General features: G+C 36.1%; 2 protein-coding genes across 2 annotated transcripts; one reads left to right on the forward strand and one right to left on the reverse strand.

Moving 5' to 3' along the window:
* Nucleotides 1-1,017: 1,017 nt before the first annotated feature.
* LOC107191205 lies at nt 1,018-3,442 on the forward strand. Its single transcript, XM_015580183.1, has 7 exons — nt 1,018-1,100; nt 1,560-1,802; nt 1,931-2,315; nt 2,408-2,795; nt 2,882-3,004; nt 3,175-3,307; nt 3,394-3,442. Exons 2-7 carry the CDS (start codon nt 1,561-1,563, stop codon nt 3,440-3,442), a joined length of 1,320 nt encoding a protein of 439 aa, XP_015435669.1. The 5' UTR covers nt 1,018-1,100; nt 1,560.
* LOC107191206 (methyltransferase-like protein 9) lies at nt 3,176-69,731 on the reverse strand. Its single transcript, XM_015580184.1, has 6 exons — nt 69,471-69,731; nt 46,603-46,814; nt 14,007-14,219; nt 11,165-11,552; nt 11,000-11,093; nt 3,176-3,247 (listed from the first exon to the last, which is right to left on the reverse strand). The coding sequence occupies exons 1-5, from the start codon at nt 69,660-69,662 to the stop codon at nt 11,043-11,045; spliced, it is 1,056 nt and encodes a 351-aa protein (XP_015435670.1). The 5' UTR covers nt 69,663-69,731; the 3' UTR covers nt 3,176-3,247; nt 11,000-11,042.
* Between the last annotated feature and the right edge of the window lie 56,111 nt (nt 69,732-125,842).

Here is a 125,842-nt window from a genome sequence, read left to right on the forward strand (position 1 = left end):
AAGGGTCGGTCTTGAAAATATATATAAATTGACTGAAAGAAGGAATAAAATAATAAAAACTAACGGTATCGTCTGACTGTATAACCGTCGTTTCGGTCTACGACGGAACAGTATGTAATAATAATAATAAAAATAAATGGGATCAAATTTTAAATATTGTATAAATATAGTAAATCGAAATGAATTGTTATTAAGTTTGATTTCATTTTGGTAATGCTTTCGTTGATTAAATTTATATTACAATTAATCAGTATCGATAACCATTTTTAATACGTGTTAATGGCGTTTTTTAAGGAGATGCATTTAACCTAATTTAAATTTGATAAATACGACGAATTACGTAATCCAGGCCTGTTTAAGACGCCTTGAAGGCGCCTTGATTTGCCACATTAGGCGGTCAGAAGCTGTGCCTAAGCTGTTCGTAAGCTATTCACGACGTCTGAAAGGCGACTGGAACGACTGAAACAGGCGTCTTGAAGCCGTCGTGAAGCCGTCTGTGTGCTATCTGGGATGAGTTTTACTTTGAAAAATTTTCTTCCGCATTTTCTTATTTTATAGCTGTATCTTGATCCAGTTGCAGGGAATGCACTCTATATATATCTTTAAGGTAAGAAAATAAAAAACAAAACGAGAATATATAAAATATATTATAACAAATTATAATTTAAAACTCTGTGATTTAAAAACCAGATTAAAATTAAGATGAGCTACAAACAATCATACGTGCATTTCATTCGGTTCATCTGAAACATTTAAAAGATGTGGGGTGATATCAGTTACAAAAAGTAATACGTATTGATAAATGCGCAAAGTAGCGTCGCGTAAGCGCTGGAGTGTCGTAGGTGTAGGTAGGACGTAGGTGTAATATAGAGCCATACGCAAGCGAAACGGATACGCTAAAAATCATGAAGGCAATGCGCCCCTGGCGGCCAGTCACGTAAACAATCCTTGCGGAAATAATTATCGCGATTTATGTTATTTGCAAATGTGAGAAGAATCATTAATGAGGGTATGTCAAGTAGCGGCGATTAGGGTGATAAACGGACCCTGTAGCGTTCCCGGTTACACTTCAAGTGAGTGAAAATCGTGCTCGGTACGGGGTGAGTGTCTAAAACGTTCATTCCCCCCGTTTTTAAAGGGGGCGGTGGCTCGCATCAGTGTTTTTTTATCGTTTCTTTAGACGTCTGCATCTCGAAAATAACAATGGCCGGAGGATTCGAATATGCATGGATTTTTAAAATGCCAAGCTTGCTACCCTGGCAACCTACACGCATTTTCCTGACCCCTTTTTATTACATGTGTCAATTAGCATCGGTACGGCTACTGTACATCGTAATTTTTTTTTTCGATTAATTTCGTAGCAGTTAATTACTCAAAAATTAGAAAGTTTTGTAATTTTTATCATTATAAAATGATGTTACTTTTGTAAATGCTGATACAGTGTTATTATACCTGACAATTTATTAATTTTAGTTATTTGTTTTGTTTATTTCTTAATTTTATAGATTATTATTATGTGCTTATAGAAAGTATTACATTGAATAATTATGTTTGTACAGAATGGACTTAGCAGAAACTATGAAAAACATAGTTGCCAAAGGTATGCAAACCGAAATGGGACCACCAGGCGGAGGTTCTGGTTATCCTGGTACACCTAGTAGTGCTGGCTATGTTACGGAGAAGATGTACATGTTATTACAAGCATATCTTCAAAATAAAGGTTGGAATCCAAGCATCGAACTTCTACAATGTTTTTCTGAATTCAAGGATGCATCTATGATCCCAAGTGGTGCTTATTTGCAGTAAGGATGCATAAATTAAAGTTTGACGTTTAAAAAGGCTTGTTTTGCCATGTTAGAAAATTTATTGTTTAATTTAATACTTGTAAATTTATGATATTTTTATTATATAAATTGTGTTATTTAAACAGGATGATGGCATCAAGAATAGCTTTGGACTCTCAGGGAAGGTTAGTCCTTAGAGAAAATGGAAAGATAATATTGCCCTATGAACATTTTGCAAATGCTGTGATGTTAAAGCACATGAATGGTCCACATGGTTTACATTTGGGCTTAGAAGGTACAGTTAGAGCTGTTATGGAATCGTACACTATTGGGCGAGAATGTTTTGGTATGGAAAAAGAATTTATAATAGAGGTGGTACAAAATTGTCCAAATCCTGCGTGTCGTTATTACAAAAATCAATTGGAATTAACTCAAAAAATGGGACACATGCCACCAACATATATTCAAGATAATGAAACAACTGCTTCTCTTTTGCGTAGTAGTTTTCCTCATAATACAGATTTTCAAGCAGTAAGCATAAATCCATTATTACTAATATATGTAGAAATTTAATATTGTTTTGTGTTAATGAAACTTAATTATATTTTGTGTTTGCATTATAGACATTAAGTGGTGCTAACCCAAATACTCATATGGGAGGAGGATCTACTACAGATTTGTCTGAAATTAGAGGCCCCGGGAACCAAATGAATCTACAACGTCCTCCAAGCCGTCCGTCATTAAATATTCCACATCGGCCTGTATCACAAGAGAAGAAAGTAACCACTGGGAAGCAACACTATGAATCTTTAGTACCTACTATTCCAATGACTGATCACAAATTAACAGATTTTTTGAGAACAAATTTGGATAACTTGGACAATCTCAGTGGACTTGGTTTAGGTAATCTACAAGGAATGGGAGGAGCAAATAAGGATTTATTAGCTTTACATAATGGAGCTTGGCCATTGGAAAATGACAAAGGATCTCGATCAGCTACAAATTCAGAAGGTGATTAATAAATTACATACTACTTATTTATCAAATTCAATTTATATAATTATTGTTCGTAATAACCAAATCTTATTATTTTATAGGTGGACAGGAGAAAATAGTAAGGGCGTTTGCAGAAGTTATGAAAAATATGGCTAGAATGAAGGCTTGCGTACGTCCTGCAATGTGCAAACCTTACGGAAAGCAATCGGAAGCTTTGCAGAAAAGTAAAAAAAATATATAATTTATTGTAGATCATTTTTAATATGTTACGTTGTTATTTTATACAATATTATATGGGTGCATGATGTACAATGTATGAATAGTATTTTCACAATTCTTCTTCATTAAACAAATTACTGAAATCTATAATATTTCATTACTTATTTTATTACAGCACTGGTTGATACTATACAGCTGGTGCAGTCATTACGAAGTTTTCTGCCACCTCCACAAATTCCTGTTTCAAGCTGGAAAAGTGAAGATAAGCATCGATTAGATCATACGGGCACACCTTATCTCTCCTCATTGTAAGTATTTCTTATGGTTTATGTTATAAATATACCCTCGTTACATGACTAGAGATATCAAATAAAGAGTTATAATTTTTATGCAGAAAGGCTGGAGGTTTAGAAGAGTTATGCGAACAACGCAAGCTAGACTAAAACAATGTCTTCGCTTTTTAAGTTAGACCAGGTTCTATCCTTTGCGCTCTATGATGTTCTAGTCATGTGGTGTTTATGGGTTACATGGGTGTTTTATATTTAAACAACCCGAAGGATTGCTCAAATGTTGTTGGCGTTTAGGACCTCAGAATACTAAGAGACAAAATGAGTCATGCGTGGACTGTGATAAACATGGGTAGTGAACAAATTTATATATAGTCAATCGAAACTCAAACCGTTATTTCAAATATGAAACAGCTTTATTTTGTTGCTATAAGTTTTCTTGAATATTCATGACCTGCCTATGGGGCTTAGTTAATAATAACGGTCAGATAATTTAAAATTATCTGTTCTGTATTAAATAATTTTCAAAATGGACGTGTTATAAAACAGCATTTATATTTTATTATTATATACTGATTTAATAAGTCACCATTTGTGTTCCAATAATTGATATATCATAAAGATTATTTATGGATTACAGAAAATGTCTCGTAATTGAATTTACAATTGAAAAAGAGTTTTTGATTCTACATGAAAGAATAAGTAAAAGATATAGATAAGCCTTTTTCGTAACTGGTTTTGTTTTTGAGAAAATTGAATTTGAATTTTCACTGGATACACGTATACCGAACGAAGTACACTTATGAATGTTTAAAGCTTCTGCTTTAAGAAGCCAAGAAAATGCTTTCTACTTAACATGTCGGACTAGGATTTTTCTAACATTTTCTTAATTACCTAGAAAACTAAACTAACATATGAAAAAATTTTATCTATATATTATCAATTATGAGGCACCTTGTTTAAGTGACATTATATATATCCTGAATGTTTAAATGTAATTTAAAAGTTAAATTTGTTTTACATTTGAAATGTTGGAATTTAAATATGAAAGTGTAAATAGACTTTTCACTATTTACTTTTTGAATCATTTCCTATTATTTATTATATAGAGTTTCATGAGAAGCAGACTACCTAACTGATTCCATTTGCAATAGTTTTAGAAAATAAACATATTACAGGAAAAGTTTTCTTTCTATTAAGAAAGGATCAATCATATCAAGGTCACTGATATTTTTTACATGTACATACATTTATACTCATATAAATCTGTACCAGGTTTAAGTTTGGTATATTGTTTCGTTACTAACAATTCTGAAAAATTGTTTAATTAACAAATTCTAACATTTGTTGATACCAATCAATTTTATATCTTTGATACATGGTAATGGATAAATCTTTCAAATATTTCCTTACATTTATGAATTGTTTTACTTTGTATTAATTAAATCGTTATAATTGAATGCATAAAGACTTAATATATTAATGACCTTGAAAACTCGGATATAATAATACCGAAATAAATTATTAGGTAAATTAACTATGTAGGTAGCCAGTTTCTTGAGAAACATCCTGTATAATAAATAAATGTGATCAAAATAATCGAAGCCATAATTAGTGGCTTCTAGTTAAACACTGCGTGTGTATGTATATTTTTTCTTGAAACTTGTGTTAAATGAATTATTATTTATTTATAAAAATATATCAAACGTATGTTGTTGTTATGTGTAATATTATTCAGTAACAAAGGTAAAAAATGTTAAGATTTGTAATAATTTATAAGCTCCATGGGCAGCAACGACAACATGTGGGGTGTGTGTGAAAAAAATCATTGTTCAATTCATAGATATTTTTTCAAGAACGTGTTACAAAAATGAAAACAAGTTACATTATCAGAAAATCCTTAAAGCCTGATTTGTTACAGATGCTAAAAATTTTCTCTTTGTGCGCTAATATTACTTAAAAACGATATTACCTCTGGGAACCGCGAATGCGTGATAAAAAAGAAATTATTATGTGTTATCTAATTGATATCTTTTGATGAAATGCATTTTATTTCGGTTGTGAAACTAAAGAAATTGTGTTAAACTCAATTGTTATACGCATATCCGCGACGGTGAAATGTTTCCTTCCTGCTCGATAATATCAAGTTACGAACTGTATGTTTTTGAATATAAACGAGGAATTTTGCGTATTGAATGCGTGGAAACGGATGAATGTTAGAATCTTGTTTGTACACGGGTTCGATGAATGTAAAGTTTCAGCTATAAAATAGCCAAACTTTTATATGGACATGTGCGAATGTATATGTATGTTTGTGTTAAAGTATCTTTCTACAGGGTGTAAATAAAAAGGAGAAGAAATTAGGATTTGAACCACAGGCAATACTCGCTAAATCGTGTAAAAAAGGAGTAGTCAACGTAGGTTTAGAAATTAACTTTTTCGGAGTTAATAATTCTCAGCTTTAATAATATACTTTGTGTATTCTTTGGTTAAAAGTAGTGTTATATTTTAGATTTAACAAGAGGCTTTATTTAATTAACATTAGTGTTAATGATTATGATTTTGTTATAAATTTATAATAGTGCAAAAGCAGTAGAGTAAGGTAGGGATTAGTGCATTGAATTTGCTCTGGCTAATTAGTGACAAACTTTTTGGCGTAACTTTTATTCTTGTTATTTCCAAACACATTAATTATCAACTGGTGAGTTTTTTTTCATTAACAGTGTGTTTAAACACGATATCAGTCGAATTTTGATTATATTTTGTTCAGTTAAAATGTCGCGAACACATTGGTGATATTGTAATGTTAAATAATTCCAGAAATGTAATACTACTCGAGGTACTACTTTATTTCGTTTCTCCGACTAATACTTTTCAATGGACTCCATTCCACTGCACTAACTTGATGTTTGCTATACTCCCTTGCTTTTGTAAAAGATAGCTCTTCAAAACATATCTTATGTAAATGGTATACAATGAAATTGATGTAAAAAAGTATGTATACTCAGTGGAACGAATGTAGTGATTTTGTAAAATCCTGTAGGTTGTTATACGTTAAAGCTGTTAATTGTCCACTTGGACTGATTCCTCTTAGCCCCTCATGATTCAATTTGTGTAAGCCGGAGGACATGGCAATGGATAAGCAATATGTAGATAATAGTATTGAGGGGTCTAACCTAGACTCATTAACTCATTCACAGTAGAACATACTGCAAACGTTTATAGTGTACACTTTGTGTTGTTTAGAGAAATGCAGATATCACCTTTCCTAACGACATAGTACGATGTACAAAATGCGAATATTCCTATTAAATATGTAGAATAAGTTCGTACTACGATCAAATACTGTAGACAACGCAAAACTTTGCGCCTGATAACGATAAATGGGGAAATCACGTTTGTTAAAATGCATCAATCAATTGTTAAGTCAATTAACAGGGCTCTAAGAAGTCACTATATTTGTTTCACACATTGAGTACACATTATTGACTGAAAGTTTGAAACCATTTCAATTATTGTTTCTATTCATGGTGAAAATAATACTATTAGAGCCAAATGTAACTATGTATATGTATATAGTAATCACTTTGTGATAATAATGTATTACCATATCAGGTGCATTATTTGTGTAACGTTGTAATCATTAGTGTATTTGTACACATTTACTTGATGGCCTAATTTGTTGTAATTTGTAGAAACTTATGTTTAGGCCTAAGGTGATATATTTTTTGAATGCATTATTATTTACTATGATTTTCTATAAATATTAATATTCATACAGTTTGAGATTAAAATGACTGAAACTTTTGATTGCTCAATAGGAACATTGAAGAAATATGTCCTTCCTCCCTTCTTATATTTTTTTTAAATAGTATTTTGTTGAATACCGGAGAATTACCTTTAAAAACAAAATTTCTTAATGTTTTAATATAATGTTCTCAAGTTTCAGTATTCGTGAGACTTGGTCCTATATGTTTGACTGGTAGTGACGTACAGGGTACAGCAAAATTCGTGGTACAAGCAAGATGAATGCAATAGAACGAAGTTTTTTTATTCAGAGATTTGTTTTTGAGTAAATTGTGTATGAGAATCTGTTGACTTGATCGGTGACAGGTGCAAAATGATCCTATTTATAAAAACATTTAATTTTATATAAATTTAAGAGCAAAAGTAATAAGATAAGATCAATAATAATAAGATCAATGATTGAAATCAACTAAAAAAATAGATTCTACTATACTGCCATTTCTTAAAAGTAGAAATAGCGAGTAATAGACAGACACAATCCATTTCATAGACATTTCTATGAGAATCACTCTGTTCATGCTTGCACCACAAATTTTGAACTGTATAATTAAATTACAGTTTTATAGTTACAAATTGTACACAATTAAAGAAAGGAAGCAAATCAGTTGCAATAAATATCGGAGCAAGAACAGTTTTTTATCATGATAAGTTGAATTCTTCACCTACGTTCGTGAGGCAATTTCTATTCGATTCAGCGAGTATTATGTGTCTTGTAAGTTCTAAACTCTCACTTTGTAACAACCTGTATAAATGTATTTCTTATAAACTCTTGTATATTTATTTAATATATCTGCAGCAATTATGTCAATGAATTGTTAACAGGATTCAGATTTTCATAATATTTTCATATCCATACCTGTGTACATATTATGATCAAGGAGAAAAAGTATTTTGCTTCACTTTTTAACATATGTACAACGTACTCCAATTCGATTTATGAATGGACATATTTTGGATAGCACATTGAATCTTAGAAATTGAACGTATGGGTGACTGAAGTAATGCTTATGATCTTTACTGTTACAAATAGAAAGTATCTAATGAGTTTTCTGAATTACGCAGAGCTCTAGGTGACAGCTAAAAGAAATTTGTGATTGTTTTTCACATTTCTAATAATTCTCTCAGATGATGCTAATCCAACATATTCAAGTTCTCGAATTCGCAGTTCTTTTCGAATATTATGCCTTAAACGAGTTTTTAAACAAGAAATCGCAAAGGAAATTTATTCTTGAGTAAAATGAAAAAATTATATTTAAATAAAGAAATAATTAATTGAAAAAGATATTTACAGGTTGTAAATTTCTTAAGGATATTGTACACAGATGAGTAACTTAAAGTTATAAATAGTTCTAGTCAGTTTTGTAATTGGAGCATTTAAAGAACAACAATTGCAATATCAATCGAGTCAATAAACGCGATAAGATTACATTTGAACAAAATCTCAAAGTGTGATGTTTGTTCAGTTCAGAGTGCATTGTTTAATTCTATACATGTATTGAATATTGAGACTGGATTATCCTTGATATTGACGAACGGAACAGACACGCAGGTATCTTGTTGCATTATGTCGTTCAATCTTTGCATTTAGAGTTCTATAAATCGCTCGCTGTGCATTGTCACAAGTCAGAGAAATTTGAGTCCTGTAATGGCCCCATGGTTTTTGTTACTCGATGTATCGTAAAATAAGGCTGCTGCAGTGTCGTCTAAGTAATTTGACAATTACCTGTTACACACCAAAGTGTATTTACAGCAACTAAATGGACTTATTTCCTCTAGTAGTTAATGTAATAGTAACGCAAACGTATCGCCGTTTGCCTTGCTGTCGAAGTATCGACGGAATTAAGCATATCCATGACTATGTCGCTTCATACAAACGGTCTTTCTTCGTTTGACCAATTGAGATATCTCGTTTGCTTCGGGTATCATCGAGAAAATGTCCAGAAAATCATGCTGTTTACCTTGTAACAGCATTTTGTTTTCTCGAGGTAACAGGACTGTGAAAAATCATTTTGTGCGTTGTTTAAAGCGTAGAAATCTCGAGTTGTTTCATGCTGTTGGTTTATTTTGCTTGAGTTTGATCAAAGGTGAACGTATGCACCATAAATTTCGTTTTCTTTACATACATTAATATATTTTAAATAATTAAAAATTCACGCCTGGTTCAATCCTGTGGCTATCATCACCTGTTCGTTAATTTACCCAATACTTTTCATATATGACTTTAGTTTGATACGGACAAAAAGCATTTCTTTTTTGTTTTATGTATACGGATTATTGTAAATCTATGACAAACAAATTTTTTACATGATCGTACTACTTCTACTATTCCATTGTTATTTTGGTTGAATTGTGAACAGGTAGTTTACATAATTAATTTAGTATAGGATGATCCTTTAGTTCTTCAATCTTGTCGAGTATGCATCGTGTATTACATAACTATGCTCGTATACGTATTGCCTTTCTTTTCACGCATACTTTCTTTTGTTTATTGGGTTTTTTCTGTTTACTTTTGTTTGTACTGACAAACTCGATTTATGTGGTTCTGTAACGCGTAAAAATAACGACAGGAACGCATACTCCTTGTGAACCAAGGGACAGGTGTATTGGAAGATTTTTTTGATTTATTTTTCAAAAAAAGTATTTTCTCAACACGGTATAAAAACTGCTATTTAATTTTATATTCAGTATGTATATTGTACGTATAGAGTGTCCAAGACAACATGATCAATTACAATACATCTGGTCTTATTACCGATACACAGTTGGTTTATTGGGTGTAATATTGTAGTACTCATATATTATATGATTACGGTCATTGATGTTTTTCTCAAATGAAATCATGTATTTCCAACTGTACCACGTTTTAACAAATTTAACAATGTATATAACAGTTTCTTCAGATGACTTTGAAATAACAATAGGTACATTGTAAATGGATCGATTCGATGAATTTATCAGTACTTTCTCACGGAAACACGACAGTTGATGGAACAGAAAATTATCGTTTTAAGGCACCTGAAGATTCCGTTGTCGCGAGGGACCATCGTTGTACATTGGTTAATTCACCTTGTGATCTGCTACAACGTGTGGTACGTTAAAAAGAAATATACCGTACCACTAAAAAATAACAATGACCTGATTGTTTTGTCAGCCATGATATTGGAACTCACGAAACTTCCAACTTTTTTTTTAATTGCTTCCTCATATCATGGAAACTAGAGGCAGACATTTTGTATGGTCAGGTTAGCTAGGTCACCTTGTGCATATGTTGCTAGTACACGCCCATTTTGTGCGTTCAGCGGTCGAGTTATCAGAAACATGTAGCTCAGCCCATGGCTAGTAGGGATCACTACTATGTTTATAATCATAAAATTTCAAGGAATGCGCGACTGAAAAATATAAACGATAGTTTTCCAGCGCATTCTCATTCTCCGTCACCGAGCGCGACAGAGGTATCTTATCTGGTCAAAAGGTTTGACGGAACGCTCTGTAAACGCAAAACGAAGACGAGGGAGCACGGAAACCAAGTCTGACCACGGTACGGAATCATGTCCGATGGTGAAGCGAAATGACTCGTGCGAGGTGTACGGTCGCAACGTGAACCGTTTCAGACCTAGTTTCCGGGCATTTATTGCTCCCGCGTCGTATTTATACCACACCGACCGTGTACCAAGTTTCTGCACAGACATCGACAGTTATGATCGTTGTAAAAAAAATGCGCACCGTTGTCGTTCGATTTGTTGCTCGCTAACAGAGCCGTTCGAATGATATCGATACACCAAAACGCTACCGCTGTATCTGCACATTAAGCTCGTCGTCGCTTGCCAGTATTGCTCTTCTGTATTCTCTCGCATAATTCTGATTCATGACAGCATTCAATTAAAAGTTTTTACAAGTGTGACTTGCCTGCGTTGCATTCCCGTCCGTGTCGGTCGCCGTCCTCTCTCGTTCAGGTTGTCTCGGTGTCCGTCCACTCGGAGGCGGAGTACCGTGATGTCTCCTAAAACCTTCCGGCGTGTGAGTGTCTCCCGTTAAACATTCGATTTTGTGTTCAGTGGACTGTTTACTAACAGGCTGTGCCTCAAACACGAATACCGCGTCGTCGAGAAAGTAATACGCCTGGCCGAGATCACCCTCGCAAAGGTAGGGCAGCTTGCTCCATACGAGACACTTCAGGCCTAACGGGGCGAATACTCTGTCGACCAGGCTGGCGATCTGGCCCTCCAGACCGTTCCCTTTTACCGGCAGGTATTCCGACGGTTTGTGATCGCCCCTTTCGCCGACTTCCACGTACGGGCTGAACGGAAGCACCAGAGCCACCACTAGTCGGCCGCCAGGAGCCAGGGACGCTTTTAGGCGTCTCAGCAGAGTATTAGGCCGGTCGCAACGGTCCAACAAGTTCAGACAGAGGATCACGTTGAAAGGCCCGGTTTCGTACCATTTTTCGACGTCGAGCACTCTGAGAACGAAAGACGGTAAGAGTAGGGATTTTGTTGGCTCGATTATAGAGGTCGGTCACTCGGGACTGACGAAAAATGACGGAGCTGTGATTGATCGAAGATTTTATGTGTGGTATACTATGAAACAGAAAGTTCAAATTGGATTAACGAAGGTTTCTTAATATTTTCAATTTGATACAGGCTTTGGTACGTGAAATTAATTGATTCTTTTACTTTGGCTACCGTAAAATGTTGGATCATTGCAGAGGCTTGGATGGCATCCTTTTAAAAATAGGAGAAAATGAATTATACGAAATAATTTACATAAACAATTGTGTAAAGAATCTCCATTGTTTAGATTGGATGGACGTTCCAAAATAAAAGCAAGAGCAATTTGTTTAACCTATAAAGAGTTCTGTTAGTTTTTGATTACGGTATACACTTGAGTCAATTTTATTGAACGTCCTACGTTTAACCTTTGCATATAAAATAAATTTTTTCTTCTATCCATCTGTTCAAAAACATCTGTCGAAATAAACATGAAACACTACACAAAACGTTGATTGATGTGTTCTTTAAATTATCACTACATCATTTCAACTTTTGGTGTATTTAGAATAGAAAGCTACATTAAGGGGGACACTCCGTATAGATGGTTGAAAAATCGACTTTTTTTTTGCATAAATCGATAATAATGCATCTGGAGAATATGTCGTTTCAGTAACAGATTGAAATTCGAATCATAACCGGAGTTTTAGGTGCGTATACAATAGCGCGTCGAGCTATCGGACCAGAGCGGGCCGGCCCCGGTCGGTCCCTTCGCTTCGCTCATCGCATACAGTAGACCCTAGAACGCAGAATCATTTCGAGCAGATTTTTAGTCGGTCTTGTACTTTGTGTACCATTGTGTAAGTACGGCTATAGTCGAGGTAGAATCAATCAATGTTCTTCGGTGAAAGCACAGGAGTAGATTTTGTTTTTTGGAGTTAGTTTTGTTTCGAATTTCGGCCCGTGCAGAAGTGAAAAGTTATTGAAATATATCCAAAAGAAAGTAAAGACGATATATATCGTCAGTCTAGGCTGCGTATGAGAGTGCTTCAGCAAGAAAACTTATTGCTGCGAATAGTAAGGATATTGTCGTTGAGAAGTTTCGAGCACGCGCTCCCACTTCATCCTGACGTACAAAAGCATTTATTACCGATATACCAAGATCTATCGAAGAAAGATCTTCTGGAAAGATATGTCGGCGGGCATACGCAAAATGCCAATGAAAGTTTTAATTCTACCGTTTGGCGTTTGGCACCGAAACACCTGAACTACGGGATTAATATCATTGAAATCGCCGTTTTTATAGCTGCTAGCGTTTTCAATAAAGGACATTGTGCCATTTTAAAAATGATGAACATATTGGAAATAAAAATTGGACACGAGTGCAAATCCTTTGCTGATAAGTACAACGCCGCACGGGTAAATCGCCAAGAGCGCCGCAGCCGCAGTAGTAGTAAAGAAGCTCGCTCTGCTCGCAGAAAAGAACAATTAAAACAACAGCAGTTTTTTGAAGAAGCAGAAGGTTTGCTGTATGGAACTGGAATCGTAAATTAGCGCGAAATAGGCGTAAGTATCCAAAAACGTACACTTTTCACTACCTGAAACTTTAAACGCATTTTTCTCAAAACTACTTTTCCCAATTTGGCGTGCAGCATAACACAAAAAAATATTTGACCAATCGACTTATCCCAGTGCATAGATATAGAAAATTAAATTCCCCTCTGGATGAACCTATAAAATTAACGATATTATTAAATTATATAATATTTATTGCACAATGAACACGAATTTTTGTCTAAAAATCGCTTTTTTTGTCTTTAAAGTCCCGTCATTTTTTTAATTAAACACTTTTTATTGTTCTAATAGGTTCATCCATAACGTAATCTTATTTAAAAGACAAAATTTGTGTTTTTTTGTTTTAGGCGAATACAGTGGACGGTGGGCTGCACGCCGATTTATACATCCGACGCCGTTGTCTCTGAGAACTACCTCCATGAATCGACATATACCAACTATTTTTTATTATGGACAACATTTTTTTTACTTTATAAACTATTTATTAAGTCAACCTAAAAGCATCAACAAATTAAACTAAATAAGTTCTTTGAAAACCATCTCCAAAAAATCAGTTTTATTTTAACCATCTATACGGAGTGCACCCCTCAAATGAGCTTCTCTGTTGGAAAACTGATTTACTCTATGTCATAAAAAGCAGAGGAAATCGTTAATATTATAGATACTGATGTTTTAACTTTAACTTGAAATATATGACATAAATGTTACACAGTAAATCATTTACGATACATGCTTGTTAAAAATATTAAAATTAAGAAATTTATAGAAACATACAAAAGAAATTTATGTTTTCTCTTTCGACTTGATTTCCCATTGAATTACTCGAAACGGAGCGTATATATAAAACTTACGTAAATTTTCGTTTCGTCAGGGCCCATTTCATTGGCGCTGATATGTCTGTAGCATAAACTTTCTCGAACAGATCTGCAATGTGAGAGGTTGTGGCACCGTCGCCCGCACCTAAATCTATCAAAGACTGCCATGGTCCCGAGAAGTTGCTTGCATCCATCAGCTTTTGAAACTGATCGCAGGAAAACACATGCATTGAACCACGGCCCAGTAGTCTGCACAAATTATTCAGATAATTATTATAAAATATTATAATACGTTAACAATGGCTTAATTTCAACACGTTCACACCGGCTCATGATTTTCTATGTTCCTTTTTTATCGTGGCACGAGGATTTAATTGTTAAGCCATAATTGGACACGTGCCATCTGAGAGACTACGCAATGTATAAACTACTAGATATTTCTGGTTTGGAACCACCAGCAATGTCATTAGTTGTGTGTAGTACTAGGGGTACATACTTGTCCTATGTACATATGTCCGGTAAACATCCCTTGTACATATGTCCGGTTAACATCAATATATAACATTATACGTCTTTTATTCGTTGCAGTTGTCATGTATAATTAATAATGATAGCCAGTCACACTTTATTTCGTGTCTTAAGTCATAAATCGTTGAAAAAAAATTGGTGTAGTTAATAGAATCAGTTGGTCTGGTTTGAAATTATCATTCATATAATGTAAGTATCAATAAGTATCACCCAGACTTGGGTGACGTGGCAGTCAAAGGTGATGTAGTAACATGACCCATTAATGGGTCTCGCCGTCCGATGTGTATGCACTATGCCTGACCTACCGGTGGATCATACAGCTATAAATGTGTTAATTCATATGTGTATACGATATATAGGGGCACCGAAATTGTAGTACAATCATGAGCGTAGCCAGGTTATCAGTTATCAGTCGGGGGGGAGGAGTTGCAAAATTTGAACACATCGACTGCCACAGTGAAAAAGGCTGTACGTATCCAGATATACTTTATTTTGTATTTCAAGTTATAAATTGTTGCAATTGTATGCGTTTTGTTAATAGAGGCTGCTGGTCGTGTTTCAAATTATATTGCAATATTAAATATTACGCAAACATTTTGTAACTCTGGGAAGGGAGGGGGGGGGTGGACGAAATCCAATTTTTTTCTTGTAGGGTGGGGAAAGAGCCACTTTTTTCTGACCCCCCTTGGATACGCCCATGAGTATAGTCGATAGTAACAATATAGTGAGGTTAGTGTACTCACTGGGACTAAAGACTAAGGTTTGGGATCATCGGTTAGCAACGGATATCATCATACAGTAATAGTTTGGATGAGTGCGACATACTCGGGTTCACTTTTGAGCATTCATGGCAAGGCGGAAAGATTTTCCGCCCTTCATAAATTTGTTTTTTGCCCGAAGCCGAGCCTCTGCTTAACTTCTGTTTACTTTGTTTTGATTGGTTCCCCTGGGGTCTCCCCTAGTGGTGGGAATAATGCCATTGTTTGTGTCGCATTTATCGAGGAATCACTGTAGTAGGTAAGTGATATATAATCCAGACATTTGTCCAGGGTTGTGCGAAGCTTCTATTTCCTGAATTAATTTTCTATTATACTAGTTTGGAAAATTTTAGGAATTTGGAAGACGACCCTAGCTGGATCGAGTCTGCAAAAAGAGCTTTAGTTTGTGGACTTGCTAAATTTTCTACAGACAATTCCCGTCCCGTATAACACGTTATTCGTACGACACGATTTTGCTCTAACACGTCTTAAAGAATTGTGTGGAATAGTGTAGTTTTGTTAGTTTTTAGAACCAAACCCGGTTTTTTGGAATGTATGTATAATACATTATGGTGGAGCTTAACACGTTCTCTGCCACAGTGGTAAAGGCAGTACGTAGCCACACTTTATTTCGTTTTTTAAGTCATAAATCTTTGAAAATATATGCGTTTGATTAATAAAGATTGCTTGTCTTGTTTTAAATTATACTGTGATATTAATCTTATGTCAAAATTTTGTAGAGGTATTTAAATAATCCATCATGTTTGCAATGTTCCAACAACGAGTTATCTCGTAGCTGGCAGTCAACGTGTTAAAATTCATTACCATTTTGTTCTCTATGCTGAGAAACGGGCCTGGTTAACATTTTATTACATTTCATAATATTTTAAAGGTTGCTACCCGCTTATTAGTATTTTGAATGACGAATCCATACATTCCATACACCAGGCTCTCTATAAATTCGGATTTATGGAGTGTTTATAACAGTATTTGTTGCTATTAGTAAAGTAAGTCCGACTGAAATATCCTCACCTTAACCCTTGTGTAGGCAACCGGATACCCGGGTACCCAGGTACCCATATCTAAATTTCCTTTCCCAATTTTTTTATGTTCTTGTCTAAAACAGCACTTACAGTACCCGGGTACCCAGGTACCCATATCTAAATTTCCTTTCCCAATTTTTTTATGTTTTTGTCTAAAACAGCACTTAGTATATTATTGGAAGGAAAAACTAACAGTTTCGGAAAAGTATGAAAGTAAAATTATCTACGTTTATTTAATCTGTCAGAGTAGAAGTATTCCGATTGCTCAATAAACGTGAATATTTTCGTGGTTTACACAAGTGCTAAGAAATCGATTTTATTAGTCTAATGACATTATGTGTGAGATAGATTTTTACAAATGTAAATTGATTATTCTTAAAAGCTTCTGGTTTACATATTTATATTGTAATAATATTGTAAAAAATCATAATACATATGTCAAAAAGATAATTTCATTTTTTTTCTTAAAAAAACACAAAATTCAATGGCTAGTGGCAACCCCTAATATGTATTTAACTGAAAAGAAGAAAACAAACAGCATGTTACTTGCTCATAAGGGTGAACACATTGACAGGGTGCTCCGTGAAAAAATAACAAAAATTTTGTTTATTAAATAAGTACCACCCTAATGTACATACTAGTTCTTTGTTTCGTATAATATGGTCATTTTTGGAGTAGAGGACATAACCCAGACCGTGTTATACTGGGGTTGTCTGTACCTCACTCTTCCGTTCGACTACAATATCGACACGGAGATTATTCTTCATACACAAATTTGTCGAATCTGTCGAGTGACATTTTGTTTATTTTGTATTACTATATAAGTTCTATTAGTTTTTCGAACGATGAAAAGAAAAAGACTGACACATTAGAGAAACTGACATGCCCGTTCACTACTTGCTGTTTCTACTTATTCAAAACATAAATGAATGCATATAAGATATATGTTCAAAGTGGATTTTCTTGAAAACTAGAGCGTTAGATATTAATTATTTTCAAATTACCGTTAGATATTAATTATTGTCAAATTTTATTTCATGTATTATTCCAAAGTAAACAATTCCAAACTCATGTAAAAGATATAACCTAATCTGGACATCTAGTACTGTGAGCAATAGAAAACGTTTGTCAGAATGTCCTGGTCAATTGCTAAAGTGATGAGTAGACTGGAATTTTATGTAAGATCAAGTTTTTATAGATTAATTCCTTCAACTGAAATTAAGTTAGAGATATATATTTTCTTTATTACATGTGTCATTATGTAGGTTCAAAGCAAAATTAAATTTACACTGATCTTTATTAAAATTTTCACTGTATTCCGTTTCGCACACTTACATTTGCGACAAGTGTATAAAGGCCGCAGCCTAGTTATGAGTAAGTAAAAAATTATGGTAACTTAAATATTTTATTCGTCCTCGTCCCTTTCCTACAAGTGTTTCCGAGCAAAATCAAGATTGCAAAATATACACATAAAAACGAAAAAAAGATCCTCCTTGCCTTCATTTTCAACATGTTCACGAAGATCATGCTACCGAGACATACAAATCATCAATTTTTCATAGACCCTTCAAAGAAAATACCGAGGTCAAGGTCGTGAATTTTCTTTTTATCAGGGTACTTGGCATCGCATTTAACCCTCATCCGTCTCTTGTGTCAATTTAACAGTTTTCTCATAAGAAATGACGTTATTCTCATGTCTAGATAAATTTGGCGAACTCTTCGTGACTTTTATTTTAAAGAATTTGCAAATTTAACTATTTATAATTTCGTTATACTAATTTTTACCACTGGGTCAATTTGACACCGAGGGACAAATTAAGTTGGGAAAACGAGGGATGGACGAGGGTTAAGCACTTGTTAGTTTATTGCACGACCGAAAAGCCAAGGTCGAATGTAGAGCAGCGAAACGAGTGTTTCGAACGGAACGGTAACACATATTTCTCCATCTCATTGCGTGAATCGAATGAAAGTCCCATGATCGATGAAAGACATCTGTATACATATAGAATCGAAGGTCTGGCGTGGTTTGGGGTTTAAGCCGGTCAGAATTGCGACGACCGGTGTCCGGAGGGAATCTTCCTGGCCGATGGCCGAGGTCTCACGAGGAAAAAGGGCGGGTTCATTTGAAAATACCAGCGTCGCCGCAACGCGGTGCACGGTCGCGGCGATCCATCAATGCCGCGGAACGCGGGATTTTGATCGTAAATTCGGTTACCCCCGGCGTTATAAATAAGGCGACGGTGGTCTTCGTGGACCCTTCTTCGACGGGGACGGGGGGGGGGGGGACCTACCTCGATTTTCTCTCTATCCTTTTCTGCGCTCGGCCATGGTCGGTGCCATCAATTAACGAGCACCTCTTGGCTTCCATTGAATAATCAATAAAAATAAAAAAGAAGATGGAGAAGAAGAGGGAGAAGAAGAGACAGAGGAAAAAGAAGAAGGTGGGTACCAAAAGAAAAAAAAACGAAGTGGGAAGAGGGATGAATAGAAAGAGAGGAAATGGCCTGGTTGCTGCATTTTTTTCGTGGCACTTTAGTTTCTCTACTACGTTCTTTTGTTTCTTTGTTTTATGCGAAACCACATAACTGTTTTTTCATTCGTAACACTTTCGCAACCGAAAGGGTTGATCTCTTTTACTTTAGATTTTAACCCCAAACGTTATTTTCGTCGGTAGAGATCATTTATACCCCAATGCCGTTGGTTTACTTTCGGATTAAACAGTATTTCCATATTCTTGCAGTTTTCCTGCGCTCTTCGTCACCTCGCGTTTCGTCTTCGATCTTATGCGCCCCTCCGTCCACGGCTGTGTCACCCTCCGTCCATTCTCGAAGCTCATTTTCATTGTCAGCCTCTATAAAAATCGTCTACGCAGATCTAGTTGTCCGTGTGTACAGGACAAAGAGGGGAAAGAATAAAGAAAATCGAAAGGGGGGTAGGTGAGACGAAGGAGAAAATGAAAGAGATGAACAGGGGGGGGGGAGAGGGATACACATACGGTATACACATGTGCGGCTCACAAATCTGGCTTGCGGATCGTAGTGGCTTCGTCGGCGGCGCGAGCGACAATTAATTCACCGCTTTTGCTCCACGGCTCTTCTTCTTCGGGGCCCCATTGTATGTACGTACTCGCCCCCCCCCTCCTTGCCACTGGTCCAGTGTTTCTCCCCCTCGAATCATCCCGAGCCCATCGGTGCTTCGAACGTCGCCCTGTTTTATCGAGCGATTCCAATCCCTCTTCGCTTTCCTTCTCCTTTTCTTTTTCTTTTACGTTCCCCGACTTCGTCGGGGGCCCCGTACCTTCGAAAGCCGCGTCTTTAATTTCGACCCCGGCGTCACGCGGTCTAGAGGACTCCGATGCGCCGTGAGTCCAGTGTTGCCAGCTTTAGAAACTCCACATTACGTGTTACACAGATTTTTTACGTCGAAACGTTGGTAATTTACTTTCAATCGTAATTACGCGATGTTTGTTTTTCAGTGTTTGTCGTAGTTTAGGATTTGGATAGGAACAGATGTTTTATTATGGAAATTGCGAACGAAATGCGTTGGTGACGTTTTATCGTTCACTTGGCTTGCTTTAAGTATAGACGATTTTTTCCGAAAGTCTCTGAATTGAACTGAAATTGGCATTTTTTGTTAACCTTTAACTACAGACCACTCGTTTCAGAGATGAATTTGAATTTTTCTTTCACTAGCACAACCTAGCGGAGAATTTTGGAAACTGTAGCGTTTGAGTATCTTCGATTGGCAGTAAGTATAACGAAAAATAACACGTAATTGGTTATTAAAAGTGTTTCGTTTCACCTACGAGACGAGTCGTCTGTAGTTAAGGGTTAAGATGTTAGTAGCTTTTGTTATAAATTACTTAGAAATAGTTTCCTTTGGAAGATGTATATGTATACATCGATTATAATGAACTCTGGAAACATCTCTAATACTTTTTCAAGATGGCGGAAATGTGACAGTCGAAAGTCCCGGATTCGCAAGTTATTAATGTGCCGAACTTTTTGGCTTCAAAAGAAGTTGTAGAAACCATTATGCTTACTTATTTGCTATATTTTCTCGAATTGGATCTATTTGAGTATTTTCTCTTTTTAAAACTCACAACTGAGACAAAAGTTGCTCCAATGTAATTTTGGATGTTCAAGACTATGACGGCCTTTCCACCATTTTGAAAAATATATCTTCCGAGCTGTTTACAGCATTTACGTATAATTATTGTGAAACGATTCCAAGTAATTTATCATAAATCATCAATAGCTAAAGAAAAGTTGCAGTTTTAATTTTGCGAACATACACGTGTAAGTAAACAAAAATTGTATAATAATTCTTTAACAATTGTATAACAATTTTTTTCCAACCAAGGACAGCGGAAAGAATTTTTTACAGTATTTCTTCCATGCAATCATGATATTTGGTACATATGAGGTGGTTATAAAGAGCAGTGAATATGACATAGCAATCGTTTCTTTGGTTGAAAATTCGCTTTTTTCTTCTTGATAGGGATAAAGAAGAATGGTAATAAGCAGACAGCGGATTTTGTATATTCGTGGTAAATTTGAGTATACGAAATACAATAAAATAGAAAGTTCAATAATGATCAATGAAATTTCTGTTTCACTATTATTGTAGCAAGACTCTGTGACCTGAAGTAATACTGTAAACAATCGATAGGTAGGTACAGAACATACGGCGACGAGTAATCCATAAAAGGCGGAGAAACTGATACGAGCGTTCAGTGTCATAATTACATTCGTGACTGCAACATTATCTGTTCTAAGTGTGCATTCTGTGAAAGATCTTCGTGGATTTAATAATAATTTATTTCTTGTTAAACGGCTTTAACAAGGTAACTTGTATGAATTACAACTGTGTTAAGTGTAAAGAGTATTGAAAAATATTAAGTTTGTTTAAGGTTCGGGATAAAATTAATTTGTTTAAAATATCAGTTTGAACATCCAGTCTCGTTGCCAGTCTTAACTATCTATGACGAATTAGATTGGTTATGGGTTTCTTACAACACACGGACAATTTCTTAAAATTAAATCAGTACTCAAGTGATCAACAGAAAAAATAACTATCTTTCCTTTATTTTTAACTTAATATATAAAAATATCAATTATATGAAGATTCAAAGGTCAGTGCTGAATAGACCGCGGATATTAACGGAGATTTCAATTTTTGTAAACTAATTTTTAAAAACTAGACACGGGTAGAAACCGTTTTTCTTCAGATATCGATCGTTCTATAAGATCGAAAGTGGAATGATTTCACAGAATATTTTTATCGTGCTTTACATGTTCAAATATGCTCTGAATGCATGAGATCCACAGACTAGTGAAGAATGAGCGTGAAAGAAAGCCCGATGATACAATGGGGGTGGTGACGACATTATAAGGGGGTCGATAAAGCGCAATTATAAAGAGGGAATACTGTGCTTATGTATTCGGTATAATTTTCTGAGTAGAAAACCGCACTAATGCTGTAATACTGAAATTTATTACAATGTCATAAATGGTTCAATAAAAATTTTAAGTACTTGCAACTATTAACAATGTAGATTGCAAGTGCCTTTTGTTGGCAGTTGTTGTGAATAGAATGGTATACACCGGTACGATTATCAATCCGAACATATTAGGTTGTTGCATAATAAATGTCAATTTGGAACTGCAAAGTTTTAACAACTATAATTTACCTTAAAATAAAGTTTTTTAATTGAAAAAAGGTCCATTTGAATCGATGCACATTTGCTATCGATTTACAAGCTCAATACATTAAGCGCCATTTGTATCCAAACGAAGACAATACATTCTAGTCTAATGGGTCCCTGTATTAGTTTGGATACTGTATCCTTCATTTAGATTCGGTGTTTCGTACACAGTAGCCAAACGCAACACAATTTTTTTACGCGATGGTGCTTAATGTGTTAGGTTAATTATGTTTAACGATTTTAAGGTTGCTGAAAGGAAACATATCGGAAAACAACATTTATTATACAACAACATAATACTTTTTTCTTTCTAGCAATTTCCATGATTATTTTAACTAATCGTTCGTATGCGGTGCTTTTCAATTCTTTGTTTATCGAAAAAAAATGGTGGTCCGGTCGATGCAGCTTTTATCGGTGGGGACCTCTTGCGGTCGCTCGTAAAATACCTGGAAGGGCGAGCATGTAGTGTTAAAGAGGCGCTCGGAGGACCGTTTACCTAATAATAGCAATAATATGTAAATTCGATGCGTATCAAGCCGCCATCTAAAGAATCCGGCCCGCTTCGAGCCTATTGTTTGCAAATCCCCCGTTTCAACCGCGCTCCTCTCTGCCGGATTACTGTTTGCTTTTGGTCGCGCGAACCGATGCGAGGAGTTACAATCAGCGTATAATGATTACCGAAAACTTAATATGTTTGTTCTTTTAACGTTGATAATTTTTAAATAAAAATATACAAACCGCTGCAGTTATCAAAATGACATGGAAATTATAGAATTAAAATTTTCGGGATTAATACATACACAACCGAATAAAAGTTTGAGATCACTGGAATTACTGTACTTATTTATGATAAAATACTTATTATTAGCAATTGGATTGATAAATAGTTATTATTAGAATTATTTAGCAATTACTTTACTTATTTTATACAGCCTCTGTTAAAAATGGTAAAAGGGATTGAATAATAATTAAAAAAGAAGGGAAAGGATTTTTGCGCTGATCTTTTTATACTGATAACAATGAAAAAAAAAAGGTATTAGTAACGAGTACACTACGGATTTTATACATTCATATCATATTTTAACAGTTTAAAATTCAGTATTACAGAAGTGTAATGAAGAGTAATGTGGTTTCTGTATTAGTTTGATCCTAAATGAACCCTTAATAGAGCGAACAAATTTCTAATTGATTGAAATTTCTGTAAATTAATCCATAATTATCTATATTCATAGATAAATATATGTATATATTCGAATATACAATAGAAAAAATTATGAGCGTCATGCTGTTACGAGACGAGACGTTCTTTTGTGGTTTTTATCGTTTATCGAATATTCGCTGGCATGTTTAGCATTCATCTTGTAACAGTATCTTGGCGAAGTATTCTGTTAAATACGATTGTCCATTAACTTTCTTTTCGAGGTATTTGTTTCTTAAAATATTTTCCTTTTTGTTTCATTTTTATTTTCGGTACAGTCTTTCCTGAAAAATAAATTTTCTATCGCAAAATTTAGCTAAATGTAGTTGACGTTGTTCAGACAATTGGGCATTCGTTTAGTCGATGTAGAGATGAACAGTCTTTAATCTACCACCACAAAAACAAAAAAAAAGAATGACTGGTGTTGCCGTTCTAATTCCTACCTTTTTGAAAGGTTCGGTAGGTTTAGTATTAAATAATGGGGAATCTATTATAATAAAGTTTTAACTTACAACCCAAAGACACGTGAACAAACCTGTGGATCACCATGTACGCAACGTATGATATTTCGTTCTCGATATTATGTTAATACAGCCAGGCTGATTACGAAACAGTAACAAGCATACGTTTATAGATGCAAACATTGAATCAGCATAAACTGCTTTAAAAGGTACATCGACGCGGTACAATTATAATTTGATTGAATCTCGTCACGCTCGGGATTCTTCGTATCCCGAACGCCATTACATATTCACGTCGTTACATGCGGTCGAGTGTAACTCTGTGATACTACGTGGGACATTTCAGAGTACACCCTGAATGGATTAATGAACCGAGTGACATGGGATCTGATTGGAGCAACGCTTAAGGAATCTATCGAGTCATCTTTACCTTCGTTTGTCGCTTTGAACGGAGCAACGTGGTATACCGACCTTTCTCTTCCTTTTTCCCCCGTGTCATCCCTTTTTCCCCTTCTTGGGAGACGCTTGAAATTCTTCGAGTTACTCAAGATCGATTTTCGAACTCGGTGCGGCGTCTATATTCATTGCTTTGTGCAAAAGTTTAGTTTTCGAATTTGATCGATTATCGAACGTTACACGTGAAATTATCGTTTTGTTAAGTATTTGAAATCTATATTTGAAATCGATTTCGTATTCATTGTTTTCCTTCATTTTTTATATTTTACTATATCCATCGAGTATTAAGCTGTTATCCGTGAAACTGTCATTTTTGTTAAGGTATTATAATTTTCACGTTGCTTAAGATCGAGTTTCGAATTCGTTAAAGTGTCCATACTCAATGTTTTCTGCAATTCTTTATACTTTAATACATTCATGAAATATTATGTTGTTGCACGTAGAACTATCATTTTTACTAGGCACTCCTTTTCCCCTGAATTCTGGAAGAATTTTCTTCGATAGCTCAACAATATCTGCTAAGAATTTTCAGCAGTATATCTTGAAGTTTTCCCCACTACAAAATATGGATAGCAATAAATTTTTATATCGAAGACGGTCTTTAGTTTTTAGAATATTATTGTAGAATAAATACTTATTAGTCTTTTTAGTCGGTCTTTGAAATTCAAATTTTCAATCGGTGTATATGTATAATATTACCTATGGTGTTAGTGTCTACAGCAAGTAGAAATGGTCAGTAATAGACGACCACGTTAGCTATATCGTATTAACACGTTGCCAAGAAAAATGCAACATATGAACTGAATAATTTGTTGTGTCGTATATAATAAATGGAAGACAACAACTTTGATTACGAAAGAAGCTCTGTTGGTGAAATTGTTTAATAAATATTTAATACCGACTGTGTTTCCTATTAGTTCAAACAGTTTTATCCTCGTTACATTATATTTTTTTGCCGTTGCAATTTTTTTGCACACCAACAAATTCAAATTGCATAAGTTTTATTAAGGTCCACATGGTTTAATACAAAAGCCAAACGCTGTAACTCCACGTAATAAAAAGTGAGGAAAATCAATAATAATAGAGACGTGGTTGTTCTAAATTTAACACATCAAATACACGAGGAAACAAACGTTATTTAGTGAATTACTTAATTTATGAGTTATTTTAATTGTGGTATGACACTAGAAGTACTAAACCCGTTAAAATGACAAATTCCAGAATTCTTCTTTTATCATTGCTGAAATTATACAAGTGTTTCTGTTGGAATTTATGTGGACCTTTAATGTATTATACGTTTTATATTATACTACATTATAGTATATGCCAGTAGTACCACTGTTAAAAAAGAAAACTGAGAAGATTACTAAATATGAATAACGTATCCATTTCCTCATAAATCCAATTCTAACCCTCGACAACATTTCGAACAGCTCATTATATCGAACAGAAGACCCCCATCTATGACGAATTTCCAAAATCGCTTCATCCGACTACTTTCAAAGGATCTGCCTCCAACAGTAAAGGGAAAAACACGGTCGAGGAATCGAAGGAGGTCTCCCGCTCCGATATCATCGCTCCACATCCTCCCCCGAGTTCCCCTTCCTTTTCTTCTTACTGGCGTGATTATACAATCGACGCTTTAAGCCCACGTACGCGGCTAAGAAAAAAGGAATACATACACACATATACACAAACATACATATAAAAAACAAATATATATATATATATATACACACACACACACACACGCACACACATGCATCCAGAGAAACAAAAAGGAGAGGAACAATGGTGTCTTAGGAAAGAGAGCCGAGAGAGGAACGGAAGTGGAGGAGACAGAAAAGAAACGTGGCTAACGTCTATTTAGCATTCCCCCCAGTCGACGCCGTCGGCTACTCGTTAGCCAGCTTTTCTCTCCTCGAAGCGTCGTTCCCTCTCGGCTTTCGGTATACCGAGGGCAACACCGTCGTGTGGCGATGGATGCTCCGACGGGGGTGCGAGAGAGAGAGAGAGGGGGGGGGGAGACAGAGTGAGAATATGGAGAGGGGGAGGGGAGGGGAGCGTAGCTCGGGGCTAGGGATGCTGGGTAGGCGTGGACCACGGACCACCCTGTCCGCGACGTCTGGAGGGGAGGCCACGCCACCCGTCCTGGGTGGTGGTAGCCTGGGGAACGGGGAGAAAGGGTGGAATAGGAGTATCCGCGGACAGTAATTATTATTGTACACGTCAGAGTTTGCAAATGCTGTTCTCGAACTGCGAGAGGAGGGAGGTGGAACGGAGGAAGGGGGTTGCGTGGGTGGCGAGCACGAGTGCCTGTTATTTCGCTCGTTTTCGAGGGAAAAGGGGGGAGGGGTCGAGCGGGGCGAGGGTAAATCGCGGATAGGGAGGGATCCTTAAACGCGAGTCTTTCGTATAATATCGTTTTCTCCTCCTGGGATATCTACCTTCCTTTTCGATTTCCTTGTTCTCTACCCATTTCGTTGCTCTGCGTTCCTGTACTTTTTTTTTCTTGAAGTCGAAACTGTTTTGCACCCTGGAAATCTGTGTGTGATATTAGGGATACTGATGAATTGTTATTTTTTTTTGTGAGACCGAAAAGTCTAAGAGCTTATTGGCGTATAATGCTTATCGTGAGCAGTTAGAAATGATTAATCAATGGATAGTAATACAAATATTAAGCAATATATATTTGTATGTACACTACTGCTCGTAAGTATTCGGTCAACCGTATTAGAATCACATTATTACGAACATCTAGCTTCCTTCACAATAGGAGACATGAAGTATGAAATGTAAACATTTCTTTGACAATGGGACAAATACTTACTTATGCATAGACTGCTTATGCAAGTACACAGTTTTAGACGCAAATATATAAGGAGCAAGGTTTGATAGAATTTTATTCTTGCATTAGTGGTTTTAACATGCTAATAATAATATATAAGTATGAAAGAATTTAGTAACCATGAAGCATTATCACAGTCCCTATGTTATCATATTTTACAGATCAAAGCTATAGATGCATAAACATTCGCAGTCTGCTTATGAGCGGCACTTGTATACATAATGTATGTATTAGTTTGTGTCGCAATTAGCAAATTGAATATGATCTACATTGACTGTTGTACTAAGCAGAAGTTATAACAATACTGTGATCTATTTCCTTCGATTATTGAACTCTTTTTACGATTTGTTAAGTATCCTACACAAGTAAGCCATATGATAAGTAGCCATATGAATTAAATGATAAAGTCTCGCGTTATTTACAACATTTACCAAATACTTCTCAGATCATTTTTTGTAGCATCTGGAGCAGTCTCTAAAAAATAAAATACTCCCTAATTAAGAATTGGTAATTGCAAGAATTGAAGAATTCATGAATCTAGACGTACCAATTTTTATAAGATTGTAGTAGTTCGGAGAAAGCTATTAATCTTCACAGTATATATTTCGATTGAGTAAAAATTATTTTTTTAAAGATACAGTGCTGGTGTTTTCTACATGATGCAACCTCATATTAGGTGTACAAATTAATCCGTGGCCTCTTGTTCGTAGATTTGTTGTTTATTCACAAAAAACCAAAATGCAGTCTAGTCTTGAAAATATTCCCTATCATTTTCTGCACATTTACGCCATTTCTGCAGCAGTTGACGAATACCTTCCCGAAAGAATTGTAAACCTAATACATTAGGAATATATAAATAATATACACATTAGTAATATTGTTGTATAATACTTTTATAGTTATTATTGTTGATAGCGTCCTTTTGGACAACTATCTCAAATGGGTTCTTGGTTTTCTTTAAAATGAGTATTCGAATTTGTCAAACATACCGGATTATTTATTAGTATAACTAGTATTATCAGTATAAAATATGGTTTGCATTTTTGCCTTCTATATTTCAACACGTGGCATGTGTACTGTGTCTGTATTTATCTAGAGACTGCGGATCACGCCTCGCATATCTGTTCGAATCAATTCAATTTATCTACCATCGTGGGGTGCGAGAGATGACCGTGGAGTAGAATGGTTAAAATGTCTAGAAATTAAACATGTTTAGTCGTACATAGCACGATTTCTACCAAACATGTTTCTGAAAGATTAATCTGTAAGAAATTATTATTAAATACGTTATAACAGATACTGATATACGATATACAGAAACTGAATTTAAATAAAACGTTACTTCTTCTACGAATAGGTTCATTGTGTTAAAAACAGAAAAAAAACGGTATCCAATTTAGCTAATGCTTGTATTTTAAATATAAATGCACCAAGATTCGCAGTTTATCGCAGTAGAAACAACCAGTAATAGATAGACACAAGGGCCAAGTGATAAATGAATTTTGAAATTAAGTTTTCTCGATTATACGAGAAAATAAAATTTTATAAAGTAATTCTTGAAGAAAAGAACAAAAGTAATCATTTCTATCTTTGCTTAAGTATGTAATTGAGTTAAGAATAAAATAGAAAAGTCGTTGCATTCGATGAAAGTTTTGTCTTTCATTGTATTTCACAGAGCTCTACAGTCTATAAATGCATAAAATCCGCAGTCTAGACATCACCTTTTTAATTTATTTTTGCAAGTAGAATCATCTTTTCGTCAGTTGTACTACTAACTGCAGAACACTGTGTGCATTAAAGATCAATTTTATCGAGACAAGATTAATTAAATGTATTCACTGCATGGTTAGCTTGAACATCACACAAGACTTCAGAAATACTTAAAACGGTCGTTCTTTCTGATGGAGTAAAGAAAAAATAACGAATTGACTAATTTTTCCTGGTTAACCCATTTGCATCGAATGACGAAATGGTTCGTCAAATTTTCATGAGTATTTTATGAGTATATTTATCACGGATGATGGATTATTCCGTCAGAGTATGTAACGTGTGATCTATCAGGATCATTTAGGATTAGTTGAAGTAGAAATATTATATTATTCATGATAACAGCAACTGATCTACGCTGATTTCACGAATAAAATAATATTTCTACTCTAACTAATTCTAAAATATGCGTGCACATTTGTTTCATGATAATTTCATTCTTAGAAGTGGCAAAGTTTTTTATTTATTCATATTATGCAACTATGAATATTTCATTGTACGCATGTTCACAGTAAGTTTTTCATATAAAAAGAGTGTATATATCAATAAAAATGTTCAATAATCATGACAAAATTTTCACAATCTATTCTTTTAGAATTTTTTTGGTATCATTACATTATCTCATCTCTCTGTGTTCACAACAAAACTAAGTTTGTTCTTGTACTTCGTTTTCTTATCAATTTGTGTATGGATGAATTGAATTGTACACAAAGTGAGGTAAATTGCTATGGATTAAGTAAAAAATCGCTTAAATCGTGTTTTATTATACATTTGAGTGTATTCAAGTCTATTTTTATTAAACGAATTTTTCGTTGATGACAGTTAAATGGGTTAACATGTTAATTTAAAGTCGAATCCATAAACACAATTGCCTTCTTCCTCATTTCGAAAAAGTTTTTGGAAGGAGAAAATTACATTTTATACCACATGAATTATTTTTCGAATGCATATAGAGTAACTGCTTTATACTCATATTTGTAAAGTGTTGCATCCCTCCAAAGTCCCAAACAATTTTCTTCCACGCCCTAAAAACTAAAACAGGATGCACAGAGAAATGGTTTCGGAAGTGGTGAAGCGTATAGTGTGGCATTTATGGTGATGCTCACAAGGTAATGTATGCACACCGACCGATGAACATTTTGCTTAACCACGCGCACTGACTTCATATGCCGTTTTAACCATTTTTTCCAACACGCCACATCAGTTGCTATCCAGCCTTATTGAAACTCGACTGTCTTCTTTTTCTTTCTAGTCTAATGCTTTATCACTATGCTATCATGTAGTCGTAATAATCACTGTATTGGAATCGCTGTATTGAAATTGAGGGGCATCAATTCGAGCACTTATATCTTCCAGATAGTAAGTACGTATTAAAAATTATTTTGTAAATATCTCGTTAACTATTAGGTTTAGGACGTATGAAGGTCAACACATTTTTACTCAGAATTTGATAGTCTATCCATTTATGGTACAAAAAATGCCTCCACCCACAAAAGAAGCATGTACGTTATAAGATGTGCCCCTTGATGCTATTTAAATTCTACGCCTCAACATTGTCATAAAGTGTATCGTTAAGTCAATATTCGAGGTGATCAAAAAATAGCTGAGACACCTTGTATAATTTGTATGAAATACCACATTTTCTTCGTACAGATCAGGTGTCTTAATATTAATGAACGGTAGGTATTATATGAGTATTAAGGGAAAATGTTGTTTGTAACTAGATCGTAATACCTATGAACAATTAATATTAAATCAATTTACAAATTTCTATAACAACAAGTGTGATAAGAGATTAAGGTTTTTGTTTGGGTCAAATCGATCCGAACGGTGCACGAGGGTTGAGAGGAGAAAGAAATTCCCATTCTTACACGTGTAACACGAGATGTCACAAATGATTTTATGAAATGTCATTTTGCAGAAAGATCCTCAGCTTAATTACTAGTTATCGCATTAAAGGGTGCGAATTATTGAGACACACCCCCTTCATCGGTTTCCTCATTGAGCATGCGCTTCTCGCGAAAGGATTAACGAGTAATTAGCACGGCGCAAACGCGCAGTTGTACCAATGAGGTAAATTCTTGCGAAACGCCCACATTTACACTTGTGACACTTTTAACCTGTTATCTGGGGAAGACAAGCTAACATGTCACTTATGTTCGACTATACCTTTTAATAATTTTTCACTTTACTATGCATTTACCTATTGAATCTTTCATCCAGTCATGTCGAAATAATATTTTTATTACTAAAAGTTACATCTCATTCGCGTTCGCTGCAGCAGAAAATACATCGGAACATTTTTATACTTTTTCAATTGTGCTTATGTGAGTTTCGAGGTTGAAAAAGTTATTCAGTTAACCATGCTGTTCTTCTCAAATATTCTTCACGTGTGTATCCCATAGAATAAAAATCATTTCAAATTTCGAAATGATTTCTTCTTAAGGAAAGGAAAATACACATGAAGTGGACGTGAAATTTAAATACGTTGGAGACTACAAACAAAAATTCAGAAACATACAATACTTTTCGAAATATAATGTTTATCTCTGGTCATATAGACCTGGGGAGAATAGCAATTTATAGGTTAATAGACGAGAATTATTGGAACCTAGAAAATGTAGGTACAATAATGGGTAAATGTTTATTGCATCACCGAAATGTTAAACACTTTATCACTTACGCCTCTCTTATTAGTACTAGGAAAATCAATTCCGATAGTTATTACAAAAATATGTAGCTCACTATCTTGCCCAAAACAAGTTGGATACTAATCATTTTATCAATTATATTGTTATAAAAATTGTACGTACTACGTAAGTTTGAGAGTGATGCAATAAATATTTTCAATACTGTATCTTAATAATTTAGTTACAGTAATAAATTGCAGTTCTTACAATCTATACAGTTTACTACTGTAATGAAATTACAATGAATTTTAAAATCAACTATTCGCACATTTCATTCCGAATAAAAAAGAGTTAAATCTTCTACATAGACAGAAAAACAGAGTAATCTTCGCCTATCTCATAACTACGGTTATGAAACCTCTCAATTCTCGACATGATACGAAACTGTAGATTTTCTCTTTATAACATTCTCCATTCGGAATGAGTATAGTTACAGTACAATCTTCTTCACTTTGAACTGATTTGTAATTCTTCCGCAACAAAAAAGGAATTTAGAATAGTTTAACTATATTCTACAATACGGTTGCGGAGATCTTCTCTCAGTCTCAACGGATCTTCGATAGACAAGCTGCATACACTATCAGCGTGTAATCACGTTTATCTATTGTCATTTTCTTTAATGACAAGCTTTTGAACACAATACCTACAGTGGGTAAAAAAAGTATTTATACACCTTTTAAAATAGAACAACTCTTTCAAAATTCGAGCAAGTGACTTGAGATTCCTTCTGAAGTTGGAAGGATTAGTTTACTAAATGATGTGTTAACAAAATTTTGAAAAATTTGCGCCTTTTCAGAATGTTGAAGAAAATAGTAAATGTCATTTTTTACAACTTTTATGTCTGAAACTGTAATGAAAATTTAATAAATATATTTCGAAGATTTATGTTAGTTATATGTATAGATGCTGCCACTTTTATTGAAATCGGTTAATACAGAAACGAGTAACAGGCATCCAAAGGTGTAAGAATCTTTAGATATACTACAGTTGTAGGTCAAAAGTCGTGAAAAATTGCGATTTTCAACATTTTTAACCGTTTGAATCTCATAACAGCATTAACGGATTTCGATGAAATTTTCAACATGCATATAACTAACATAAATCTAAGCCATGTGTTAGTTCAATTTTTATTACAATCTCAGAAGAAAAAAGTCGCAAAAAGCGACCTTTACTGTTTTCTTCGCGATTCCGACCAATTGCAACTTTTTCAACATTTTGTTAACATATCATTTAGTACACTAATCCTTCTAAGTTTACGAAGAAACTCAAGTCACTTGGTCCAATTTTCAAAGAGTTTTTCCGTTTTAAAGGGTGTACGAATACTTTTTTTACCCACTGAATTTTAAACTACATTATGTTTGTATGATGGTTTTTTTATCAGTGCAATGAGTAGAATACATTCACAATTAGATTACGAACGTTTATGCAAATATAGAATTTTATGGATTAATTTCTCGAAACTGGATGCAAACAAAAAATATATTTTCCCTGCGAAGGGTTCCAGTAGGTTCGAAATAAAAAGAAAATCTTTATAAACATTCTGAAATTTTTATTACTTATTCAATTTTAGATAATCGGATATTCCATAAATGCAATAAAATCCGCAATCCCTTATTTTAGAGACATCTGAACACTCTGATATTAAACTAGACAGAAACGGAAGACTCGGCTCAGTAATTGTTACATTCACCAATAACGAAGAATACGTAGTTAAAAAATTATAATTAAAAATGAATTCTCAATAGTTTTACTGAAAATAAAGTTGGCAGAAGAAAGATGGAAATTACTCTTGACCAAACCCTAACGCTGCTGTCTCAGTTTCAGCAGAATCCTGCGATTGGTCAATAATTATCATTAACGCGTTTGCGCGTCCGGACCGCGCACTCAGGATTATCTTCCGATTGGCAACCCTCTCTGTAATTAAGCGAGCAGCGCAGGCGCGAATTCTCGCGTCTAATGGAAAAGCGTGAGGGCGCCGCCTCATCGACCCCTCGGAAACGAGCGGATTTCTCTCTTTCTCTCTGTGCCAGTGCTATGACCACTAATTATAAGCGAGGGGCGGCGCCTGAAGTAACGTACACCACCCACAATCCGTAAAACCACCCTTCTCTGTTTGCCTGGAGTTTGCGCCCTACTAATTATGTACTCGTTAATCCTTTTCTCCCTGCAATACTATGATATCTTAAGAATCGAATACAGATAGACGGTCTTTTTTTTTAAATTTTGTAAATAATCCATATGATGGAGTTGTGATGGTAACTATAGTACCGGTCAAAAGTATTCGAACGCCTGGATTAGTTCAGAGAAACACAAAGTTTTATTGAGCAAAATCTTGAACTTAGACTCGTTGGTCTATAAAACATTGTTCCACTCTTCTTCTGTCCAATTCTGGTGTTCTTTTGCCCAATTTAATCTTTTTTGTTTTGTTTACTATCCATAAATATGATTTTCTTGTAGCTACTCTACCTACAAGACTTACTTCATTTAAGGGCTGTTTCACTGTTGAAAGTAACACAGTCGTCGAGGACAGATGGTTAGCGAATACGAAATTAGCGGAGAAACCCAAACGGTTCATAGGCGTCACAAGGTCTCTTAGGGGCAGATTAATATTCTTGTTTTATTACGCATTATGATAACTAGCTGATAAAAACAATGCCCCAAGTTCCCTAAATAATATATACCATCGGCTAAGGGCCATCAAATTTATACTTGAGTCTAAACATTGTCATAAACTCCAAAAGTTATATCGTTCGAATGATTATGAGCGGTAGTGTATACAGGGTAGTCGGTAATTGATGGTACAACCGAAAAGGGTGATTCTACATAGCAAAATATGTCGAAAATATAGAATAAAATTTTTCCATTTGAGACTCCGTTTTCAAGAAATGCGACTCTGAAAATTTGTTGGCTACGCGTGCAATTGAATAGGACTTGGTTAACGCGTCTGTTCATTGCATTCTGTTTCCACTTAATACCATGATGAATACACGCAGTTCACAGTAATTTTCAAAGTCGATTTTCTCGAGAATAGAGCCTTATACGAAAAAATGTTATTCTACATTATCTGTTAAGAAAACATAAGCTTAATTCAAGTTTATGATACAGACATGATTGCGCCGATATTTCGAAGAGTAATATTTTCATTATCTGCCGTGCAATTTTTATGGTCATTGCTTTCGTATGTGGTAAGGAGAGCTCCAAAGACTCTAATTAAGAAATTGAGAATTCGGAGTTTCGTCCGGCTTAATGTTGGAGATGTGTGAACCGCGCTCGCGTTGTTTTTACCTTATATTCATTGGTTAGTTTTGCATTCCACAAAATCTCAGGAACCTCTGAATTTTTAGACTTACCCTTTAGAAGGGGAAGACGGAATCGGAACAGAAAAATCATCGATCAGAAAGGACAAAGTCTAACAAACAGTCGAGCTGATATACAGGGTGTCCCAAAATAGGTGTGAGTCCTTGAAGGTGCTGATTTCTGGGGTGATTTGAAGCAACTTTTTCCTTAGCGAAAATGTTCTCCGAGGCTTTGTTAATGAGATATTAACGAAAAACCCCGACCAATCAGAGCGTTAGTCTGCCGGCTGAGCTCCCGCGGTAGCGTTGGCTACGCGCTGCGCTTGTACTACGAATAAACAAGTCTACATGAATCGAAGGAAACTGTATAGAATAGCAAATGAAAAAGACGTAATAAATAAAATCGAACTTTTCATTTTCATTCGCTAATTTTTCATTTGCTATTCTACGCAGGTCCATTCAATGCCTTATGTGTTAGTAATATGTATGGAATTGATTCAGAGGGTTTTGAATTTCAAAATTGCTCCCCTATAAAAAACGGAGAATGTCACTTATCATTTGTATTCCCTGTGGGCTTCAATTGAAATTGCTCATACTTTCATATATGCATTCCGTGATTCCTTAGCCTATGCTTTCGACAGGAATAAAAATCAATGGATGTCTTGTAGTGGACTTAATGAATTTCTGTTACTACTACACTAGCGGACAAACATATGTATATCGTAATGATCTAACATTAGTATCGTACGTCATTCGTGGGGTTAAAGCATATTAATCGCCTCTGGAATTGATGGCTAAGTTGGACACATCATAAGAAACAAAGCAGAGTGCTCGGTCACCATCTAGATGTTGGGGTTTACGAGGGCAGCGGAGAGGTGGACGGGGAAACAAGAAGATAACAGGTGGCACACGAAGCTAAAAACTCCTCTCCCTCGATCGTCTTCCTCTAGCAGGTACTCACGATCGTTTTAAAGTTCCGCATACGGTAGGGCTCGTCCACAAAAACTGGCTACTGGGTTCCGTTTGACTTTGGAATCTGACAATTCTGCAACTCCCCACTTGACTCTGTTATCCCTCACGTAGAAACTTTCACTTATCCTTTTGAAATGGGTTATATCTACAGTGGGTAAAAAAAGTATTCACACATCCTTTAAAACAGAAAAACTTTTTAACATTGTTAAAAGAATAGCTTACTAAATGATGTGTCGAAAAGATTTCGAAGAAGTTGCAATTGATCGGTATCGCGAAGAAAATAGTAAGGGTCGCATTTTGCAACTTTTTTATCTGAGACTGTAATGAAAATTTAATAAGTACACTTGAAAATTTATGTTACTTGTATACATGCTGAAACTTTCATTGAAACCGGTTAATAAAGAAACCAGGCACTGGCATCAAAAGATGTAAGAATATTTAGATCTACTACAGTTGTAGGCCGAAAGTCGCAAAAAACTGCGATATTTAACATTTTGAACTGTTTGTATCCCATAGCAACGTTAACCGATTTCCATGAAATTTTCAGTGTGCATATACCTAATTTAAATCTAAGAAATGTATTTTCTAAATTTTCATTACAGTCTCAGATAAAAACCTTGTGAATGGCTACCTTTACTATTTTCTTCGCGATTTCGTCCAAGTGCAACTTTTTTAAATTTGTTTACGCACCATTTAGAAAATTAATGTTCCTAACTTCACAAAAGAACTGAAGTCACTTGCACCAATTTTAAAAAAGGTGTTGCGTTTTAAAGGGTGTGAGAGTACATTTTTTACCCACTGTATGTTCACTATCATTCATAAGTGTCCGGACACAGTATATTGTCCATATTAGAATGTTACCGAATCTATTTACCGAATTGAAGAGCTTCTTTTGGCTAATTTGACAATAGTACCAGGCTCGCCTATCGTTAGGTCTTTCTTTAAGAATTGAGTTCGCAGTTTGTTACTTTGTTAAACTTAAAGTAATTAATTTAACTAACCAAACACGCCTGTAAAATAATAATGTAAATATAAACGTATAACAGTACAACAGAACTAAGAAAAGGGTAGGTAAATCTTGTTCCTTTTATATTGTATATTCCACGTATACTTTTTCATTAAACTTTGCCATAGTATTTTTATGGATAGTATGTGTTAATCCAATAAATACCATTTATGTTGTCCTTTAATATATTGTTTTATATATTGTTCTTTCATACTTTTATCGATAAAGATATTTCGCATATACAGGGTGGGGAAATAACTATGTCCACTTTGAATATTGCTGCTATTTGTAATAATATGAAAAAATGTTATATACAAAACTTACACGGTATAGAGGGGGCCATACTGTGGCACATACATTTTCTGCGTGGGTGAAGGCATAGAGGAGACTTCAAGGTCATCTCTATTTTTTTTTTATGGAATGCTATGTTTTTTTTATCGCGATGTGATAGCCGGTGTTGAGACGACTTCAGCGAGCTATCATTGAAGGTCATGCAAGGTCAAATGTGGTAGTAAAATAAACTTTCTTACATTACAGGAGATGCTCAAAGTGGTGACCGTTTGCGTCAATGCAAAGTTGCAATCTTCGTATCGCTGCATCATAATTGCAGCATGTGCTAGAATAAGTTCAGAAACGATAAGATATGCACGTGAATAACGGAAATATTTAAAATGGACATAGTTATTGCTCCACCCTGTATATTCGTGGAATATTTCACAAATTTGCATTATCATATGTAAGTGTGCGGATACTTTGAAATGTTAGTATAAAAGCCCGAACAAAGTATTCGAATTAAGGAATTTTCTTTAGAAAAAGAGATACAGACGTAAATTCAAACTGCTTCACCGAAGAAACTCATTAAAAAGTAATTAGAAATCTAAGAAATATTGGGCTGAACAAAATTTTATACAAGAGAGAACTGACATATTTCTTTCATGTTTATACAGTTCGAAAAAGCATGGAATATTGAATCGTAATATTTCGATGAAGCAATGTTAATATAATCGCGGTTTGTGAATGAATTTCCTGTTATTTGAGATTTATTTATTTTAAATTACCATATTTATTTTATTTTATTAAATATATACAATTATGTGAAAGTTCTCATTAATTTCATAAACTGTAGTCTGAACATATGGTACACGGTTGTTAAGATATCTCGTTTTAGTTTTACGTTTCATTGGTTCACTCGGTTGATTGGATAAATTAACATTAGAACTATCACGCACGTCCAAATAACAAATATCAGATTTCTTGTTCTTTAATTACGGAAAATACAAAAGGAACCATTATAGGCAATTAATTATTTTTACTGACAAGTTGTTGTATATTTTACATTATATTATATCATATTGAACTATATATTATACATTTTAATTTAGTATATACAGAGAATTCTCGTTGAGTGTTCGAGGGCTTGGTTTCGCGATGGAACATTCACGGGGTAGGCGAGAAGTCTTCAGCACCTTATAAATTTCTTTTTTACTCGAAACCTACGCCTCGGCAACAAAGTATGCGCTTAATTGGATTCACGACACTCCTTACCAATAGTCCACTTAACGAGGATTTTCTGTACACTGACGTGCAAACTCGGCTTCCGGTAGGGGAAAAGGTGGCGTAGCGAAACGGCTTCCTACCACTTGATTACGAAAGTTTCTGAGATTCATGCCAAATTAACATTCATTTTAACGTTTATTTCAGTACTTAAAATAACTTTTGCCAAGTCATAGAAAGCCCTTTTCTTACGCCACTTTTTCCCCTAGCGGAATTCGAGTATGCTCGTGAGGGTACACTGACGTGTAAACTCGGCTTTCGTTAGGAAAAAAAGTGTCATGGGGAAGGGCCTTTTACCGCTTGATAAATTTATTTCAAGCACTGAAATAAATGATAAACCGAATGTTAATTGGGCATACATTTCAACAGTTCTTGATACCAAATGGTAGAAGGTCCTACGTCACTTTTTTCCCTACTAGAAGCCGAGTTTGCTCGTGAAGGTACATTCAACGCTGGTAGTTGTAATCGTTAAAATACATAATTTTGCTAGTTAAATTATTATGTAAACCAAACCCTAGCATAGTTTCTGAAATGGAGGGAATGAATGTCAAAACGTAAAAGAAAATAATAATATACTCGTTTAATAAGTTAATATCGATCAGTCTTTGGTATATAAAAAACATGATTTCAAGAGTATTCACAATATTTTTGAAATATACTGTTACATATCCGTTATTTGTGGATTAAATTGTCGTGTTCGTTATGTTTACCAAAGGCATCCCAAGTGGTCGAATAAATCCTTATGGGGGAAGGTATATTCGGGGGGTTTCACGCAAATCATAGTATTAGAGCAAAGCCAGTATGTAATAGGGTAGGCCATAATTATTCCGTGCTGTTTGAGGGCAAACAGGTTCTAACAACCGAATTTGCATCGGGATACGAATCGTGGGGAACCATGGAAATGGCAGAAACTCGTGGTTACAGACGAAGATTTCCGGCCGACAATTAGAAGTAATAACTATTCGACAGCGACCAATCATTGTTAATTGACGTCAGGAGCTGCGAAAGGATTCTTGCGCGGACACCTGCCCATTTGTCGAAAATTGCGCGCAATTTGGCCCGAAAATAAAATCAGGATGGTGTTCGCGCGCGCGCGCGGAGGATTCAAAAAGGCCACGTCGGGACCCTTGTCGAGAGAGCGGATGCACGCTTCGACCGGCTGATTTTCTTTCGTCTCCTCCATTCTTCGTGTGTCCTTTCTTGCGTTCCTTTTTTATTGCGCTCGCTCTTTTCTGCCCGCGACGGACCGTTGGAGGACATCTCGCAGCTAATTATGATTAATTTGTGGAGTGGAGCGAACGGCCCTCGATGCCGGGAGCTACCAACGTGTAGGAGATCGACCGTAAGGGAATGTAATGAATATTCTCAGCGGGAGCGTGTTGTAACGTCACACGAACGTCACCCAGGTGTCTCCTTCGTTGCTCTTTTCATCTTGCCTCGAAACACATTCCAGTCATTTTCTGCGTAAAATTCCCGGTAAATATGTATGTGTGATCAAGTTGTGGTCTATCATTAATTGACCACCTGAAGAACGGTAAGCCGTTGTTGTATCGGGCTATTATATGAGGCCTTACGTATTCTATTTCATAAAGATTAGACAAATTGTATAATTTGTGTAACATTCCGTAGTGATACTCTAACCTGTCCAGAAAAATGCGTAAATATGGACGCATTCTTTTGCACAATAAATATTCATTCTTGAATTATATTCAATAATTGGTCTGTCGTTTAAATAAATTAACACGAAGATTGGTATACGTTCTCATTGCACTTGAATTATTTCCAACTTCTACTATATTTAATTATATTATTGTACTAAATCGTTTATAATATTTTGATTATTAAATTGAATGATTATTTTACTAATATAGAATTTACTGTTATACAGTGGTTATATTAAAACACTGCTTTATATTATACAGTTATTTAGCTCGAAAATACCCGGAAACGATGTAATCTAGAGAAAAGATAATCTGTCCCGTAAGTATTGAAAGAAAATTGTGTCGCATAAGCTCTTGTATTAAGTTGGTAGGACAGAATTAGTAATTATTATTTATTTGTGTGTTTTTAATGTTATAGTTTTTTATAGTGTGCGTAGATCGATCGTTCATTTTAATTCTACAAATTCTAATCCTCATTGCCCTATAAAAGTAATGGAAGAAATATTTTGCAATTGTAGAAAGGACAACGGTGTCTTATTAAATATTGTAGTGAAGCATAAGAATAAAACAAAAAAGAAAGTGGAAGATCATTTTACAAACACCAATATTATGAAAGAACAAAAATAATATGACTCTTTCTGAGTATTTTTTTCATATGGTGGCGATATAGTTTGAATTCAACATATTTACCCATCTCTGTGCTTCATACAAATGAGGCTTCAATTGATGTATATTAGAATAAACAATATTATTAAAAGAGTACATCGTTTTGATTTTTCGTGAAAGCAAATACTGTTTTTATAGCACACTCAATAAATTAACTGAGAACGTTTGACTCATGATTTCGACATCAAAAAGCATTTAACTGCCATGATAATGATAAACAGAGATTAACGAAGAGTAACGAGTCAAAGCATATTTAAGTTTCAAGACACCTGGCTCAAATGAGAGATTATGAACGTTCAGATATTAAATATGACTAATATCATCAGATATCGCCGAATTAATATTTGAGTATGCAGAGGAAGATTATCTTAATATTTCATGGCATACGGCCAGCCGATAAGACGATGCAATTTGGAACGCAGAATCCTGCTTATCTTTGCTGCCCGTTCCTTCCGTACTGCGTATGATTTCTGTTTTAAACCTGAGTTGAAATTGCGAATCGTTAAGTGCACCGTAGAAAATTAATATAATATATGTGACAACAATATCATTTCAATTTGAATGTCTTGCTTTATTCGCCCAGTATATCAATATTTTCTGAAATATTAAAAGCATTGAACTATGTCATTGAATAAAATTAAAACGCTTTAGAGGGGTCATTTATCTGATTTATAGAGTATTACTGTATCTGCGTTTTTTATTGATTTTCAGTATGTAAAAAATATGGTCGATTTAAAAGATTTAAAAGTCCATTTCGAAGAAAGGGTTATAACACTAAAATTTCCCTGAGATCTTAATATACAAAAATGCAAATTAAATTAATGAGTGGCTCCCAAAAACCGCTTCAACTTTATAGTGCAGCTATCACGCTTTACGTGCATAACACTGCATAAAATTTTAATTGCCAGTAGTTATTGTTACTGGTACTATTTCGTTTTTAGTGTTATATCAGTCATACCAAAGATTAAAATATCCATGTACATCTCATATAATTGTTATATAGGGTGTAACAAAAATGTTGTAGGTCTCTGAAATGGGTCACCTGTGAGGCGATTTGAAACAAGTTTTTCCTTAGCAAAAATGTTATTCGGGGCTTTGTTAACGAGATATTAACGAAAAACCCCGACCATCAGAGCGCGAGTTTGCCGGACGAGCAACATTTTTGTTACACCCTGTATACATATATGCCATTCACAGGTGAAAGTGACTAGCTTCACTTTCTGAATTTTTTCAAATTTTAGCGTCAAAGCACTTGATTGCTGCTTAACCTTTTATATTTAAAACAAATGTCCTTGATAATTTCTGTGAACTTGATCACTTTCGCAAATGAACGGTTTATGTTATACCGAGATAGTGAATATTTATGCAAATTCACATTTACGTGGGTCATTTTATAAGAAGAAAATTTGTTTTCCCTATTACTCGTTTTACCACGTTAAACGTTAACTGAAACATATGTTAAACACTGAAAATATTCAGAAACATAAATACAGTCTGCAACTTAATTACAATTTAAGAATCAGAAACTCTATAAAAATACAAATATTAAGAAGTAAGGTCTACAAACATACTATTTTCACAAAATATTACAAATGGAGAAAGAATTATTTTCAGATCTTCATGATCAGGAAGCTCATTCCTCTAAACGGCATTGTCATAAAAACTGTTTCTTACTAATCCCGCTACCACCATTTTCCCCGACTTACGTTAGTTCTAACTAAAACACATCCCGTCCTCGCCCCCTAGCATCATATGTTACCCATATTTACAGCATCACGGCTAATATTAAGCGTCCCGGTGGATTGACATTTACGAAGCCCGTCCCGCGACCATGCGTCCTCATCCTCGCTTTACGATCCATAAAAACGGTTTCACGAAAAATCTATACCTTATCAGGGTCTTACCCCCCGCGCGCGGCTGTGCTCACGTTCCTCCTTCTCGGCCTCACGACGCGTTAATTGCTCAATTCGGCTGACGAGAGTAGCGACCAAGAAACTTCTACATCATTCTAATTCATGAAGCGACTTCTACGGGGTGGGTGAAAGAGAGAAAAAGAGAAAGAGAGTGTGTGTGTCGGGTCCGCCTAGTAGCACGGATAGCCGTGTTGGATTTTAATAAACGGTTCGCCGGTCAATCCTATATACACACCGGGGCTGCGGAGGTGTTTCGCCTGGTAGCTGTCAGGACGACGCGGCCGGGGAGAGGTTAATCACCCGCGTTGGATTTTAATAAACGGTTCGGGGGGGCAAACAAAGCTGGTCATCAATAACCATTTCTCTCCCTCTTCGTTTCTCTCGGCCCGCTGATCCGTTCTTTCTCGCTCGCCCCCTCCCCTTTTGCCGGGGCTTCGTCGGGGGGGCCTACCTTGCGGAGCCGAGCCAGCAACAGCCATGCTAGGGTCTTTGCCACCAGCTTGTCGAGCTTCATCGGACAGCGAGATAGGCGGAGATCCTATCTGCGTGGTTATTAATTAACCGGCGCGAAGGGAAAGCCTCCTTTCATCACCTTGCGGAACGATCCCGACTTTGGTAGGACTTGCCCCGGCGAGTACAGACGTTTCACGGCGATCAGAGATTTCCAGTTTTCCCAGGAACTTCGGGTTACAACTTCTCGGGGATATTGTCGTGGATTTTGATTTCGGGACCGGTGGCTAGAGTTGTCTACGGGGTTAGGTTGATACGTGAAATCGTGTTGACCAATGTCTCCTGAAGTATATTGCTGTCTTAATTCTGAATTGATGAGGTGGGGTCTGCGGAACATCATGAATATTTCTGGAGCATTTTATTTTTATTTGGTAGTTACTTAAGATGGTTCATTTTCAAACAAACATCGATGTTTTCTTACATGGGAATGTCAAACAACTAGTTATGTAATGTGTAATAAGATTTCCACATCACCAGTTAACGGTTAAATGTTTTGTACGTTGGTAGCGTCACTCGACGCTGTTTATGTTTCATTTATGGGCGTATGCATCCGGAACGTGATACATTGTGGAATTAATCTGGGCTTTGGTTGATTAAGAGGTTAGTGAGATAAGTCTGGCGCTCTTAGAGAAACTTAGACAATGGAGTACAATGGAGAAATTCCCCTAACGTACAGAGAATTTTTTAAATGAATGATAATGATAATAGAGTCTTTGTTATATTGTAGAAAAAATAAAAGTGTAGCAAAAAAATAGAAAGAGAATTAATAACAAATACAGAATTAAAAAAATCACAAGTGGTGTAAAGGGGTAGTTCGGCATAGTTGTTATTAACCCTTAAATGCACTGGTGCAACACTCATTTTAAAAGTGCGTTAAATTCTGTCGCCGGTTAACATCTAAGATTTGTCAGCAAGGATGCGTGGTTTCACTGACGTAAAGTAGATCTCCACGTTTTCAGTTGAGAAATTCTAGTATGTCGTCCAAAAACAAATAAAAAAGGAAAACATGAAAAAAATAGGTCTGTTTACTATCTATATCTTCGACATCAAAATAACAAGATACAACACATGTACACATGTATCAGTCTCATAATTTTGAAATCACGATTTAAGGGTCTGGGCTTTAAAGGGTTAAACCTAACCTAAATCAATGCTTCAGTGATGAAATATGTTTATTGAAATATTATAAAAAAATGTTATTACCTCATCGCAAGTGAATTATAAATTTGTATATGTTTTAAATATAATGTGTATCAGATATCAAAATAATTATAAATTAGTATAAAATATTTTGATATAAATTATAAGCGTTCCTATGGTCTGTTTTTCGAAAGAAGAGCTCTCGGGGGTTCCCCTACCTCGGCGCGTGGCCTGATGGGGATCCAACGCGAGTTGCGTATTTCGTGCGACGTTGTCACGGCTCAACGCCACTGTGTGTCAGACGCTCGGTAAACCAACTTCCTTCTTTACCTTGCGATTTCCACGTGTAGCGTTTAATAAGCTATGTATTAATTTAATCCTCTTTTAATATGTTGCTCAATATTTGGATAGAATATATTCTTTCAAAAGAAATAAAGCTTTTCTTATTCATGTATTTTAACTCTTGACGTGTGAATATGTTCAGCGTCTCATCAACATTCTCCGCCAGTTCGAGACAATGGATGATTGACAGGCGCGTGCCGAACGCAGTCCTCACTACGTGAGATTGTAGGTAGGTTCTTCTCGAGAGGTTTGTAATACGTGCGATGGAGGGAGACAGACGACCGTAGACGAGGATGTGTGTCGACGGTCGCACGTCATTGGCCAAGACGCGAAGAGTGAGAGAAACACAAGTGCCGTAGATGTCTCGCGATCGCGACAACACCGCGAAAAGTCGGGCCTACCTCCCAAGGTTCTTCTTTCGAAAAACAGACCATAAACAAGAACATTTTCATACATTATAACAAAGTTAAAATAATAAAGTGTAATTCTTAATTATTTCTTTCATTGTTAAAAACAGAACACAGAAGTTTATTCAGTTACATAAAGTGTGTAAAATCCACAGTCTAACAAAATAGAACGCTGAATTGTGAGTACTATAATACTTAGGTATCCGTAAACTTGTCAAGACACCTTGCGCTATGGAGGAATTATGAAAATTAAAAGATTAAGCAATAACGTCAGCTGATATAGTCCAATTATTTTGTTGTACTTGTCAAGCTTTATAATGGGTAAACTATAGGAGACACAGCAATATTAAGATTCTTAATATACTCTTTATCTTTCATTTATTTTATTTCTGTTCTTCGACAAATCTGTGAAATTATGAAACCCTATGATTCTTAGTATAGCATAAACAGATGAAAATTTTGTAAAATTTCAAGACATTATTCGAAATTAAATATGGTATATGTCATAGAATACTTTTTGCTTCAATTTGACCTTCTTTACCACTTCTTAAAATATTAAAACGTATATCTAGGACACTGTTTTTGCGCGAACTCATGATGAGACTGGATTTGCAATGTCTTAGTCAACGAAGGTTGTAAATCTCCGTTACGATTATATCGACATCGAAAGCTTACCGATTCCCTACTAATTGTTACAGAGGTAAGGGTATGAAATTGAATTCAAGGAAATGGAAACAGTGAAAAATATAACATTATAACTAAATGAATAATACAAGTGTTGGTACAATATAATGAAAAATGTGACAATGTATTAAGAGGCCACTTGTTCACGCTGTACATCGATTTTTTACTTTGGAGTCCCTTTCGTGGAAGAGATGTTTCTCGTTTCGCTCTGTGATTTTGACTGACTTTTTTCAAGTGTCTGAAAGTTTACGCCTGTGTTTTCGGTGGGCGGTTACACGTAAGGGTGGAGGTGGTTGATAAATATGACTTCTGATTGGTTGTCTTAAAGGTGGAGGAACGCCTTTGGTTTTTCCGGGGAGGCATGGTAGAGAAAACCTCTCCTTCAGGGTGATGAGTATACGTGAAGTTAATTAAAATGGTTGGTCAAAATTCGACGTGACCGTGCTGACTTTCTTAGCCTGTTCGAAGGGTACGGTTTTATGATCTTGTTGTTTGGCACGTCGGTCAGGCCGTGCGGATGAAATCAGCTGCCGGCCAAATGTTGGGGTTTAGTTTATTGCGTCACAAAGGTGTAAAGAAGATTAAAAAAGTATCGAAAGTTTAGAGTAAAGGTAAAGAAATAAACGCGTCGTTACATTGCTGTGAGCAGTAAAACGGAAGAAATGAAATTTGTCAAATGGTAATGGTCGTTGTTGAGTGTAGAAGAATACAAGAATTGAGGAGACTTAATTCTAAAGATAGAGGTGCTACACTAAAGTAAAACGCAGAAAATTCAATTAGAATTAGGTTTTAAAAGATGAATGGAACTGTCCCTTTTAGTGAACATGGGGAAACAGACACCCTGTATATCGTCATACAGGTCGAAGCGCGAAGACAATCTAGTTCATGGGATATATTGAGTTGAATAAAAACTATAAATTACTTGATGGTATATCTAATAATAATGATTGTAAAGAATACAAAGGGGGCAATTAATAAAGAACAGATTTTGTTAATTTGAGAAGGTTGAACTGGTCGATACTCACCCATTTATGGATGTGCGGCTAATGCACCAGGACAAAGCAAATCTTGCCAGAGAATGCCATGCCTGTAATGGTAAAGAGTCTGATCTCTCAGCGGATTTCATTAGGAAGATTTCGGCCGTTTTGTCAGGTTGGTCGTGTTGAGCTCCCGCTCCGAGGGGAATCCATAAACGGACCAAATCCTCTCGTATTTTGGTGGCGTCTACTCTGTACCACTGTAACAAGAAGCAGCGGCATATTAATACTTTTTTGCGGGGAAAATGAATACCCTGACGTTGGTTGAAATTATTCCAGTTTTTCTGGGGTCATGTATGGTTAACCCTACCACAGTTTAGCCTGGGAAAAAGATTCGGGTGGAGAGTCGAATACGGTGCTGTTTGGTCTGAGGGAGACAAGGCGATGCATTTTAAGTACATACATATCGCTGCTTGGTATTGATAGTAGCACAATTAAAAAAATGTAAATCTTAAAGGAGTGGCTTTTTAAAATTTACATTTGTATATTGCTGAGGTCAGGCTGATGGCAACATAAATTCCTTCTGACGCAAAACTGATGGAATTATAAACATGCCGTTTTATATGATGAAAATAGAAATATAATGTAATCCTTCTATTTAATTTTTTTAGTTATGCCACTACCAATGTCAAGCAGTGATATGTACTTATAATAGATCATCTTAATTTGTTAACTGGGTAAGACGAATTAACTCCTCATCAGAAAACACCATCTTAGCGGGTAGGTAGAGTTAATTAGTCATAGAAATTCAAGTCGATACATCATTTGTTTTTTAATCCCACTATGGAACCAATGTATTCGTTGTTACTGTAATTATATTGTAATTCTCAGCAGTTTTATCATACAGGGTGTTAATAAAAATGTGGGACACTTTCACAGGGTACAAAATTGACTTGCAAAATCAAGATGAAAATCAAGAATAACAAAATTGCATTCAAGGCTTCGTGTCCGAGTTATTAATTGTTCAAAATACGGGTGAAGTACACGTAAAATACGTTTGACACGGACGATTATTCTACTTGAGAAGCGTCCTCTTCAATTTTTTCCGCGTTGGTTTTTATTCGTTTAATTTGATTTTATTCATAAATGTAACTAGATAGGTCATCGATCGATCCTGTGTATCACCTGGAAATTGACTGTACAAGTACAAATATTATGGTACTAATATGAATTAATACCATTATTTATTTTTTATTATGCAATAGTAATATTATTTTACTTTTATTCTTCTTAAAAATAAACCATAAATTTTTCTGTTTTATTGTTTTGCAACTCTTTATAAGGGAAGATTTTACCATTCGGGCACAGAGTTAAATAAGATCGAACAAAGGGTCAAAAAGTAGTACCATTTAGTTTTGGGACTTACTGAAATTTATACCAAATTAACATTCGATTTTACATTTGTTTTAGTACCTGATATAAATTTATAAATTGGTAGGAGGCCCTTTCCCTAAGGTGTACCTCGCGGAATATTTACAATTCCTCAGGCAACCGCGACCGCGAACTCAGCGAATCACGCCGCGACTGGGCAGATCCGTTAAAATAATAGCCGCGACGTTACGATTCATTAACAATCCCGCGGTGTCCGGGCAAAAAGCGTTTCTCGCTTCATTATCGGCCGCACGTATCCGCGACATTAACGATATTCGTTGTGCGAGTCGAAGCGGTTTCGGCGCAGCGGAACCGCAAAACAGTCGGAGAAGCAATTACGTTGACCGGTCCAGTGGTCCACCACTGGGGTCCATTGGTCCCGGCTTTGGGTCCACCCGGTACGCACTGCGCCGGTACACGACAGATATCCGATTTCATCGTCAGCTTCCGAGAATGAGAACCAATTACGCGGCCTGGGGCATTAAAGAATCGATCTAATTTGCGCGCGGTGGTGGCTCTTAATGGCGAGAGCCGACCGATGAAATTATACGAAAATGTAATCAACGCGCTTTTTGTCTCGTCTCGCTCCAAGGGCAGGGGCGTAATTAGGAATGCTTTTGCGCCTCGCGACGGGAGACACTTGTTGCTCTTTCCTTCTCCGTTCCCCCTCCCCTTCACCACGCTCGCTCCCCATCCTCCCTTTCGTCGTTTCTTTTCCCTCTCGCCGATTCACCGTTTTCCTCTTTTTTCCTACGTCGCCCTTTTATTCTCCTACCCGCGCGACTCTTTCAGACTCACGAGTCAAGAGAGAGTTCGAATGAAAGTAACAAAAACAAAAAATAAAATGAAAGAAAAGGAACGAAGAGAGAGAGCGATGTAGGAAGGGGCGGGGGGGTCGAGAGATGGAAGGACCCGGCCACAGAAGGTAAGTAATTAACGCCCGTGTTGCCCAGGTGCGCAGCCTTAAGAAGTCGTTTATGGATTGCTCGGCAGCCACACCGTACGCAGCCATCAATTAGATTCTCTAATTAAAACAGTTCCTCCACGGCCCTCGGGAATTAACTCCGGCGAATCTCTGTAATATTCTGTCGACTCTGTCATCGTCGGGGAGCGGCTCTTCGGCCGCGCAATTTCGATTAAATCGCCCCGGAACTGATACAATGTACCACGATTGAAACGCGCGAACGGGCCGCGATAAAAATGTAATTACTGGCAGCTTTTTCTCCTGTTCTCTTGTTCCTTGGCAGTTTTTATTGGCATAACCGTGGGGCTGCGTTCGTGGACTACCGTGAGATGCATTAGACCATTTTGTACGTCTGCGTACTTTGATGTACTTCGGTACTTCGAACTGTAAAATGATCGTTTGATGAAATTCTGCCATTATTATCGTAAAAGATTCATCTAGTTGAAAATAAATTTAAGGAAGAGCAGATTATACAGTGTATTGTTCGATTTCGACTATTCGTTCAAGCCTGACTAAGATGCAAACTTTCTGTACTCTACGTTTCTATGAAGTCTTTTGTATTATTATTAGTGTATCGTTTTTACCGGCTATGCATTCAGTGAAACTAATTGTAAGAAAAATCTGTCTGCAGCATTGTAAGTGGTAACGACCACAGAAAGACACTATGCACTACCCTTCAAGGGGCCCCCATCTAAGCCTGCTGTTTATGTAAAAAAATAATTCAATCAAATTTTCTTTACTGTTTCCCTTTTGAAATAATTAAAAATTGTACTAAATGTAGAAATAAATTGAATGAAAGTTGTTAAAACATAACGAATCGTTGTTCGTTATAAACAAGTGTTTGTTAGGATTAAATGATATTTAATTTTTGTTAGAATAAATTTCAATTTGGAAAACTTATGTATTTAATTAAATATTGCATTACACAAATTTTGTGCCCCCCCCCCCCCCCCCCCCCCACAAGAAATCGTAATCCGAGCCTGGCACTACCTCCAACAAAACATTGTGATACAGTAAAAATTATTCTGTATTTACAGCAACTATTGATATAAAACTAAATTCCCATTTTTTTGCAAATACAGTGTGCGAAGAGGAAACAGTGATTGAGGAATGTGTTCAATTTCTTTTAGATGTTGAAGTAAATTCCTTGCTCACTGTTATTATTATTTGTTTTATTCAGGAAATTAGAAACATTGTAACATTTCGTCAAATTATATACATATTTTTTAACATTCCAGTTAACATAATATTCTTGTATGTTCAACAGACAGATATATACAGGATGGTTCACCTAACATGATCACCTTAATTACTCGTAAATTATTGGCTATATGAAAAAACATTTTAAACAGAAGTTGCATGGTATCAAGAAGAATGTATAATGCAATAATACGTTTTCTACTATGTTACATTTTTTTCAAGATACAACGGTTACCTTCAGTTTTTTTAAAATAAAATGCCCAATATTTCAAATATTACATAAAACAGTATTACTGTAACGTATAGGGTCTAAAGTGAACAGTTTCTGAAATATCCGTAAACTTGTATGACAAGTTGGTAATAATCTTCCGATTAAAATGAGGCGAAACATGACATAATTTTGGACCATATTCCTTTATTATTATTAAGTACATAGTAAATAATATATTACTAAATTATGTCCTCGTTAATACCATACAATTTTTGTTTAAAATATTTTTTCATACAGCCAATAATTTATGAGTAATTAAGGTGGTCACGTCAGGTGAACCAAGCTTGTATATTGATTATTTTGTGAATAGTTCCTCAAAATACGATCGACTGTACTCTTTCCTTCATGTATATACAACATTTTCCATCTTCAATATGTGAGTAATTATTGCAATGGTTGTCTGAATTCATTTGATCAAATACCTTCTGCCAGGGGTATTATAACTACGCACAAAGGTCAGCGCGCGCAGTTAACTGGACGCCATTCGACGTAGTTAAGACGACTGTACTGTATGCGACAGCTGCTGCGTGCGTCAGGAGTACACTGACCCATAGATACAGGGTGTCAGCTAACTTAATCACTTTGAATAATGACTTAACGGCACACTTTATGAAAATTTTGCGGCGTGGAACTTAAATAGTATCAAGGGGCACATTTTGTAAGGTACGTGCTTTTTTTGTGAGTGGAGGCATTTCAGAGATTTCAAGGTCACCTTGATTTTTTTTAACGGAATGACCTATTTTTTGTACTATAGATCGATAGAGTATTAAATTTTGAGTAAAGATGTGTTGACCTTTACTCGTCCTAAACCTCATAGTTACCGAGATATTTACAAAATAATCGCAGTTTTGCAGTTGAGGGGTATCAGTTCGATCACCTATAGCTTCCACATAGTAAATACATATTAAAAATTATTTTGTACGCCAGTACAATCCAAACGCGCTACCGAAAGTTATTTGAAGTTTTATTCGAAGTCTTCGAATAAAAGATAAAGTGGAAAATGAAAAATGCTTGCTGCTTCGCTAATAGCGCGATATCTGAATTCTGACTGCGAGATGTAAATATATTATAAATAAAATCAGTTCAAAAACGAGTGAAAGTTTAACATCACTTTTCGAGAGAATGGTTGAATTCCGACCCATGGTTACTTAAAGACTTTTGATCCTCACGATGAGTAGAATTTCATGCAATAATAATAAAATTTGTCTTTTAAATTCAAAGTCAAAGTCAATTTTGCGGCAACGTGCTTATCTCAATCTCCACCAAACCGAAGACGTAGAATCTGACTATGGTGGCCCCGAGATGTAATTTCTTGACACTCTGTACTTCTACCATCTACCATTGCGTGTCATAACTAGATTGCGGATTTTATGCATTTATAGCTCATAGGGCTCTGTGTAATACAATAAAGGACAAAACTTTCATCGGATCCAATGAGTTTTTTATATTAGTCCGAATCCAATAAGACACTTACGAGGAAAAATAAATTACTACATTTGCGCCTGTCTTTACAAGTTACTTTAGAAAATGTTATTGTGCATAAAAATCCGCAGTCTACATAGTCATAACTCTTTCATGTTGATTCTTTCACAATCAGTTAGAATATTTTTTACATTCAACGAGCTAATTATGTTTAGTCAGACGGTTAAGTTTGTCAGATGGATCCTCTAGCTACTACACGTCACTACAGTGGCCTCCCATTAAGTGACTGTTTAGGACGAAATGTTAATATATTTGTTTTCTTCTATAAATTACACGTTGCTCAAAAGAATTAGGGGATCAACGATGTGGACAGTCCTCTTGCACCCACCAAGCGAAAGAAACAAGGCAAGTACTACAGGTTTGCTAAATTGATATATTTTCCGTGCAATACTAACACTATTACCACCTACTTATACTTGTATAAAAACTTTTTGACTGGAATATACGATCCTCTAATTGTTTTGATCAGTGTAGTAACATTTTGTGGTGCGAATTGGTTTGCTCGTGTATTTCCCGGCGGTTGAAATTATTTTCACGAACTAATATTTTTTGTTACATTATATTAAACTATCCAATTTCTAATTTTATTAGATATAGTATAATTGACCCGAAAATGTTACACAATCAAACAGTTTAATCCTGCGTTGATATTCATGACCAACCGTAGCCATCTTCACATTGCATTGCCGGGAATATTCACGATTAAGGACCGCAAAGGGTTAACAGATATCGGTCGGTCGTTGAGAGGAATCATTAAACTACGCATCTTTATGTAAATTCAGATACTTATAGACTAATTTACATTAAAAAATAAAATTGATATTAATGTTTCCTAAATTTTATATTGCACTATAATTTTCACATTTACGATAAATGCGTAAAATTCGTAATGTAGTAATCATAGTAATCGATAATAGTGATATTGTATACTACAGTAAAGACTCCATAAGAGTTTCAAACCCGGGTCCGCTTCAAAATTTTCACGGTGCACCGCAAATCGTTTCAATACCTCACAAATTTATGGTTTGTCCGAAGCCCGACCCTTGGCAAGAAAAGCAGGGAGGGGCAATAAATTATGCGCTTGGCATGTTCCACGGTCTCCCCTCCCTAGTGGTGGGGGTGAAGTAGAAACTCTCACGAGGAACTTCTTATCCAACTCCCATCGTCTTTACTGTATATCCATGAAAGAATGCATCCTAATGGTGTTGTACATTGGTAGCACATTTCAGCCAGCTCCACTATAGCTAAAGGGCCAGCTACCTTTTCCTAGGGATTTAATAAATATTACAAGAAAATGAAGGGAATTCCAAACCTCTGTTCTTAATGTTACGAGCTCTCGTGGAATTCTGCAAGTAACTGAACTGGCACAGTGACAAAGAATAGAAAGGCTCGAACGAAAAGCATGCTGGTAGGTGGAGAAGAGAGGAATAAAGGGTGCTATACAATTTTAATTATGTCTGCCAGCATGCATCGCTAATTGCAGGTAGCCGGGCATCTTCCCCCGTCATCACACTTTGATTCGACCATTTTTTTTTGCAATTCCTTTTTTCTTAGCGAATTACAAATGGCTACCGACGCGGTCGTACACAGCCGGACAGCATTCCTCTTTGCGTCATTAGTGGCGACGCTCTGTGACTCTGTGCACCGGCGGACTGGAGACGGAATGAATCAGTCAAAGGGGCAGAAGAGAAGAACAGAATCGGATTCGCACACCTTGCGCGTAGCCTGCAGCACGGACCAATCGCCTACCGACTCGGATAACAAGTAGCCAACTCGGGAATCACAGTCATCTAAATCAACGTCTCGCGACGTAACGACAGAAAGCACAATGCCTCGATCCTTAATAGAAGCGGTACCCGATTTTTTTATACTTTTTTTTTCATTCTCCCCCTTGGGACTTTATTTACACAGAATTATTAATGAAACGAGAAGTATAAATCCATTAACAACGCGATTTACTGTATTTTTCATCAATATGTCGTTCACATTTTCTGATATATCTATATAAATTATTAGACTCGAGCTACGAACACGATAGAAGAAACAAGGATTTCTTTTTTTATACGTTGTGTTTTAGTTACAATGCTTGTATATTGATTTAATATTTAATATGCATTTCTATTTTTTAATAAAAGGTGAATAAATTGGGGTGGTTTTGGTCAATTCTTAAGCGCAATGCTGTGTCCATATGAAGTATTTAATGTATTAAATTACAATAAAAATTGAACAAAACTCATATTATTTCACAGAGATAATAGGAAAATACTATTAACAGAAAACAATACGAAAATATATACTCAAACATTTAAAATGACAACCGATTATTACTTACCAAATCGGTTGATATTTATGGAAAGAAAGAGAAGAAACTTTATTAACATTTAAAAAATTTTAAAAATTTAAAAAAAAAAATTTTATTAACATTCGTTTGTTGGCATTATTAATCTGCAACCAAACAAGTCCAAAGATCCGGATTAATAGTAACTATATGATGTTCTTTTTTTATAACAATTTCTTGATGTGTTTGTATAAAAGTTGCAAAATGTGATAGACAGATAGTGTGTCCCACACACTGTCTACCAATTTGTCCACTTTTGTATTACAGATTACAAAAAGACTGCGTTAAATCTTATAAATGCATGATGTCCTGCAACACGATGAGCCTGAGAAATGACCATAATCTTCATACTCACATAGAATGTAATAAATATTGGATAAATATTGTTCGCTGTATTGATTAGTAAGCGTTTGAATGAACGTCAATTAGTTATTTGACAATACACGAGCAAGTACGACGTTTAGTGACATTCCTATTATCAAACACATACAGGGTGTCCTTAAAATCGTCGTACAATCGGCCGGGTGGTGATACTACATTCAAAAATAAGTCGAAGAAAAAACAATAACATTTTTTCATTTAAGAAACTTCGTTTTCGAGATAATCGAATTTGAAAATCTGCTGGATGCGCGTGCAATTGAATAGACGGAATGTCATTTCATTTTTCAAAATTGAAACCTTAAACAAAAAAACTTATTTTATTTTTTTTCAATTGATTTTTTGCTTATAGAATCACCACCTGGCTGGTTGTACCACGATTTTGGGGATATCTTGTATAATACATGGTTTTCGTGAAAGAACTGACTAATTTACAGTTCTCTTGTTGGTACCTATAAAAATTTAGTTGCGTATGTTGGTATTACCGTGATCGGTGATATAACACAAATAATGGACGTATAGAAAATAATCTCACATTAATACAGTGCATATCTATGTATTTATTTTTGCCAATTCTTTATTATTGTGGGATATGAAAGATAGTGTATGGTGTATATTAATCGCGAAGTTAGTTTTCGTTATTCTTCTTGTTGTGCGTTATCAATTATTCATTCCGAGTTGTTACTCTGAGTTGTCGTGTTGTGTTATTATAATCAAATCATGTTCGTGTTATTATATTTAAAGCGTTGTAAAAGTGTTGTTAATTAAATTATATTCACAACAAACTTAACATCTCCTCATTAAATCCCACATTATAAATAGAATTTTTTCAAACAATACACTAGTCAGTCCTTTCATGAAAGCCTTGCATAATGAGAATAAGAAATTTAAAGAAAAGAATTGATAAAAGTGTGATAATTGGCGTTTCTACTGCAAAAGTAGTCTCTCGTCGCAATTCGTGTTTATCCGCTGAACATTGCGTGAGACTCGTGCTTACTTCGGTTCAAATGGTTATGCGCCCCTTCATGGCGGCACACTGCAGTGCGTAGGAGAGCTTGTGAAACGTAAACACTATCGTATAACCGTAGCATTTGTCCAATCCTTGTCGGAAGGTGTACTTTAAAAATACGATATTTCGGACTTCCTTCGTCATTCGAAATCACTCGATTAAATTTTACGAATACATTAAAATAATCCTGAGTATTTTCCACATGATACCTGAAACGTGATAACTTTAAAAAGTTCCAGACTAATGGACAGTAAACATTTTTTTCATCACTTATATTTATTATTAAAAATCATCTGTATTGAGATCTCTTCCCATTTGTATAATAAATTTTCAAAATGCTATTCATCTCTGAGTCGTTTAAATCGCAAATATTTATATTTGGCTTGGTTCTTTTCGTCTTTCTGTAATTTCATTTCGTCAGCGATTTATCTGGTGTAAGATGTCCGAAATCCATTTTCAAAGTAGGAAATTCTACGGACATATTTAAGAATAAACGAGAACAATACAGAAGAACAAATTGATAGCACAAACGTTTTCTAGCAAAAACAAGAAAATACGTGTACAATAATTTTTAATTATGTACAAATACATGCCAATTAGAACGTAACCAAATTTTCGCTCTTGGGATGTTCCCTTGTAAAAAAAATAAAACATTCACTAGTTTCAGAGTTTGAAGAAATTATACAATTTCCAAATGCCAATTTTTATAAAAATGGAATGTAGGGGAACCTGTTGTACTTAGAGCATGATTGAATCATGGTCTTATATCGAATTTTAAATGTTCGTGGATTTTGTTTGCAAAATTGGCAACTACTAGCTTATACCAAATCTACGAGAAGGCCTACAAAAGTTAGTTTGCAATCGTTCGCGTCACAACTCGATGTGTTATGACGATTTAAAGATTTTTTCACACCATAAGTAATTTTTTTTTCGTTAAACTTTTGCAAATAACTTTATTTCTGTTCATAAAGTGACAACCAGTTATTTTAATATAGTTGCGTAACTTATTTAGCCATAGATTGCTGTAGAAAGAAGGGTTTAATCTCTAATCTATAGACTGCGGATTTTATGCATTTATAGCGAATACGATTGTTGAAATCTCAGTGTACAAAAATATTTAATGAACTTTGATGAGGTATTTGTTTTATTTGGAACCTAATAGTATTTTTAATACGGTAAAGGAATTTCTGTTTGATGCCAGTTTTTGTAAAATAGACAATGAAAATCTATATTTGCATAAAGATCCGCAGTCTACTAATCTATAAATGACACGAAGTTGTTTTTGTAATTTTTGTAGAGTGTTGCAGCTTGGGCCTAAAAATCATATTGTACCTTGGACAGATCTTTGTTTTCTTTTCCGGTATTTTATTTCTTTTTTTTCTAAACAGGTTACACAAATTATTAAGGTGCCCCGTAATGAAAACGGAATAAAAAAGTTATAAACACCAGAAAACATAGAAATATTAGATATACCGTAAATACTGATTAAGAAGGTATTAAAATTATTATAAGAATAGAGATTTAAATAACACTAATTCGCATATTATAAGCAGTATTGTAAAGTAAAAAATATATATTCATACATAATTAACGCAAAGAAGTACTAGACCCGAGGTACATAGGAGGTGTTGTACCATGGACATAATTACCGTTTTATCGTTAATCATTTATAATTCAAATAAAATATATTGGAATTATTCTACAAAAATTAAGTTATGCTTCGTATTAATCCGTAAACTATATACAATCTATAAATTGCGACAATTTCATATCGTAGGACCTAATAATAATTACTCGAACACTAAGTACACAGGTGTTAAATTACACTTGGTTCCGCCAGCATTTCTCTTTTCCAAACTTTCTCCCGACCGCCACTGTATATTCGATCGACATTATAATTAGCATTAATATACATCGTCTTTTCAAGCTGCAATCAAATCACACCGAGAGATCGTTTCCCATTGCCCGGCATCCGGAATTCGTAGAATAACATGGAGCTTCGCCAAGAGACCATCCGAATCGCGAGATCTCGGATTTCTCCTCTCCGCTCGGTTCATTTCTTTCTTCTCCCTGTCGGGTTCCTTTTTCTGGAAATCCTCCCGTATTCACGGATCGAGAGGGAAGGGTGGGGGGGGGCGAAGGGGGGACCTCGAAGCACGCGTAAACCTGGTGTAAACTGTGAACAATAAACAACGCCGTCGAGCAGTTTATGCTTTCGGCGGGGAATACTAGGGATGTTTGGCCGCTCGTACGTGGAGCTCCTCGGATTCCTCGAGCGTGTTGGATCGCGAGTCAAACGCATTCCCTTCCTGTGCCATTATGTTATTGCTGCAGGCGGCGGCGGTGGTGGCGGGCGCGAGCCAACGGGCGTTATGTTGGCGCCGTGGGAGAGGATCGACGCCATCTTTCCACGTTTCTGTATCGGCCCACGTGATTCCGGCCGTGAAACGCCGACGAGATTAAATTTGTCGATACGAAGATTACAAATGATGTTAAATTGTTAACACTGGAACTATCGAATCCGTAAGAATGACGAATTTCAAATTTTTTGTTTTACTGTTATTGTAATCGTAAGGGTGCCCTTGTCGAAATTTATGTTGACTTTTAGTTTATTATACAGTTCGTATTGTATTGTATTATTTTATATATTATTGTATATTATACAATTTAATTTAATACATGTACATTGAACGCTGGTAGCTCCGTGTGTCAACGCTTCGTGTAATCGATGTCCGTATCAACATTTTTCGAACGCTCCATTCGCGCAACAGGAGCATGAAAAATTGGTTTATTTCACATTATTAGTAGAACGAGGATTGGGTACATTTACATTATTATGGAGCAATTTATAGAACTATGTAGTGATCATACAGTGACTTATTTCCCTTAGTAAGGGTTTTAATAAGTTGAGAGTGAAACAGAGAGTTTATGAAATGCTAGATAATTAAAAATTGGTATTTTCTTCAAAATTAATAACGATGTGAAGTAATTTCAGATGTTACTAAATTTATTTTGTGTCTAAACCCTTAATTGGATTTCGTCCTTTTTTATTTCGATCATTCGTCTCGCGATACGACTGCATCGATCCAGTTGTTTCTTTTTTTTTTTGGGGGGGGGGGGGGGGGGAACAAATGAGGTTTTGTTTTCGAGAAAAATTACTGAAAATTCACACGCAGACATACTGTCGAATAAGACTCGCTGATCGTGTCCGTTCATTACTTGCCGTTTCTACTTATCGTAAGGCACGAATACGAATGCATGCATATCAAATGTGCTAAAATGTTTTCACTAACAGTAAAACCATAGGATTTACTTAGAATAAAAAGAAATTGCCTCGTTTATTTGCAAAATACAAAACGAGGAAATTGAACGGTGATTGAATAAAGTGTGCACTCATTCACAATGAAAAAATTCTAAAAAGTGTGATAACTTTTATTATGAATTTTTTTCTAGAGAAGATTACAAATGTTTTTACCTAATTTTATTTACAGTTTTTCATAACTTTCACGTTTCAATGAACCGCATTGAAGTATTGTATATTTGATGAACATACAAAAACAATTCTTATACACCTCATATTTTCTTCAGCAATGTCAATTCTTTTATTCAATTTCTTCATCATACAGACAACACTATCTTCCGTTTAATAATTCTTACAGTGATTTTGGTAATTCGTTTAACTGAACACTACTTTTTGCCAGAAACAGAATCCGATCTTGTTTGACATGCCACACCACTTTGTTCCAAGTAAAAAGTAAAAGCAATAAAATTATTAGGCTGTCGCACATGAAATGGCCGTTTTATTATCGGCACTTTTACACGAGAGATATAAAGGATTTTAGCCCAAAATTATATTTGCATTGTGGCAGCACGCGTTGGACCAGATTTACTGTTGAGAAAAAAAAATTACACAGATCTTCTTAGAGGTTTTATATTTTCTTTCAAAAATCATGTTAATCGATCCCTTCTAAAATCTGTTTTTACTTATCGGAATTGATAATACGACAAAAACCCCCGCAATGTATTTTTAACAGTTACCGAATAGCATACAAAAATATGTATTGGTGTCCATGAATGACCTTAGTATCCTAACGGTTAAATAAATAAGCAGCTCCAATCAGCACCTAGGGTAAAAGACCCAATTACTGACATTTTAAGAAATGACACTGACATTAGATAACTTTTGACATAACATAACATTACATCACTGACATTGCATAATTTTTGTATTAACTGACCAAAGACATAAGTTTTTATTTGCATTTATTATTATTTAGTATGTTTAATTGAAGGAAAAATTTGTTGTAACTTTACTTTTGTTTATAAAATTATTAGTTTCAAAAATGTATTTCGAAAGCAATTACTGCCACCCGTAAAACGTGTTCGATCGAATTACTGACATCCCAATTACTACAACTTAACCAAATACTGTCACTTTTTTTAGGTTAGGTTGCATGTGACAGCAGACCGTATTGGTGACATTAATAGCATAAAGCTTTATTTCCGTAAGCAATTACTGAAATTACAGTAATTAAAAAATTATCGAAACGCTTGTACGAATTACTGTCACCCAAATATTAACCTAAAAGACATAACGAATCGTTTAATTCTGATCGTTATTATCTTCCATGATCTTTATATTATCTAAAACATTACATTTTATTATATTCCTAGCTTAAATATTACAATTATAGTCTTTTCTTTAGTACCTTCTTATCCCTTTCGCTAGTAAGGAAATTGTCATTTTTACTCTTCCAATCATCTAAAAATGTTTGATGATTTTACAAAAATCAATGGGAAAAGTAAATTAAGTGCTGCTTTTTCTATCGTATGAATTACAGTTTCAGTTGCATGCAGAATTTGCTTTATGTATAACTTCACGATGTTTATTTGTTATTTTAAGTAATAATGGTCTAGGATGACAGTAATTCGGTAGGTGGCAGTAAATAAGTCTTTTACCCTACCTAAACGGCATTAACACGCTTCTTCAACGGTCGCGACAAGTTTCTGAAATTTCTGTCCGCGGTACATTTTATTTGTCACGGCGCTTTATGACAGCCATTCGTTCATTTGAACTGGAACGAAACATCTCATTAGCGGGGAACCATCGGGAGTTGCAAAGCGCAACTATAAAAAGCGGAGGAGAGGTGCACGGGAGTGGAAGTGTTTCCCCTTTTTAGACGTATTCACGCCGTGAGCAGCCCGGACGGCGACCGTTGATTGGAAAAGCAGCGGCGCACAGAGAGGTGTCTGGTGTAACTAACCGTGAGTTTTCATCGAGATCGACGATCGGCTAACGAAGTCGTGCCACGCCTAGAATATCAGTTCGTTTGCGCGCAAAGATGCCTCGACTTTCGTAAATCCTCGACTACGATTCGCGGGAACAGTGTGTTACGTTTTGGAAAAAACCACTGAATTATTCGATCAACATAAATTCTACGGTTTGCTTAATTTATTAGGGATCACTTTGTGCTGATTTATTGTAGTTTGAAATTCAGTTGATATATGAGGATTTTCCTTCCACACTTTGCGATTCGAGTGATTTTTACCATATCGTCTACAGGGGACCGTTCAAATTCTGCCATTATCTGACAGTGTTATGTAGTATACGCTCTTATTATCATATATCTCCGTTGTTAACCCTTTACATTACATTGGCGCTGCTGTGGGAGTTCCGTAAAAATTCAGTGCTTGTCGCGAACAAATTTGTTTATTCCAATGCAAACTAAACTAATGAAGAAAATAGAAATTTTGTAGATTTTGTAAATCATCATCAGGAAAGAAACACATCCGTTTCAGAACTGACATAACAACGATAGGTCTCTTGTGGTTTCAACTCTTTTATTAATTCACTTGTAACTTGTAAACTACAAAAGATATCGAAAAGAAGTTTAGATAAATTTTATATAGTTTTTAGTTGTACATATATCGGTACGAAAAAATTTTCGAAAAAATAATTTACGCAGAAATCGATTCAATCCTTTTCGACTTCTTTTCCCTGATGCATGGTCGCGATCGATCATGCGTGAAACGCCACGGAAGAGTACTCTCTTGTTACGCGCGTCTCTGGATTTACATCGTGCGCCCGAGGAATGTTTCCACAACGAACCGATAACGATCTGTGCCCCGTCCCGCGGTTTCGTTATCCGATCCGTATAGCCGCGCAAAATAACTTGCAAATTACGATGTGTGCGGCACCGACCGTATCATCTGGCCCGTTTCCAGGATTTTTTCAACGGGATTTCCAAGCGTTTTTCGCGGTCTTATGACAGCCTTCGATTCCCTCGTCGATCGGCAACAAGGGAGGCTCGCGGGGAGACTATCGTCCCTTCGATAATATTTTTCTTGTCCCCATGGTGAACCATAAGTTGTTAATACCGCTCGCAACAGATGTGATATCGCGATACCCAGCGGTCCTTTTAATTTATTTTACCATAAAAAGTAACACCCTTAACGTCTTAGATTCATTTATACAACTAAACGCGTCCGTCACTCACAAGGGAACTTCGATAACCCGAGAATTCCGATTTTTTTGAAATTTTGCTGATTTGTAGGGGACCTCGTTAGAATTATCAGAAAATCTCTTCTTTTTGTTATTTTTTGGTTCTTTACGATGAAAACAGTCCTTCAAGGTTAATGTGTGCTTTCCTATTTTCTTGTATTTCTTAAAAATTATAGTAGATATAAAAGAATTGTTAGTGTCAAAATTTACCGCCTTTTTATGATCTATAAAACTGTGTAATGAGTTTAAATAAATAACCCTGCAAAGTGTAAAAAAAATCGAAGTTCCTTTGTCAGTGGTCATTTTCTTATTAGTAAAGTAGAACGTTGAATATCTAAATGTCGATTATCGGAAATACAGATCATCCTAAATACTGCTTATCGACGACAGAATCAGTCACAAATGTTTTATAAAAGAATTAGATTAAAACATGTTATCTAGATATTAAGCTAATTGTGGGAGAAGATACCATATACATTACTGCTTTTAAGCGTGTTTAAGGTAAATTATGCAACGCTTTAATGGATAATATAATGCATATTGGATTTGAAAATTGCAATTGTGATGATATTCAGGAACGAGTAGATAAGCGGAAAGATGATCAGGGCTATGAAATTACAGATGAAGATGATACTGTTTTTGTTGAAGAAAATAATGATCATAGATGAAGAAATGGCTGAACGATGTATTATCACGTTACATTGTGAAGCTGAAAATACGTTTGGTAAGGCTCGAATATTTATTTCTGTTGTCATACGATCTTCCATGGAATAAGTATCCGTCTTTCAGAACTTTTTCACTCCTAATCGTTTTACGCTTTTTATGAAACTCTGGTTCTCCCGGGCCAATTACAAAAATACCTTTTAGCAGAACGGATTTGTTCCTCTATTAGTTCGGATAATTGACGTTGCACTGTAGAGACATCTTGTAATCTGTTCATCGAATAGAATGAGCTAAACACATAGTGCACCACTCGCGACAGATCCACATATTCGTTGACGAATATTCGCCAATTTTTATGTACACTACCACTCAACATTTTGAGATCATTTATTGGATGAGTAGCTAACTAGGATTTTCTCATGGACAATACAACTATCGACTAAAGTTAAGAACAAAGTCAATGAACCAGGAACTTTGTAATATATTTTCTTTTAACACTTGTGTATGAAAATGTCTGAATAAAATGGAAGGAGCATATATTGTTTACTCCGAAGAAACGTAAAAAGAAAAAGCGAAATCGACATTCATTAATTCGTTAGAAATGCAAGTAACATATATAATTTTCATAAAAAGTGTATCGTTTCATAATTTTTGTCGGTAAGTGTAAATACTTGGAGGTCTTTCTTATTTAAAAGAGGGGGCGTTCAAATATCTCCAAAGTATTAACCATATTAATATCGTTTCAAACAAAGTAGCATGCAACAGAAAACATTAAAGGAACATTTCCTTCGATGTTGAAAAAGTCAGTAGCAATTCGTTAAAAATATTAGCACAGACGAGATATAAGAATAAACCTAACATGCAATGTAATTTTCTGTCCCATGTTTCGGGGGCGTTAGAAGCCCCCGTACTATATCAGTATGACATTCCTTGCTAGTGAAACCGAAGCAATAATTTATGTATGTATTGCTATATGCAATCACGGGTGTGTGTGTCCTGTGCGTTATCACGATGTCGAACGTAGTTCCTGAAATCGGAAACTTTTATGGAGAGGTGCGCTCTAACCAGTGTGATTTTCTTGGGACACCAAGTCCCATAAGATGTTAGGTCTATTCTTATATCTCGTCTGTGATATTAAGTATACCAATAAGTAATCGATTCAATGTTTTTAATGACCTAGTAACAAAGTAAAAATTTACATTTTTCTACCTTTATCTTCTTTCAAAATGGTGTCGAACGTTGAAAAACGAGGAAAAATATCACTGAAACAGCGCACGGTCTTGATTTCCTCAAAAATAAGTATTGAAATCGCATTCAAATATACAGAAAACCGATGCACGTTATTTCCCCAATGAAGGACGAAAAACACGCTGGTAGAATGGGTCGGACATAAAGCAGAAGCAAGCGGTGGCTTTCTGTGGCATCGTGGCTAAGTCACCAGAAGCTAAAGAAGCAGACGCAAGAATGACCGTTGCCGAGTTTAGTATTTTTGCATGATTACGCGACGAAACGCCTAAGCGGTAAAAAGTAATTGACAGAAATGAGGAATGCCCGGGAGCAGAAGCGGCGAACGTAATGAAATCTTTTCATTTCATCGATTCGTCTTCGACGCTTTTTACCCCACGATTTTCAAATCGGTCTTGGACCCTGGGGCTCTCGTCGTGTCGCGCGCGCGCGCGCGCGCAAGAACTTCAGCGACAAAGCGAGTATCGCGTACGTGGCTGAAGAATCCACCCGGGGATCGTGTTGTTCACCGGAACCGGTATTCTGCGTACGAATAAAGACATAAATTAAAGTTTGTACCACAAGAGCGTAAACGCGTTATCTCCACAAAAATGATTACTTTTCGTGAACAGCTTCATATGTTGGAAAGTAGTTTAAAAATCTAATATGCACTTACTTAAGTAGTGGGTCCAATCTCTTACATTAGCGATTGTATCTTGGTAACTGCTCGGCATACTTTCAACCAACTTTTCGGCGTACGAGACAGGTGGAGACATCCATATTTTCCGAATTCGATGCAAGAGAACTTTCAACATTAGATTTCTTCCATGTTTATTCTTCATAATGACCCAAACGTTCCCTATTGGATTTGCATCCGGGGATTGAAAATTACATCACTGTTATCACGATCGATATATTCATGAGCATAGGCCAGCTCAGTTTTCACATACTTTCTTGAAAGCAGAAGTTTCGATATTGTACTATGCCATGCGATGTTTCCTTTCAATCGATGTTTTAATGCCATTATACTGATATTTACATTCTTTTTTGCCAAAAGAGCTTGCCCTTTACACAGCGAAAGATTCGGTTTTTTTTTTAAAGTTGAAGGATCTATTTATCTTCCCTGGTGTAAATTAGAAGACCGTCTGTGTTTTTCAGTGTCCCGAACGAAACTAAGACTCCAAACAAATGCGTATGTTTAGCTTATCACAGTCTGCGCTTCATTGGGTATAAACTTTCGGGGTATGGCGTCCATGCTCTTGTGGTCATAGACATAGAAATATAGACTGCGCATCTCCCTGAAATGGGGGTCTGGGTTAGAAAGAGGTAGGTAGCTTTCGCAGGACTTGGCATCTCCTTTTAAATCGAAGTAGTGGGGGGTAAGGTTCTCGGAATCTTCGTTTTGAATGGTTGACTCAGCTATATTAGAAAGAGATAAGTCCTGCGAAAGTAACCCACCTCTTTCTAAAGTTAGGACGTTGGCCCAGCCTGACGTATAGTCTATATAAGGTGTCCCCAAATACCTTCGACTCCTAGAAATGCGGAGTTCCTGGGATGATTTGAAACAACTTTTTTCTTAGCAAAAATGTTATCCGAGGCTTCGTTAACGAGATATTAAAGAAAAAAAAACAATCGCAGTGCGTAGCCAACGCTACCGCGGGAGCTCGTCCGGCAGATTCGCGCTCTGATCGGTCGGCGATTTTCGTTAATATCTCATTAACAAAGCCTCGAATAACATTTTTGCTAAGGAAAAAGTTATTTCAAATCATCGCAGGAACCCCTCATTTCCGGGAGTCGAAGCTATTTTGGGACATATTATATTTCTATGTCTATGTTTGTGGTACAGACTGTACGACCATTCGAGGGCCGAGCAGATGCGTACGGTTCAGAAATCGGTTTTTTCGACGAAACCGTTGCGCCCGCAAGTCATGAATTAACGAACAGAGATGCTTGGCCGGTCATCCGGATTTGTGGTGGATCAGACTAGACTCTGCCTTCGCGATTTCAACCGAAAAAGTACCGTGAAAAATCCGAGATTTCGTTACCGGGCAATAAACGCAAGGCGTATTAACCGCCGTCTCTTTCCTTAGAAAATTCCGCTTTGCTCGTCCCGCGACCGATACGGGTCTCTCTTTCTCTCTCTATATTTCCTTTCCATTCACATTCGTTGCCCGCGATATAATGGATATCGGGCCTCAATATTATTTACATTGTCATTTGCTCTCAACCATGCGTGTCACGTGCTTGTTGCTCGTCCACTCGGCACTCAAAGCAGCGTGTATTTATCGTAGCGAGAGATTTATCTTGCAGCAAGTTTCAATAGAGATCTAAATTCTAGAAATCGCGAACCGAGGACATCTTTCTCTTTCATTATGTAACAGGCAGATTGAAGTTTTTGACGAGTCGGAGTTTTCGTAAGCCACCAGCCAAACTCCGTTTTCGAAATCATTCTCGTGAAAATTTCAATAAGTCTCGAATGACACTTTCTACCTTTACGTAAAAGCTACGCGTATTAATAGCCGTGAAACTTATCTAAAAATACAATTTCATAAAATGCATATGCCCATTTACGGTTAAACGTATGTACTCGTTTATGTTAAAATATTCTAAAGAATGAGAAGCTTATTTTACGATTTCAATTGATTTGTTCTATTCGAAGAACATCGTAGAAATTGACTTTATGTTTCTAAAGCACGAAATCCCCTGAAAGGAATAGTGTTTTACTTTTAATAACTAATTTTCAGTTTGCACTGGAGTTTGTCTCATCTCTATGTACGCATCTTTTAAAACTACCAATAGAAATTACAACGTTGCAAATGTTTGATTATGTTAAACGTGGTTTAAAAACCTCTACTAGCCTCCCACGAATTGCAGGCCATTTGTTTTATTTTTATTTTTCTTACTAATCTCGTCAAACCAGACAAGAGCGATACCATGAAATACTCGAACCTTGCTATAAAATTTTATCCATTTTCTCCATTAACGCCGATCATCATTGTCCGCTGAAGTTGGCCGCAATTGGAGCGGCGTTCCTTTAAGCCCCCGTCTCAGAGGTACTAAACATTATTATCGTCAGTGTTGCTATTATTATTGCTAGTCCGAATGGGATACGCGTCGTTGCACGGATTTCGCAAGGTTTACGCTCACGCAGACTCGTCGTCGAGTTGTAGAAGCGGGAAGATCGGTTACAACAATGCTGGCTGCCACAGCGTGACGTTAAAATTCCTTAGAAATGGGGACACACGGTGGAGCAAAACCTGAGGGGGGGGGGGGTTCGCTAGAAGAAGATGCGAACGTCTCGGTGGTAGATGTCTTTGTCGTCTAACAGCGTCTCTCTTCCTCTCAGGAGTCTCATCCATCAGTCACTTAATATTTTAAAGCAGCGCCCTCCATGACTGTCTTCCCTCCCTATTCTGTTGTTGTCTCTCTCCCGTTCGAAGACACCGCCACTACACCAGCCTTTTAAAAACCTTAAAACACCACCGGGTCGACGTATTCACGCCACTCCGTCTGAGAGTAAAGTTTCCAGGCTGCTCAGGGATATTAGATGTTGGCAGCCCCAGAAACGTACCGCGCCGTCGACGTGCGATGGTAGTGGGGGAAGGGGAGAAGAAGTAACATCTAGCGTCGATTTCGGTTGCAGGGAGCTAGGGGCGGAGGGGCCCATGAAATCTCGCGGGGACGTCCCTCTTCACGAATTTCAAATTTCTCGTTTCACGCGACCGAATGGGATTCTTCTCTTTTCCTGCGGGCACCTGCTCGAGTACGCGGCTCAGCCAGCCTTCCGAATCGATTTGCTCTCTGTCGTGGCAAAAGGTTCTTGCAAACACCGATAAAAGCTTCTTTCTTCCGCTAGTCAGCCTCGGCCGCGAATGGATTTTACCTCCCCACCACTTACACCCCTGCGCGTCATACTGTATTTGACTTAGGCCCAGTTATGCGATGGAACATTAAGTATTGTTTATGTGTGTCGTGACAGAGAGATCGCAGGATAATGCTTTACTGTGTCGATATCAGATGTGCGGGATGTACTATCTGATTGGTGGTATGATAGACAAGACGGTTATTCCACGTATAGAAATGAATAAAAAAAGTGCATAATAATATTTTCAATTAAATCAATGTCGAATATTAATGACGCTCAGGAGTGTTTGGCTCGCACGTGTCTGTGTATTACTGGTTATCTCTACTTATAATGATGGATATAATTATTGTCTGCGATAAAAAATTCTGTTTATAAAACAAGTAATAAAATTATACAGAAGAATTGAAATTGCTCGTGACTTGATCTAATATTAACAACACTCTGACTGACATATGTCACGCACTACTTAGTTTAGAACTGAAATCCAAACTTTATACTAAAATATTGAATAAAACAAATTTTTACAAGGTCCTGTGCGGTTCAAGCAGGTTAAATGAGTAGCCACAGTGATAGTTTTCAAATAATTGCTTTGACCTTTTAGAATTTTTATATTTGTCTGTTTGGTAATCAACGTCTTAATGGTAGAATCGTTTTAACTCGAGTAACGAGCTCTCCGAAAATCGTTCAAGTTTCACGAGCCCGATATAATCTATCATACCTACACAAATACTTTGTTGTCAAACAATTTGGTGATTTCGTAAAAGTGAAATTGAAAGCCTACAGAGGTTGTAATTATAAATAGGACCAGCCTGCGGTTTACGTATAGAGCCACGTAAGATGAGGGCAGAGCTTGGAACGGCATCGAAGATGTTTCAGGAATATCGAGGACGTAATTGTCCCGTAATTACCGAGCACGGTCTTGACTCTCGAGTAACATCGTTCGAGGAAAGCGGTTTTAGTCAGCGGTTGGCCTTGTGCGGTAATTGTACTAATTATTACTGACCCCTCCCTCCCTAACCGTTTCCTCCCCCGGCATCCTAATTACTCTGGCCCGTGCGGCACTTAGAGGTTCCGAGTTCCAGATTTGAAAGAGCCGATTCTCGGAAAGGAATCGTTCTTTCGGAACGCCATAATTAAATACAATAAAAGTTGACGCCAGTTGTGGTACGTAATCAAAATTTAAAGATAACGTATAGACCAGTTGCATTCAAAGTGGTATTATCTTATCTGTTCCGTGAAACAACTCTACTTTTTCATGTAGCATTCTCGGGTTTGGAAGGAGCTTGCTGATGCACACTGATTGCTTGCAATCATTTCTTTTATGGTTAAAAAATCAATTTACCAAAAAACGGTTTTGTTGTGATAGACCTCTTTAACTGTTTTCGCTATAGATATGTAATACTTTGGGAGACCAAAAAAAAAAAGAAATCTGTGCGATCGTGACGTTTCATTGACGCGCTCTACTATATCTACAGGTCCCGAGACCATTAACGTGATTTCAGGCGGCAATGCAAAGAACGGGTACGCGCGGGTTCAGGCACCGAGATGACGAACGGACGAGGAACGTAACCTAGTTACGCTACACTTGCCTGGCTCTTGTCGTAGGCCTCGAGCTGCTCGTCCGCCCGTTGCTTGTCGTACAGCATTCTGGCAAGGCTCCCGTGGGGTTGATAACTCCTCATGACTCTACTCGTGGGTGCATCCTGCTTGACAGCGGAACAGGTAACCACATTCCTGTCGTTGCAGGTGCACATCGGGATAGGCGCATCCGCACCCGCCATGCCCACGAGGAACACGTTAATGACTGTCAGTCACCGCGCACGCATGTGATGAAACTCCGCACCGTAATCTTGCGGCCAACACTTTGGAATATGAGCAAAAAAAATACGAAATGATGACGCAGTTCACGTAAACACATCTAGCACGTGGCCATGTTGGTAACGGTGGCGACGTCTGGAGGCTGATGCCCGAAGCGCGTTTCCCGCGGGCTGTCACGGTCGACTATGTAGGAATGTCCTGTAACGTTTCGAACTTCTCTTTCTGGGAGGACGTTGATACAAATCGAATTTTTGTATCGATCTTTTTCGTATATAGTCCAATTTAAATGAGTCGCAATCTTTCGCATCCTTTAATTATTATTCTTGGCCACTAACAATAAAGATCTTTAATATTATTGGGTTTCGGTTTGCAAAAGATTAACTTCAGATAAAATACATATATTATATAAATAAACAAATATTACGTTAAATGAAGAATGCCTTTAATTCTTGAACATATTTCGATGTAATAAACGATGAAAAGTGATACATAATAAATTCATGTGGTTTGAACATTTGTAAGAAATGTATACAATTAAACTTTGATTCAGTTCAAGCTTAAACATTTAAATTTTGCAATTAGTATAAATCAATTCACTTCTTACGGACATAGCTACTTTCATCGATTAATTATTATAAATGTTCATACTTACCTCTTACGGAATTGGAATGAACTGGTTGGAGTATGAACGCGAAAAATAATTTGCATTCAGTAAATAGAAATTTTGAAGAGACTATTAAATTAAAACCTAATATACGTTTATAGTATACTATAAGCACTTGAAAGTAATTTTTAAGAAACGTTATGTAGCAGGATAAAATAAGAATAAAATACACGAAAAATATTTAGTAAAAGTTATAATAGCAAAAGTAATAAATATTTAGTAAAGTTTATTAAAATGTAACGTAAAGCTCGCGAATAACGGATTAAAAGACAAAGAGATGATTCGTGAAATCTTATATTACTGTATTTATTTTATTCTTAATGTTTTCATTGTTGACAATTGTCACATATTGATAGACCTTTCAGGAATGTAAACAGAATTACTTAGACGTTTTGTACTTTCAGAATGTATGATACACTTCTTGATCGATTTTATATTAAAAAAAGAAAGTGAATGTTATGTTTTTTAAATTCAAAGACTTTGCGTTATAAAAAGTTATTATCGCGTTTTTATAAAATATCTGTGTTGTGAAAAAAATTTCTAGACTACCGTAGTTCACTGATCAATAGTTTAAATACCGCATCGACGCACTGTTCTACTTCCTCCCTCATATCCTCATACCACGCAGTGCGAACTGATAATTCATTAATTTATGATAAGCTAGCCTCTCGCCCACGACTCACACCCTCCTCTACTCACCCCATAAATCATTTTCGTTGCTGACGTTAATTGCACGCCGCCCCTCGTTACTGGGAGAAATGAGATTTTTTTTAATTGGCAAATTTTTCACCGCCACTGACATTGCGACTCCCCCTCCTTAGGATTTCGTGTGCCTTTACTATTACTGTGCAATTGTGACATACGTAAAAATGTACTTACTATCATTTGAAATTTAATTATTTTCTTTAAATTTTAGTAAAACGATATACAATAATGGTATCAAGCTCTCCCTTTCTTCTATGGAAGAAATCATATTGTTACGTGTTACCCAATAGGTAGCACGTATTGTATAATGTTAAAGCGAGAGACTTCAGGTTAGCGACGTCCTTTTGGTAACGACGCCCAAACAGGGACAAAGTAGAGGTCGTCGTACGACCGTAGAACAAGAAAGACATGTCAAAGATAAGTACTTCTCCTCTTTAAATAAATAATTCTTCTTTTTATAAACATTGGCCTCTATATATGTATGTATACGCAAATTATTATTAATGTTTCTTTCTGATGAAAGAATCGATCGATAATCTGGAGAACGTCCTTCATCAACAGTCGTTTGCTGTTCTCCTCTTTTTACTTTTTGCTCTAGTTATTGCAATCACTTAAAAGAAACCAAGATTTTTATGTTGTTCTAGATCTTTCTGCTCATTTACTCGTGAACAGTCAAAATAAAAACTATATGAAATAATATGAAGCATGAAACTTTGCTCCTATTTTATCAAATGAAATAATAGGTATATGTATCTGTAGTCATGGGTAAGACCAGTGTTTAAGAATTTCTTCAGTAATTTTCAAAATATCGAATAATATATTCTAGCTGTGTAAATGAAAGAAGACGTCATCATTTAATCCCCGTACATAGTTTGGGTCGATTTGACCTTGTATTGAAATTGTAAATTAATTTACTACTACTAGTTTATATATATTGTAAAATATAGCGATAGGCAAATATATTTATGTCTTAATTCGATTTTAATTTAGGCCCAATTTAATTCAAGGAATAGTGTTGCCAGAGTTTACTGAACAGTGCCACGAGGATTTATAAAAATGACAAATTTATTTATATACAAACTTGATGAATTAAGTACATATTCATAAGACAAATTAGTTTTTATTTTACAGGAGTATGGTTTGACATTTACGACAAGGAGTGAATACTTTCAGTTCCAATTGCATTATTTCTTAATTAATTCATTCTCCAAAATATAGAAGAGTAACTTTATTTTTCATTGTAACTGTGGCGAGACGTGTAAGGTCTGACATATCTGCGACTTGTTTGGATTGTTTCTCTCATTTAAAGCTTCAGCATGTGGTGCATGTGCGTTCCTTTACAAAGCACGGCATGCCACTGTCTCACGGCACATTCCACTGATTCGAATGCCTAATCTTCCATCCGAGTGTGTATTCAGAAACGTCACACATATGCAGGATCTCCTTGTATCATCCTTTTTATAGAAAGATGATGATGTACACATATCTTACTTTGTTCATTATGTTCTTGTACACTCATACAAATGTAAGATCCTTGAACTGTGATTTCTTATTCGTAACTGACTAATTGCGGTCACGTCCTAAAATCAAAATTCGTAATCCAGTCGAAACCTCTTTACGTGCAAAACAACGCGAATCGAATGAATCATATTTACTCGATAATGATTATATCATTCGATTGTATTAAAGTACGTTACTATAGTTAACATGTTGATATCCAGTCAATTTCGTGTGTATTATTGTATGAGCTACAGTCATATTTTCATTATCATGAATCTGTAATGATAAAATGCCAATGCAAGAGGCGCTTGTATTTTACCACTTATGATATTTTACGTTATATTTCCTATTTGGCACTAATTTGTACACGAGTTAATATTGGTCACTGTAGCTTGATGTTTATGACATCCATTATTATTAGATCTTCAACCTTTTGTCAAGAACAAATTCATTTGTTATGAATCGTTTTATGGCATAGTACAAAAGGTACGATTAAAACATCCGGTCTCCTTAGTATTTCGTATTTTTTTCATGACTTTTTAATAAAATTTTTAACGACCTATATTTATATAACATTTTTCTTTTATTTAGACCCATACAATATATTGATAAAGGTTGGCTATTAAAACATGGGACTCTCTGTATATTTTATAGATAAAGTGAAAGTTTTTATCTTGTCTGTTTATAGTCATATTCAGAAACTCAATTCATATTAGATAATTAGAAGAAATTTATAGTAAGTGCTATGTTATTAATGTACTACATGTAATATATGATAATTATTTTTTTGCGACTGGCTAGGCGTTTGCTACATACAAAATTAGTAAATGTTATAAAAATGTATTTTTTATGTTATGAATATTTTTTAAATGATTCTTTTAGGTATGAATGCACATTAGATTTTAACATTATGTGCACGCAATTATCTAAAACATCTGTATTCTGAATTATAAAACATTCTTACCTAATATTAATTGCATTACAGCAATCAGGGTGCAATTATGTATATCCATTGTTTGTTGACAATCCATATTTTTATGATGAAATTTCTCTTTAGTAACATGGGGAGCGGATACGGATTAAATTCATGTATTTCCCATACTTTAGTCGCAGTTAATTTTTTAAATTATTTACCATGATGTGATGCATTCTGTAGACATTGGTGTTATAGTAAAAATGAAATATGGTTATCTAAAAAGAAGTCATGCGTTTGATACATCCCTCTTGAGGCTGTAGCAATAATCAGCCAAGATATTGGGGCTCCAGTTGCCCTAGCATCGTTTTTCCATCCATCTAATTTTTAATTTTTAATTTTTCACGCTCAAAAAAATGAAAATCTTAACAGATAAGATTTCAGGGTTCAAATATAATTTTTGAACTGGGAAATGAATTTGAGAATATTTTCACTTTATATTGAAAGAAAAAATTCATACTTTATCATTCGATAATTACTGCGTTTTATCAAAAAATTAAAATGAATCCTCTTATTAAATCTACTTTCAATAAGGTTGTGGTCAAATTTAAATTTAGAATCTTGTCCGATTTGCTGTTCAGTCAGAACGACGCAGGATGATGAAAAAGATATCAAATACTATTAACCTAGTGTGAATGATTTGAGGTTTTTCGAAACAAGTACAGATTTGTTAAAAAAATAGTGAATTAAGTATTAATAATTTTTTTTAAGTGAATGCGTACGTATACATAGGAAATATTAATCATCGACAGAATGGCGATCTTGTCCAATTTCCACCTGTATTTGAACAAACATGTCGCTGTTTTTTCACTGAAATCATTCTGTTCATCTTCCCTAAGCCGATAAAAATCCTGAACGATAAAATTTCATTACCATTTTGGAATATCATTTCAAAAGAGTAAATATTTTTCTGTTCTACACTCAGAGGATCCTTACCTCGATAAGTCCCCTCGGTGCCCAAAGTGAACTCATAATCGTGAACAAAGCGCGCAACCGCTTATTACAAGCGAGGGCATTGTAAATTTGTGGAGTAGGAGCTGAGAAGGTGAAGCGAGACGGAAAGACGGGGAAAGAGCGAAACCGTCCAACGACGACGAAGAGAAGTAGAAAGGAAAGTGGTTGAGGGAGGCTGAGAGGAGTCGAAAGGACAAAGCAGCGCAAAACGTGCCCCTCGGTGACCCAGAGTTCTCCTTCTTGCTGTTGAAAAATTTATCGTTCCCATGGCAAAAGAGGAACACGAAACCGGACGGGAAACCGCTTTTATTCCGCCGCGATCGACAAATCCAGATTTTACTGAAACCCGGTGTTTAAGATAATAAGGACATTTTTTTTTTCTTTTCGAGAATACGTAATTAGCCGTACCAAAGTGGGAAGCATTAATTACCCCCGTCGGAGGTGCAAACCGTTATTAACGAAACACGTACGTCCGCGCCGCTGTACACCACCACCCGGCCCACGATGAATTATCGTACCCGTAATTACGTAGCTGAAACCCGTGGTTTGTGTGTGTACAATCGTGCTATCAAGCGAAATTCTAAAAGCGGTAAAACGGGTTAAATTCCTCGCTGGGTACGAGAAATAATTTAATTACACCACGATTAACGATAATTACCCGAACGATAATTCGACTTTAACCCCACGCGAAAGAACGCCCGTGGTCCACACGTGGTGGTGCTTTCTTATTTCACGCATAAAAGTTGTTACCGCTGCGTTGTGTCTAGGTCCAATTATCCGCGAATGTAATGTGTGGCCTGCTCTGTAAATCATACGGAACTCATTACACTTATTTTCCAATTTAAAAAACCCAGAAACGTTCCCTTTCAATTTGACGAAGAAGTCAATGCATACACTGCGAGCATTTACCCATCAACATTCCCTTTACTTTATTCTGAAATCTGTCAAGTTCTTCGAAAAAGTTCATTCTCTTTATTTTAACGGTTGTAACACATGCACAATTTATGACATCTCATTGGAGATTTTTAAAGTATCATTCAAAATGTAAAAAGAATAAAATCTCGGATAGGGGTGCAAATACTCCTGAACGGTACTACATAACCTAAAAGTTCCTAGCACGAAGTAGATGTCTGACAAATGAATTTTCTCCATGACACAACAAAATGATTCCTTGGAAGTGAATTTATCAGAAACGGTTGCCCGTGTTTATGCAATACTTTAAATCAGAAAAAGGCATTAATGCGTTTCTCTTTCTCTTCGTTTCACTTTGCTCCGCCTACCTAGCTGCCAGGTCCGGCTGTCTGATTACAGGGGAACACTGAAAGAAGATCCACGCACCGATCCCTGCTGTTTCTCTCTTCCGCGTCGTTCTTCTTATCCCTCGTAACAATAATTACCAACACACCGAGGCGTACGGCCGGCGAAGAACGATGACGGGAAAAAGGTATCTAAAAGGTGAGGTCGTTGGTGGTGGTGAGGATTCACACGTGGAGTGATGTATGCCCCGTGTGCGGCAGGATGCGTAAGACAGGCAGCCTATATGTATATACATCTTACATACCCCGAGGCTTCCAAAGTGAAGCCTTCGCTGCTTCTGTCATGCGAGGATCCACGTGGCCCTACGACGTACGTGTTTGCGCGTGTGTTGTGTGTGTGCATGCACACGTCTTTAACTGGATCATTGGTCTCGGGGACGACGGATGTGTGATGTTCATTCAGGAAGTGATTGTCCGTGGAAAAATGATGAAATATTGTTGCTGTATAGGGAGAGGAAGCACTGGAGTTTAAGTAGGAAAAAAAGTTAAGTAACGACGTGCGTGGTACATGAATATGTTGAAGTTAACGGTATTAATATAACAATTTTTATGTTATTGCAAAATACGAAGAGTATGGAATAGAGAATGTAGACTGAATTTATATGTTTAAAAAGTGGATCAAGTTGTATGTTTTTCATTGTAGGTCATTAAACGATTAAAAAATATTGTTTTTGACATGTAATTAAATATTTTTCAAAACACTCCTATAATATGTACAATATGTTCTGTGATAATAAAATATTATGAATTGCTTGTGAAAACATGGTTTTTGATACGTTAAATGACTTTCATTGTTTTTAAAATTAATCATGAATCTTAAAATGTATTTATAACAAAAAACATTGAATTTTATTAAATAAAAGCACACTTTATATTACAATTGTGGTCAATTAATTTTTACGCTTATGTTAATTTTCTTTCTTCAATATTAGAATTTCTAATATTTGGGGCTTCTGGCGTTAAAATATCCACTAATAATTGACAAGAATATAACAGAATTTACAGCACAAAAAGTTTGTAAATTATACTCTTTAACTTTTAGTCTGTTTATATCAGAGATTTAACAGCCACCATCTTTTAAATAAGAGTTAAGAAATAACAATATTCCTATATTCTTATCAATTTTGAATTCCTCAGTACAGTTTTGTAATTTTCCTTAGACAATTTGTTCTATACATATATAATTATGATATCACATTTCAATAAATTTTTAAATAAGTAAAGTTTCAATCTTGATTAAGTGTTTGATCTTCAACCTTTTATTATTTAAATTATTCCTTTTCCATCTTGATGCCAGTATGAAGTTGTATAAATTAACTACATTTTCATACTGTAGATGAGTGATACATCTATAACAATTCAGAAGTATTAAGATAGCATTTACATACGATTTAGTAATAAAATTACAAATAAATATATCGCAGATTACTGAAATATATTAGTAATTGCAATAAAATTGAACGTCGAATCAATCTTGATATAGGAGCAAAGGATTACATTTTTACTATTTGAAAGTTGCTTATTGAGACTCAATGAAATACGAATTTATTAGTCGTTGCACATGATATGGCCGATTTAATACTAGCATTGGATATTATATTGAATATTATACGCATTTTATTAGACATACAGTAAGATTAAATAGACTTTGTACCTATACGGTTTTCATTGAAATAAAATTTCATCATACTGAATGTTAACACTTTGCTGATGGAAGAGCTTTTTGTGTTTGCAGATATATAACTTCAGGTGTTCTAAAAATATTTAGAAACTACTTCTTATCTTTTATTTGTCAAACTTTACATATAGGAAAAGCGATTTTTCCATATTTTTCACTATTCCAGTTCTTATTTAAGACGTACTACTATGTCAATTGCCCTCAGCTTTTGTTTTTGGAAAGACTTCGGCCTACTGTCTACTTGAGCTTATTGGAAGCTTCATTTTCCTCATTCGCACAGATGTCGGGCTCCGAAGAGTACCTTATCGCCTTATGCTGTAATTATATTCGACAGCGTAAAAGTCGGAAAAGATATTGGTTACATCCTTACATAGAATAGAACATAAATGATCATGAATTTCATTGTTTCTATAGAATGAATAAAAATACGTGCAAGAATTTAGTGCGTTTGGTAGCTCCGCGAATCAAAAAACAAGACACTAAAATGCGATGTTGTGTTAGCCATGTACAAACATGGGTATTTTTTCTATTTTTTTATATTTCATGGGTAACTTTTCAACAATCTGTACTAATTTCAGGGTCGACATATTTCACACTCACGCACAAATGAAAATTTTGCGTCCTTCTATACGCCCAGCATCAGACTTCGTTGACGACGCGCTTCATGTCGAACGCATGCAGCGACGAAAACGCGACGCTGAAGTATATCTGGACACACGTCCATTGTTTTACATTGGTCGCTACATGGAAGCGTCTTAAAAGCGTCAAATGTCTATGAAGCGTCTATGACGTCTTAGTGGACAGTAGGCCTTACTACTACGTCATCTGACATCAGAGTATTAAGATAAATTTTCGCATACACCTTTAGCTGCCATCTTTGAGCTGAACGTTATCATTAATAAATAGTATTTTTTAACAGAAATTTAAATGCATCTTTATGAAGATTACTTATAAATTTCGCTGAAATGCCATTTTTTAATGCATGTAGAGAAAATGACCAAATTTAACACAGATTAATTTCCTATTTTAATTAACTTTAGTATTTAACATAAATGATTTCATTGCTATGTTAGATAATACCTTGAAACGTGTACATAAGAAAGAGCGTGCAATTTTGCAATAAAAAGATGTTAATAATTTTCATTCATAAAAGTAACGTGAAATATACCGTTCAGTAAAATGCACATTTCATGTGCAACGACCCAATATATTCGTTTCATGAGAAAATTGTTTAATTATATTTGCGATAAACATAATATGTGTGACGACAGCTTCAACTTCTACTGCTCCTGTTCCTCTCCTACGAATCACGGTTCACTAAACATCTACATTCTTGCCGTCTGCCCGGCATCAAGATCGCATGTTAATTACGTCGTATCGTGGTGCAACCGAAATCGCTTTTATAAAACGCTGATATACATAAAATTCAAGCGTGCATACTAACGAGCGGCCAGGTAGCTCGGGAAGTTGCTAGCGCAATTAACGTATCCTACCTTTCCTTAAACGGTGCTGCATAATTTTTCGTACGTTGCTAATAAAAAGAAATAGGATTAAAACTCTGTCGAAAATTAGAAGTCGTTATAAGTCACAGATTATAACCGAGCACTATTTTACAGCCGAACGCACGCTGTTGACGCTGATTAGAGATTCCTCTGAACACATTCCTCATCATACGATTATCACGCGATTTATTTACTCTGTGCCAAATAACGTTCATGGGTTGACTCGAGATAAATTGATTAGGGTAAAATTGGGAAATACGCTCTGCTTGACAAAACGTCTTACTATTCTTTTACACACACACACACACACACACAAGTAAGGATACATTGTTGCAAATGACACTTCGAACTTACCTCAATCGTCCGCAAATGCAGTTAACCCTTTAACGCCTAGTATTGCACCGGTGGAACACTCATTTTAAAAGTTTGTTAAATTCTGTCGCCGGTTAATATCTCACTTTTGTCAACAAGGATCCGTAGTTTCACTGATGTGAAGTAGATTTCAACGTTCTCCATTGAGAATTTCAAATATTTTTTCTAACAATAAATAAAAAGTAAAAAAACTTTTAAAAATAGGTCAATTTAATATCGATATTTTCGACTTAAAAATAACAAGATACAACATATTGTTGTCAGTCTCATAATTTTGAAATAACAATTTAAGTGTTTGGGTGTTAAAGGGTTAACACGTTCAGGACAGCATGACCCACCGGTGGATCATCAGGCGGTGCTCCTGTCCTATGACATGGGTAGGTCACCGCGGGCCAAGTGTTTAGAATAATGATACAAATCAATGCAACGTAGGCCGGGTTTTTTGTGATTTTATTCTTGCACATAAATGTATATTTTACTGTTTCACAATCTTAGGAAGTATTTTGTAATTAGTATTTCTCTAAAAATTTTTAGAAATAACGCAGCTTTATAACGTAGAGAAGCGTGACATATTTAACCTGTTGCGTTGGAAAGATGTGCCATACACGTCGAAATTACACACATTTGTGACCTGGCTGCCAGCGCAAGTGGTTAAAGCAACACAATACGAATGTAAACAATATTTATCATGGAAATACAACTTCACGTATCTTCAGAATTATCACATAAATTAAATATACCTGCGAACTTTTTCAAAACAAGAAATACAAAAATAGAAACAAACAACAGTGTACTTATCTAACAAAAAAAGCCTGACGCAGAAGAAATACAAACCGAAATCTGAAAAAAGGAAAGACAAAAATATATGTTTTTTTTCGTAGAAAATGATAAAATAGTGCGGCGACCCATCGATCGGTCATTCCGGAATAGATGGCAGAAAGGGTTGAATAGGCGGTGTGACATATTGCTAGGTACACCACATTATTTTATCATTTTCTATGAAAGAACACGTATATTTAATAGGTGAACATATTATTAGAAACTGGAAAATTAAGTATGAACGATAATAAAGAAACTACAGTTTCGTCAATTTCGGCATTGTTCCGAACGTGTTGATATATTATGTTTCTTCAAAAAACTGTAGACAAAATTTCGATTACCAATAAAGCATTTGATAATTTCCGAAATATAGCGTAATTCAGATGATCATTAGAGTGGAATCGGGCGACAGGGAGAAAAAGTTTTCGGAAATCGCGATGTGTGAAAAGGTTCCGAGGCACTAACCAATCCGCGGCGTAGAGGTACTCGTTCGTCTTCGGGGGACGTAGAGATCAGGGTCGTTAACACTGGTTCACGGCGGGTACATCGGCGCGTCCGACGGGGGTCGGCACTTTCTTTTCTTTTTTTTTTTTTCGATTCTACATACGTACCAAAGGATATACACATTGATTGCATTTTTACGTCCGTACCGGGTAATAATGCTAATTTGGTAAGTAGAAATGGGCATCAGCGGGCGGTCGGACAGACCATGGAGCACACGGTAGCATGGGCAGCGCTAATGCCCCGTTTTTGTCCTTCTCCTTTCTCGCTTCGCCTCCTCGTCCCTCTTCCTCTCTCGGCTCCTTGATCTGCCACCACCATCTTCGTCTCTCTCCACCTCCTCTTTTGCCCCGTTCCCCATTTGCCGCCACATCGTCGTTCTTCGTTCAGACAGGCCGCCAGGGCTACGGGCGGCAGGCGACATAATGACGATCAGACCTCAAACCTCAAACTCTTAACTGAATCATGAGTCCTCCGCGTTCGTCCGTGACGAATCTCCCGACGTCCACCCGGGTTCTCGATTTACCTCGCGGGTGGATCATCCCGCCGGGGCTACGGGACTTCGCATTGTGGGGTATTCTTTTGATTTAGCTGGCCAAAATTAGTTTCGTTATTTAATTGGTTTTAAATGTGATTAACTACTCGAAATTTAAATTTAAACAATTTGAAAACAACAAATCATTATAATGTATTTTTACACGATTAATTGGTTTTATCAATAAATATAATTAATTGTATATATAACTAAATACAGTATACTCACGTTAAAGTAGCGTACGTTAAAGTACCGTTAAGAACGCCCCAGCTCACACGCATCACTCACAGACGTGCGCGTACCCCACTTCGGTCGCCTTTTGTAGCCGAGAATTGGTGGACCGAGCTGCCACGAAATCCACGTATGCCATTGGCTCACGTTAAAGTAGCGTTTCCAGAAAAAGACAGTTCCACAGGCCCGGCTGCGCTACTTTAACGCGAGTCCACTGTATACAACTAAAAATACATATAACTAATGTAACTTGAAGTAAGTATATACATACAACATAAATCAGAAAGTGGCGAGTTCCATGATTCTTCATCTGAATATGTATCTTCTTCGTCTGAGGAAACATTGTTTTCATGTTCATAAACATACGTGGATTCTGCTGGTAAAAAGTTATTATTTTTGAGAATGTGAGACATTAATGCATATTACAAGCGTGACGGAGACAGGACAAAGTTAGTACCTATTTTATTGTTTAATATGGTTTCTTATTAATTAGTTAACACAGTGCTTTTGATGATATATACTCTTACAGTAGACTCGCGTTAAAATAGCGGTGCGGGGCTCTCGAGGCGAGTTTTTCCTGGAAATGTTACTTTTACCCGAGTCAATGGACACGCAAAATCTTGTGGCAGTTTGGTCCCTCCACCAATTAGATCAGAACTTTGATTACAGGTGGCGACCGATAATGGGGTGCGCTCATGTGTGAGCTGAGGCGTTTTTAACGTGCGCTATTATAACGCGAGTCTATTGTAGTTTGTTTTTTGGATATGTGACATCTCTTCCACAAAATAAGGAGAGACGCCACATACATAAAGTGATATAGTTATAACATTAAATTATAAATATAATATTGCGTACAATGTTGGGAAACTTATTTTACTACCAAGAAGATAATTGACTGGACCAAATGCTGCTCATGCCAAAAAAGGTTCCACCAGTCTTGCACAATGTATGCACTACAATGCAACAACTGTGGAAGAGAAAATATAAGAGGAAAGTATATAAGAAAGAGAAATTATCTCTCTTAAAAATTTGGGAGAGACGTCATTTCGCTGACCAGTCACTTCTAATAATTTTTTTTTATTTTGCATGGGTAATTTTTAGAATTGTTTGTATTTTTTCGTAGGATATGAGTGTGCCACTGTAATAAAAAGAAGTCCGTATTAATTAGTACAAAACCAGAAGAATTATTGGATCTAGATAAAAAAGGGTGGCGTTTTTCCTGAATTTACTCTACTCAGAAAAGAAATTCCGAGATTACTTTTCTTTATTATAAAGTTTGAACCTTTCTCTTTATAATGACGTGAAAACCAATATCGGGACGTACCCCGGAAATTGGTCCCATGATAGATTAAAGATTCATTCTGTCCAAGCGTTTTAACTGTATTAAAATGAAAGCAATTATAATTAAAATGTTTTACATGTGTGCAGAATTATCTACATTGGGATAATTCTTGAAACAAAACAAAACACTGGTAGAGACGATTAAATTTCGACCCATAAAATATGCTGTTCAGGGGCGCGCAGGCACCGACTTTTGGCCAGCTAGATCGGCCAAATACCCCACTGTGCGTCGCGTCGGCTCGCTTCCTCTTTTTCCGTTACCGCGGGTGCTTTCGGGCCTCTGATGTTTCTGTCGCATTGAATCGCCAAATAACCGACAAAAGAAGGCGGCCCGCGATAAAGCCTACGCGAAGATTGAGTTTTTCGCTGTGTAAAACGAAACAAACGGTGAACCGTTGACTGATTATTGGGATTCTTAAATTTCTTTTGAAGCGAATAATACGGAGGATTGTGAAACTTCGCGAGTTTGGCTGATGGTAATTGGGAGGAGGATTTGAAAATTGAATGACTCACGCACGAATAAAATTATTCATGCACAGCTGATTCGTTATATACGGTCTGGAAATATTTATTGTATCATTCGAATATTAAACATGTTATTACTTATGTCTCTTATTATTAGTACGTTGGGAGAATTTTGTTAAAAAAATTGGTCCGATAAATTATTTTTTCATATTAATATTACAGCTGCATATATTAATTGCTTCTTGAGTAATTATTATTGTTAATATCATACAGGAAATTGTTATAAATGAGTATATGTAGAAATCGTGTTAAAAATTGATAATTGTGATTATGCAACAAATGTTTCATTGTAAATATGATGTGTAGTTTTCTCAGAGATCATATCTGTTTTTATTACTGTATCACTTAATGTTACCTGTCGCAGTAATATTTCGTATTGCATAAAAATCGCAAATTTTGAGAATGTTTTTGTTAATTATATTGAAGTATATTAGATGGTTAAAGATGAACTGTCTTTTACAAAACAATTTGTTGGGTCGTACATTTCTAGCAAAAACTTTGGATAATTAACGAAACACAGGATATACAGGGTATTTCACGTAACATGACCACCTTAAATATATCGCTTATTTTGTATGATAGAAAAAATATCAGGGGAGAAAAATATTCTGCTCGAAGGCGCCAATACGGCGATGGGCCGAATTTTTTTCTCAAGGTCATTTTTTTTCGAGATTTCAAGGTCATCGAATTTTTTTTAAATGGGACTATATATTTTCACTACAACACTCTTATAGCATATAAAAAACAAATCCAACGAGGTGTAATATGTTGACCTTCACGTGACCTTTAGCGAAAAAATCATGAAATGTTTGTCAGTAAGCTCAGTACGCGTTCGGGGACGGTAAATGAAGGAATTTCAATTTCATTGGAACAGTGTACCGTGTAATTGTCCTTTATGCTTGTAAACAGACATTCGTATTCTCCTTTCATCGGCTGAAGTATGTTTACAAGCATTATTATCAAAGTAAATCTTAGGGTTAAGGTAATCTTAGCAAGCGATTATCGCTTTACAATCAGTATCAGTACAACAAGGTACAGTATCGGTATCTAAGTGCTTATCCATCATGTACACTACAGCAGAAAAAGTTGAAATGATTTTAATCTACGGAGAAGCAGGAAGGAACTCAACGCATGCACAACGGTTGTACGATTACCTTAACCCTAAGATTTACTTTGATAATAATGCTTGTAAACATATTTCAGCCGATGAAAGGAGAATACGAATGTCTGTTTACAAGCACAAGGGACAATTACACGGTACACTGTTCCAATGAAATTGAAATTCCTTCATTTACCGTCCCCGAACGCGTACTGAGCTTACTAACAAACATTTCATGATTTTTTCGCTAAAGGTCACATGAAGGTCAACATATTGCACCTCGTTGGATTTGTTTTTTTATATGCTATAAGAGTGTTGTAGTGAAAATATGTAGTCCCATTTAAAAAAAATTCGATGACCTTGAAATTTCGAAAAAAATGACCTTGAGCAAAAAATTCGGCCCATCACCGTATTGGCGCCTTCGAACAGAATATTTTTCTCCCCTGATATTGTTCCTATCATACAAAATAAGCGATATATTTAAGGTGGTGAAGTTACGTGAACTACCCTGTATAATGGGTGTCTCATTATTTCTAGCCTTCGTTTTTATCGTCAGCAGTAACCTAATAAAACAAATAAAGTAGGTTTTATTGGAGTTTAGTGAATCAGTTTTATTGCTTTTTTTTTATAATCACGCCATTACTTTCATTAGTTTCTAAAAATTGCAAAACGTTTTTAATGATTTTACTTTGAAAAAAATGAAGATTAATACAGCTGTATGATTTTCAAAGTTGTGTAAAGTCAAAAAAGAGGGAAATAATTTGTAATTTTTGTAGCATTATGTCTTAGTACATTTTAATTAATAAGTTCTGCAGTGACGTTATTATCGTCTCCATTTAATTTGTGCTATCTATAACAAAGAACTAAAAATTTATTGCAACGGTTGATTCGCTCCAAATAACTTCGTTGCAGCTACCCTATATTTAATGTGTTTCTAAGGCAATGGGCATCGCTGGGGTGAACCACCGAAAACTTTTTGAAAACCTTTATAATGGTTCAGATAAAAAGAACCCCTATGGGACACATATGCTACAGTGGTTTTTCTTTCAAACCACAAGTCCGTTCAATCTCCTATTTGATTCCGGCGACAGGTAATCAATAACTGTACGATTGGGACACATCGGATCGGTTGGTTTGTTACGGAATCTCGTTTAAAACTAACTATGGTTTATTACCATTTATCATAGACACGTGTAGTAGTTGCGAACAATGTAATTTTTTTATTTTTGAAAAATAGTAGATGTATTTTATAATCGAAAAGCAAATGGTACCCATTCTTTAAAAGAAATGATTATCTTAATACGTAAATTTTAAGCTGCAATACTCTCGTAATGTATGTACATTAAAGGAATATATCAAAAGAGAATATCCAGTGAAAATACTAACAAAACGATAAATAGTCTCGTCCATTGTTCATATGCAGAATGGAATGTGAAGATTGTATAAATTTATGTAAAGAATATAAAAAATACTGTAACATTTGTAATATTCTAAACTCTAAACAAAAGGAATGACGATACTGTGTTGGGAAAATTCTTCAACTTATCGAAATAATTTAATATCCTCAATCACTATTTAAATATCTCATTTCGTATTTTTTAATAGACATATTTATGCATTTTTATATTAAAATTACGCACATCTTCAATGTGGCGAAGAATGTGGCTGTCGAAGCCGTGTAAATGATAATATTATGTTGAATTATATTCTCGTCTTCGTTTCCAATTTGGGGAATAGAAAAAGGTGTAACAGAACACTTTCAAGACTTTACATAACTATGAACACAGTATACCTCGTCTCAAGATACCTGTGTTTGATAGTTACAAAGCATCAGTACCTTATGAAAATTGTTAGTTTAATGTTAGTTTCGAAATATTGGGGACAAAGTCATCAGACAAGATCATATTTTTACTATAAAATTGGTATAATAATTCAGAAGGTCCGAAATTTTTGATATATGAGAAATATGGAATATTCTCTTTAACACGTCGACTGCCAGTCCAATTGTATTATTGTCCACGGTCTCTAAGCAAAATTTTCACTATATCTATGAAGTATACCTACACATAATGCTAAAAAATTATATAAAAAAATATTAATAATATTATATTAAATTGAGCTATGCTATCACAATGGTTATCATAGCTGTTATACTGTCACTATTCATAGTATTAAAAACTACAAATATTACCTTTTATTTGATATTAGTATTTTAATTTATTCTAACGTGGCTGAGAAGCTATGATCCTCAAATCGCTACTGGCAAGTCGAATGCCGGTTACTGATTACATTTGCGACATTCAACGTGTTAACCCTCTGTCCTTCCGATGCTGGGTCACATGTCATTAAAGTTTACTTCTAAAATGTACCTGAGAGAAGAAAATGTGTATTACGTGAAATGTCTGAGACATCTATGTAAAAAGCATACAATTAAACAACTTATTATTTTATGTATATAGTGTACATAAACAGAATAGGTTTCTTATAGAATTTTTAGAATTCATTCAGAAATTTCGCTTCTGTATACGTCATAACAATTGCTAGATACATAACATCTAAAAGCTATTAGATGCAGGTACCAATAAGTATTCCTCTATTTTCGATGAAATTCTGTGTTTGTTTGAAAATCATGCTGTCTCAACAATATTCGTTACTTTTTACCGTCATTCGTCGCCATTTTAACTAAATAGAAAATCGGAAAGATGGTTTGAATTTGAACTGCATTGCTACCGTATTGGAACTATAACGAATTACTTACTGGTGCACCTAATAGCTCTAAAATACCTACATGTAATGAAAATTCCGACACCGGTTGAAAGTGATCCGACATCAGCATACCGCGTTCCTGTTTACGATCGGTTGTCCGAGGGTTAATAATTTGTATTGTTCGAGAGTTGGCTGTTCAAGGATTAATAATCTGTAGTGTCCCCTCGAACGCGTAAATCGAAACTGCCGAGCCGTAACTGACAGAGTAAATCTGTCGTCAGCTGGTAGGTGCTGGGTGTTCTTAACGCAACGGAGAATGCAGCGAAAAAAGAGGGACGATGCGCATACCTTCCTCGATATGCCACATATGAGGAACAGAAGACGAGTGCCCTGAGAATTTTCGTAGCAACACGAATACTGCGGGAATAATAATATCGGGTCGAGTGTATTTGCCAACCCTTGTAGGAGACGAAGTAACCTTGGGAAGAGAAGAAGATAGGTGGAAGGGTGTGTAAAAGGAGGAGGAAGACCAGGGCGGGGCTTTCTGAGGTTTGAAGAGGCGCGATTGATGAGTGAGTAATTTTGACAAAACGAGGGAGAATGGCAGTAGCAGAAACAGAGAAGCAAAATGGTGAAGTACGGGATAATTCCTAGAGGGAGATCTCTGAAGCTATAATTCGCCATAACGAAACTTGGCGTGGGCTCAATGTAATAATGCGTTAGTCCTTGATCACGAATATTGATGCTTGCAAAAGGATTATCAAAGAATCGCGTCGAAATCTATACGTTTAGGTTATTTCAAAACAAATACTTTATACATTGGTTTCTCTGTTTTTATTCATCATTTGATCATCTGGTGCCGGGGGATCACATTGGGAAGGTATAATTCGAGCGAAGTCTGTGGAGTTCTTGCAGTTTTAGATTAGTTATATGTAAATAGAGGTACAGAAGTTGTATACAATTTTTTACCATTTAAATGGAGTTGTGTTTTCTTAATAAATGATACTAGAGCTATTGAAAACAGAAAAGGGACAAGTCTGTGAGACTTTATCTTGATAGGAGAGAGTTAACATATTCACAACCGGTGATTTTGAGGCGAGACCCTTGGCTGAATACTGCGTAGACTTTCCAAAAGCCAATAGCTGAATACCGCAGGGTTCTGCCATTTAAAAGAATAACGGGTTAAAATTCACATTTTACAGCCGTTAAACAGCTTTAGATAGTTATCATATAAAGCGAATATCTAATCTAGCAAAAATTTAAAATCAACATATTGATCATCTTGCTAAAGAAAAACGGGCGATGAATGCTACAGATTTTTAAATGACGTACGAGGGTCATCCCAAAAATAATGGAAACAACGTATCCGAACATTTTATATACGCTCGTTATGTAGTTGGCAATCTCACGTACTCGTTCATATCTAAAAGTAGTCGTTGTCATTTTTGCGGTGCGAGTTGTGTTGTGTTAAAATAGAAAGGAAAAAAAGGTCAGCTCAAATTATGACTTCGGATAAAAGATCATTCGTTACAATCGAGACACTTCGTGGAAAAGCTCCAACACAAATTTATGAATCGCTGCGGGAAATCTATGGAGAGTCAACTGCAGAAAGTTGCTTCCACAAATTTGAAAACTATGAAGAGACATGCTTGATGGCAAGAGTGTTGATACTGCACGATAATTTCTACGTTGACACAAACGTAAATTCTACACATGCAAGAGTGCTAGCCAGAACGTTCCGTTTATTCGTCGACGTTTGAGCGTACGTGTAAAGCGGGTTTATTTGGTAGTGTCAGTGATCACTCTACTCGAAAAATATCGATGGGAAAGGCTCCCCCCACCCACCGTACAGTCCTGATATGAGTCCTCCCGACTAAGATCTGTTCCCAAAACTCAAGGAATCCATGAAGGCATTGAGTACGACCGTGAGCCGACGTGTTGGAGAGCTCAACTTCAAGAAAGAATTAACTGGTATTCGAGAAGAAGATTATATTGAAGGACTGTAAAAACATTATAAAATTAAATAAAGTCTTTTTCAGTTAGACGCATTTGTGCATTATTTTTGGGATAACCTTTGTAGAACTACATTACCTCAGCTAAAAACTTTAAAATGACGTAGGTATAATAATGTTAATATTGAATCTATCATCTGTATGTGCATGTGTTATGATTAGACTGCGGATATTTATGCAAAATGAAAGTTTCTAAAGTAATTTATAAAGACAGTAGCAATCGTAGAAATTTATTTTCCCTCTTAAGTATCTTATTGGGTTCAGAATAAAATAGAAAACTCGTTGGATCCTATGAAAGTTTTGTATTTTATTATACAATATTTCACCGAGCCCTATAGGCTATAAATGCATAACATCCGCAGTCTAGATATCATGTAGACTACCGATCAACATCACGGGACCAGATCCTGCAGTTAATAAGTGTGAAAAATTTTACTTTCTGTGTATTTAAGAGGGCTGATAAAAAATAAATTATTGTATACATCTGTATATATTTTAATAGGTGTCACAATTACATTACCTTCAATAAAGTGTTATTTAAAAGAATTCGGGAAGTAAGGAAGTACTTATTCAATTATTCTTTTAAACAGTCAAAATTTTCTCCATTTAGTTTCGGATTAGGTTGAAAAGTACATCGCCTTTTTGATAGATATTAATTTCTACGTATTAATAAGGACAAATTACGGCGTCAAGTAAGCACACAATGATGCAATAATGAATCTAAATCTACAAAATTATGAATTGGAAACAATAATACAATACTGTCATAATGTAATGTTTAAATAGTAACATTTAGCTCCCTCAGGAATACACGTTGAGGAATTTAATCCCTGTGTAGCAGTAATTTTCTATTATAAAGAGGGACAATAATTTAACCTGTCTTAAGCTTTTAGCCAGTAGTCATTTAATACATTTTAGACAATAAAAAGTAGCTTCATTGATTTTATTATTTTTTCTTTATGATCAATTCAAGTGATTTTCATGTTAAATAGTTGTCTGACAATGGTATATTTCTTGCGTCAGAGAATGATATCATCTATAGTCAATTTGATATCTTATAGTGGAGTGTTTTCTTTGCTATCCTCGAGATTACCACTTGGCTAATGGTAAGTATGAATCAGTAATGGATTTCTAAAGTTTGTTCTAGTTGTATTAATATTTTCTTCAACTTCTTAAGTCATTGCCCAACCACATTAGATTCCACTCACTCCAAATTGTGCCAAACTTCTCCAAAGAACTAATTTCCTCCACAACACGGATTATCGAGTAAGCAAAATTTGACCATTTATTAAACATTTTTAAACTGAAAACGGGCAAATCTTTATGTTCAGCAAAATGTCGTTATCGTATAATCTTGATCTAATCCTTACCACTCTAGATAATTATGCGTTGTGCATATGATTTAAACATATACACCTTACAGGACAAAAGGGAAGAGAATTCTCACCAAAGTCGCCATCGCAGACCAAATATCCACTATAATCCTTTACTTTTCGACCGCTGAAAGGCTTCAAAGAGAACATATATTTCCAGTAGTATCAATTCCTTACTTTATTATCCTAAACTACAAATTCATGCGCGTTACACAGGGGGAAACTTCTGTTCAATTTAGTTTCATAAAACAGTCGAACAGCGTCCGGAGCCGTAAGAAGAGAAAGCTCGACGACATTAACCGGGAGACACGAATGAAAGGATAAAGGAGAGATAAATCCTAGAATTTTAAGCATTCCATCGGCGCGAACTAGCGGACAACAGAAGGACGTAACGGGTGAGGAAAGGGGGGGCGAGAGGGGTTGTGATATGGTAGGGGGTGAGGAAGAACCAAGGGAGATCCACGGTATCGAATAGATGGAGAGGGGAAAAATATAATAGTGGCTGCGGTAGAAGGGGATATATCATCGATGGATATCGCAGAGGCAAGTTGATACGTGAAATAATAAGGCGTGCACGGATACACGCCGATGGAAACCGCACGCGGCATTATTCAAATTGAATCTGGTAAGAGTTATTATTGGCGGGCAAAGTCGGTCCGAGTTCGCTCATTTCGCGGGGCGCATTTGCGAATACAAGGAGGAAAAGAGGAGCTGTCGGAGTCAGGTAGAAGTAGGCGGAGGTGGGAGAACCAGGGGGGGGGGGAAGAAGGGGGAGGGGGGGGGGGGAATGATCCGTTGCAGTATCGCCCGATGACCCTGGTGTCATTACACCTCACTTCAGACGTCATTACATTAATGTCCATCTCCTTTTCTTCTTCTTCATCTTCACTCCCGATACCTTTCGTTTCCACCGGTCACCGCTCGATCCCCCCCCTCCCCCCTTCCCCGAAAGGATACTTGACACAGTTAGTGTCCCGATCCTTGAACAGTCGATGCCCTTGCCTGGTGCCCAACCTTTCTCGAACGACGTGTAAGGCCATTCTGATTGGTACTTAACCTTCGGGTCTCTTTAGACCTTTTTTTTTTCTTCTTCTTCTTCTTCTCGTTACCACCTGGTCATTCCTGTTTCCATTGTGTTCCATTCTGAGGCACTTCGGTGCACGCATCGTGCGATTTTTAACGAGTCCGCCACCTTCTGTCGGTGAACACACCCGGGGGACTTTTGGCGTGGTCGTGTTGAAATCTATCGATACCAACGGAGGAAACGCATCGCGACGAAAATATACGTCGTTTGTAGGTCTTGTGGTTTATCTCAAATTTCTGACATTTTACGTAGGTGAGATTCAATTTAACGCGTTTGTACTACCCGCTATGTTGTTCTATATGTAAAAGCAAAAGTTGGTGACGTTTTACTGTGTTTTCGAGAACAACGTCAATGAAGTAGCACTAATGCCCTCATAATTCTAGCAATTGCAATTGGTCAGTAATAAACACATTTAAAATTCACGTTTTAATTACGAATCGTGTATTGTAAATATTATATTATAAAACAGATTTTTTTAATTTTATACTTACTCTAAAGAGATAATATTAAGAGAAGCATTCATGATAATTGGCGAACAATCAGTCAGTCCAATCTTCTTCTTTCAATCGGGTCATTCTGTTTAGGAAACGATAGGTAAAATGCAGTTCAGATTCCTAGAGTAGATAGACAAGTTGAAATTTGTTGAATACTTTGAATAGTCTATGTCTATGATATACATATAGTGACGGCATACGGAAGTTTTCAAGAACGTTATAATTTGGTGCGAATCTAAGATATGTAATTTGCAATTTCGTATTTAAAATAAAAAGTGAGCTTCAAAGTTCAAATGTGTTTCTTATTATTAGTTTGTACGGTGTCAAAATCCTATTCAATTTGAAGTCCTCGTGTATGGGGCTAATCGGATCACGTCATTTGAGATGAATTGGATCACTCTTTCTCTTCGTTTGAATATTTCTATGATTATAGATGTGATAATTATATACAGATGGTTCGTAAGTACATTAAAAAGACCAATCAAGGATCACGGTATCCAGAAAAAATTAAAGCAAATTGGATACAGTGCAATGTCTACGAAGAGTGGTCTCACGAGAATTATACTGATAGAGGTGGTGTTAAAGGATACTATGTGCCAAGTAGTGTCAGTTGACCAAATTAAATTATATTTTTTATAGTTAATTTAAAGATGTTTTTATGAAAATTTGAGTTTTTTCAGAGATTTCTGAATTATCCGATTCGCTCCAAAAATTGGAATATTTTACACTTCTTCGTTTTTTGGTTGCAAAAGAAAGATTCTTAAGTTTTAAAAAAATTTTTTTATCATTAATGTTCAAGTTAAATGTGTATTAATTACGAATTTATAATAAACAATTAGCTTTCTAAGCTTTGAGTATTATTTTTTTATTATCAAACAGAAAATGATCCGATTCGCATCGGTCTATCCTATTCCCAACAACATGATCGGTCAACGATTCTTGTCTGTCACTCGTATTCTCATCCGCAACAGATTTTACTGTTCACCACCACGCTACTCTCTATTCGTCTATGATCTTCCGTTGCCTAACAGCTTCTTTCTCGTTTCGGGTCCGCGCAGGCATCCAGCCGAGGTGTTTGGACCGCAGACCACACCGAGTCACGCGCTGTAATAACCCTCCGCGAAGGGTGAATACGGTTACCGTTCCCGGGTTAAAGCCCCCGCGAGTTTCGTACCGGGGCCGCGCTATACTTCGTGTTTTTACGGTTCATAATTCAGTCGAGTGTATTTCAAACGCCTGCCAATGCGGGACCGTAACGTCGATGCCAGCGACGTGCACCGGCGGCGTCTCGCCCCCGTCCCCGGATCCAGGCTGGCCAACCCCGGCATTACGAGGCGTCACTGCGGCCCTGGGAGAGATTTAAGGTCCTCGTCGCGCGACGCGAAAACTCGTCACCCACGATTGCTTGGTTATTTATGCACTTCGCTAGTGCCGGACGTTCGGAAATTAGTTACGAGCTCTGAACGAATTGCGCGCGGTTGTGGCCGCCGTTTACAACCGTTCGGGGATGTGTCGTGTATGGTGGACAATGAGGGTCCGGGCCGTAATGAAATATATTTTAAGGTCCAATAAATCTCGGAAGAACAGTTTGTTGGCCGACGAAAAAAAAACGGAAGACCGTTCGATTTTGATACGCGCCCGGAGGCGGGAACTGTTTTTAATTCTTTGTGTTTGGTCCTGATTCTGGCAACAGTGTAGGGCAAATGTGGGTATTACTGCGGACTTTTAGGATAGGTTAACTTTAGAGCGCTCGATAAAGCGTTGAAACGAATAAAAGTACCTCCTTTTTGTTTTTAGGAAAGTTGAATGATATTAATTTTATAATGAAATGAGAACGGGGTTAGGTATAACCTAATAGACGGATATAATAGAAATCAGAGAAATTAAAACCACACCTCATTGCAGGAATTGCTGCGGATATGCATGCATTACTGTGTGCCAGTTACTAAGGAAATATCTATTACTGCGCGTATGTTAGTGCGGACTTGTGTTAAGCAAAATATTAGTATAAATATCTATATCCTGAAAATAGAAAAATTATTTTATTTTATTTGTAAGAAGGATGTGATATAATATACAAGACATAAAGTATTATATTATGCCTTATTACAATATGAACAGTGATATAAAAAAAATAATAATATTAAACTTTTCAAAAGAAACTCAAAATTTTGTTGTTCTGATTTTTTTTCATCAACGTTCATTTTGTAACTTTATATTTTAAGTGAGTAAATACGGTCAAAAATAGGTAGGGTACGCAGTCACCTGCCTGCAGTAATAAACACACGTGGTGTAAAGAACTGGTGTAACTGCACCTAATACTGCGGTGAGAAATAAAAATTAAAAATAAACTGTAGATGAATAATTTACTATTTTTTTTTTGAAAAAATAACTCTTTCTCTATGGAGTACGAATGCTACATTACATGTGTTACTGTTGATAACAAAGATATAAATATTTTTTAAGTAGGCGTTCAGAACCGTCATACTGGGAAATTGATCAAAGCTTCGTCTTGACGAATTTCAAACTACGATAATAACAATTTTGGTGTATATATTTACTAATAATTATTTGTAATAAAGTTTAAAATAATTTGATCATTAATCTTCAAAAGTTTATGTACTTTCCAACATTAAACATTACAATTATTTCTACTTGTGTTATAGGGTATGACAATTGACAGTGGTCTAGTAGTTATACACCTTTTCCTAAATGATCTAATACAAACAAGTGCAATAAAAGATAGTAAGACTGATGGAAAGGAGATAATACCGGTACCATCATCAGTATTTATCACACGCACAGTCAGTAGTGAAGAGGAAAACCAGCCAGTGGCACTCAAAAGTACGCGCATTCAATAAATTATATTTCACCAGAAAGGAACAGAATTTTATTCTGCATATTCCACTTCTTTCCATGTACAAAATCACATTCGGTTCGTTTCAGTCTTGTACTAATCCTATACAATTTCTGATTATTGTTCAAACGCGACTGGACACAGTTACGATGGTAAATCTGGCCCAATATGGCTTCCATAAGAAGAGGCAGTAGTGTGCTGGATATATCAATAAAAAAAAAATAGTACACGACTATCGAATATACGTTGAGCAAAAGATGTTCTGGTGTTCTTGGCAGCGTGCAACAGTCTGGTATTACGAGCTGTATATTGGATTCATTTCAATCGTTTTGCGATTTGTTACAGACATGTCCGCCATATTTTTTTTCAAGCTCCGCTTGCCGCTAGTCAGTCAAGCATGATGGTTAATATATTGTTTCGAAACGCGAGTGTACGGAACGGTCACGAGCGAAGGTACCGTGTACCGATCGCGTTTGGTTTTGCCGCGATGCTTCTTGAGTATTCCGTGCAGCCCACAATGCATATAAGCTGTATAAATCGTCCAAGGAGAATTATATTCAGATGAGAAGGAAATCAATTCCACGATGGAATCAGCGAGTCTTCGATTAGAATCGAGGCAGAAACGGGAAATGCAACGGGGAAATGGATTAAATTTTTGCGGATGGCTTCGTTCTTCAGTATTACCAAGCCCGACCTTCTCGTTTTCTTGATGAGACGATCGGTATTGTCTGGAATCTGTATTACGTTGGTCGGAATGTACCAGTAAAGACGGTAGTCTTGGAATTTTATTCCTTGAACCTTATTATTTCTTTAGAAATGTATTGTATAATAAATAGTGATTTATAACTTGATAGGAGTCTACTTTATTTCGATAATGTGAGATGAATAATAGGAGTCTTTGAAAGTTAATATTTTGTATTTGAATACTATTCTTCTTATTCGAATACTAAGAAAATATTAATTATTTTCGTTTTTGATTCATATTTTTAGATATTTTGCAGAAATTTTATATTATTATGAATATTTGTGTTCATATTACTGAATATTTATCACAATTTAGTAGGATATAGTTTGTTATATAAAACTGGAACATCTGACATGTTGATGGTGTGCAATGTATTAATAATTTATTTTATATGTATGTATACGAAAAGGGCAAAAGACTATAATGGAGTTACCAATGAACTTAACCACGGAATCAGTGTAATATAATCAGTGTAATATAATCAATCTAAAACAATGCATATTTATTATGTTAACATACTCAGGAAACACGTTCAGAAAATAAATATATTTTGATTTATACAGAGCTTTTGTGCCGAGAAAATGAAATCTGAAGATTTGTAGGACGCAAATATTCTGAATACGTCTGGTTAATGTGTCTTGTTATTATTTACTGTTTCTACTTCTACTAAACGCTGTGTGAATTACATATCTCCTGTGTATAGTCTCCAACCGATGTGTTTATATCAATTTATTGCAGAAAACAATTTATAGTATATAAGTATGAATGTTTATACACATTAACGTCACTATCAATGATTAAAAGTAGTCATATAAATAAATTTGCAAATTTGATTTTCATGGATATTAAACTGTCACTGAGAATGTTGGTATATCTTTCATATGTTTCTCTTAAACTATTAAACATGTTCTAGAAAAGTCTTGTGCTTGATATTTTTGTATACTGCTGTAAATTTTATGAAACTTGCGACTCTTAAATGCTTTTTAAAGTCTTGAAAGTTTTATTCTACTTTATTACACTGTATATATATATACTTCGTAATATTCATATAAATGTAATCTCGACATTTAAGGGCACTTTCAATACTTAATTTCATTACAGTAGTCTATAAGTTGAGAAATAGCGTGGAATAAGACACAAGATTTCAAGATCCCCAAATCGTTTATGATTTCCGAGAGTTCTAAGGCTAATTTCGATCACAAAACACGGTCAAAATATTCTAAAACTTCGTATTCATGGTTTGTTTAAAACATTTACAAAGCAGCATCTTAAAAGCACATCACCAGGACACAGATTTGATATATTTACAGCACACAGAATTGCGTAAAATACAATGAATTAAAAACTGTATAAAAGATTAATCAAATTCTCAATATATTATGTTGGTAGGAAATGAGTAGCCATTTGAATAGGTTTAAGGGTAACAAGCTGTTACTTTTGTCCCGATTTAAGCTGTCGACTTTCTTTCATACCTTTTGGTTTTCCGGGTATGCTATTTTAACAATTAAGGGATTAAGGTTTCTTCCAGAATATCAAACGTATTTGTAAAAGAAAGATAGACCATGGGCTGGCTTCTGCAGAATTATATAAATTAGCTGCAAAATAGGGTACACATAAAAAAGTGTCTCTCAAACACACCTCAAAATCAGTTAAACTATGTTACGTAACATTGTTTTGACATATTAAAAGACAGAGAAATATAACTGTAGAGGGTCAAGCTACTCTACCTTCTCTTTGTTATACATCGACAAAAAGGGTGTTTTCAAACAAAGAGAAAATAGTTTTGCAACATTATTTATTGTACTTATCTGCAATCAATAATGGAAAAGCAACAAAAGAAATAAAAAATAGTGGCTTACGAGTTGACAATAAAGTATGAAAAATCTATTCCTGACTCCTGAAAAAGAACGAATGTTCATACAACATACATGTTCGCATTTTTAGAAATTTTAAAAGTTTATGTTACTCTTATGTTTGTATTCATCTTTCTATTTATGTTCATGTCTATCCATAGACTAAATAAAAATATCATGTAAAAACATCTTTCGTTTTAGTTGTTTTTTTTTAATTTAGACACGGTGTTATAATTATCTTTAGGGGTAGGGACAGAAGTAACAGACGAGTGATTTAAAAGAAAGTCTTATTTAAGAAAACTGGTATAATATATTTTAAGCTTTATAGTTTGATTATATTGTCCAATAATCAAGGTCTCTCGTCGTATAAGAATTTTTGAAAAATTCTACTGCATTCAATAGTTACAGACTAAAAAAGAAAAATTGTTACGTTTGTCCCTGGTCTCCCCTACTTTATAAATACAGAATATTGAAACACCATCTCTTATAAGTAGTAATTAAATCCCATGAAGTGAAACTTTTCTACTAGAATTGACTTGGATTTTTGAGTATATACTAATCTTGATCCCATCACTATTGAAAGTGTGAGGAAAATTTAGCTAAGGGGGGTAGCGTAGTCTACCCATCACTCTTTTCGAGGTGTCGGACGTGAAACATTCCAAGCCACCACGACCCATCTCTCCTTGTTCCTTCTCCTTAATGCTCGTTTTCTGTTCTTATTCCGCCGATCTCTCGTATTCTCTATATGCTGGTTTTCTTGTTCCAGGTCCGTGGCGCGCACCACTTAATTGGCGATAAAACCTTGCGGCCTCGTAAAAAAAATCTCGCCTACCCCCACATTGTATTAATTAGGGCCCTTATAATGCCTTAAATAAGGCGCACCTTAGTTATGGGTTGGCCGAGCCGAGTTGCGCCGTGTTATCTTCCTGGTTACCTTCCCGCCCGTGTCCATCGTCTCCTCTCCTTTCCTCCTCCACGTATGTACGGAGATACCTGAACGACCAATTATCAGCCATAATATCATCGAAGCCCGCTGGGCTTGGATTAATCGTATCCGGTTTTCTATCTGGCGGAAAAAGCGTTGAAAAAGAATTTTACGTTCCGGAGTGAGAGAAAGAAAGAGAGAATGTTCGAATACGTTCTAATAGTATGCGTATACACTACCGTTAATAATTATTAGGACATCTGGTCTGTATGAAAGATAATGTGATATTTCATAAAAATTATATACAGGGTTAGTCACCAGAAATAGAACGCATAAATATCTCTGTTGGGATTGAAGACAAGAAAATATGTCAAAAACAAAAGTTGTATTGGTCTAGGGGGTAAAGGTACAACAAGCTTTTTGTTGGATGCTATTTTCTGGGTTATTTGAAGGTCATCGATGTTTTTGTTAAATATTATACCATCGTGTAGTTTTAACGGCATAGCGTTTTAGCTGATGTCAGGACGAGTTCAACGACATATGATACTGTGACCTTGAGATGACCATGGACTCAGAAATTTAGGTTCGATCAAGCGAAACATTAATGTGTGTAGTTTGGTCTCAAGCCATCAGGTTCTTTATATTCATGTGAACGTTTGTAAATTGAAACAACACTTCATAGTTATACATAATGATTACATGCTTGTATCATTACGAAAGGTCACCATTTTGAACATATAATTTGATCTATTTGAAACCATTTTCCATATTATCATTCAAGTTGATAGAACTTGCATTTCTGAATCCAAGTTCATTTCAAGGTCATAGTACCCTATATTGTTGAACTTGTCTTCACAGCAGCTACAACACTATGCAGTTAAACTATATGATGCCATTTAAGAAAAAATCACTGACCTCCAAATAACCTTGAATACAGCATTAAACAAAAACTTTGTTTACACCACCACCTTTGCCCCTTTGAACAATATAATACTGTTTTGGACACATTCTCCTATCTTTAATTTCAACGAAAATATTTAGGTATTCCCTTTCTTGTGCTTAATCTTCTATTTTAGACTACCTTTATACAATTTCACAACTAAACAATAATTACACACTTTCAGCAATTTCATAATGTCCGAATTCGACGAGTGTTCCGATACTTCTGGGCTGTAGTGTACCTGTTCGCGTTGCTATGTCTGTTCTATTACAGTTTTTAGTTTTCACTCTGCCTTCCAGACGATTCCCTTGTAAGGTATAATAGCTAAGAAACGGTTTTAAATACTCAGTGTTTTATTAAAACGTTTGCTGCGCGAATTGTTCGTGTAATAACAGTCCGCTTTGTAAGAAGATTATACCGAAGATACTATTTCGACGGGTGCGTCGGAAACGAAATTCTGAAAATGATTAAGGGTCGATAGGGTGCCTCTTTAAACGGCTATGATTTAATATTTCGGAATCTTGGCGTTACGGAGATTCATCGCCACGGGCGTTGAATTTGATTGCATGTTCGTTAAATTCATCGCGAGAAAACATTGAGCAATTTTATTTAAAAAATATATTCTGTTTTGATTTTAGCGAAACCACAGGAGCGTGGAATGCATAGTAAAGTTCGAAAGTTCTCGGCTTAACCTTGATCTGTTAAGGAAAAATTAATAGTATTGTTTTTATTTTTCATTATTCCAGCAAGTATAAAAGAAATTTTCTGTTCCCAACAATCGAATTTGGGATATTGCCAATAAGTTTACCCATATCATTAGATTTTTCTCTGTTCTACTTTCATTATTTAGAAGATAAGTATGTTTACTTAAGTAACTATACTTAGTTAAATATATTTGTATTTATTAAGTGGCGATATCTGTTGTAGTTATGGTTGTACAATATATTTTCGTGCACTAAAGCGAACTTTATTCTGTTCACAGAATAAAGTACTATTTTTACAGTAGAGCACCGATTATCCAAACAAAGAGGAAGACAAATTCGATTGGATAAACAGTTTTTCGGATAATTGGTCCAGTGGGTCCCAAGTTCTATATGTCATAACACAGTTAGACAGAACACAGTTTTAGAAGGATGTTTATTCCACAAAAATTCGCATAACAATAAAAACAATGCTATGTTTATGGTCCTGTCATTTGTTCATCTATATTAGTATTTTCTTCAAGAAAAATAGATAAAAGAATATTATCTTCGTCCATAATTTTATATCTCGGACCATCTTTCCGCACTTCCAACCACCCCTGAATAATATCATAGTTAAAATCTTCAAGTTCTATACATTGCATTGTCAATTAAAGCATTCTATAATTCACTGCAAAACATTTGTAACACATCGTATTCCGATAATCGTTATTTTGAATGATTGGTGTTTTCTGTATATGTTTCTGTAATTCTCTTCTCGTAGATCAGAGTTAGGCAGGACAATTTTTGGCTCCATTACGCCTGGATACAACCATTAACCATAATCAAGTTAGCTCCATGAGATTCACCATTAACACCATCAACCGCTAATCTATTAAGTCGATATGCATATTTCTAATACATAACGTATCTTTCAAATACAAATTTGAAATGATAATAATTTTGTGTTCCATTGCTTCGTTCAAGATGTGAACTACAATTGATTATTTACTTTAATAGTACCTCCATCGTACTCACACGTACCATCGTATCAACGCGCAATTTCTCTTCTCTTCAAAATAAACACAACGATTGAGCTGAATCTACGAAATCGATCAGACTCGGATGAAGCTAAGTTCGTTTTTAGTACGACTTAGGGTCTAACCCTCTCTGTTCCTGGGCGTTAACGGCACGCGCTTGGGTGGGACCGGGATCAGAACTTATTGAGCCGGACTCCTTTCGTACGATTCTTATCTGGTACAACGCCGCATATAATTACAATTAAAAGAGATCGTAGTCGATAAGGAAGAGGACCTCCGTCCACCTTCCTTCTTAGGCCGCCGTGCAACCCCCCCTCCCCCTCTTTCTATCGCCTCTTACGGTCCAGCCGATGTATCCGACCTATATGGTTAAGGGAGGGCCAGGGAAGGGCGGATCAACGGGGAGGGGGCGGGGAGGAAAAGAATGGTGGCATAATATCCGCTTGAACTTAAGTTATATTCCTCCTCGTGCGGCCGAGATATCGGTGCGGAGGTGGAGTTCGGTTCGAGGGTATGCTAATTCCGGCCTCGGGCCACCACGCAGCCCTTAATAGCCAGCTGAGCAGCTCTTATGCCGGCAACTAGCGCTCGTACATATATACAGACACGGGACGAGGAGTATCTCGTAGTTATAGAGGTCCCGGAGTCGATGGTACCGTCGGCGAGAATCACCGGTTTTTCGGAATGTTAATGTCCCGGCGGAGAATCGCCCCTTAGGACTCATGTGGACGATTAGCGCTCGTACGTGTAATTGGGATAATGCGAGGACTCTCTCCTATTACTTATTTTCCAGGTATTCGGGGGTTTTTTATCGTATTTAAGCGAGGGAGTTTAAATGGCCGCCCTTCGGATACCTTCGGAGATATACCGCTCGCGCCGTGAGCATCGTGATTGCTTGGATATCGTGGGGAATTATTAGACACCGCCACTTTGTATCCCTTATATAATCCCTGCGAGTACCGAGAAGATATTATATCATTTTCAGATACCCATTCCACTTTTTACTGTATACGGAAATTTCTCACCTGTGGGAATCCGTCCGATTCGCCACTTGCCCGAAACATATCTCCTCCCCTCGATCGCAATTTTGTCGGGTGGATCCCCGATCTACACATGTTTCCCCAGATCGTTATTTATCGACTAATTCGTCTCCATTTACAAAAAACATCTGCCTGTTATGCGATCGAACGAGCCCTTTTGCACCGCGAGCAACGACGGGGCCCACGGGCAAATAATTCTTAGAGAGGAACAGTCCCGACGTCAGCCGACGATTCCTACCTCATAGGCAGATAATCGCCTTTGATTTCTCTCTTCGATTCCTGCAACCCCCTCCCCCCCTCCCGGCCCTCTTGCCCCCTCACCACACCTCGCCCTTCATTTCCTTCTACTCGAGTCCGCGCGATCGGAGATCACTCCCTTCTTATATAATTACCTTATTTCCGAATAATTGGCCAATTTATACTTGAGTCCCAGCTGAAAACAATCCACCTCTCTCGCTCTACCCCCCGTCCCCTCTCTCACCCTCTCTCTCTCTCTCTCTGTCGGTCCACCATGATCCTTTTCCCCTCGGATCGTACACGGTGTGCCCCATAGGGCCCCGTAGAGCGGTTATTTTATGTATATGGGAGTGTGATTAGATCAGACCCCATGTCGGTGTGTGGGTATGATAATTCTGCCCGTAGGGCTTCGTGGGGCAGTCTCCACCTACGCCACGCACACACCGCACACCGCATCTCTCTAGACTATTTGTCCCACTCCCGCAGCCGCCCTCTTTACTAGAGATCTCTCTCGCTCCCTTGCCCGGCACGGAGCTGTTCCTTGCCCGTTCCCTCCTCCCTCCCTCCTCGCCGCTCGTCCTTCAATTCTGCAATCCTACGTTCTACCGTGCGGTAACATTGTAATCATCCACGTACCGTGCATTTTTGCGCGGTAACCGTGCCGTGGTCGTTTCGGCTCATTTGAATTCGCGCCCCTGTGAACTAGTATTAGGGATCACGAAAGTGCCGCATCATTTCTTCGAGCATCGGGCATCTAGGATTTCTGAGAGGCTGGTTCGGTTAGTTGGGTCTTGGTGGCTCGATTCGCCGGTTAACAGGAAGTTAAAATAATTGTATCAGTGGGACCAGAGTTGGACAGAAGTTTATTCGAATCGTGCATCATGAAAAGTAGCAGTGCCTAAGAGTTTCATGCCTTAAGAAGTATAATTTTTATGAAAAGTAGAATTTTCACGTTTAATCAATTAAAAATGACGAAGTACTTTCTTTTAACTTTTATTCGTTATTCGAAACTCTTTATGCAGGTAATGAATTTGCCCGTCTCCGAGTGAATCTTTTAAGGGACGTTTTAGATGAGTGTATTGACACTTTAGTGGTAGAGAATTCTACGATGCACTGAAACTTGAGATGCAAGTGGTGCTAACAAGGATCTAAAGTTGCTTATGCAACAAGCATAAAAATATGAAGTATTGTTTGGAAGATCATGTTATCAATAATTCGTGAGTAAAGGAGTATATTAAAAATGTTTGTTACCTATTAATGATAATTGATGGAATAATGTAAGCTTACGATACTATATCATTGCCTTCCATTTCAGAGTTGAAGAGGTAATAGTACATCATAGTCTACAAAATCATTGACGTTATTTATTACTTTCATTGCATATATTTATTTACGTTGTACATACGACCACTGACCAAAGTGAGAAATGAGAAATTTTTATGAATATCGTATCTGTTCCGCACGTTTACATTTACTTGATGAATAAACATATTTCGATATTCTTGTAGAATTAAAAGTGTATATTTTTTCGTTCTATTGGAATAATTCATTGGAACAATTCTTCCTGATACATTGTGGTTACGTTTATATTTCTAAAATCACCCTACAAATAGAAATATTTTATGTAGATCGACAAAGTTTTTTTACATTGAAATTAAGAAATAATATATTAAATCTATTTATGAAGATTGAAATAGAAATAGCATCTTTATTAGTTTGAAATTAAGTGCCACTTACCTAATTGAATTTCTTTGTTTTATAAACAAGATAGTTAATATGTTCATTAGCTACGGTTGTACGGTAACTGCTCCTATTTTTATGTTATACGTTTTGCATCGTATCGGAATCAATCTTCTCAACACACTTGAAGTCGTATCTCAACGATCTTGATTAGGAATCTGCCGAATCATTCTCGTTGAATTCAAATACACGAGTGAATGCTTGTCTTGTTACCGCTGGTGACGAGTTGAAAAATAACTAGAGAGGTTAATACATTAATGATTGTCTGTAACAGACGTGAACGTTTCATCGCCATAAGTTTTATTGCTTCAAATTCTCATGTAATTTGTCTCTGTATAATGTGTATATGAAACGTTATATGTATTTTATAACCTTATATATATTAATACTTTGTTTAGTAATTTCGTTCAAGCATTTAGCTTCAGCGAGAAATATCATTCTGTATAGTGACATTTTGAAGCTTTAAAAACTGGTGAAAGAATAAAAAGTTTAATAATTTATAAAATTATGCTTTCTACTATTTTCTGTACTATTGAAATATAATTGTATTCTTACTATTATTTAATTCTTGTACACTGTTGAAGACTTACTGCTTCACTACTTTACAATTTTTCATCTATCGATGTCAAATTAGTTTAGAATTTTTTGCAAAAAAGCATATTTAAATATCAAACTGATCCAGATTCCCTCCAGAACGAGGGTTAAGGGGAATGAGTTATATTATTAATTTCTTCATGGTAAGCTATTTTGTGCGTTAAATATTTACTGCTTCATTATTTTCGTCTTTACAACTTTGTCACATAAATGTCTAATCTTTATTAATTTGGAAAGACAGGAATGTACTGGCATGAGTCATAAATAAGTCTCTTCGTGGGCATCGGAAACTAGTTAAATGATAAAGCAGTAATAATAAAAAAAATTAAGTAACAATGACCGAGTTTAATGAAAAAGAACGTATAAGAGATTAATGTTAATTGTAGAATATCTTGAGCCAAAACTAATTTAAGGAGGGAACATGAAAGATGTTTTCGATTTGATTCTATACATATGTGAAGCACTGAAAAAGTATACAATGTATTTTATATACGTTAGGATATCTTTTAGAAATGTAAATTATTATTCCATTAAGATTTTATGTAAATATAGCATACAGATTTATCTAAAGTGCATTATAGTAAAAAGTTTAATACTATAATTAACGCTCGTCCAGTGTTCCAGACAATTTGTCCCAAAATCACATTAATTTTTAGCCTTTTTTTTGTTATAGGTATCTCTAAATGAATTTAATAGCAACAGTTTATACACATTACAATCTAGTTCAGAATAATTTTCTTCCTTTAACTAGATGTCTGATTCAGTCGGATTTAATTCACAGAGTATTAACATAACAATTACTCGAATAGCACACAAAGATCAAAGAACTGTTTATTTCATTTGAAACCCGATATATTCTTTAAGAGAGTAAACGAAATTCCATTTAATTTCAGCTTCTATCTATTATAAAACAGTCGTTACTGCCGTGTATTTCTACTGTTTCTTCATAAATTTCATAAAGTGACAGGGATGCAACAGTAAATGGTGACACAATGAGGCTTCCATTGCAACCATAGTTTCAACTTATCATTAGAACATAGAACACTGGCAAAAAGTTGTTCAATTCACTTCATTCTTCCCTAATCTTACAATTTGTATACACCATCAGTGTATTATCAACAAACAGCAAAAAAATTCGAAGTGATTACCATACTACAGACTTTTCTCGATTATTGTCTCGAATTCGGGTCCGCGCCAGGACAATAATTTTATATGGAGAACTGCTTGAGATCCTGGTAAATTAGTTTTTGCGTAAATTCGACAACACAGTATGCGCTTGACAGGTTCCCCCCCCCCCCCCATTGGAGTGGATAACGCCTGGACAGTAATCGTCTAGAACAAACCAGACGATAATCGAGAGGAGTCTGTATCCAGAATCGAGCTTCCGCGCACGATCAGTCAGTATGCCAGAAACAAAACAAACATCACGTTCTGCTGAGAAGAAAGCATTTACGTCGAATGCCAAAGGGAACACCTGGTCCCACGTTACACTTTTCCTACTTCCTACTTGGTGAGAGGTGTTCGTAGAGAGTCCCACAAGACGGAGAGAGGCAGAGAACAGGGCAAACGAAGCCGGAGGAAGACCGCGACTGGGCAGGGGGATGAAAAAACAGGACTGATCGAGCCGAGAGGCAGCGAGTGTAGCAATTAACTCGATGCTTACGAGGATAATTAGCGAAGGATCGAATAAAGCAGCTGGCTAGCGGAGGAATCGGGACTCATCTTCGTCCCTCTCTCTCTCTCTTGCGCTTTTTCTTCGGAGCGAGCATAATTATCGTTACGATGATTATGAGTGTGCTTGGTCAGAGCCAATGGAATCCACCGTGCGGTAACTTGTTTCCATCTACACGCTCCTCTCTTTCCCGCCACAAGGCGAAAACTTATTACAGTCGGTTCTGAAGCAGCCAACAAACCGTTCCGAGTTGTCCGGAAACTCGTTGCCGGGTCTAATGTTGTCTAGAATATACAAGGTGTTGATAAATATGCGGGATACTTCCACAGGGTGGATTGTATATGTCAAACTAAGACGAAATTGTGTTCGAGACTTCGTTCCCGAGTTACGAATTCTTGACAATATGAGCAAAATACACGTGAAACACGTTTACGCAATGGGTTGTACAGTCTTCAATGAGAACCTAGTGAAACTAATGAATGAAATGAAACAAAGGAATACGAGTTGTAAAACGGTTGAACAACGCGCCTTTCAAGTAGCTTAACCTATCGCGTCAGACGTACGTTACGAGTATTTCCGTCGTATTTTTACCAATTAAAAACTTAAAAACGAAGCCACCGACGCAATTTCGGTATTCACAATTTTCGTCTTTGTTTTGCATGTAGATTCCACCCTGTGAAAGTGTCCTACATGATTATTAACTAGAAATACGATTACAAGAAGTTATTAAATCTGAAGGACGATCAATGGATTATTTGTAATAAAGAAATTAAATGTTTTTACGAACGTAACGTAATGTTTAAACTGTATTTTAACTGGATTTAATATGGATGTCACTACCTGTTTTCTAGTTGTATAAATAGTTAAAAATTATTTAAAAACATGGTATTGTTGTTATTGTGATGGAAATTATAATAGAATGAAATAATTCTATATAAAATGTACGTGGAACCAATTTTTTATTTCACTGTACGTTTTTTTAACACCTGTATATTTACGAGGAAAGAGGATGACTGCATCCGCGAACGCAGGAAGATTCTGGAATGCGGTCGACAAATGTGTAACCGTCTCGTGACGATCGGAAAGAAACGGGGCTCGAAATACGAGGGCTTGGTAATTGCGGCGGACTTGGTCGTTAGGTGACTACGGAGTCGGGTGAAAGTTCAGTTAATTCGATTAGAATCGCCCTCCGTGTATAACCGTGGTCAGGATTCGCCGTGAGCGACTCTCCATCATGGATCTGTTTTACGTTCGGATTATGAGGGGCCCGAACGACTAATCTTCTTTCTGGAAGGTCGTGCTTTTGTTTATCGGACTTCCTCGTGATGGAGATTCTTTTTTTTTTTAGATTCGTACGTTATTACATAGGACACGGTGCCCTGATTTCCTGTCACGATCACATACACTAATGGTGATAATTATTCCGTGGAAGTTTATGTAAATTTACAGTTTTTCGTACCAATGTACAACAATTAAAATTGGACAGAATTTTATTTCCGGTATTAGGGGTTTTAATATGTTGATAATAATAATACGTGAATGGTATTCAATTTTATTATATTCTATGTTTTCTGTACCTTTCAATGTAAAATATACTATAATTACATAAACGTCCGCAGTCTGATGATAATACTACTTTGCGTGGTAGTAATGTATTATTACGAGTGTATGAAATATTACGAGGAAGGGAAGAAATAAAAACATGACTCAAAAATATCAAGTTCAGATATTCAATTTGGCATGAATGGGACAAAAAATCGTAACTGCAAAATTAGTTGGAAATATGAGTAAATGATTAGAAGAGGTTATTAAATCTAAAGAACGAACAACGGATCATTTGTAATAAAGAAATTAAACGTTTTTACGAATGTAACGTAATGCTTAAACTGAATTTTAACTGGATTTTATATGGATATTACTACCGGTATTCTAGTTATATAAATAGTTAAAAATTATTTGAAAACATGATGTTGTTATTGTTGTGGAAATTATAATAGAATGATACGGTTCTATATAAAATGTACGTGGAAACAATTTTTTGTCTCACAATACGTTACACGTATGAATCCATTTATCGACACATGTTCATCGGTTTATTATACAGGATGTCCCGCCTAAGACCAAACAGCTAAATATCTTTTTTATTTTTAATGATATGAGAAGTTTTTCAAACATAGCTTGAATATTTTCGGAAGGGGAGTATCCTACATAGAACATATTTTTCGAATCTTCTTTAAGTCGCCAGTATTTTATCGTCTGAAAGCACGTAGATTTTTTATTGCTTCGTGTGTTAAGGTGCATTCAAATATATCTAACTTATGATCTTGTGGTGAACTTGAACATTAAAAAAATAATGAAATAATGAAGTAAAAAATGAAAAATAACGTTTACCAACAGCAACCCACCACTTTGGAAGGCATGAAGAATAGAATAATTACAGCTTGTGGGGTCATTATGTCAAAAAAACCGAAGCAGCATAACAATCCATGATTTCTTGTTTTAGACCATGTATCGCCATGGATGGATATCACTTTGAGCATTTGTAACATAGAAAGTAAGTTCAGATACCATCCTAATATTATTTCCGAATTTTAAACTCACCATGAGTATTAATACTAACAATGAAAGTATACCTGTAATATTATTTAATATAGAAAAAAATACACTTGGCGAACATTTTATTTCACAGGTAAATTTTCATCGTAAACAATAAGATTTAAAACGTTATGATCTGGAATTTTTAGCAAAAAAATATTATACTTTGACATTCATTCTGTAGTAATTCGTCTGTTTGAAACAGACTGTTACTATAAACATCCTGTGTATTAACAAATATCACTATTTCCAAATAAATTTTATATAACGCCTAATGTATGTGTATTTAAACGCCCCTGTTCTATCAAATCCGGGACATAGCTTTTTAGTCATCGGTAGATGCAAACACGTTCGTAGGTGAATTGCGTGAGTTGGTGTTTGAGTAACGAATATCCCACGAATGAAATTGGAATTTTTATTTTCTTTTTAGTTTAATACTAAAATATTGTTAAAGTAAACACCAAATTTATGGCAGGGAGGCGGTTTTCTACGGCTTCGGGTTATACGTGACTCCAGAGAAGACACATGGACCATCCTATAAACAACCAAGTGTTTCCCTAGGTCAAGCTGTGACGTTTAGCAGATTCGGCAATTGCCCTGGGAAGTTCTGGTGACGTTAGGCACAATAGGGGGTACTGTGCTGCACCCCTGTCCAGGGAAGGCACGTTTCGGGCGAAATGGAAGGGTGGATGGGTCAGTGTCTTGACATACAGAGTTTTACAGCAGAGTCAGTTCAGTACAGTTCATAGAAAACTATAGATAGTTCAGAGATGTTAGTCAGGACGGTGGTTAGGATTCTAGTACAGTTAAGAAAAGTTCTAATGGTCAGGTTGGGGTTTTATATGGATAATTAGGTCCACCTGAAGTCTATATTTGTAAGCATTCAGGCTCTCAACGTAGAAACTAAGTAATTAGGCTTGTAAGAACACTCAGGGTCTTTCTGTAAATAGTTGTATAATAGTGAGTAAATATAGTTGAGTTTATAGTCCCGAAAGGGTAGTCTTTCGAGTTGTACAGCACGTCTCTGTGGAATATTTTGTGGCATCGACAAAGAATTTTGTTGTATTCTAACAAATATAAATATGGAACATTACAATATTAGATATGATAAAAATAATATATTTGCAAGAATTTTCATATACGTTTACTCATGTACCATCTTATTTATGGTATTCAATCTACTCATTACTATATATTTTATAAATTTCATTTGCCTTGCCTGTTAGCACTTCTCTACCAGGAATCCGGTGTCGATATTATTACCAAGGGACCTTAAATAAAAAGAAACTATCGTTACATCATGGTATCATGGTTGCTTTATTGGTTGACAGCTGTACTTTGCTACTGGCAACGGAACGTTCGATAATAGATTGTTAGCTATTAATCCCTGCTCTTAACCCCTTCAATATTATGCTTCATCACTGAAAGTGCAGTCCACGGTAGCACGAATCTTTCATCGCTGGGATATATGTATACTCATCATAATGTCTGGGCAAACATTTTGTTATAGAAAGACTTACCAAACAACTTCAGGTAACTACCATCTTAATCACCATCAAACATTTCCAGCGTGGGCGGATTGCCATGCCTCCGATTGTAACCACGATCGACCCTTATGTCGCTAAAACGTGTGTACTATGATATCGGTAACTAGTAAAAAAAAGGGTGGTTTTAATGCAGGTATAAACATTCGACGGGGCAGACATTGCAGGTATGCAGCAGTTCCTTGCACGTGGGAGTGAGAGGGAGGTGGGGGGTAGTAAGAAGGTGGTCGAGGGTTGGGGGGCGGGGGTGGATGGATGGCAGTAGCTCTGAGAGATGACGAAGGAGCCTGGGGCGCGGGGTGGTTCCCCGGATCGATGTGTGTGCCCCCGCCCTCCACGAGGGAGAGTCACCCATCTCCTCCTTTCCCGCTCCTCTCGCCGCTCCTGGGGGTAGTTATACAAATTTCCAAGGGTGCCGGTCTCCTCTCCTCGTTTCCCTCGTTCCGTCGAATCTCCTTTTCTTGGCCCTCCAACCGACCTCCACCCCGGCGGGCACCGGGCGCCTCTCACGCCGGCTCCTAAGTTTCCATGGCAACCTGGGGGCGGGTCTTTGCATATTATACTCTGTGTGTGACAAGCCGGCTTCGTTATGTATGCCCCGTGTAGGTGTGTGTGTATGTATGTGTGGAGGTGTACCGGAGTGTGCCATGTCGGTAAGTGCGTGCGTGTTCGACCGCGTCGGTGCGTTTAAGCGAACGAAGGAACTAGCGTCTGCTCGACGTGTGTGTGTGTATATATATATATATATGTGTGTGTGTGTGTGTGTGTGTGTGTGTGTGTGTGTGTGTGTGTGTGTGTGTGTGTGTTGGCGCGCGCGCATGCGTATGTCTGTGGATCCGTAGAGGGGCTGCGAAGGAATCGAGGCGGAGGTGTGAGCAGAGGCAGATGAGGAATTGTCACCTCCGACGGGACTGGAGAAAGGGGTGGGAAGCCGGTGGAGGCGAGAGAGTACGAGGGTGGAGAGAAAAGTAGTGTGGCGAGAGAGGATCGGTGAGGGGGAGAGAAGGCGTAATACGGAGGTGGGGGGTGCACGGCTATGCCGGTTCTTTGTACTTTACAGGGTTGCTGCAATCTCCCATACCCCACGGCACCCTCTACTTCGCGGAGTGAACCTCACCCCATCTAGGCGAATCCTTACTCCCTCCCTCTACCCTCGCTCCCTCCCTCCCACCCCTAAAGCTGGAAATTCTACGAATCTTGGTATCTTATATGGAGAAACGAGAGCGGCAGAAACCCGACGCGCTGTGATTTTTACCTCGGTCCTCCCTCCATCTGGGAACCGCGGCGAGATTCTCTAGGGGTGGCTTTGATTTTTTGAAAGGAATCGGAAGTGACGGTTACGCGGAGGCGGTCGCGAAGGATGCCGTGTGTCCCCGGGAAAACGTTCACAGACACGATTTCAGTTTAGGGCAATCTAGGGTATGTCGTAACACACCGAAATTAATAAATGTGTCCACGAATATGCGTCATATATCGAAACGCTGGGGATTGGCACACTAAGGAAATAACAGTAAATAATGGGAAATGGTAAATGTTATGTTCAATTCGGTCGTTATATCGGTTTAACGTAACAAATTGCTAAATTCGTATTGTGTCTCAGGATAGGCGTTTCTGGCATTCGATAACGCGTTAGAGTTTCTGCGGGGTGACATGTTTTTCTGGCAGCCAAGGGGTGCGAGCCCCTAATTATAAAATAAAAAAATCAATATCTTACCCTAGCCGAGAGGCAAGGGCACAAAAAAATAGGGTGACTCCCCCGTCTTCTCGTCATTTCCACTGCCGATTCTCATCCCCACAATTCATACCCCCCCTCCTTCCCGCGCGTCTTTCAGTCGATGCTCCCCGGTTGTTTCGGCTACGGAGCAGATTTTTTTTTAGCCCCTCTAACGGGCCTCCTTGTTTCTCCTACGCGTGTGTTCCTGTCGAGCGTACTACGCGGAGAGGGACAAGCAGAGGTACGAGAAAGTCGAGAAAGACGTTGAAAAGATGATATGAAGTGTACGCAGACATGGAGTTCGAAAGTGGTATAAGAAGGACGGCAGAATAGCGGGTAACGGGGGAAACTGTACGACTTTATTTCGTTGAGCTTATTGCGTTTCCTGAATTTTTATACTTTGCATGTGGCCCATACTTATGGACTTTTAATACCAGGCTGGCACGTGCTGCACGCCCCCAATTTCGATATCTACTGCGAATACAGATGCGGAAGTATTTTAAAGAGCGACGCAACGCTCGTATCGGTATACAGATACAAACTACCGGTTCAAAGTATAGAACCGGATTTCGTGATTAATTGAGTTGAATGATATTACTTTATAATGATTTGAAAGGACTGGTGAGAAAAGTCATTTGTTATATACTTTTTAATGGGGTACTTTTGGTACAGATGTATTACGTTTTTCAATGCTCCTGGAACTTGAATATTTTAAAAGTACGGAATACTACACGCGCCAGTTTGTATAGTGAACTATCTTTTCTAGAACATGTAATTACCATAACATAATATCTTTATAAATGGCTGCGGAAATAAGTAAATTAGACCTTGGGTTGTGGTCTATGTTTCCTTTGCTAGTATGGGTAGGACGGATTACTTCAATAAGAGTTATATTCTTTTCTGCAGCAATTGTTTTTCTCGAAAAAATTGTTCTCTTAAACAAAAAATATTAACTATTAAAAACTTGTAAATGTGTGAAGTCTTTCAACAATATATTATCATATGTTTAATATAATAAAATATGAAAGAGGTGATATAATATACTTCCTTAAGTACCCTTTTATCATTTTATTTTGACTTCGATCTATTTTTTATGAGACAGTACCAATAGTAATATTTATGAAAGTTCAGTGTAAGTGAAGAGAAATATGCTACAAAAGATATTAATTTTACTAAATAACTATGGATACACTAACGATTTTACATCCACACGCATGATACACCTGATGTGGCAATACATTGTTATAATAGATCGATTGTTAAATAGTTAAATTCATCATAATACATTACATGCCGTATAAATACGACAGGTGGTCGTAATGTTTTGATTGATTGTGTAGATACATTTCAAATATATTTCTGATACCTGACAGGGAAAGGTATCTGTCGCTTCTTAGCTATTATAGGTGAGCAACTGCAAAAAGAAGAATTAAACGAATTATAATCGTTGGTATTCTGTAATTTGTATCGTTTAAAATATTTCGTACGGAAAATTTTTATTCCTCTATCTCAATCTCTCTAGGTCTTATTTCTTCCTTCGTACTATGTATTTATAAGGTCAATGTCCCTATTTCTAATCACGTCCCGATTTCTGCTTAGTACATATATTATTTACTAAATGTAAAAAGTTAAACAATAAATTAGTTATACAAAAAATTATTTAAATTAGTTCAATACTTCCGTTCAACCTGTTACAGCCCACTGTCTAATGGATGGCAGCATTTTAATAGAAATAAAAATAAGTGTATCCGTCGTAAAGAACCGTGATTTGAGTAAGTTACACGTGTACATTGCGTTTTTACTAAAGAACTTACGGAATCTTTTACATTGTTTGCCAAAGTTTGGTTTTGGCACTTCCATGGTCGCTGAGCAGAAATAGGGACAAGCTCGTGAGCAACCATTTTATACTTCTTACGAAATTAACTATCTTAAACTTAAAATGTTTTTAAAAATATATTTTTTTTAATTTAATTATAAAGGGAGGTTTAGATTTTACATGTACTAAATTTTTTTGTCAATTGCTGCATAAATAAAAAATAAAAATCAATTTCTGCGATAGCAGAACTTTTACATGATTAGAAATAGGGACATTGACCTTACTTCCTGATTAGAAGAACATAATACGAAGAACAGTTCCTTCACCAAGGTCGATCTTACAACGAAACGAACGAGGTTGAAGCGGTCCTGGGAGCGTGACGGTGGGGCTCAATCAATACATACATAAATATCATCGCGCGGGCGGGATATCCACGTGCGTGTGTCCGACACACGCCCGCGTGACCGTTCTCGCGTCAAACTTTCCACGATTTCGGCGTGCGGGCGATAAGGGTGGGTGGGATATACATATAGGCGATGCCACGGCACATCGATTCCGTGGATTCACCGGCGTCGTTTTTGTCTCGCGCGACGACACATTCAAATAAGTAAGACCATCCTTTCGCCCCTCGGGGCCCCCTCTGTGTCACCCAATCCTAGGGACCTTGCGTTGCCACCCCTCGCCCGTACGGGTCCTTCTTCTTTCGTTTTCTTCGCCTGCCCCCACCCCCTCCCCACCCCCCACGAGCCCCGGTCGACTCGAAGGATGGGTCGCGACGAGATTAAAAGAAGAATCAATAGCGCCTCTCACCCCACACCCCATCGTTGGTACCCCTCACTTCCACGAAGGTGGGTGCCTCTCCTCTTGCCCTCGAGCACCCCAACCCCCGCAACCTCAAAGGCCCCTGCCATATATTGAAATGCTCTAAGAGAGGACTGCCTCGAAGCCCACCCCACCTTTCAGTTCCTCCTGCAACAAGCCCACCACCTACGTAGGTAGCTGTGAGGAGGGGTGACCACCCTTTCACCCTATGCGCCGGCCTCCACGGACACACTCACCAGCTCCGTCGAATCCTTCTGGACAAACACTGGCGCTAGTAACGTTTCACTCACTTTCTCTCTCTCTCTCTCTCTCCCTTTTTCTCTTTTCTTACCGTTCTTCAGTTTTCTTCGCCTCCATCTGACATAGCTTCCGCGAGTACTGGTTCCCGCTTCTGTTTCGCCGTCTACCCTCTCCCCCCGTCTCACGACCATACCGTCGATCGTTGTTCTTCTCACGGAGAAAACGATTTGTCGCGCACTATCCCCGTTCCCTCCCCCTCGTTACTCGCAGCTTTTCACGAAAGTCGCCGAACGGAGAAAGGGGGAGGACAGAGAGCGCCCGGAGACAGAGGCCAGAGGAATTGTCAATTTCTGTCTCCTTCGTTCTGTCCTTTTGCATAGTAAGATAAGAAGATCCTTCACGAATGATTTTAGCGGGAAATAGCGCCGAAGGGTCTTTGAACCCTCCTTTTGGATCTCCGGCCGGTGACGGTACGACGACCGAGGGCAACACCACGTGAAATCGCCACAAAGGTAGGCTAGCTTGCGTTTGAGGCGGACGTCGGAAGTGCTATTTTCCAAATTGCTTTCGCTCTACGGCTGGTGGAAAATTTTTCGCAATTTAACGTGGAAAATTCGTACGTAATCACGAATTCCTTTATTCGTGTATTTATCAGATGGACAAACTATTAATATTGGATTGCTAATGGATACCTTACGATCTTTCATATTTATGTGTGGTTCTATAGTATTAAAACTTTACTAACTATAGTATTTGAAGTAACATAAAGATAAATACCATGAAAAATAAATATATTTACATATACAGTCACCTCGGAAAGTAAGTCAATGACCAACAGTATTCAATATTTCGACAAAGTGCTGTTCAAGTAAATGATGAACACGCTTGTGAATCTCCAATAAATTACAAAAGAAGCACAAGAATATCTTGTCTCACAGCCATACGAAGTTCATTCTTTTTCCTTTTAAACCCTTCGCATCGGAGGACGAGATATCTCGCCACGTGATTTCGATCATGATATGCTTTGGACGAGATATCTTGCAACGCAATGTCTTTTATGCGATGCTATGTACGAAATATCTCGCGACACAAAATCGTTCATGCGACGCTGTGTACGGAATATCTCGCGAAGCAACACCGTTCGAGTGCTGCTTTAAACGAGACATCTCGCGCTCGCGTTCCCGTTTTTCAATGTTTACAGCTAAATGTCACTCATCGGTTGCTTTAGACGATGGTATTCCGCTTCTACATTTAGTTCATTACAACAATTTTCACGGAGCATTCCGTAAGTGTAGTCATTAATAAGAATCGCATTATGAAAAAATAAAATTATTAGTTTCTAGAAACAAAACATTTTCTTCATTTGACATTCCTAACCTTTTCTACATTCACATTCACAGTGACTTACGAATTTATTTTGATAGAAATCGTTGGAGGAGATATCTCGTCCAAAGCATATCATAAACGAAATCACGTGGCGAGATATCTTGTCCTTCGATGCGAAGGGGTTCAACAGTTTCGAGGGAGCGTTAACTTACTTTTTGAGGTGACATTTTTAGATACAAATATAATTATACAGGGTGCTCGCGGTAAATTGGCCCAGCGTTTCGCTCGTAAACAGTAAATATTTCAAAAAAGTGGAAGAGGAAGAACTTACAGTATATCTCTCTGGCAACACGATAACTCGTGTCGGTGTTTTATATCTACATTATTTTTCGAGAAATGAAGGTCACATTCAGTTTTTTAAATAGACTGCTATATATTTTTTAATGCTATCTGAAAGCGTGGGTCAAAACGAATTCACTCATATGTAACACAATGATTTCCAAGGTCATACAACGTGCATTTTTGAGCTCTGTTGATTACGTTCCTGCTAGTTTGTGCTAATGTTGCATTGTATATGGATGCACATGCGTGTTTTATCATAGCTTGTATGTCGTTTAAATCTTTTGGCGATGTAGTATAAACAATATCTTTAATATGACCCCATAAAAAATCTATGTGTGTTCCTTATACTTCGGACATTGTATGATCTTGGAAGTCATTATGGTACATGTCAGTGAATTCGTCTTGACCCACGCTTTCATATGACATTAAGAAACATATAGCATTCCATTTAAAAAGCTAAAGGTCACCTTCGTTTCTCGAAAAATAATGCAAATATAAAAAAGTGATATGAGTTATCCCGTTGCCAGTAAGATACACTGTAAGTTCTTCCTTTTCCATTTTTTTGAAATATTTACTGTTCACGAGAAAAACGCTGGTCCAATTTATCGCGCACATCCTGTATATATTAATTATACATATATTTATATATATATATATAAATATACAAATAAAGGTAAACATAAGTACATCACTAATTAGCGATTAAACGTATAGACATTTCTGATAAATATATCTTTCAATACTTATAATAGTAGAAACACTTAAATTTTGAATTTATGGAGATATAATAAGTCTATTATACGAAGTACAGGGGATTTTAGTTATTTGGGACACATCGGGACTAGCGTCTTTAGCCCGATTATGAGACTGTCACAATTATGCGAAGCATCACAGTACATTCGATTAGGTTTTGTGCTTTGAGCTGTGTCCCAAATAAACGGCTGCCTCGATTAACCGGTGGCCCAAATAAGCGGAATCCACTGCATATGTAATATTTATAAATATAAATATATAAACCTACAAATGAAGGCAATTGGAATTAAGTAAATGATTCGTTATTAACTAAGAATGTATAATACAAGTTGATTTGCACTCGATTCTTACAAATTTTAAACATAAATAATTTGTTATCATGGAAACTATTAATTGCTTCATCATTGTTTCTTCTTAGGCTTATTAACGAAAATTTGACCTTCCTGAAGGAATTTTTAGTTTGTAACAGAATTATTTGCACAATGAAAAATTATAAATTAGTTTTAATCAAATAATTATGGTTTTGAAATTTCGTTTCTAAAACTCTGAGAAAAAAATATTTTTTTATGTGTACATTATTAAAGCATAAATAATTCAACATTTTTAGAAATATACTAATGTACCAATACATAAACGTGAGCTAAATTGTAGATTAACAATTATAATAATTGTTTTTAAACAGTAAAAAACTTAGTGTCTGTTGACGAATCTTAATTTACTAAATTTTCATGGAAATATTGAAATCTACATAAATTTCAGTAGAGGAAATTACATGATAATTTGTTTAAATTTCATCCTTTTTCCTGGTACATTTAAAACGAAACATATGTTACAATAGAGGTATATGATATCTTATTACTTAATGTAGATACACAGCAGCTTCAAAAATATACGTATATGTTTACCCTTAATAACAATTACGGTGGTTCTCAAGACCAGAATAATTTCACGTGAAATCGCTCTGAGACTGGGTTGGCTTTTGTCCAGAACCTAAACGCTTATAGGGAAAGCTATTTCCGAAATTACTATCTGTGTTTGCGACTGTGATTATGTTAATGCAGTTTACCTTAATGATCCGATAAAAAGCATTTGCCTTACGTAAACGTGTGTTAGGACGTTAAAAAATATTTATATCTACGGACTGCTTCATTAGTATATTGATAACGATGATCGATGGCACTATCGATTGCATTAAGGAGCATGTATTCTGGAAAATATAGTATTATACATAATAGATTGATTGTTAGACGATCGAGCTTTTTCATTTTATTAGCTGTATGAATGGTGAATTTACCATTCTTTTTAATAAACTGGTTATATTGTTATTGAAAACGTTTTCCTGCCTTTTATTTTTTTTTTTAATGAACGTACAGTGTGAAAGTAGGAAATTTGAAACTGTATAGTGGACTAATTATTCGTATATTTAACAAATAGATATATTTGTTGATAAAAAATCAAATTACTGTAAATTAATTTATAAAGACGATCGCTAAATAGAAATTATCATAATCTTTATTAAGGGTTTTGTAAGAATCAAAGCAAAACAAACAAATTATAGCTCTCATTAATTTATTAATTGTATCGGGTTCTGCACACTCGAGTACATTATAAATACATAAAATCCACGGTCTACTAATAAATCGACTGTTTATTTTAAGTGGTATAAGTTTATTTTTCGAAAGACTTGAAAACATGAAAAATTTACATGTACTTTAACGTAAAATTTTTATTTAAAAACAATTTATAATTTACATCTTAAAATATTCGTTTGTTTCAATGAATTGAAATGAAAACATCACATTAACACCTTCACACAGAAATGTTAGACCAATTACATTTGAAAAATATAAGGATACGATACAGTTATTGCTTTGCCATACATATCTTCCGTGTACCATGAGTATGTCAAAACATTTTCACATTACGATCCAAAGTGAAAAATTGAATATACCTAATATTAATTTTAGAATCATAATGTAAATGAAAAAATATTGAAATTAAACAATAATATGTTGTTTTTTCTGATTTGATTTATAAACAATTCTAGACTAAAGCATAAAATGTAAATTTTACATAATTAGATATTTAATGAATTGTACAATTCACTAGTTTTGAAAGTGGTGTAAGTCCATGAATGACCTTGAAAAAAGATATTAGTCTAGTTAATTTGGAAAAAAAACCTATTCGTATAATGAATTTATATCTACTTTAACGCATAGAGACGTGGGCAAACTAAGTAGATCATACCAGTATTTTTCAATCGTTGGAAACGCAAATACTTGAATACCACAAAATAAAATAAAATGGACGTGCAACACTTTCAAATTAAACAATTCAAATATAAAGCGTAAAGAAACACAAAAACATTATTAAACTTAATTAATTTGTTCGTGCATTCAGTTCTGTACATTTCACTACATGACAAATACACAAGATCCACAGTCTACTAATAAGTATTGGCGGCAACAGGCGTATAAAGACCTTAGAAAATCTTACCTCGCCCCACCTATCCATTCTATTAATCTACACAATTCAATTCTCGTGGAGATTCATTGAAAGTTGATTCAATTAAATTCTTTAACTAACTTTTCCCCAAAAGAATGCAATTATCGCGGCTACAACAGAGTCGACGATACCGTGCTCGTTCCTCCGTGTAATCAGACAATGTACATCTTTTCCACGAAACTCATTTTTTTGGTTGGTTCACCGCTTTAAATTCGGTACCGCCCGGAAATTGCCGTCTACATTTCGTGGACCCGGCTCTGACAAGGTGAATATTTTAGCGGCACCCTGTAGGTTGGTTGGTGCCCGCATACATATGCGTGCACACGTACACAGGTTGAAGATACGCTTCGGTCAACATAGTCGAAAAATGTATTAAAGGCAAACACATGCATTCTAAGGAGGTTGGGCTCCTCCTACCTTCACCGTCCCTTCTTTTTCCCTCGTTTTTGGCCGAGCCGCGACATACATCTACGTTTTCATACGAGCCAGAAGGTAATTTTACCAATCTCCCCCCATTCCGTCGAGCTTTCTTTTATACATACTAGATCGTGTTACCTAACGTATATGTAAGTATGATTGTATCTCGAGTATTAAATCCTAGTTACTATGATAGATCCCTTAATGCCTGAATTATGAATATTTAGCAGAAAAAATTAATTACCACTTATTTCAGTTTTCTGGTGTATTTGATTAAAAAAAATGGAAATGATGTCAGGCCTGTTCGCAGGTGTTGCAGTGGATATACACTCTGTTTCATATTTGTAACTCACCTACAAATCAACATTCATTTTCAATCAAAACAAGGATATTTAGTATTTTCACAAATTTAAACCTACACGATGAGAATATTTAAAGAAAATGATGGTTTTGGAAACATTGAACTTTGCAATAATTTTTCTAACAAATTTTACAATTCCTCGGTTACAAATCAACTTAGCGCGTTTCATACTTATAACGCACCTAGAAACTTCGAATTAATTCCTGCTAACAAGAAAATATACCACCAATTATGTACAATCGTAGTAGATGCAGGCATTATGTGGTGTAATTTTTTTAGAAACTATTCCTAAGCACTGTTGATCCGAAATAAACGTTGATTTGTACGTGGGTTATGAATACAAAACTATGCATATATACTATGAACGTAGTAAAATAGTCAGTGACCATTCAAAGTTACAAACATCTTTGTAAAAGACAGATATTTAGTATGTATCATATACAAAGTGATTCCGAAATGGTGGTACAACCTGGAAGGACGAAATTCTACATGGACAAATAAGTGGAAAATATAGAATAACATTTTTTCATATGATGCTTCGTTTTCGATAAAATCTATTTTGACACTTTGCTAGATACGCATGCGATTGCATAGGACTTGACTAACACGCCTGTTCACTGCATTCTGTTTCTACTTATTGTCACTGAATATACATATGTACACACGTTAAATGAACTATGAAAATTGATTACCTTGGAAACAAAGCATTGTACGAAAAAATGTTATTCTATATTCTTGATTTATTTTTGTATACAGAATCACATACTTTCGGTTTGTACTACAACCTCGGAAACACCCTGTATATGTTACGGTAGATGTTAAAAGGTATAAAGTACAAAGTCATTTACAAATTAGAGAAGCATAAATATTACTCTTGCCATTCAGGATCGTTAACCCGACCAATGAAATCATTCCAGGAACCCCTCGTTTGCGGGAGTCGAAGCTATTTTGGGACACCTTGTATACAGGATGCGATGAAATTTGTGGCATCATTAAACTGGAAATTGGTGATTTCACGCCTAATGACCAATCGAAAATGTAGAATAGAAGCTTGTACGGAGCTTCCTTTCCAAAAAAATCAGTCTGTTTATTAACAACAGTTTTTACTTATTTGAAGAACGAATACGCGCGTGTCAGATAAAACTACAAAGTCGATTATTCTGGATATGCAGTTGCATACGAAAACAAAAGAATTCTACATTTTTTTATTCATATATAAATGTAGAATAATATATTTTTTACTTATACAACGAATATTGCCGTATTATGGATAAATTTTTAGAATTTGTATTTAGTGACATATACTAAATTCTGTGAATGTGAGGATGGGAATCTTTTTACCAGATTTCTGATGCACAAAGTATATTCACAGTGGAATACCAATAATAATTTACCAAAAATAAATACAACGAAGACAAAAATATAATAAGAACGTGGAACTGAAACGAACTACAATTTATACACTGTTATTTCAACTCAAATATCTATATTCATCGCGTATTGAGTAGTATGGACGTAAGTTATAATAAAAATACAACAGTGAAAGTTAATCAAATTATAATATTTATGTATAATGTACAGAATATTTGAATGCGATTTTCTCTTGTCATGTATTCAGATTTTCTTCTATTTTATCGGCAGGGAATTTAATTTCTGTCAGAAAATTTGTAACACTAGCTGCAATAACTGTTCAATATTAATAATGATTTTTAACGGAAAAGCAATTACTTTTGCATGTACATAACAAAATAACATTTTATCATATAAGATTTATTTTTCAGAAAATCGAATCTGAAACTACCATAACCGAATGGAATTTAAAATTTCATTAAATCTGTACTGCAGAATATCAGAGACCATTATGTCTGTCCATTATTCGCCATTTCTACTTAGACAAACAGACGATGGTTCCAAAAACCAATTGGAATTAACCAATGGTTTCCTGGAATCCTTAGAAATCAGCTGCAACTTTGTGTTAGGTATTAGAAAAACCTTAAAAATGAGCTAAAAATCCTTCATTATTCTGCAAGTGTTATTCAACTGTCCAAGAATCCCAGGTTATAGTCATCGTCGATTGCTAACGGCAAACTTAGAAATAAAATGCCCTATATCTGTCCTTGGCTCGCTACGCAGGTAACATTTCCCTATCATAAATATTTTTCTTTCTATGAGAATCGTATTGATCGTATGCAAGTTGCAACGCCCTTGAATTTTGCCCCATTATTACACGTATCAATAAATTCGGATTAGTTAGAGATTATAACGTTTTCCATTTCTTTCGAATCGCCCAATATACTTGTAACGGAAATTACGCTAGGAATAGGTACACACACCGTCGTTAATGTTTACAACGCCATAATTATCTCATCTTGTCGTAAAACACAAACGACGTTCGAATACATTGCACAGTTTGTTGTCCCGCGCGAGATTTGCAAATCTTCCACCGACGCTCTGACCCGCAGCGGTTACAAATAAAATGTCGCTACGTCGCGATGTGTCAACGTGGAATTTGTATTAATTGCCTACGAGTCTGCTGCGACTCGGCCACCGACGGGGAGGTCGGAGATAGGAGTTATGTGGCGGAACGAGTTATTATTTACTTATTAGACGCCCGGCGAACCGGGCGGCCCACTGAGGGGGTGTGAAAATGAACTAAGGCCAGCCCGGTAGAAATTAAAAACGTGACTCTACCGCGCGGGTAGCTTCATCCCGCGGCTAACGAGAAGATACGACCTGCTGGTGAACGTATATATGTATAGGTATAACAGTCTTATATGCTACACACCTGAAGATGTACGTTCCTTATATACCGGGTGCTCCATCCAGGAACGCTGCTGAACGAAGGAATCGTGGTTGGATGTTTTTCTCGCAAATGGTGCAGATTTGTGTTCTTGAATGGACATATTCATCATCGCAATTTTTATTATTGGATTAATAGTGTAAGATTACGTATTAAACAACGATAATTTTAATGATTAATAGTGAAAGATTACTTATAATAACAGCGATAATTTTAGTGATTAATTGTGTAAAATCACGCATAATAACATTTATACATATGCTGAACCTTGCCCTTTTCAGTTATTTCCTGCATTACATTGTAACTGCAGGAATTTTGGTTCTTTTTCTACCCTTTTTTGTATTTTGTACTGCCGTAGTATTATAAATATATTATTTTATATTAATATAGATAAATTATTATTACTATTGTTGTTGTTATTCCTGACATAAAATACACCTATTTAAGTTTTTGCTATTAGAAAGTTACAATTTTCTAAGTCTGACTGGATTATTTGAAATATTTGATACAGGAAACGTGTAAAATGTCATTTTTTTAAAAAGTGGACCTCATAAACTCTGGCTATGGAGCCCAGATATAAATTAAACTTATGATTTAGTTTCTTTGTTGAACGAAAGCGTAGAAGGAATTATGTTACACTTTAGTAGAAAAATGTGTCAAATATACTGTTTGCTGTACTATGAACTAGACGTCCTGATATATTGTAATACTGAAGAATGGAAAAGATAAGAGGAAAACGTTGCACTTTTTTGTCTTCTGTCTTTACAAAAAGAATTCTAGCACAGCTGTCTACCTTTCCTTTTTGTTTAGTTTTACGTGCTTCTGTTCCTACATAGAACTTTACAATAAATGCATTTTAAACGTATTTGCAATATGAATATAAATATTTTTGTTTGCATTGTATTACTTATTTAATTGATTATTTGAAGATAAACAGATATACTTGTTTATAGATGAAAAGTATAATGATACTTACGGATGATTGTTCCTTGTTTAGAAATGTTTATTCTTCAGTGCGTTTTATAAATTTTTAAATATCAAGGAATCGATGCCATCACGGTTTAACATTAAACAATTATCTGTGTTAAAGTGTCAGGGTGTAAGCCGTGTCCTCTTGAAAAAAATATAGTACAGGCTTACATTATTTCCCGAAAAGAAAATTTTGCAAAGCTTGAAATAAATAGAAATCAGATCGATCAAGGTCTTGGTGACATAGTGGATGAGGTAATATATGTCCACAAAAATGAATGAATTTTATTCTATCGTCGATGAAGTGTGCTTTTGGTGTTGCAGTAGTAAAACTTAGTCCTTTTCTGGATACTAAAGACTGTTATTTTTTCTCCATTACTACCTTTCAACGATTTAATTTGCACACCATATTTACTAGTATTAACCTGTTAGTAAATCTTAAATTTTTGAACTTCGTAGCTCAGGTAACAACAGTTAAAAGATAAACAAAAATAAGTTGCTGAAGCTTGGTCCATAAAAGATGCAAATGAGATTTAAATTATAGTGATACTAGTATCGTTATATGTATAATTGAGTACATGCATATTTAGATAAATAAAGAAAATGAAAAATCATTGGAAGTGATAAGCAAATACGTTTACTATTAATTATTATTTGCAACAATACAAATTGCACCGGAAAGTTGTTTATTTATGTTTAATTTAATCTTGTAAAATAAATATTGAATCTATAGCAACTTACTTATTTTATTTTATTTACATTTTTCTGAATAATTTGTTAAGTGGTATTTTCTTAATGTTTATCATTTGGAGGTTCGATTTTTAAACTTAAGAAACAGAATTCAGATCCAACATTGGCCTTCAAACTTTATGTCTACAAACTGAAAAAGAGGTAAAAACACTGTAACATCCATTGTCGTCATCGCGAAACTTTATTTTAGCGCAATATTTAAGTTATATAGTGAAAATATAGAAATTTTTGGATCTATCCAAAGCATCTAGGAACAACTTAACACGTTGATTGCAACAATGTTTACCTATACCAGGTGGTAAAAAAACATTGAACTTCCAAGCAGTAGCATTTACAATCTTCCGAATACGTAAATATTCTTAATAACAGAAACATAAGCACCAATATTGTATTTTATAACGGTATTGCTCCAATAGTAAAAATTTAAACAATCAACGTGTTGATGACACATCATAGACATCAATCAAGATCTGAATGAAAAA

Source organism: Dufourea novaeangliae, unplaced genomic scaffold (assembly GCF_001272555.1).
Source record: "Dufourea novaeangliae isolate 0120121106 unplaced genomic scaffold, ASM127255v1 scaffold235, whole genome shotgun sequence".
NCBI lineage: Eukaryota > Metazoa > Arthropoda > Insecta > Hymenoptera > Halictidae > Dufourea > Dufourea novaeangliae.

What these genes read in the sequence shown, in the direction of transcription:
- LOC107191205 (XM_015580183.1), top strand. Translation starts at nt 1,561, where the DNA reads ATGGACTTAGCAGAAACTATGAAAAACATAGTTGCCAAAGGTATGCAA. An exon ending in CCAAGTGGTGCTTATTTGCA is followed by an intron (nt 1,803 to 1,930) that starts GTAAGGATGCAT and finishes TTATTTAAACAG; the next exon opens with GATGATGGCATCAAGAATAG. An exon ending in ATAATACAGATTTTCAAGCA is followed by an intron (nt 2,316 to 2,407) that starts GTAAGCATAAAT and finishes TTTGCATTATAG; the next exon opens with ACATTAAGTGGTGCTAACCC.
- LOC107191206 (XM_015580184.1), bottom strand. Translation starts at nt 69,662, where the DNA reads ATGGCGGGTGCGGATGCGCCTATCCCGATGTGCACCTGCAACGACAGG. An exon ending in CTGACGAAACGAAAATTTAC is followed by an intron (nt 11,553 to 14,006) that starts GTAAGTTTTATA and finishes TTTCGTTCTCAG; the next exon opens with AGTGCTCGACGTCGAAAAAT. An exon ending in TCGTGTTTGAGGCACAGCCT is followed by an intron (nt 11,094 to 11,164) that starts GTTAGTAAACAG and finishes GGAAGGTTTTAG; the next exon opens with GAGACATCACGGTACTCCGC.